Consider the following 142,862-nt stretch of genomic DNA (forward strand, 5'->3'; position numbering starts at 1 on the left):
GAAAAAAACGACCTTTCCATACATCTTGGAGGCCGCCACAATAGCCATGGGTCCTACCACCTTCGCCAACGCCTGCACGTATGTCTCCACATGGGGCGAGGCGGGCACCAGGAGGCAATGGACACCGTGCTCCTGGTCAAGGCGGGGAAAGGGCCCCGGCCGCTGGTGATGGTAGTGGAGGCGGGGGGGGGGGCGAGATGATGAGGTGGCAGGCAGGGGGGAGCCCGTCACTGCCTGGGCATATGTCCTGGGGGCCGGGGGAGGGACAATCGCAGAGCTGGTGGAGGGAAACGCAGGGAGGGGCGCCACGGTCGATGACGAGGCCACAGCGGTGGGGGCAGCCCCTGCCATGGAGGGCCTAGTGGTTTTAGCGGGTCCCTTTCCTTTCTTCCTGCCCTGGCCTTTCCGGCCAGCTGGGGGGGGGTTCCTAGAATCTGGGGGGGGCGGTGGGCACAGCAGCAGCAGTAATCACCCCGGTGCTCCCTGCTGCCGGTGCCCCATCGGGGGCGGGGGGGTGGCAAGTATCTTAACAATAGTGGAGGGGGGGACCTTGGGGGTCTGGCAGGGGGGTTGGTGGGGGAGGGACAACTAATTTTGTTAAAGGGGCCTCGCCCTTCTCATTCCCTGCCATTGTGAGCAGGGAGAGACGGGGAGACACTGAAAGGAGGAGGAGGGAGGGGGAAGCAGAGTAACCGCTCCTCCCCGCTGGGCTGCAGGCGGGGGGGGGGGAATGCCGAGGGGGTTGGACTGGGTGGGGGAGAAACAAAATCGGGGTCCGGTAATAGGGGCAAGCTGAGGGATAAGCAATCCGGGTGGGGGGGGGGGGCTAGGGGACCCACACACGTTTGTCCAAAGAGTCTCGGTTGGTCGGCTGTTATGTCCGGTCCGAAAGGCAAAGTTCAAAGCGAACAGCTGGATCCGAAGGTAGATGGCAGGTTGCCAGCAGGGACGGATGGCAGGGGGGCCGTGACAGTTGCAGTAATGGTGGGGGGGGGTTAGGGGCACCGATGGATCGGGGGGGCTCCGCGCCACACCCCCTGTGCCGCCACAAACGCAAGTAAACCACAAACTCCCCCCCATGAGAGTATAATTCAGAAAATTACTCAGTCTTATGGCCCCCTTCACGATGATTTGTAGCTTCCCTGTGTTATTTCTCCTGTCTTCTGAAATCTTCTTCTCCAGCTGTGTTGGCTGTGTTCCAAGGCTTCCGGCGTGCTGAGAATGTTGTAAAGGTAAGAAGTGAGATCCGAGCTGCTAGCAAAACGGCTGGGTCTGGGGGTTTCCACTCCCCCCTCCGGACAGCAAAATCGGCAATCTTTCCCCCCCCTCCTCCGGGGGATTCAGCTGAGGCAAATAGCTGTGCGCAAAAGCAGGCGTGTGTGTGGGGGGGTGCTGGCGGCAAGCTGGAGGCCGACCAGCACGTAAACGGCAAGAAGAAAAAAAATAACAAAAATCAAACCAAAACAAAAAGCGTCTGGCCCGGTTGGAGGGGAAAACTAAGGCAGGCTCAAAAAGTAAGAAAAATCCAGGCCAGGGGGCTTTAGGAAAGAATAGAAAGCAGATAGCTGAGGAGCAAGCAAAGGACGTTCTGTTTCCCAACAGGGAACAATCCAGAATTCCAGAACAATTCCAGAACAATCAGGAACCTTCTGGAGACAATTAAGACAGGCAGATTAGAACACCTGCAGCCAATCAAGAAGCTGCTAGAATCAATTAAGGCAGGCTAATCAGGGCACCTGGGTTTAAAAAGGAGCTCACTTCAGTTTGTGGTGTGCGTGTGAGGAGCTGGGAGCAAGAGGTGTTAGGAGCTGAGAGTGAGAACGCGGACTGAGGAGTACAAGCATTATCAGGCACCAGGGGGAAGGTCCTATGGTGAGGATAAAGATGGTGTTGGGAGCAGGCCATGGGGAAGTAGCCCAGGGAGTTGTTGCTGTTGCACAGCTGTTCCAGGAAGCACTCTAGACAGCTGCATTCCACAGGGCCCTGGGCTGGAACCCGGAGTAGAGGGCGGGCCCGGGTTCCCCCCAAATCCTCCCAACTCCCGGTCAGACACAGGAGTCGTCAACCTGGACTGTGGGTTCAGAAAAACGGCCAAGCTGAGGGCTGCCGTGAAGCTCCAAGGCGAGCAAATCGGCCAATAAGTACAAGACCCACCAAGGTAGAGCAGGAACTTTGTCACATATCACATAAAATAACCTATATAGAATACAACAAAATAGAAGTGATAAAAGTCTATTCCAGAGTCTGCAATTAAAACTGGACGTAATTTGGTGCAGATTTATGGACAAGGAGGAGATAGAAGTCTCTTTGAAGCATTATGCAAGTCACTTATTGGGAGACAGCAGAAATCTAGAAGTTTTTTATTGGCTTGAATATTTCATCTAATAAAAGAAGTAACCAAAAAATTAGCATAGGTGGTATTATTCTCCAAGTTCCACAGGTATGACAATAATTCTTATAAAATTTGTAAAAATCACCTTTGCTTTTACTTATCTAAAATTACCACAATATATAATTTATTAATCATTTTTGCATCAATATTGTGACTTAGCCCCCCACACACACTTAATAGAGAATACTAATCTTTCTATAGCAGATACTTCTCAATTAAATTCCATGGGATAGTGTGAGGTCCCTAGAATAGAAGTTTTAGAAGTAGCTTCATATTGTTTCTATTTAGTAATAATTTTGAAGAGTGGTTTGTTATTGTATACAAGTCATACCATAGAAATGGACCTGCCCCTTTAAGAATAAGGTGGGGGCACACTCCGGGGGCTAGAGTAGTGGTTCCCAATCTTTTCTCTGCCACAGTACACCCTTGATACCTTTAATTATTTCAAGGAATGCCACAAAATTGTCTCCAAATGTGGTCATGAATATTCATGAGCCACTCCAGAATAAGGCTAATAGGGCTAAAATCACAACAACTGTGGAGGCGAATATTGGATTGCAATCTGTCTTTTGTGCCAGAATTAACATTTTCAACAGTGGAAACTAACATTAAAGCTAAATATAAGAATTCTGGACAAGAGCATGCTCAGTGGAGAAAGTGATGCACCTGAGAATAATATTAATAAATCATTTCTTTTCATTCCCAAAATAGTCTGCCCAAATGTGTGTAACTTCCTCTCTCTCTCTTTTTTTTTAAATGTCCCACACAGTCTTGCCAACCTCAGAAGATCAACAAATGAGTCAGACCCAACAGATCAGGAGCTTAGGTCCCAAAATTGTGGTTATTTACAAAGATATTGGGGGTTTTTTTCAGTCTGTCTGATTGGTGAAGTGCCTCTGCCCAGAGAGAGAGGGTTAGTGCTGTCCATGCTCCCAGATGTACTGGGTATGAGGATTCTGACCCCCTGCTGCAGGAGTTCTCACCCTCGCATCTGCCCATCCCCTGCACAGCAATGAATTCTGCCCCCAACCTCCAAATCAATTCTGTGCCTCTAGTCTCCAAATCGGTTCTGTTCCCAGCCCCCATCAGTTCTGTCCTCACCATCCACCAGTCCAGTGTCACACCAATTCTGTCCCCCCAGCTCCCTTCCTCACCTCTGCTTCTCCTGGGGTTTTCCCCAACTCTGGGCATACTGCAGCAGGGTCCCTGCTCCTTTCCAGGCTTTGGGGGGGAGGGGAAGGGGAGAGATGACCTCCAGGTGCTCTTCCTCCTGCTCTGGCCAGTGGCTGCGGGTGAGCTGGAGCAGAGAGGAGCCAACTTGTTGCTCACAGAAGGGAAGGGGGAGAAGGAGATTGAGCTCTGATTGGTTGCTCTGCCCTGGAGGAGGCGGAGCAGTGAGACAGATGACCAATCAGAATGCGGCTTCCTCTTCCCCGTCCCCATTCTGCAGGACTCAGATTTGCTCTCTGAACCTCACTTTAGGGAATGGAATGTGACACATGTATAATACCTGAAAGGAGCCTCGTCCAGAAAAGCAAAAGTACAGACTGTGATCCAGCTCATACTAATTAAAATACAAAGGAAGGGTTTTTGTGCTCACATGGCGTTTTTCCAAAAAATTCTACAGCACACCTGTTCAGGCCTGACAACACACCCAACACGGGTTGGGAAACACTGGGCTAGAGCGCCCTCAGTACCCCACCACTGCTGCAAGAGAATGCTGGCCTATAGCTGGATGGTGAGGAAGTCTCTCCTTTAGGAGCCTCTTGCAGACAAAAGGTTTGAATTTCCAGAACAAACCATGTTCTCTCTGAAGGCTCATTCTTTTGATTAAGAATGATATCATAAAAATTTATGGAAAGGTTATTCTTGCTATAGGTCTAATATTTTATATAGAATCCTATCTATTCTACAGGACATTTCTTAAAGTGTTCCATTGACTTCAATGGGCATTTAAACTAAGGACTTAGGATATGGTCTTGTGATTACAGGACAACAGCCACACAGCATGGAACTTCTTGAGGTACCTTTTACAGAGTCCGAGTAGGTTATTATGCTGTTTTCTAACTCAATGATACACTCTAGGGTTTGCCGTGGGACACCTGTACTTCTTGAGTGCTGATGTCTCTTGGATTCAGTCTTATGCCTAGCTATGTAACTAGGGTGAGATCTTTCATGTGTCTTAAAGTTTGGTGCCTAGCTGCCTTAGGCACTTTTGAAAACTTTGCCTCTTCAGGCTTGTATGTACCTCACAACAGTCACGTATTGTGTGGTGTTCTATCCATACGTTGCATATTAGCACCTCTATCCCATCAGTCAGTATACATTGAATTGTTTCCAAAGAATTTGGAAACTAGGACAAAGTGTCTTTATAGCTCAGCGGTAATAACATGGCAAACATGTGAGCATGCATTTTGCACAACATTTTGTGAAGTCTGTTATAATCCATGTCAGGGCCAAATCTGGAGAAATCAGTGGGGAAAACTTCCAGGATCAAGCTCACAGTAAATATAGTAGACTGCTGTTCAGTGACAATAGAGGAGAGTAAGATAAGTTTTTCTTTTTACAATTCTTTATTTTTAGGAAGGTTTCAGTATATTCTCCTGGTTATTACACTTCAAGACATTTTCTGCTATCTGTTATATCAATACAATTCCACTGCTTATTTTATATTCAAGTGCTTATGCCATACCAGTTGCTGTGTTGTCTGAGCCCATCAGTTTCAGTGCAGATGCACTTAAGTCAAACTGATACACACAGCCGAACTCTGATGTTAACCAGATTTAGTCAAACCTAAGCCCAAAAGGATAATAGCCAATTCAAAGAGAATGCTGGCACCCTTATATTAACTGAAGAACTGCACATAACATTGCCAGAATCTTTTAAGAGAACTTCCACCACAGGTTTCCAGTTTAAATATATCTGTAGACATTGAATGCAAATATATAACTTGGAGGAAACTGTCTGATTTGTCTCCTTTTCTCATCACCTAAATTTCAAGTGGCAGTGTTTTTATACTGGCACTGTTATTGCTGATTCTAAGATGAGGGGAAAGAGCCAGCAAACCGGATACTTCTGAGCATTGTTGACCAGAGAGACACGCATGGCCAATTTATTTACCAGCACAAGCAAGCACAACAGTTTTGAGGTCAGTGGACATGAAAGCAATTTCTGGAATTAAACACTACTGAAACCAAACCATGAACTCAATTTAAATCAACTGAGTTGCATTCTTTTATGCTAGTGTCTAATTTAGCTCCTAAACTAGATCGTGTTTCAGACACTGTTTGGTCCTGTCAGCACTGGTTGATCAATTTATGCTAAAAAAAATTATAAATCTATGTACGTGAGATGTTAGTTATAGGCTGATAATGCCTATGTAACCCCTACCACCACCACCACCAAACTGACAGTCTCAGAAAGGCCCAGGGGTGATTTAACTGCCTCTTTACCTCACAGGATCACTCTCCAGCAACTGATTCTTAGCATAACAGTGAGGTACCATGTATGACTGTTTGCACTGACATTGCCTGTAATGGATAGTGCACTTAATTTCCCAATCTGTCAGTTTGGTACATATCACAAGTACTACATTAATTTTTTTTTTTAAAAAGGATTGTTAAAATGTGTGCTTTAGTTCTCACAGTCAAAGGAAACAAAAGGATTCTGTGTGGCTTCTTTGTGCTTGGACAGTTTGGTAACAAATGCACATTTATTTTTATTCTACAAACTAAATTCCAATTCTGAACTGAACATTTGTAGTGGTTTCAGGCTCCCATGTGTACTGTTAACTTTGAATAGTAACTAAGGTTTAATAGTAAAATCTTTCCCTGAGGATTTGATGCTGATCCCACTTTTATAAGGGTAGTGTTGGCAGAATTCAATCTGTATTGTTCTATAATTATGACATATCTAAGCATTTTTTTTCAATTTTTGATTTACATTTTCATAATAAATGGGATGGGGTCAGGCAATTATTTAATGACATTGAGATTCAAAAAGTCAAAGCTGCACACCTGTTAAAACATTGTCAACAGCACACAGCAAAATATACAAAGTAAATATCTTTAATCAAACTCTAGTTCTCAAGCAGCATTTTTCTTGCTTATCTGTAAACTTTGATTATTACCAGGGGAAATATTTTTTTCATCTGTTTGTGTATATATTGAAATTGACATTTACTAATTTAAAATCTAATCCTTCCAAGCCTACATCGGGTAACTCCTTTGACATCAATGAACATACATCTGATTTACACCATGGTGAGGGGGGGAAATCAGGCTCTTTAGACCCCAGTCCTTGCTTGGGGTTTGCTACCATGGACTTCTGGTTGCCTTACTGGAAGATCTGCTTTAACTAAACAAGACAGGCTTTTAGTTATACACAATTACTGGACTCAATACAGGGTAGTCTGGGTGAAAGTTAATGGCCTGTGATATACAGACGATCAGACTAGATGATCTACTGTTCCCTTCTCAGCTTGAACTCTATGAATATCCTGCTGCAAACTTGACTGGTTTCAGTGGCATTACTGACTTTCCCCATAGGAGATCAGGAGGCCTGGAGGCTTTAAGATTGGCCAGAGTCTTTCAGCAGGATAGGCTTTAGAACATGTTTTCATCAGGTTTTTTTAAATAAGAAATCAATTAACTATTTCTCCAATCAACACAGAGAATCAGCCCCCTCCACCCCACACACACACAATCCAATCCCACCACACATACTCTCCAGCTGCAGCCAAATGGATACCATTTGGTGGGTGATATCACTGTGATATCACCTCCTCCAGGAGGGAGACTAGATTGCGTTGTAAGTGCTATGTGACCACCGCTGATGTGGGGCAAGCTGTATACTGTTTCAAATAGGATGCTATGGGCTAGAGCCACAAAGGGGACTTAGGTTCAGTGTCGCTTCACTTTCTTTCAGGTGCCTTGCCGCCTAATGAAAGTCACAGCCTCAAGCTGAGTGCCGAGGCTCCCAATACACTGCAAGGGGAGGGTTAGGCACCGAAGAATAGGATGCATGCTGAGTGGGGAGCCACCTAAGCTAGCCAAGAGGAAATGATGAGGAGAGGAGCGTGGCCTATGCCCAGCCCCTCAAAGTCCTGATTCCTCTCCTAGAGGAAGGCGCCTAAGCCCTTTCTTGCCCCCCCCGCAAAAATGGTGGTGATGTTGCCACTGCCTCTACCCACCCCTTAACCTTTAGCCCAGGGATTAGAGCACTCACAGAGGATATGAGAAATCAAGGTGCAGATCCCCATCTGCCTGCTAGGGAGCAAGGATTGGAACCCACCTCTCCGGAGACTGCCATAACCACTAGGAGATGGGGTACTCTGGGTCCGGTCTGTCTCTCCTGTTGAAGCTGTTCCCCTTTGTGTAAGTAATTAAATATCCATTGGGACAGAAAAAGAGGGTGAGTGATGCTGTAGCCCAATGGCTAGGGTGCTCACCTGGGATGTCAGAGACTCAAATGCCCGTTCCAATGACCATTTATTTAATTATTTCTACAACGTGGCACAGCTTGAGCAAGAGGGATTGAAAAAGCCCCACCCCAGAATTTTCCATAGCCCAGCGGTTAGGGCACACTCCTGCCAGGTGGGAGATAGAGATTCCAATCCCTGCTCCAAATCAGGCAAAGGGATTATTTGAACCTGGGACTCCCACAGCCTGAGGGAGTGCTCTACCCACTGCATTAAAGGTCATAAGGGAACCATATCTTCCTCTGATATTTTGTGCATGGCCTGATCTGTTAGGTGTCCTCTGAGAACAGCTACCTGATTAGGCCCCACAAGTGAGCTAGACGGGGGAATACTTAGTCTGAGCATTCTGCTGGGCCTTAGGTATGAGCTGGGTGTCTGGACCGTGGCACTGTGTGCATGCTGAATGGCAAAATTTAAGGTGCCTAAGGACTTTGTCACCTGTCCTTGAAGGTGTCTAGCTGAGTTAGGGTTTTGAGGTCCTAAATTTTGGATTTAGGGGGCTAAAATGGCAGTTAGGCACATAAATCCCTTTGTGTATCTAGCCCTATGGCTGTAAAGCCACATTTTTCCACTGGGCAATACAACTCAGTGCCAGGTAGCATCATGAACAGGCTCTAAAAGTAGTAGCATGTGCACTTAAAAAACCAAAAACAAACCTTACCTGAAATTCTTTGTGCTTTAAAGAAAAATACATGGCTTTCCCAGCAGTACCAAACACTAATGACCTAACTCTTCTGTATTTGTCCTACACAATCATTGGCAGTTCGTCTGTGTGTTGGTCCCTCAGTGAAAGGAATTTGAGCTATGCTGATTTATATGTGCTGAGAAGCCAATCTACAAGGCTGTCAAAATCAATTTTAAAAAACACAGTGGCACACACCTTAATATTTTAGGCAGAAAGAATTTATTCATATTGGGTTCTTTAAAAGAAGGCTAAGAATGAGGCTACATTAGACACAGACCAGAGCAGAGTGACCTATCATAGCTCTACATCTTTTGAGAGCTAAAATATTGTTTTGACCCATCTTTAACTAGGATTAATTCAGACAAATGAACCAAAACACTTTGACATTAACATCTCACCTCCAATATTATTTTATACAAATGTCTGAGGTATTGATTTATTTTCTTCAGTACGCTTAAAACGTGCATGTTTTGGTGTTATGGAGCAGTATCAAGTACTAGTATTAATTTTTACCTTACCCTTTTAAATAATGCACTGTTGGCTAAGAAAATAATATTTCCTAGACCGGTTCTTCCTAAATCAATTTTTGTAACTCCATTTTCATTATTCAGTTAGCAGGTAAGAAACAACTAAAAATGCCCTCTTGCAACATGGATTTTAATAAGAATGTATTTGTTTGATCTGAAATTTAGAAGCAGTATTGTTAACTTAGAGCTTTTTCTTTTAATCTTTTTCCCCATTGTCCTTACAGCATAGTTGAAGAAGTGAAGTGGTTTGACTGTCTCCACTCTAAGAAGATGCTATGCACAAAGCTTCACATTCCTCTTGAGTTTCAAATCTGTTTTTGTTGCCTCCACAACCGCCATACCAGAATGGAGTGCAGACTTTCTGATCTTTGTCATAATGCCATTTCAGATTGTAATCTTGACATTCTCCTCCATCATGATCCACTGCACAAGCATCTAAAAAAGGCAAATAAAGGTTATGGTTAAAGTTTGTGAGGGAGAGAACCAAAATCATCAGAGCTGGTACTTCAGAGGCAAAGAATATTCTGTTCAAGCTGGCAGACAACAGAATTAGTAAGCTTTCTCAGGTCTTACTAGAGAACACGTTGTCTGTCTAGAACATCGCTGGTTGGAGGGAACACGATTCTATTCTCACTTCAACTAGTGAGGTTTTGAAATGAGCGGAGCTACATAGGGGAAAATAGAAGTGAAGGGCCATATGGTTTTAGTGTCTAGGCTGGTTTATAAAACAGTTATACCTGGTCTATAGTGATCAGGCAAATCATGTTAGCATGAACTGTTTAACTATGTAAAAACTGTTCTTATTTTATCCTATTGTAGATGTGTTCGTAAAGAGGTGTTACCAACCACATCTTCTTCCAGCAAACGACACTAAAGGTCATGCTTAACAGGAGAAATCCATGAAAGTCTCTGATCCAAGTTCAGTGGTGATAAGTTATAGTGGGAATACACTGTTCAGAAAATAGATATAAGTAGTGTAACCTGCAGCAATCTGACATACAGGAGGCCAGATTTTGACCACATTTACACCTGTGTAAATTCAGACTCACTCGGCTGAAGTCAAAGGAGTGACTCCAAATTTTCACAAGTGTATGAAATCAGAATCTGGCACAGAAGGAAAGCCAGGTATCAGGAAAGGAAACAGGAGGATGTAAAATAGTGTGGGACAATAACTTTATCTTGTACTTTCCATCCTACCCTTCTTCCTCATCAGCATGGATATGCTGAATTGCAAATCAGTGCCAGTTACAGCTCCTTACAGCTGGGAATCCCAAGCAGTGGTAAGTGTATGCAGTGAATTGATGGAACATTTTTTTAAAGTAGGTGGTAAGTGAACCAATGAAGTTTGGGAACTGCTAGATTATACAAGTCTTTTAAGAAGTTTATATCACTATCAATGAATTAACTTTAGAACCATAAGCTGCAGCTTGTAAATTATATTGTATTTGCATTGCAGCAGTTGATCAACATACAAACACTCCCCACACCCATGCATCTGCCCTTTGTCAACAGGAATTCTATTGGGTTGTAGATTTTCAAAAAGGTGAAGGGGAGCCACTAAATTAAATGTGGGTAACTCTTATGGAATTTTTGTGACAATATATCTAGTAACCAGATCTTTAACTTTCAGCCTATTGCATCATATAAAGAAAATCTGCAATGAAATACACACAGCTAGGTGGAAAGTGAACAGTTATCACTGGCAGGGTATGATGAGCCTCTGTTTGGATGGGGACATACCTGATGGATGACTCAGTCCCTTGTGCAAGAATGGGCAGTAGTGGAATCATAGATGTACTGTCCCACATGCTAAGGCCTGTCATCCTAGAAAAGGTTAGTGTTCAGAAGAAGCGGCCCTGTTAGCTCAATAATAATAGAGCAATTTGCTGAAAGTGTCAATATCCTAGCAGGCTTTGAGGATTCAGTTTAATTTGGACTGACAAGAATTAGCTGCCTCTTTGTTTTGTTTAACTAGAACTGCAGCTGTATTTCTCTGATAAAACATTCTAGATCCAAGTTAAAGACTAAATGACAGCACCAGTTCTGCCCTCTGTTACACACATGGAAATAGCACAAAGCAAATTAGGCTGTATTTCATTTGTATGGCCAACAAAAAGCTTAAGAAGCCAAGGAACTGACTAAATACTATGAGTCTGAGACAAAGCCCATTGAAGGAACAGCAGTCTTTCCACTGACTTCAAAGGGCTTTGCCTCAGGACCTAGAAACATACCATAGTTAGCATATGCAGCTCCAGTTTCTACTGTCTCCTCTAAGTTTTCTTCATTCTTCTCTGGGACTTCTCCATATTCCTCTAGCTTGGTCTCTTTGGCATTGCCCTCTGTGAAATACTTCTCCTCAAAATCATATTTTTCTTCTTGTCTGACATTTACAGGTTCCTCCTGAGTGGCTTCTGTAATTTCTTCTATCATTCTGCTTTCCATTAGCTCTTCCAAATTCCCACCACTGTCAACTCCACCAAATTCAGGGAAAGGAATCCTGCAGGGGAAATACCTCACTTTAGCAATAGTTTGTATGTGAAGAAGATGCAAAAGGCTCATTCACTCAAGTTATTCCTAATGGAAAACTTTGGGCCTGATCCTGTTTCCATGAAAGCTAATGGGAATTTTGCCATTGCCTTCAAGGGGACAGGTCCCTTATTTGGAGAACAGGCTGTACATATGCAATTGTACTCCCCACACCCCTGAAACAATTCAGAAGGAGTTACCCTACCTCTCCAGAACAGCTACTTGCTGTTGTGCATCTCCTCGATTTAAGGCTTCACACTCTTCTCGCAGTTCTGGAGAAGGATAACTGTTCATTCCCCCTGTAGGAAGAGCACAGATAGCAAAGTGTAAAAAACGCATGAAATTATTCTTGTGAATTCAAGTAAGGATTTTCCAATAAATAAGCATAGCACAACTAGAGAAACTGGAACCAAGAGACAGGAGAAAGGGGAAATAAGTCCACAGAAAATAGCACTGGATATCACCCATATAGCCTGTCCAATAACTGAGGCTCAGGAAACTCCAGATTCACCTTGTGTAGATGCATCTGATTCTCTAATATACTGAATATCTTTTTATAGAAGTTGGAGCTTCTATTAAATGTATTCCTGGTGTGGCTTGAAATCAATGACAGCTTCGAAATTAGACTTGATGCTTTTATATTGCTTATATCAAAATGCTTATAAAACATTAATGAATTATTCCTCATATCTGTGAAAATAGGGAAGTATTATCCCCACTTCACAGAGGTGGGGGAAAAACGAGATAGAGAGTAAATGATTTGCCAATGGTCACAGAGGAAGGCTGTGGTAAAACCAGGAATAGAACTTAGTTCTTCCTTGACTGCACACCTGATCCTCTTCAGAATTTGGCCCCAGACATCATTAGAATGTAAAGTTTTGTATTATAGGTATTTCTATGGTGCTCATCACCATAGTATCAGAATGGAGTTTACCTTCTTTTGTATACTAAGTGTAGTAAGATGAGGCCCTGAAACAGGAACCCTTGTATCAGAGGCCTGAACTAAAGTAATGGTCAATGCTTTATGTTAGCAAAGTCAAGTTCAGCTGTGAGCCAGAGGCAGGCCCTGCTCACAGAAGTTGGCAAGAAGAAGGCTGCTAATTGCACGTATACACATATCTAAAAGGTATCAAGTACTAATAGGATGAACATGTGCAGAACATTCTGGTACAAACACATTCCACAGAGATAGTGAGGAACAGGCTGTCCCATCCTAAAGGCAGGGTCAAAAGGATAATATGATGGATAGAGTTGTTTGTTCGAACCAACATGTACCAGAAGACAGGCAGCACCTCAACACGCAGAGGGGTTTTACCTCAAAGTGTCAGGAATGATGTGTAACTTGTTTGTACCTGTGTATAAGAATGCATCCCTGAGTGGATAGCTTTGTCTGGCCTAGGGGGCAGTGGAGAGTCCTGCCACTGACTGAGCAGGTCCATTGTCAGGGGACACATATTTGTAGTATGTCCTGTAGAGTCTATAGGGAACTATTACTGTGCTTCGTTTGACAATAAACCCGGGTGCCTTCGCACCTTATGAGAGTCTGTGGTCATTGGGGGTTCTCTCGGGGTCTGCTGTGTCAGCTGTCTGCACAGAGGCAGGACAGCACACAGAGGGAACACATGCACGCAGCCAGCTGTTATCAACATTGAACAGAACAGAGCACCACACCGGTGACATCTGACGACACTATGCATGACACTATAAAAACTCAAAAACTTCTATTACTAGAAATTCTTGTGCTTCTCATGACTGACGGTGAATGTGCATTACTGATGGTGAAGCAATTCTCATTGCTTCAATAACAGAAGTAAGTTGGATTGTGTGCTACTGGGAGACACGACTAAACTTCTGAGCATATGCCATTTCAAGTTTCAGAGCCCTACCCAGCTGCACTAGGTGCTGTTCTGCTGGGAAGCTCGAAAGCTCTGTCAGCTCGCTGCTGGTAATATAGTTTCCAAGTGCTAGGGTGAACATGATGAATCCTTGGCACTTGGCTTGCAGTGAGACCTCTCTCAGTTTCTGTCTGTCCCAGGAACTCGTCTTACTTCCAAGTATTGTAAATATGACCCTGTGTTGTCTCGGCTCGGGGGCTTTGAAAAATATATTGTCAATTGTCCATTGCAGAGCATTACCAATGGCAGATGGCCCTTCCAGCTGGTGAACAGATTCTTGGATATGTCTCTTCATCGAATGTTTACCACTGTACGTGATCAGATCAAACTCTTTGTTCACTGGGCTTGGGTTTCTGTTGGAGATAAAGCTTCGAGGAGCCTGCTGCACCAGTGCCACCCTCGCCCCTTCATCCGATCCCCTCAGCTGTGAGGTGATAAAGTGATCGAGCATGGTACTCACAAAGTCTTTGGCTCTCTCAAACTCATCACTGTCAATGCTGCCAGAGCTGTCCATGACATAAGTGATGTCCATGTTCACCATGACTGGTGGGGGAACTGTCACTTCACAGTTTGTATCTGGTTTGCATTTATCTAGGCAGGAAGCATTGAACTGTAAGCTATTTTACAGTGTAACAAAAGCAATCACTTTAAAACTGCAGTGAGGGTTTGTTTGTTTGTTTTTCATTTAAAAAGTTTGTCCTAAAAATTATTTTGAAAGCTCTTCTAAGTTGGTCCGATAAACTACACTGACTGACTCCCTTTAAATTATGTTCTGAGATCTCATGGGACATAACGCAGCAGTAATAACAGAAAATGCCCAACATGTGTTGAAGAGCTCATCTGTTTTTTCTTTCCTTGAAACCTAAACAAAATAAATGATACTGGAACAAACTCTATTTTTTATCTGACTATTGGCTGTCATTCCTAAATATAACTGTCCCGTCCACTCCCTTTTTCTTCTCCCTCCTGGAAATGTGGAAGTTATAGTAAATGAGCCTCTTTTCCCAGAAGCATAACTCTATTTTGAGTAACTTCCACTAGAAGGAAAATGCCAAATTTTATCTTTTCTTTCACCACTCAGTGGACAACTAAACAGCATTCTTATTCTTATATCTAATTCTTACTATCTATCTTGGCTAGAAAATTATTGCACTAATATCCGGAGGACCTGTTGCTGTGAAGGTCAGTGCATGGATACAAAAACACTGTATCAATTAACACTGATTTTTGTTAAGTGAAATGAGCAGCCTTACCATAGCAGAGTGTGCAATATGTGATGCTTTCATAGAATCATAAAATCATAGAATATCAGGTTGGAAGGGACCCCAGAAGGTCATCTAGTCCAACCCCCTGATCGAAGCAGGACCAATTCCCAGTTAAATCATCCCAGCCAGGGCTTTGTCAAGCCTGACCTTAAAAACCTCTAAGGAAGGAGATTCTACCACCTCCCTAGGTAACGCATTCCAGTGTTTCACCACCCTCATAGTGAAAAAGTTTTTCCTAATATCCAATCTAAACCTCCCCCACTGCAACTTGAGACCATTACTCCTCGTTCTGTCATCTGCTACCATTGAGAACAGTCTAGAGCCATCCTCTTTGGAACCCCCTTTCAGGTAGTTGAAAGCAGCTATCAAATCCCCCCTCATTCTTCTCTTCTGCAGACTAAACAATCCCAGTTCCCTCAGCCTCTCCTCATAAGTCATGTGTTCTAGACCCCTAATCATTTTTGTTGCCCTTTGCTGGACTCTCTCCAATTTATCCAAATCCTTCTTGTAGTGTGGGGCCCAAAACTGGACACAGTACTCCAGATGAGGCCTCACCAATGTCGAATAGAGGGGAACGATCACGTCCCTCGATCTGCTCACTATGCCCCTACTTATACATCCCAAAATGCCATTGGCCTTCTTGGCAACAAGGGCACACTGCTGACTCATATCCAGCTTCTCATCCACTGTCACCCCTAGGTCCTTTTCCGCAGAACTGCTGCCTAGCCATTCGGCCCCTAGTCTGTAGCGGTGGATTGGATTCTTCCGTCCTAAGTGCAGGACCCTGCACTTATCCTTATTGAACCTCATCAGATTTCTTTTGGCCCAATCCTCCAATTTGTCTAGGTCCTTCTGTATCCTATCCCTCCCCTCCAGCGTATCTACCACTCCTCCCAGTTTAGTATCATCCGCAAATTTGCTGAGAGTGCAATCCACACCATCCTCCAGATCATTTATGAAGATATTGAACAAAACCGGCCCCAGGACCGACCCCTGGGGCACTCCACTTGACACCAGCTGCCAACTAGACATGGAGCCATTGATCACTACCCGTTGAGCCCGACAATCTAGCCAGCTTTCTACCCACCTTATAGTGCATTCATCCAGCCCATACTTCCTTAACTTGCTGACAAGAATACTGTGGGAGACCGTGTCAAAAGCTTTGCTAAAGTCAAGAAACAATACATCCACTGCTTTCCCTTCATCCACAGAACCAGTAATCTCATCATAAAAGGCGATTAGATTAGTCAGGCATGACCTTCCCTTGGTGAATCCATGCTGGCTGTTCCTGATCACTTTTCTCTCATGCAAGTGCTTCAGGATTGATTCTTTGAGGACCTGCTCCATGATTTTTCCAGGGACTGAGGTGAGGCTGACTGGCCTGTAGTTCCCAGGATCCTCCTTCTTCCCTTTTTTTAAAGATTGGCACTACATTAGCCTTTTTCCAGTCATCCGGGACTTCCCCCGTTCGCCACGAGTTTTCAAAGATAATGGCCAATGGCTCTGCAATCACAGCCGCCAATTCCTTCAGCACTCTCGGATGCAACTCGTCTGGCCCCATGGACTTGTGCACGTCCAGCTTTTCTAAATAGTCCCTAACCACCTCTATCTCCACAGAGGGCTAGCCATCTCTTCCCCATTTTGTGATGCCCAGCGCAGCAGTCTGGGACCTGACCTTGTTAGTGAAGACAGAGGCAAAAAAGCATTGAGTACATTAGCTTTTTCCACATCCTCTGTCACTAGGTTGCCTCCCTCATTCAGTAAGGGGCCCATACTTTCCTTGGCTTTCTTCTTGTTGCCAACATACCTGAAGAAACCCTTTCCAAGCGCTGATCCTGCTGCCTTTCCCAAATAAGCAGTTGAAATCTTCTAGTGTCATCCATCTGTTTTAAAGCAAACATTTATTTATAAATTTATTTATAAATAGCTTAAACAAGAAGAACTGCACTCAAAGAATAGACCACTTTTCTGAACTAAGGGTATTTCTCTGCTGAAACAAACTATCAATAACTCAACAAGTTAATGGTTATAACACTGAACAGGCCCAAACTAGAAATTGCGTAACTTCTTGGGTATTCGCAAAAAGAAAAGAAAAGGAATACTTGTGGCACCTTAGAGACTAACCAATTTATTAGAGCATAAGCTTTCGTGAGCTACAGCTCACTTCCTCAGATGCATATCGTGGAAACTGCAGCAGGCTTTATATATACACAGAGAATATGAAACAATACCTCCTCCCACCCCACTGTCCTGCTGGTAATAGCTTATCTAAAGTGATCATCAGGTGGGCCATTTCCAGCATAAATCCAGGTTTTCTCACCCTCCACCCCCCCACACAAATTCACTCTCCTGCTGGTGATAGCCCATCCAAAGTGACAACTCTTTACACAATGTGCATGACAATCAAGTTGGGCTATTTCCTGCACAAATCCAGGTTTTCTCACATCCCCCCCCACCCCCATACACACACAAACTCACTCTCCTGCTGGTAATAGCTCATCCAAACTGACCACTCTTCAAGTTTAAATCCAAGTTAAACCAGAACATCTGGGGGGGGGGGTAGGAAAAAACCATGAGCTCCTGCAGCTGCTGTCCATGATTAGGACAATTAACATGTGGAGGAGGCAAAACATTCAGAATGGAAGGAAAAGTTAGCAAAAAATAACAAAAATCAACCCCCGCTCTGATAAAGTACATCTGAAATAAAACTTTATATAAATTCTGCATCCAAGTAGGAAGGTCTAGTAGGTAAAGTGTTGTACTAACGTTCAAGATCAGCTTTCAGTTCTGGCTCTGCCGCAGTCATTCTATGTGACTTTAGGCAAGTTCCAAAACCTCTCTGTGCTAAGTTCCTGTCTGCAAAATGGAGATAATAGTGCTTCCTTTCTCCAACATTGTGTCTGCCTTGTCTGTTTAGACTGTAAGATCTTTAGGGCAGGTACTGACGTCTCACTCTGTGTTTGCACAGCACTAGGCACAATGGGTTTCAGATCCTGGCTGGGACTGTTAGGTGCTACTGCAAACAAATAACATAGCATGGTCTCAGGTTCTGTGGTGTTTAACTAATATTTGGAGAACTAGAAGAATTCTTCCACTGTCTCCGCCTCAAATAATTCTTTCACAACAATGACAACTCCACTCACAATTACCATGTTCCCACTGACAAGTTAAGAAAAAAGAATCATCTGACTGGATAGCACAGAGTGCAGAAAACCACACTCTTGATCATTACGGTGATTACTTCAGGAAAAAAAATTGACTGCAAAATCCTTAACAAACATCACATCAACCATAATCTCTCCACCCACCAAAAGAACAGCCAAACGGTACCCAAAAAAATCTAAGTACCGGATAGTGATCAAACTGGCAAACAAAGAGTGTGACATTGTAGTCCTCAACATGATGACTACATTAAAGAGGTCAACTGACAACTCTCTTACACCACCTACTATAAAGAACTCAGAAGACCCCACACCACAATTTACTCGGGAACTTAAGGATTCCATCAAATCCTTCCCCATACAACTCCAAGAGAAACTCCACAATCTCACCTACCCACCCAAGCAATCTTCTACATGCTTCCAAGATACACAAACAAGGGAACCCAGGCAGACCCATCATATCTGGCCACAGCACCCTTACTGAAGGAATATTGGGACTCATAGAACCCATCCTCAAATCACTCATCACACAAAAGGCCAGCTTCATCCAGGACACAACTGACTACCTCCACAAAGTCCACAATATTAACAGCCTCCCTCGGAACACCAACCTCACCACTATGGATGTCATTTCCTTATACACCAACATCCCTCACAATGATGACCTCAAATATTTACAAGACAATGGACAACCCTCTGATATCTACCCCAAACACATCATCAAACTCATCCATTTCATCCTCACTCATAACAATTTTACATTCAACAACAAACATTTTGTTCAAACCATGGGAACAGCCATGGGTACTAGGATGGCTCCCCAATATGCCAACCTCTTCATGGGCCACCTTTGAAGAATTGCTGGACCATTGCACCATGAAACCAATAATACATCAATGATATTTTTTATCCTCTGGACAGACAGCTTAAACTCCCAAATAGATTTTCACCAAAACTTCAACAACCACCACCCATCCATTAAGCTCTCTCTGGAACACTCCCACACTAGCATTGACTTCCTGGACACCACAATCGGTTTCAACAATGGAACCCTACAGACAACCATGTAGAAGAAACCCCCAGATCACACACCACTCTCCATAGATCCAGTAACCACCCCAAACACACCAAGAAATCTGTTGTCTACAACCAGGCACTCAGATACCACAGAATACTCTCCAAGGAGCAAGTCCAGGATATACGGTTTAATACACTTAAAATTGCCTTTGCCAAGCAAGGACACTGCACCAGAGAAGTAGATTGCATCATGGAACCTGCCGCCCAAATGCCCCCAAGAGAACCTGCTTCAATTCAGAAATAAAACCCCCTATGACTGCACACCCCTAGCTGTCATCTACCACCCCACACTGGAACTCATACAGGATATCAAACTACCACCCATACTCAATGGGGACCCCATCCTTAAAGCAATCTTTCCTGAACCTCCCAATCCTGACCTTCAAACAACATCCCCCCCATCATCACAAGCTCATCATCAGGAGCAAGCTCCCCACAGACCAGGACACACCAACTCAAAGTGGCAGCAGACCCTGCCAGAACAACAGATGCAAAACCTGCAGACATCTCTCCACTGCTACAATGAGCAAACCCCCCACAACACACCTTTCAAGATCCATGGATCCTACGCATGCCTATCACAACACATGGTGTGCCTCATCCAGTGCACTAAAATGCCCTAATAACAAATATATGGGTGAAACCAGACCCTCACTTTGCTCTCAGATGAACTCACACAGGAAAATGAGAGATAAAAACAACCTATTACCTATGGGTGAACACTTTGCAGAAAGCAATCACTCTATAGCTGACCTATCTGTCCTCATCCTCAAAGAAACCTGCACAACACTTTCAAGAGATGAGCCCGAGTGCTTAAATTCATAACTTTGCTAGACACTAAAAATCTGGACATAAGAATGGCCATACTGGGTCAGACCAAAGGTCCATCTAGCCCAGTATTCTGTCTTCCAACACTGGCCAATGCCAGGTGCTTCAGAGGGAATGAACAGAACAGGCAATCATCGAGTGATCCGTCTCTTGTTGTCCACTCCCAGCTTCTGGCAATCAGAGGCTAGGGACACTCAGAACATAGGGTTGCATTCCTGATCACCTTGCATCTTGGCCAATGACCACTGATGGACCTAATCTCCATTAGTTCTTTTTTTAAGCCTGTTACAGTTTTGGCCTTCACAACATCCCCTGACAATAAGTTCCATTGTATTGTGTGAAGAAGTACTTCCTTGTGTGTGTTTTTAAACCTGCGGCGTATTAATTTTATTAGGTGACCCCTGGTTCTTGTGTTTACCTAAAGGAGTAAATAACACTTTCCATATTCACTTTCTCCACACCAGTCACAATTTTATGTACTTCTATGATATCTCTCCGAGTCGTTTCTTTTCCAAACTGAAACGTCCCAGTCTTTTTAATGTCTCCTCATACAGAAACTGTTCTATGCCCCTAATCATTTTTTTTGCCTTTCTTGGTAGCTGTTCCAGTTCTAATAGATCTTTTTTGTGATGGGGCAATTTTGTTCCCCAGTCACCCAGTTCTGTGAGATCCCATTGTAACTCTTTGCAGTCAGCTTTGGAGGAGGCAGCATGGGCCAGGGGAGCTGAGGGTTGTGAGGAGATGTGGGGAATACAAGAGCAGTTCCCCTGAAACTGTGACAATGATATATTTTATTTCATTTTTTCTAGAGGCCCTAATCTAGCACAGTACTTAAACATGCTTAAATTCAAGCACTTGAGCAGTTCCATTGATTTCAATGGGACGACTCAGAAGCTTATAAGTAAGCATATGCTTAAGAGTTTGCTGGATTGGGGCCTCAATGTCAGACTATATTTAATAAGAACTGGAAAGTCACACTATTAAACTTTGTAATATTAATAGCAAAAGTGGGCCAGTTGTGAAGCTTCCATCCAAATTCAAGTTTCTAAACTTCAGATCCAAACCCAAGCCACTTCACAAGAGTGTTGGGATTCGGAATTCTGAACTGGCCAGTCATAAAAATAAACTTGACCCATGAAGGTGAAATCTGGATCTAGATCTGATCTTCCTCATGTTTCTGAGTGGTTTGAATTCTGTGTCCTAGTTTGGGGTCCATCTCTAGTTAAAAGTGAACTGTAAAGAGAAAATGGAATGGCAGGCAAGCTGAGAAATGTGACTTGACCATCCTTGCTAACTGAGCTGGGCACAGGAGTTTGAGCAGAGAAATCCATTTTTATTTACTTTCCAAAAATTCTTTCAAACTACTATCCTCCTGCCATGAAATCTGTTTTTACAGGTTTGCTAATGATGCCCCATATTCATCATTCTGTGATACTACAGATACCAGAAGAGTCAGATGCCAGAAAAGACATCATAGCCCCAGGAGGGTTAGCATGAGATTTCTGGTACCTGTGGTGCCCAAGAGCCAATGTCTCCTTGTAAACCCAGAAGAGAGAGCAGATTTAAATGTTCAGAGTTCAAGAGAGCATGAAACTGTTAAGAGGTAAATGGGTGGGGTCCGTGCAATCTGCCTGGAGGATTGAAGCCGGTGGGTTCGGACGGCCAGCCTGGGACGACGGATCCCCTTCGTCCCCCTCCAGGCGGTGTCGAGAGGGGACCACTGCTCGGATGGCCCCAGCTCACATTGGGTGCATTTCCACTGAGGCGATGCACCACAACTGGCTCTGGGTCGGCTGGGCCAGTGGACGGTGTGAGGTCGGTAGTGGCCCCCAGTGCACCGGGATTGGATCTTCTTCGAGTCAGGTTGCTTGGGAATGAAGCCCAAAGCTGGTGGTAAACTCCATCTAAGGCTAATTACTGGCATGAGACCGATAGTCAACAAATACCATAAGGGAAAGTTGAAAAGAACTTTGAAGAGAGAGTTCAAGAGAGCGTGAAAACATTAAGAGGTAAACGGGTGGGGTCCACACAGTCTGCCTGGAGGATTCAACCCAGCGGGTTCGGTCGGCCGGCCCAGGACGATGGATCCCCCTCGTCCACCTCCAGGGAGTGTCGAGAGGGGACCACCGCTTGGACGGCCCCAACCCCCATTGGGTGCATTTCCACCAAGGTGGTGCGCTGCAACTGGCTCTGGGTCGGCTGGGACCATGGAGGGTGTGAGGCCGGTTGTGGCCCCCGGTGCACCGGGACCGGGTCTTCTTCGAGTCCGGTTGCTTGGGAATGCAGATTTAAATGGAGAGGGAAAGTAATTTTTTATGGTTAAATTAGAACTGATTCCTGACATAATTATTGGGTGCTAATATTATCACAAGAGCTTTAAAAGATCATATCAAAGGATTGGTTTACAAATATCTCTGTTCTTCACATCAGTGGTTCTCAACCTTTCCAGACTATTGTACTCCTTTCAGGAGTCTGATTTCAGCCCTAGGTGGCGGGGCTAGAGCTTTGACTTCAGCATGTATATCTTGCATTCTAAACAGGGACCCTGCTTGCCACCCCCTAATGCTGGCCCTGCACTTACAACTCCCCCCTCAAACCCATCCCACAACCCCCAGACTGAGAAATACTGATCTAGCATATAGAACAGTGTAAACACATCAATGTCTGTATGAAATTACAGTTTGTACTGACTTTGCTAGTGCTTTTTATGGAGCCTGTTGAAAAACTAGGCAAATATCTAGATGGTCTACCCTACAGAAGACCTGTACATCCACCCAGGGGTACGTGTATCCCTGGTTGAGAACCACTGCTTCCAACTGATAAAATACATCAGTGCAATCGAGAGCTTTTTCATGTGTAGCTCTCTTTTAGAACAGTCTCCGTGTGCTATTACATAGTATCGTAAAACATGACATCAAAAGTAGCTCTAGAAATCAAAATTCCTTTGTCTCTTGAGTACTTGCCCTAAACGCTGCTACATACCATCAGCACCTTTAAATTGTGCCCTCCCTGCCCCCCACATTCAGCAGTTACCAGTTGCCTCTGGTTTGAACTTTCATTTTCTTGCCTGGAGGGTTCCTGACATTTCTTGAATTTGGAACCCGGGGAATAAACAAGACTGAAATGTAGACAATAAATTAAAGTAAATCTGAGGCTTCACACTAGTCTTGTTTGGATTACAGTTCCATATAGTCTTGCCCTTGGAAAGCATTTGTTACAGCAAGAATAAAATATATGGTCCTGAAATGTGTTTCTTTAGCTTGCCAGTGTGACCTTCCACTGTGGTGGTCAGACATACGCCTTTTACTCATCCCGTTGATTTTAATATATTGCTACACAACAGGCAGATTAGCTGTGTTTAATAATGGAAAACAGATTCTGATCCTTAACTTCTTAATGGCAAAATTCCTTGTGGCACTGGTGGTAATAAGGACTGCCTCTTAAAATGTACTGTGAATACATGTAACGTGGTGTTCATTATGAGATTTTTGTTACTGCAGTTATCTGATGCTGTTAACTTCACCTGCAGTGCTTGGGTACACAAGCTGCTTATGCCAGAAGGTAGATATCTGTGCTTCTGGGTTTTTTTCCCCCCTTGCATAAATTGAGGCAACACTGGGATAAACCCTACAGTCTTATTTTGAATCTATATGTTATTTATCAATTTTGTTTTGAATCTGTATTTATGACACCAGTGGGACTTTTGCTTGAGTAAAGAATGCAAGATTTGGCCCTATACGTTCTCGTTGAGAGGAAAGAGAATGAGGAGCCCTGGTTAACGTTATTTTCTAATTACTGCAAATAGATTATTTATTCTATTCAGGTTCTTATACTACATGTATTACTCTGGTACCTGAGCACTAATTGGTTGTTTCACTCGGCACCTCTCCAAGTTGGGGCCAGAGTGATTTCATAGTCACAATACTCAAGCCAGTACTGGGAATCTATAGACTAGAAACAAATCTCAGGTTATCCTGTTTATTTTTTGTATATCCATGTAATATAAAAGAACACTGATAAAGACACAAGCCTAATTCTCCTTTCAAGGGTTGCACTGGTGCAATTGGAGAATTTGGTCCATTTTTTTTAGCCATAAACATAAGAAGAAAACAAGGAAAGAAAAAGTGGAACCACTAAGCATTGAGGTTGAGGTGGAGATTAAAGATAATCTAGGTATGGGCTAACACCTAAATGAATGCTTTGCCTCAGTTTTTAATAAGGGTAATGAGGAGGTTGGGGGCAGTAGCAGGGTGGCTAATGGGAACAAGGATATGGAAGTAGAAACTACCAAATCCAAGGTAGAAGCCAGACTCAAACATTTTAATGGGATGAAATCAGGGGGCCTGGATAATCTTTATCCAAGAATATTAAAGGAACTGGCACATGAAATTGCAAGCCCAATAGTGAGTGGTTTTCATGAATCTGTGGACTCAGGGGTTGTAACCTAGGAAAGGAGAATTGCACATATCAAGTACCTATATTTAAGAAAGAAATAAAAGATCTGGGAAACTGCAGGCCCGTTAGTTTGACCACAAATGAAACAAAGATCTTAAAACAAATTTTGAAAGAGAAAGTAGTTAAGGATATTGAGATAAATGGTCACTGGGATAAAATACAACATGTTTTTACAAAAGATAGATCATGCCAGACTGACCTGATCTTTCTTTGAGAAGACAACCAATTTTTTAAAAAAAGGAAATGCAGTAGATCTAATATACCTGGATTTCAGTAAAGCATTTGATACAGGTCCACATGGGAAATTATTAGTTATATTGGAGAAGAGGGGGATGAATAAGAGAATTGAAAGGTGGGTAAGGAACTGGTTAAAGGGGAGACTACAGAGGGTCACACTGAAAGGTGAACTGGCAAACTGGAGGAAGGTTACTATGCAGTTCCTCAAGGACCACTCTTATTTAATATTTTCATTAATGACCTTGGCACAAAAAGTGGGAGTATGCTAATAAAATCTGCAGCTGACACAAAGTTGGAGGTATTCCCAATATAGAGGAGGACCGGAATACCATACAAGAAGATTTGGACAACCTTGAAAACTGGAGTAATGGAAATGGGATGAAATTTAATAGTACTAAGTGCAGTGTCATAGCTTTAAGGACTAACAAGAGTTTTTGCTATAAACTAGGGATGTATCAGCTGGAAGCAACAGAGGCGTGGAAAGACCTGGGTGTATAGGTCGATCACATGATAACTATGAACCACCAACATGATGAGGCCATGAAAAAAGCTAATGCAAATCTAGGATTCATGAGGCAAGAAATTTCCAGTGGAGATAGGAAAGTGTTATTACCATTATACAGAGTACTGGTAAGATGTCATCTGGAACACTGTGTGCAATTCTGGTCTCCCTTGTTTAAGAAAGATTAATTCAAATTGGAACAGGTGCAGAGACTGGCTACTAGGATGATCAGAGGAAGGGAGAACCTACCTTACAAGACTTACAGAGCTTGGCTTGTTTAGCCTAACAAATACAAAAGCTGAGGGGAGATATGATTGCTCTTTATAAATACATCAGAAGGATAAACACCAGGAAGAAGGAGGAGTTATTTAAGTTAAGGGCCAATGTTGGCACAAGAACAAATGGATATAAACTGGCCATCAATAAGTTTAAGCTTGAAATTAGATGAAGGTTTCTAATCATCCAAGGAGTGGAGTTTGGGAACAGCCTTCCAAGGAGAGTAGTGGTGGCAAAAAAACCTAACTTGTTTAAAGACTGAGCTTGATAAATTTATGGACGGGGATGGTATGATGAGATTGCCTATAATGGCATATCCACGACTGCTATTAGCGAATATCTCCAAAAACTGGCAATCGGACACTAGATGGGGGGACTCTGAGTTACTACAGAGAATTCTTTTTCAGGTGTCTGGAGGGTGGGTCTTCCTGAGTTGCTCCGGATCTAACTGATTGCCATGTTTGGGATTGGGAAGGAATTTTTCCCCAGATCAGAGACTCTGTTGTTGTTTTTTTTTATCTTCCTCTGCAGGGTGGGGCACAGGGTCATTTACTGGTTTGAACAAGAATAAATAAATAGTGGATTCTCTGTAACTTTAAATCAAGTCTTGAAAGCATGATCTGAGGACTTCAGTAACCCAATTAGAGGTTATGGGTCCCCTACTACAGGAACGTGTGGATGGGGTTCTGTGGCCTGCAATGTGCAGAAGATCAGACTAGATGATCTTGGTTCCCTTCTGGCCTTTGAGTTTGAGACTTTGGCCTAGTAGGGCCCCATAAGACTGGTGGGAGACTGCTGGTATGGTTAGTGTGTGCTTAAATCTGTTTAATTTGTTTTTAATATGTTTTGGGAATCCTTTTACCTTTAAAATAAATATGCTTGCCTAGAAAGAGCTGGGTGGTAACTTGTAACTGCTGGCAATACACTGTTCATAGCCCTAGAAGAGAAAGCAACACACAGGCAGGCACTGTCCATTAGGCAGATTGGCTTGCTGGGGATATAACAGTATGTGGCAGGGAGCTGTGCAGCTTTAAAACCCCCTGGTCAGAACTTCAGAAGGGAATGGGTCAAGGCTTCCTGCCCAGAGAAAAGTGATGGCTGGAGAGCTGTGACCCAACTTGGCATTTCTGGAGTTGACCACAGAGGTGGGGATAGAAGTGCAGTTACCCTGAAACTGTGACAGTAGCTAAGGCAGCATTTAGCCTCAAAGCCTGCTATTGCTGATGATACAGAAGGAGGAGAGAACTCAGCTTGCATCTTAGGTTGATCTGAAGGGCTGGCAACAAGAAAAAATGTTTTTATTTAACTTAAAACTGAGCACAGTTGATATAGAAATAATTCACAGATAAGGAATACGGAACCTATGGTACCATTTGTGGAGGGTTTCTTTGCAGAGCAGAACCAAAAACTTTAAACAACCCCTGAAATGTTTCCTTTAAGGTTTGGTAGCATATGGTATGCAATAGTTATTTTTCTATTTACTGTGCTTCAATTTAAAATCATATTTTAAGACAAAAGCTTTCGTCTTTGTTTTAGCTAATGGCAATGCATTTATTAAAATGTTTCACTGAATTCAGTTTTCTTTGGGGAAAATAGAGTGGTTTGTCTGCATTTGAATTCTCCAGAAAATATGGCCCCAGGTTTGTACGTAAACCAGGCTGTATGTGTTCCCTGACAAATGCTTAGCAATTGTCAATGTTAGAATGGAACATTCTATGACACAGCAAGTGAAATGAGCCTGGTGTAATCTGGATTTACACCAGGACAGACAATAACAGAAGTGAGTCAGTTGTTTGTTATTCATGGTCATGAAATAAATCAGGATTAATTTTAATTCAGATGTCACTAAAATATTCCTGTCATAAATATAAAGGGAAGGGTAAACCCCTTTGAAATCCCTCCTGGCCAGGGGAAAGCTCCTCTCAACTGTAAAGGGTTAAGAAGCTAAAGGTAACCTCACTGGCACCTGACCAAAATGACCAATGAGGAGACAAGATACTTTCAAAAGCTGGGAGGAGGAAGAGAAACAAAGGGTCTGTGTCAGTCTATATGCTGGTCTTTGTCAGGGATAGACCAGGAATGGAGTCTTAGAACTTTTAGTAAGTAATCTAGCTAGGTATGTGTTAGATTATGATTTCTTTAAATGGCTGAGAAAAGAATTGTGCTGAATAGAATAACTATTTCTGTCTGTGTATCTTTTTTGTAACATAAGGTTTTGCCTAGAGGGGTTCTCTATGTTTTTTTAATCTAATTACCCTGTAAGATATCTACCATCCTGATTTTACAGGGGGGATTTCTTTATTTCTATTTACTTCTATTTTTATTAAAAGTCTTCTTGTAAGAAACTGAATGCTTTTTCATTGTTCTCAGATCCAAGGGTTTGGGTCTGTGGTCACCTATGCAAATTGGTGAGGCTTTTTATCCAACATTTCCCAGGAAAGGGGGGGTGCAAGTGTTGGGAGGATTGTTCATTGTTCTTAAGATCCAAGGGTCTGGGTCTGTAGTCACCTAGGCAAATTGGTGAGGCTTTTTACCAAACCTTGTCCAGGAAGTGGGGTGCAAGGTTTTGGGAAGTATTTTGGGGGGAAGGACGCGTCCAAACAGCTCTTCCCCAGTAACCAGTTTGGTGGTGGTAGCAGCCAGTCCAAGGACAACGGGTGGAATATTTTGTACCTTGGGGAAGTTTTGACCTAAGCTGGTAAAGATAAGCTTAGGAGGTTTTTCATGCAGGTCCCCACATCTGTACCCTAGAGTTCAGAGTGGAGGAGGAACCTTGACAATTCCCTTCTTAAAAGCTGTTATGATCTAAACCAGAGGTTCTCAAACTGTGGATCGGGACTCCAAAGTGGGTCAGGACCCCATTTTAATGGGGTCACCATGGCTGGCTTAGACTTGCTGGGGCTCGGGACCCAAGCGGCGCAATGAAGTTTGAGAACCCCTGATCTAAACCTTCCTTTTATAAGTTATTAACTTGAGTGCATAAATATTCTCATGAATTAGCAAAGTAACTGTTAATCAAAAGGATGATCACTTCTCACTGAGATTTCCCATTTGCTGTAGGCAGCCAGCTTACCGAGAAGGCACGTCTGATATTAGGGACTTCACTGAAGGCAATCACAACAGGAGTGATATCCAGGGCACCAAACTCCAGCACTGCTGTGTTGATGGAGGTAGCATCCTGTGATGGGCCACTGGTGAAAAATATGGCAACTTTTCTTATGAGAACACCCTGACGAACCTGCTTGAACACATTCCTTGCAATGAATCTCATGGCCATTCCAATATTGCATCTGCCCGAGGACCTCTCCAGCGGTATTCTCTGGACTGCTTCCAGCAGCAAGTCATTCCTCTGGAATTCCGAGAATCGGATGAGGTACCTTGTGTTGGTATTGTATGAAACTATGGAGATGCGGGCACCAGTCGGACAGTTGCTTTCGCTGAGCTTGATGACCCGCAGCAAAGAGATCACAATATCCCTCATTCTTTCAAATGCTGCTGGGGTAACATCTTCAGACATATTGAGGGCAAACACCAATTCAGTTGGATATACTGGACATTTGGCTGTACCTTGAAATAAACATACTGTGTGAAAGGGTATCCATAAACCAATGTTGTCATTGTTTCTACAGTCTAAGGAAGAAAGAGGATAGAGCTATTTACCTGATAAGCAAGCTAGAAGGGAGCGACGGGAGAGAAAAAAAAAGAGAATTATTTTATTTTACCGTTACCTTGATTAGATTGTATCCATTCATACAGTGGCATGAAATTACTATAAGGTGGGTGCACAACTGGTTGAAGGACCAAATTCAAAGAATAGTTATCAGTGGTTTGCTGTCACTTTGGGAGGACATATCTAGGCATCCTGCAAGGGTCAGTCCAGAGCTATTTAATATTTTCATTATTGACTTGGAATAATGGAGTAGAGTGTATGCTTATAAAATTTGTACATGACAACAGGCTGGAAGGGGCTGCAAGCACTTTGGAGGACAGGTTTAAAATTCAAAATGACCTTGACAAATTAGAGAGTTAGTATGAAATCAGCAAGATGAAATTCAATAAAGACAAATGCAAAGTACTACAGTTGGCGGGGGGGGAATCAAATGCACAGCTACAAAATGGGGAGTAAATATCGAGATGGTAGTACTGCTGGAGAGGAACCTGGGGGTTACAGTGGACTACAGACTGTGGCCTGCCTTGTGCAGGAGGTCAGACTAGATGATCATAATGGTCCCTTCTGACCTAAATATCTATGAATCTATGAATGTGTCATCAACGTGACACAGCTGCAAAAAGACTAATATGATTCTGAAGTGTATTAACAGGAGTGTTGTATGTAAGACACAGGAGGTAATTGTCCCGCTTTATTTGGCACTGCTGAGGCCCCAGCTGGAGTACTGTGTCCAATTCTGGGTGCCACAATTTAGCTGAGAAAGATGTGGCCAAATTGGAAAGAGCCCAGAGAAGAGCAACAAAAATGATAAAAAGCTTAGAAAACCTGCCCTGTGAGGAAAAGTTTTAAAAACTGGGCATAGTTAGTCTTGAGAAAAGAAGACTGAGAGGGGAACCTGAGAACAGTCTTCCAATCTGTTAAGGGCTGTTATACAGAGAACCATGATCAATTGTTCTCCATGTCCACTGAAGGTGACAAGTAATGGGCCTAATCTACAGGAAGGGAGATTTAGGTTAGATATTAGGAAAAACTTTTTACATATCAGCATAGTTACTCTCTGGAATAGGCTTCCAACTGAGGTCATAGAGCCCCCATCATTGGAAGCTTTTAAAAACAAACTGGACAAGCTGCTCAGGGATGCTCTAGGTTTACTTGGTCCTGCTGCAGCACAGCAGGCTGGACTTGATGACTTCTTGAGGTCTCTTCCAGCCCTATATTTCTATGATTCTGTGTGATACTCTTGCTTTGAATAAAGAGCCTGATTCAAAGCTGCTTGAACCTTTGAATTAGCTCCAGAATCTATATTATCTGCTTCTGTCATCAAGGGGGAAATTGTACCTTCTCTTCTCCTATCCACTGGTGCAAAGGACCCTACATCAGTCAAACTGCAGGTCTGCTGAGTAGAATTTAAGAAGGCCATGCTTAGGATATTTACCTCCTACATGGCCCAGAGCCCAGAGGTGTGGAGGTTGCGTGGTGCTCTATTGCAGAGGAGGGTGGGGGCTCCATGGCTGAGGGGCAGGTGATAGGAAGGTACTTTCCCCTCTCCAGCACAGAGTTCCTCAGTACCCAGTTGAGTTACTTGGGCAAGGTGCTTTGGAGAGCAGGTTAGCCCAAATGAGAGAGAGACAAAGAGGAAGGAAATATTAATGGGAGCCAATTAAGGGAGATCACGTAGTGGAAGACACAATGAAGATGACTGGATGTGGAAGCTGCGGTATGTACATGATCCTGGAGGGGGTACCTGGAAACAGTTTCATCTGCATGAAGTGCCATCTGATAGAACTGATGGAAGAAAAGATCCAAGGATTGGAGATGCAGGTGGAAAGTCTGGTTGAGTTTAGAAGGGGGTTCGAGTGGATTATGGAGCAAAGACATGAGGCAGCTGAAGGGAAAAGCTCAGACTTGCATATGGAAGCAGGACTGAAGAACTCTGAGGGGAGACTGCTGGGTGAAGAAAATGGACAGTGGAAGCATGTGACAGAGAACCAGGCAGAGGAAAAGACGGGCTAGTGAAGGAGAAATAGAGCTCAAGAACAGGTTTGCAGAGTTGGAAAATGAAGAAGGGGCTCAGCAGGTGGTCACTGAAGGTGGAAGGGCAAGGAAGAAGAGAAGAGCAGCTAGTCCTATAGGAAAAGGGGAAGAGTCAATGGTGACTACAACAAATATGAGCCCCAGGAGGGTACAGGATGGGTTGAAGAGGATTACAATGGAGAATAGGAATGGAAAGAACTTTCAGCCAGAGGGAACAGGGGGTAGACTGGAGAATCGCACTGTCACCAGGAAAAGGCAGGTCTATGTGATCGAGGACTCCTTACTGAAAAGAATGGACAGGCCTGTAACCAGAGCTGATCCAGAGAATAGAAGGGTGTGCTGTCTTCCAGGTGCTAAGATACGGGATGTGGACCTGAGGTTGAAGAGGATCCTAAAAGGAGAGGGAAAGAATCCACCGATCGTCCTTCATGTGGGAACAAATGATACCGGTAGATTCTCGCTGGAATGTATCAAGGGAGACTATGCCAGGCTGGGGAAGACACTGAAGGAAATCTAGGCTCAGGTGATCTTCAGTGGGATTCTGACTGTTCCTAGAGAAGGGCAGCAAAGGTGTGACAAGATTATGACTATCAACAGGGGGCTCAGGCAGTGGTGCTATAAGGAGGGCTTTGGGATGTATGGCCACTGGGAGGCATTCATGGTCAGAGGACAGTTCTCTCGGGATGGACTTCACCTGAGTAGGGAAGGAAATAGTCTTCTAGGATGGAGGCTGGCACAACTGATTAAGAGAATTTGGGGGAGATGGTTGGGAGATGTCCAAGTAATTTCCAAACCGGATTTTAGCATTGAGAGGGAAGAAATCAAAGTAAGAAAGGATAGAGCTGTGGGTAGGAGAATGGACATAAGGAGGAAGGGCAGTGTGGATACCAGTCTAATAGGTCATACTGGCTGTAGAATGTCTCTGCCTAATCGGGTAAAGAATGTGAGCGAGGCCAAACAGCAAAAATTAAGATGTTTGTACACCAATGCGAGGAGCCTAGGTAACAAAATGGAGGAACTAGAGCTACTGGTGCAGGAAGTGAAACCAGATATTATAGGGATAACAGAAACATGGTGGAATAGTAGTCATGACTGGACTACAGGTATTGAGGGGTATGTGCTGTTCAGGAAAGACAGAAATAAAGGTAAAGGTGGTGGAGTAGCATTGTATATCAATGATGAGGTAGACTGTAAAGAAATAAGAAGCGATGGAATGGATAAGACAGAGTCCGTCTGGGTAAATCACATTGGGGAAGAAAACTACTAGAGCCTCCTCTGAGATAGTGCTTGGGGTGTGCTATAGACCACCGGGATCTGATATAGATATGGATCCAGAGCCCTCTTTAATGTTTTTAATGAAGTAAATACTAATGGAAACTGCGTGAAACTTTAACTTCCCAGATATAGACTGGAGGACGAGTGCTAGTAATAATAATAGGGCTCAGATTTTCCTAGATGCGATAGCTAATGGATTCCTTCATCAAGTAGTTGCTGAACCGTCAAGAGGGGATGTCATTGTAGATTTGGTTTCGGTGAGTAGTGAGGACCACATAGAAGAAATGGTTGTAGGGGACAACCTTGGTTCAAGTGATCATGAGCTAATTCAGTTCAAACTGAACGGAAGGATAAACAAAAATAAATCTGCGACTAGGGTTTTTGATTTCAAAAGGGCTGACTTTCAAAAATTAAGAAAATTAGTTAGGGAATTGGATTGGACTGAAGAACTTATGGATCTAAAGGCAGAGGGGTCTGGGATTACTTCAAGTCAAAGCTGCAGAAGCTATCGGAAGCCTGCATCCCAAGAAAGGGGAAAAATTCATAAGCAGGAGTTGTAGACCAAGCGGGATGGGCAAGCATTTTGGAGAGGTGATTAAGAAAAAGCAGAAAGAATACAGAGAGTGGAAGATGGGAGGGATCAGCAAGGAAAGCTACCTTATTGAGGTCAGAACATGTAGGGATAAAGTGAGAAAGGCTAAAAGTCAAATAGAGTTGGACCTTGCAAAGGGAATTAAAACCAATAGTAAAAGGTTCTATAGCCATATAAATAAGAAAAAAACAAAGAAAGAAGAAGTGGGATTGCTAAACACTGAGGATGGAGTGGAGGGTAAGGATAATCTAGGCATGGCCCAATATCTAAGCAAATACTTTGCCTCAGTCTTTAATGAGGCTAATGAGGATCTTGGGGATAATAGTAGCATGACAAATGGGAATGAGGATATGGAGGTAGATATTACAATATCTGAGGTAGAAGCGAAACTCGAACAGCTTAATGGGACTAAATCGGGGGGCTCAGATAATCTTCATCCAAGAATATTAAAGGAATTGGCACATGAAATTGCAAGCCCATTAGCAAGAATTTTTAATGAATCTGTAAACTCAGGGGTTGTACCATAAGACTGGAGAATTGCTGACATAGTTCCTATTTTTAAGAAAGGGGAAAAAAGTGATCTAGGTAACTACAGGCTTGTTAGTTTGACATCTGTAGTATGCAAGGTCTGGGACAAAATTTTGAAGGAGAAAGTAATTAAGGACATTGAGGTCAATGGTAAATGGGACAAAATACAACATGTTTTTACAAAAGGTAGATTGTGCCAAACCAACCTGATCTTCTTCTTTGAGAAAGTAACAGATTTTTTAGACAAAGGAAACGCAGTGGATCTAATTTACCTAGATTTCAGTAAGGCATTTGATACCGTGCCACATGGGGAATTATTAGTTAAATTGGAAAAGATGGGGATCAATATGAAAATTGAAAGGTGGATAAGGAATTGGTTAAAGGGGAGACTACAGCGGGTCATACTGAAAGGTGAACTATCAGGCTGGAGGGAGGTTACCAGTGGAGTTCCTCAGGGATCGGTTTTGGGACCAATCTTATTTAATCTTTTATTACTGACCTTGGCACAAAAAGTGGGAGTGTGCTAATAAAGTTTGCGGATGATACAAAGCTGGGAGGTATTGCCAATTTAGAGAGAGACCGGGATATCATACAGGAGGATCTGGATGACCTTGTAAACTGGAGTAATAGTAATAGGCTGAAATTGAATAGTGAGAAGTGTAAGGTCATGCATTTAGGGATTAAAAACAAGAATTTTAGTTATAAGCTGGGGACGCATCAATTAGAAGTAACGGAGGAGAAGAAGAGTATCGGTTGACCACAGGATGACTATGAGTCGCCAATGTGATATGGTCGTGAAAAAAGCTAATGCAGTCTTGGGATGCATCAGGAGAGGTATTTCCAGTAGGGATAAGGAGGTTTTAGTACCGTTATACAAGGCACTGGTAAGACCTCACCTGGAATACTGTATGCAGTTCTGGTCTCCCATGTTTAAGAAGGATGAATTCAAACTGGAACAGGTACAGAGAAGGGCCACTAGGATGATCCGAGGAATGTAAAACCTGCCTTATGAAAGGAGACTCAAGGAGCTTAGCTTGTTTAGCCTAACCAAAAGAAGGCTGAGGGGAGATATGATTGCTCTCTATAAATATGTCAGAGGTATAAATACCAGGGAGGGAGAGGAATTATTTAAGCTCAGTACCAATGTGGACACAAGAACAAATGGATATAAACTGGCCATCGGGAAGTTTAGACTTGAAATTAGACGAAGGTTTCTAACCATCAGAGGAGTGAAGTTCTGGAACAGCCTTCCAAGGGAAGCAGTGGGGGCAAAAGACCTATCTGGCTTCAAGATTAAACTCGATAAGTTTATGGAGGAGATGGTATGATGGGATAACATGATTTTGGCAATTAATTGATCTTTAACTATTCATGGTAAATAGGCCCAATGGCCTGTGATGGGATGTTAGATGGGGTGGGATCTGAGTTACTACAGAGAATTCTTTCCTGGGTATCTGGCTGGTGAATCTTGCCCACATGCTTAGGGTTCAGCTGATCGCCATATTTGGGGTCAGGAAGGAATTTTCCTCCAGGGCAGATTGGAAGAGGCCCTGGGGGTTTTTCGCCTTTCTCTGTAGCATGGGGCATGGGTCACTTGCTGGAGGAATTTCTGTACCTTAAAGTCTTTAAACCATGATTTGAAGACTTCAGTAGCTCAGACATAGGTGAGAGGTTTTTTGCAGGAGTGGGTGGGTGAGATTCTGTGGCCTGCATTGTGCAGGAGGTCAGACTAGATGATCATAATGGTCCCTTCTGACCTTAATATCTATGAATCTATGTATATTTTTTTCTCCTTCAAAGGCGTAGTTGAAATGATACATTTCTATAGCTTTACTTTTTCCCTGATGAGTCTGACAGTGTTATCAAATGTAAAACAGATGGGCTGAAATCTATACTGACTGTGTGTGTGTCTCTCATTTATATTGTTAAAATGAGCATCGTACATGCAAGTGCAAGGTAACCCTGGAGGCTAATGCCTTGTATTTATCCACAGGATGGGTACAGCACAGGCAGAGGCAGTGCAAGGTTCCCTGAACTATCCATCAAGGTGACTCAGCCTGTACCTGGAAGGGTTAGCTCTATGCGGGAGATGGTAACTCACTTTCCACATCCTCTTCAGTCCATGGCCCCTGTGCTGAGTCTGCCAACAAAGGTGCTCATTAACAAGGACTGTGAGCCGTGGTGAATGATTCAGATGCAGAAAAAATAAACGGGGAGTACAGACTTGTTTCTCATACATTCCTGAATAGCCACAAGAGGTAACAACTTGCAGTCACTACCAGCTTGTGTCAGACTGATACCACCCACCTAGAGACCTCAAAGCCTCAGATCCATCCCCTGAGCCATTGAGTTGCCCACTATGTTTCCATTTAAAAACTGTGGCTATGCAAATTCCAACAGGGGAAAAGAAATAAACCCAGTACTTACGGCAGTTTTCTCGTGTGAAATTAACAAGTCCACAAGGCTGTGGGGGGGGGAAATGAAAAGATGGTTAAGGGCCAAGAGCCAGAGTCAGCTCCCACGGGAAAATCCATGGGACTCTTTCCAATGACTCCCGTGGGAACTGGATCAGATGCCAAGTCCTGAGCTCACTTAATCCTGCATAAATCCAAAGTAACAACCTTACAGTCTGTACAGTTACTCAGGATGTACACTGGTGTACTTGAAAGCAGGATCTTACCCTAACGCTATAGTAGAAGTTTCCTACGTTTCATTGGACACTTAACCTTTCTCAAATGTATGAAGTAGATACTTTCTGAACTGTTCATTTTGTGTAATGTATCTGTGCATTAAGATCTAGAAGATCATGGGACAGTAGTTGGCCTGGCCAGTGCTGCTGGAGGAGTGGAGAGGGTGCCAGGGGAAAACCTGATAGTCTCGGCAGGATTCTACAAGATGAGGAGAGCACTATTCTGTGAGGGGCATATTTCTGCACGTTGGAAAAGGAGCAGCAGGTGCCCCCTAGTTAGCTCATGCTATTGACTGCTGAGTGATCTTGCCTGAGTTGGACATGTGCCTTAGCTAGCAGGCATATGACAGACCTGCAATAACCTGGACAAAGCTTATGGAATTAAGATAAACATTATTGATTTAAGTTTAATAATTTGAGGGTCCATTGTATTAAAAATGTAATTGCGTATGTGTTGTTGTGGAATTGTATGTAACTGCTTCAGGAGACTGACTAGTGCAATCTCTGAAAAGTATTAGGAACTTCAAAGGGCTTTGAGGGATAATATGTGTGAGGTTGTTTTCCTAGCCAGTACCTGGGGGAAGGAAATGCAAAGGGAGGGGCAAATTTGCATTTCCCTTCTCCCAAGTTACTTTGCTGTTTACCCTGGAAGTGTGTGTGCTTGGGTCAAGGCTTCTTTTGCCCTCTTTCCTCACTCTAGCACACCCATATAAGAGGGCAGGGTCTAGCCCGAAGTCCCTTTTGAGGTTCTGTAAACTAGTCCAAATCACAAAACTGAGAAAAGAGTTTTAATGTTTTAATTGTTTGCAAAACTTTTGCCTGGTTTAAATCCATATTAAAAAATTGTTTCTAAGTCCTTGGTTATTTATTTCACACAGGGCTGTAATTGTTTTACTGCAACAAGTACATGAAGGAAGCTTTCCTTCAATGGCTAGTAGCAAACTCTGTATAGTCAATGCTTCTTAAATGGAAAAACATGAAACTTAACTACATGCAGCGTGCACTTAGGTTTTAGAAATGAGATGATTACATACAGCCATGGCTATGGTGCCCTTTGGTCCTTTGCTGCCCTGGAAGAGATTTAACAGCGGGTTAGAAAATCACTCTCATACTAAGAGCAGGAACATATTTAATATATATTTAATGATGACAAAGGCCCTAGGAAAAAGTCAGGCATTTCTGTGTTAGTTCACGTGTTGTTTTCTTGACAACTATTTATGGCTTTCCAATGTGATTGCCCAGAATATTTCCCGACACGGATGTCTGTAGACTGTTGCACAGTTGGGATGAAGACTGTCACTTTGACGTACTTTCTCCAACGAATTTTTCCTGCATGTTACCTAAATTCAGCATTTGCTGCTGCTGTAAAGTGGCATCATGCAGGATTATATTAGTTTCCAAAGTTTTTGCTAGTAGAGGGTGTCACGGTTCAGATATATCTGCACATTCGACCCCTCTCAGTATGCAAGACCTCTTGCCTTCCCGTCTCTGGAGTGGAATCCCACGATTCTCCCCTTCTCAGACAAGGTGCTGGGGTATAGCACCTTGTGTACCAATCCTGATTGTTCAGCAGGCCCAACTGTATTTTGCTGCCCTGCAAGACTCCCCTTGAGGAACTCTGACTTGTGTGTGAAATAGGGACCCAAACAGCCTTTTCAGAACAAAGTATTGTTTAATCTTATCTGCAGGAACACAGCATAATAAGAAAAAGGGTTTAATAGAACAGTCTGCATGCTTCTGTCTTACCTAAAGTGCAGGCAGGCCTATATATCCAAACACTCCTACCTTCGGGACTGGGTGGACATTCTGTAGCCCTGCAATCTCTGCCTCTCTTTCTCCTCATTTTCAGGGGCTCATGTTTTTACCCACTCTAAAGTTCTTTGTTTCAGCATCTGAATGGAATTCCCCTGCCTCTGTGTCATGTGGAACCCAGCATGTCAGAGGTAATCTTTAAAGGGATCAACACCTGTATTGTCTCTAAGTATCAGTGAATGTGTAGCTACCAGCAATGTTTGCCCACTTTCCTGTCTACATGCAAACTAACCCATGCCTAAATTTACCCATAAGTAATCATACAGCAAACACCTCAGGAACAATAAAACTAGTGGATGGAACATATAATATTTGGAAAATATTACAGGCAGCTCAGTTCCTTCATAGAGGGTTCCCCCTGTCCTGGCTCCCCACAAGGATCCTGCTCCAGTGTGAGGCAGAAGACTCCCTTAAGGACAAAACAGGGAGTATTGATTGAAATAAAAGTGATTTAAGTCACCAATTTTAATCATTATCTAAAATCATCAAGGAGGAAACCTTAATTTAAATAATTGATTTTAATCTGGGTTTGCAACTGTATTTAAAGAAAGGTTCATTTACTTGGTTGGTAACCATTACATGTTGCTTTGCAACTCAGGATAGCCTTTACACTAAATTTGGTACTTCTCTTTGCTAACCAGGAGGATACACAATCGCTACACACATTTTTAAGCAATTATACCGATACATACATTTATTCGGATTTTTTATTTTTGCATTTCTCATTATTTTTTTAAATGGTGAATGATATAACTCTTAGTTCCTAAAGTAACTTCATTCTTTCTTTAGGGATGCAGTGTGGGGTAGTGACGAGAGCACTAGACTAGGACTCAAGAAACCTGTGTTCTATTCTTAGCTCAGCAACTGGTCCTGCTGGGTGACCTCCATGTCTCAGTCCCGCCTGTGACTTGCACTCCATATGTTTTATGGAAATATGCTTATGAGTGTGAACAGGATGTAACCTGAATATGCTTTATGCAAAAGGTCTCTTGTAAGGTACCATTAAAAAGCTTACAATCTACTGAGTGTGTTCATTCTATTTGTATGACTATCATTCTTGTACCTAAAACTAGAAATATGAAGTATTACTCTGAGGTCCTATTGTAATTATACAAAGTGTGGGCCATTAATGGTGGCTTAGGATCTTGATGGCTCCCATTAACTAGAAGAATTAGTTGTAAATGGCTCTGTTTACTTGTAAGCCTTCCTGTGTCCCTGTAAGTCAGGCCAGAAAGAACGGAGGCTTGGGGCCTCACAGGGACAAGTGACCATGTCACCTGGTACTGGAATCCATCTTAAACCTGGTGCTTTTCCATTTAGAAGGAGGGGTGGGGACCCAGAGAGACAAAAGATTCCCGCCTTGTGCCAAAGCTATAAAAGGGGGTGGAACAGAACAAAGGGGGCTGCCAGTTATGAGAAATCCCCTAGTTACCACCTGAGCTGCAACTAACAAGAACTGTACCGGGGAAAGGATTGGGCCCAGACTAAGAAGGAGTCTATTCTGTGAAAGAAGCTTATTGGAACATCTCTGAGGGTGAGATTTACCTGTATTCAGTTTCTTAAATGTATTAGGCTTAGACTTGCGTGTTTTCTTTTATTTTGCTTGGTAACTTACTTTGTTCTGTCTGTTATTACTTGAAACCACTTAAATCCTACTTTTTATATATAATAAAATCACTTTTGTTTATTAATTAACCCAGAGTAAGTGATTAATACCGGGGGGGGGGGGAGCAAACACCTGTGCATAGAATCATAGAATCATAGAATATCAGGGTTGGAAGGGACCCCAGAAGGTCATCTAGTCCAACCCCCTGCTCGAAGCAGGACTAATTCCCAGTTAAATCATCCCAGCCAGAGCTTTCTCAAGCCTGACCTTAAAAACCTCTAAGGAAGGAGATTCTACCACCTCCCTAGGTAACGCATTCCAGTGTTTCACCACCCTCTTAGTGAAAAAGTTTTTCCTAATATCCAATCTAAACCTCCCCCACTGCAACTTGAGACCATTACTCCTCGTTCTGTCATCTGCTACCATTGAGAACAGTCTAGAGCCATCCTCTTTGGAACCCCCTTTCAGGTAGTTGAAAGCAGCTATCAAATCCCCCCTCATTCTTCTCTTCTGCAGGCTAAACAATCCCAGCTCCTTCAGCCTCTCCTCATAAGTCATGTGTTCTAGACCCCTAATCATTTTTGTTACCCTTCGCTGGACTCTCTCCAATTTATCCACATCCTTCTTGTAGTGTGGGGCCCAAAACTGGACACAGTACTCCAGATGAGGCCTCACCAATGTCGAATAGAGGGGAACGATCATGTCCCTCGATCTGCTCACTATGCCCCTACTTATACATCCCAAAATGCCATTGGCCTTCTTGGCAACAAGGGCACACTGCTGACTCATATCCAGCTTCTCGTCCACTGTCACCCCTAGGTCCTTTTCCGCAGAACTGCTGCCTAGCCATTCGGTCCCTAGTCTGTAGCGGTGCATTGGATTCTTCCATCCTAAGTGCAGGACCCTGCACTTATCCTTATTGAATTGCATATCTCTTTATCAGTGATTTCATAGAATATCAGGGTTAAGAAGGGACCTCAGGAGGTCATCTAGTCCAACCCCCTGCTCAAAGCAGGACCAAATGCCCAATTTTTGCCCCCGATCCCTAAATGGCCCTCTCAAGGGTTGAACTCACAACCCTGGATTTAGCAGGCCAATGCGCAAACCACTGAGCTATTCTTCCCCCCCCAATAGAGGGATAGTGGTATAGAGGGTGGACAATTTATGAGTTTACTCTGTATAAACTTTATACAGAGTAAAACGGATTTATTTGGGGTTTGGATCCCATTGGGAACTGGGTGTCTGGGTGCTGGAGATGGGTGACTTGCTGAGCAGTTTTTGGTTAAAGTCTGCAGCTTTGGGGGTGTGGACCAAACCTGGGTCTGTGTTGCAGCAGACTAGTGTGCTTGGCTCAACAAGGCAGGGTTCTGGAGTTCCAAGCTGACAGGGAAAACGGGCTCATAGGTAGTTTCAGCACATCAGGTAACAGTCCCAAGGTGGTCTCTGTGACCAAACCCATCACACCCCCCATTTGTAAAATGGAGATAACGATGCTTATCTCCTAATACAGTGTTTTGAAATCTATCGATGAAAAGTGCTATGTAAGAGCTAGCTATTCTTCTCAGTTGGTATAACCACTGAAACATGTTTATTGGCTAATACATGGTTCATTTTTTCACTGGGGATTTGTGTCAAACTGTATTTAGATGGAAATAGGAATTCAATTTAAAATATACCAAAAAAGCACTATTTTTATTTGTTAACTAAAATGATCTTATGTGTTGGGAACATAAGAAATAGAAGTAGATTTATCAAAACATGTAAACTAATAGAGTTATTACGCAAAGGTGGTATTAATTTAGTCAGTGAATTCACAGATTGTTTGGGTTATCACAGACCAGATTTTCAAAGGTATTTAGGTGCTTAAAGATGCAGATAGGCACTTTTAAAAATCCCACTAGACACCTAAAAAGATTATAATATTCATAAAATATTACAGACAGTAAAGAGCTCAATTAAGTGCCTAACTCCCATTGAAATAATGATATTCCCCCCAATTGTGTACATTATTAAAAAAAGCAGCACTCTAATATTTGAGGTGGCCTCATTGATGCAGCATTGTATGTATTTATTTAAACATTTTCAATAGACTATAGTAAATTTTGGCCTTAACACAAGTTGTCATAATTTCACATTTAATTTTAAACACGTTTGTTTTTAAAAATAAAAATGTGTTTAAGTTAAATAAAAATCCAATTTTGAAATTTTTTCAATCAATTTTTATCTTCCCTGGGAGAGAAAAGATTGGGGAAGGTACAATTCTGCCCTCAGTTAATCCCATGCCATTCCATGGACTCCAGCAGGTTTTCTTGGGCATAGCTGAGGGCAGGATACATCTGTCTATTCATACTTGACTAGTGAACTACATTTTATTGTGAGCAGTATTGTCAAATGCATCATTAATTCCAAATCCCAAGGTGAATATTCAGTTTTTAAATGTGGCACCTGTGGTCCTGGAGGCCCTTGGTCCCCTGGATTTCCCTCTGAACCTGGAAATCCAGCATTTCCCTAAAAATAGAAACTCAAGAATAGTTATCAAGTCAAATTTTCAGTTTGTTGATTCAATGTTTATAAGGACAGACATGGGGGACAGATCCATCGCTGACGAAAATCTCCATAGCTTCATTGAAATCCAGCTGAGGAGCTGGCTTACTGCAATTTAAATAAAGATGATGTAATATACAATATAGATCAGCCCTCATAAGTAATAGAAATCAGTGAAGAACATTAATGATTGCGATACCTCTTAGACCTTGAAGCAATAAAGTAATAAGACTGATTTTCAATCCCTTTATGACTAGGGGCCACTAAACTCTAGAAACTTTCTTCAAGGCCCCCTTAACATATACTTATCAGAAAGAGTAAGAGTGTTTATTATACTTACCCTTTTCCTTCTAATTCCTTTGGACCCTCTATCTCCTTGACTGCCTGGATCACCATCTTCTCCCTACGAGTGAATCAAAACCAGAATCTCTGTAGTGAAGAACACACACACAAAAATATAGACACACACAGTCCACAGCAACATATACCAAAATCAGAAAATATCCATTTTATATACCTGTGGACCGGGGTATCCTGGGAATCCAGATTCTCCCTGGTATCGGGGAAAAAAAGAAACAGACCTTAAAACTTTATTAACCTTTTCACTGCTCCTTATTTGAAGATATTTTTTAATCAGAAAAAAATTAAAGATTTCTTAGTTACAGTCAATTTAATTTACAGCAGCCATTTTTCAGCCTCAAATGGCACCATTCCATTCTGCCCATTTAAAGCTACAGCAATTTAAATATTTCCAATGGTTTTTATTTCTCTTCTAATTACTATTTTATTAATTTTTTTGTTTCATTTTTAGTGAAATTAAGTGGAATTCTATTTTAGTGATCATATGACCATTGTATACGGTTCAAATCTCACTTTCCAGGAGCTGTTTCCTAATGGTACCAATGTGTTGGCCCCTCCCTTATATCAATCAATGGGGCATTCAGATTCAAGGGTTAGATCAGAAGTAGGGTTGTGTTGTTGTCGTGTTTATGTTTACTTCAAAGAAAGGAAATCATTTCACAATCTTTTGTGTGCTTTTTGTCTGCAGGTAAGAAATGTAATAGCTTCCATGAGTACCAGTCAGAGCTAAAGTACATCCTTTCCTGACCAAGAAACTAGCAGAATTCACTCTGTGTCTTTGTAAGATTGTCCCATGCACGTGTCTGATTTAGGAAGCTCTCCCTTATGAATCGGGACACAGTGATTGTTCTCACACAACCATCAAAATGGGGGGTTGCCCAAGAGATCCTTCAAACATGATTCTACCACAAATGATTTATTTCCATTTGCATGGTAGGTTTGTTTTCCTAAGACATTGCATTTAATGAAGTGTAAGTTAGCTAGTGAACCTACACAATTTATAGTAACCTTTGTAGAGGACTATATTTAAGTCATCCCTTTGTTGTTGTTGTTAAGTGTTCCCTTTGTTGTTAGGAGGATCCCAACTTTTTTTTGGATTAGATTCTGACTCAGCTTTGGCCAGGCACACCATGAGGGAGAAGGGAAATAAGGAACCTTGTATGGCTCATATAAGGCTCAGAACTGGCCAAGCTCACCTAGCGATTAGGCAGATTGCTATCCATTTACTCTCCCAAATGGTGGGAAAGGCTAGGGAGTGAATGGAGCCCTGGCTCCCCCTTCTGCTGTGGAACTCATGGCCGCAGGAAGTTGTTGAGGGCAAGAACTGTTCAAAAAGCGACTGGATATTTACACTGGTAACAAGAATATCCAGAGTTAACATATTTAATAACATTTTTGCAAGGGATATTAAACCTCATGCTTCAGAACTAATCTCTAGCACTTAGAGAGAAGGATAAGATGTTTGGGCAGATTACCTCACTTCTGCCTACTACAGGGTTTAAACCAGTGGTTCTGAAACTTTTTTTTTTTACTGGTGACCCATTTCACATAGCATGCCTCTGAGTGCAATCCCCCCTTATAAATTACGTTTTTATATATTTAATACCATTATAAATGCTGGAGGCAAAGCAGGATTTGGGGTGGATGCTGACAGCTCACGATCCCCCATGTATAGCTCCGTGACCCCCGAGGGGTCCCAATCCCCAGTTTGAGAGCCCCTGGCTTAAACCTTCCTATGGAGCATTTCATAGAATCATAGAATATCAGGGTTGGAAGGGACCTCAGGAGGTCATCTAGTCCAACCCCCTGCTCAAAGCAGGACCAATCCCCAACATTTGGTGCTGGTCACAGGCAGGGATAGGACACTGGACTAGATGGACCTTGGGTCTGATCCAGTCTGGCAATTCCTTTATTCCTTGTTTCATGTACAGCATGCTGGGTAATAACATGAAAGGAATCCATGCTTGTAAAACTACACTGACTCTTTATGAAGAGAACTGTTGACAGTGATATTGCAACGGCAGCTAGAATTCATGCCATGAGCACAGCAACTGACTTCCAGTGCCTCCTCCAAACTCTTCCCTCCTGCAACCCATGCTCCTCCCTCCAAGCAGGTTGCTATATTACTAAGTAAAGCTAAATTGCAATAAGCATGTCCACATAAGGTTTTGAACCAGTTTAAATCTTTTTTAAACAGATTTCAGTTCAACAAGAGAGATGCTCATATAGACAAAGCCCAAGGTAGCTATCAAGGAGTTAAGTGATTTAACCAATAGAAATGTGTTCAGAACTTCCAGGGAACAATTTCTATTGGAGCTGTCATTATCAGCCTTAAGAAAACTCAGGCTAACTGCAGCAGACTGGTAAAAACAGATAATTATTTAGCTGAAGTATGCCTAGCATAAAATTATGAAGGAGTTTTCTTTCTCTTAATGAAAGAAAAGACTCGGGCGGGGGGGGGGGAGGGGAGAGGGAGGGGCGGGGTTAGGAAACTTTGCTAAGAAGAAAAGACACCAGGAAGATGGCACCTGGTATGCCATTTGTTTACATAGGAACTAAAAGGAATTATTAATGCATGCTTAGATCAAGACTGAGAAGATTCAGGGTGGTGTTTGTGCACAACACACTATCTAACATTGAATGTGATGTGTATCAATATTAACAGCTAACATGGGTATGCTTGCCGGTTCTTTCTATATTTTTCAAAAACTTCCTTCCCAACCTTTGTCCTTCCTTTTATTTCTTTTTTTTTTTTTTGGTATGACCTTTATGTAGAACAGTTGTTGGGGATTAACTAGAGAAAAAATTTACAGAGAAGAAAGCAGATGCAGTGGAGCAAGTTCTGAGATTGACACTCATCTATTCCCCTCAGATTTATTTTTGGAAAATATTATTATAATATTGTCTGTTGATAGACTCTCTTATTTCTTAAAGCCAGTTTTCACTGTATGGTGTCCAGAAATCTTTTATCATCCTTTGTTGTATGCAGGGTTTTCTGTTTATTCCAATCAATAAATATGCATAATGATTGGAATGAATATTATAGGATTTTTATTTATTTTGAATTAGTATTGTTGTAAAATGTTATGGTCAGATTATTTTTCAAATGGGTCCCTGCAATGTGTTACACATTTTTTGTTAGCAAATCATTGCTATCTCTCCATGTACTCAGGAAAGGGAATTGAGCGAGAGCGTGTCACAAGCTGTTTTTGCTCAAATTTCCCCCTTCCTGTCTCCACACCCAAAACAAAACAAAAAAACAACTACTAAATACAAATATCTGGGGAGAAGTTCACAGATTAGCGGGCCAGATCCTCAACTAGTGCAGAGGAGTTATCCATTGATTCCAATGGAGCTACGCAGAATTCTATCAACTTTGGATCTGGCCCTTACTTTAGATCTTTTATTGTAAATAGTTTCTATATTTTTAGAAGAGATTATTTAATTATTTTTGTAAATAAATATTAATTTAGGGCTAGATGGTCCCTAGCTCTTCCTTGCTGAGCATAAGTACATGGGGATGTCCCAGGAGCCACTATGCCAGAAGTGGAGGTAACTACCACTGCTGCAGCTCCAAATTCAGAAAGCCTGATATACAGGTACACATAACTGGGGGTGGGATTAGCCTCTCGCATTCTGGGGAGGGACTCGGACAGTGTCCGAAATTTCCTTTGTCACGACAAAGAAATGACTGGTATCTTATTAGGCGTGACATTCCATGACAAAGACCTCTGCTTGATCTCACCTTTGCTCCTTTGCTTCCTGCAGGACCATATCCATTATTGCCATCTGGGCCCTGCACAGGTTGGAAAAGATACTGTCGGTTAGTTTCAAATGTAGAATTAGCTGTAAATTCAATATTCCATTGGCCTAAAGGAGCACTCATGATTTTGGGACCTTAGAAGCTATGGCTGATTATGTAGTGGAGGGTGTCACAGACACAGTCTAGCAGCTATGGCAAAAGCCACCAAGAGAAGATACAGCCTAAGGCTAATATCCTTCTCTCCAATCTACAGGGCACCTCACTTATATTTTCTCTCTCCCTAGGGCAAAATTCTTCTCTCCAATCCACAATGAGAGGAGAATTTTTCCCTGGAAGTCTTGAAAGGAGAGAAGGATACAGAGATTGCATCTTGACTGGCATATTCATTTGCCTGGACTCCATACCAAATAAATAAATATGATTGTAAGATAGTTGCTTGAAGATGAGAATAAGTTGTTCTGCACTTCTGTCTGATGGGTGGCTGAAAAAGCGCAAGTATCTTCCTTGCAACAAAATAAAGATACACAGACACTAAGACGAGAACACCCCACTGATGATCATCTAGCCCGACCTCCAGCATAACCCAGCCAAGAAGGCTGTGACATTAGTGAGAAGACTGAAAACTGAGCAAAAAGATTTTAAAAAATCCTAAATGGACAAAAATAGAATGAAAAAGAAAATGAGAACTGCAAGGCCTCACAACTCCCAGCAGTTAACACAGAGAACCCGAATAGGAAGAGCAAGACTTACAGGCATGCCCCTTGGGCCAGTGGGTCCAAGCAGACTCGTCTCACCAGGATCTCCAGGTTCACCCTATTACAATTTAAATACAAAAGAGATTACACTTTTTATATTTGGCTTACCAGGGAGTATTTTGGTTTTAGTACAAAGGCGTTAGTCACTGGGGTAAGAGTTGCGCTTGCATTTTCTGCAGATTAAAAGATGTAAATAGTAAAAGTTCAATAGCAGACCAGACTCAAAGCTTTTATGGGGGCTTCTTCTCATAGGAACTGGAAGGCACAGATCGAGTCAGACAACGCTGTGTGCACACATGCAGCCAAATCCCACAGGCCTTACTCTGGCAAAACTCCCATTGTTACCAGTGGCAGTACTGCCTGAATAAGGCCAGCGAAATATACCAATCACAATAGGAACCTGACTGGAACTCTACTGGCATGAAACACAAGTAATGTCAGAGTGAATTGAATTATTCAGCTTGTCAATGTGAAGTATGCTCTTAGCTATGTTCTTGGTTCTAGTTGGATTCCTTATGCTTTCCACTATCTCATGACGCAGTTTATTCCAGCAAGAACCACACCAACTAAATAACAAAGCCAGACTGAGGAGACTGAGTGTGGCACAGCACTTCTTAGATGGTGACTGATTCTAGTAGGAAGCAGCATTATCTGGTGGCTACAGGCTGGAGACAGGGAGTTAAAATTTCTAGGTTCTATTCCCAGCTTTGGTCTTCTCACTCCCACTCTCTTAACCGCAGTGTATCTCTGTAAAAAGTGAGTTTAACAATACCTACTTCAGAGAAGTTGGGAGGCTGAGCTAAGTAATATTGGTAAAGTACTTTGAAATGCTTGGATGAAACACCATGTATACAGGATACTGTTGCTTTTCTTTAATAGATTTAGACTGCATATCAAAGACATAACCACAGGTAATTCAATGAAAAGAAAGGAGGGGCTAAAAAGTCTTACAAAGAAACAAACCATAAATCAAAACCTCCTAATGTGATATCAGACTAAAAATGTGGATTTCAATCCTTTTCGTCTAACATCCTCTTGACCTAATCATCCCCACAGTACGCATGCTTGGTGGATTCCAATGTGATGGCCACTGTCTTGCTTGACACAAAAAGGATTGATCCAAGGACCTCCAGCTGTAAAACCATAAACTGCTACAACTTGAGCTAAAGAGCCAAGGATTTCTTGTTGGGGTTGTAATGGACACATATCCTCTGCAGATTGGGCAGAGGGGGAACTGTAACACACTCATCTATGGGTTACACCTGCACCCTAGCATGCAGGAGCTTTTTGTGAGTGACCCAGGCCAGGATCACTCTATGATGATTGATCTAGGATGGGAACCAAGGCATCTAGTAGTTAGAACAAGAAATGGGAAGTCAGGTTCCACATGTATCATCCTACTGTAGCTCTGCCACTGATTGGGCAACCTCGAATAAGTCACTTAGGTCCTGATCCTCAAAGATATTTAGGTACCTAACTCCCATTGAATCAGAGAGTTAAAGTGCCTAAATACACTGGACCTAAGCTTTGCTGCCCATATTTATCCATATGTAAACTATACTAATACTTACCTATATAAGAGGGGTTTTGTGTTTGTAAAGTGCAATGATATCATTGAATGAAAGGTGCTGCAGAAGTACAATGTACTTCTTAAAATGCTTACCTGTGGTCCTCTAGGCCCTGGATTCCCAGGAGAGCCTCCTGCACCTGGGGCTCCTGGATTAGCCTACAATCAGAAACACAAATTAAAGGATGCATTAGAAAAAAGATAATGGCTAATGTTCACCAGAGCTTGGAATGACTCTAGAAGTATTCATTACATTTGGCCTATCTACTGGCATTTCTCAAAGCTTTCAGGAACCACAGTAATAGTGATGTGCAAGACAGCCATGCAAATTCTTTTCTCTTTTCCATGTAAACTCTTTGAGATTTCCAATATTCCCAAGATATTATTTGTTAAAGCATCATAGAGACTATATATACACAAAGTAACTGGATCTGAAAGCAAGAGTCTCATCACACAATTGAAGTTTATGCCTAAATCTTGATATATTTGTCCAGATCCTGAGTGAGTTACACTGGTGTAACACCACAGTAATTCTGTTGAAGTCAATGGTGTTACACCAGTGTAAGCGAAAACAGAATTCCGCCCACAGCATCTATGCTGTCCCCTGTTCTTTCATCAGATCCCAGGCTTGAATCTCATGGGCAAGTCCCTGTAGCCACTCCCAAATGAAATCTCTTACTAACTAAAAGGGTTTAGTTACACTGGTATACGCCCAGAGCAAGCAATGGAGTTACTCCAGTATACACCAGTATAACTGAGAGCAGAATCTGGACCTAAGCGTTTTCACAGTAACCATGAAAGAGCTCAGTAACACAAAGTTTCTCTTCTCTCCTGATTTACAAACCAACATTTACTTTCAAGTCCATTATTTTGGCACCATATTATCAAGGTCTACAATGACTAGTGTAACTCTCTCATTTGGATGTTCATTACTAAGCTTTAGAATGAAAAAATCCTCCACTTACATAGATCTTATTTATAAAGATCCAAATATAATTTTGAAAAAACACACTGTCGAGAAGTAGACAAGCATAAGGTGCAAAATAAGGATATATTCTTTAAAACTAACCTGAGGGCCTGGTATGCCTCGTGGTCCAGGAGGGCCTCTGACCCCCTGTGGTCCTCTTAGACCCTGGTGGATAAAGGAGTTTTAAAAAAATTATAAAGTTGCTAACGTGCCAGGGCAGAATTTCACCCAAGATATTTGAAATCGGTATGAACAAAATATTCCAAAAGGAAAATAGAAAATTGAACCTAATGGCATGCTTTCTCCATACATGTCATGTAAAATAACTCAGACTTTCTTTCTGCTACCTGTGAGCCTCGTAGGCCAGGATCTCCTGGATAACCTGGTTCCCCACGATCTCCTTGCCCACCCTGCCAGAAAGTGAGAAAAAAAACACACTTTACTTCATGACACGTTTACATCTACAAATAAACTGATCAAGCAATATTACTGCCATTTACAGAAAGCTACAGTGATTTGCAAGCAGCAACCACCACTGAAGAAACATCAGCTGAAAAGAGAGTGGGCCAGGTAGCCTTTTTCTTGTTTTGGGGTCTGAGATGGATGGAGGAGAGGGAGTAGGAAAGGCTAGTTGTATTTGTTTCACATGGTGATGAATTCGTTTCAACAGGCCAATGTCAGCACTAATCTAGTGCAGCCCACTCAGTCAGTGCAAGAATTATCACTAGCCACAGCATAGAGGCAACAAGGGTGTGGAGAGTTTCTTGAGTCTTCTTCCCCCTCCACATGCACACCTCTATTGGACTGTTCAGAATCTAGCCCAGCACTGAGAGTTTTCCCAAAGGTGGGCACCGGTATATGCCTCCCAGTTTAATTCCAGTTGCTCAGAAAGCTGCATCCCAAATCTCTGTGGAAAAATTAAGTTGTTAGTTTTTAAGATCAGCAGTGGAGTGTCACTCACATAAAGCTGGCATCTGCACATGAGTCAGTTCAACTGATATCCATAAGAAAGATCTCTTCATATTGTCTCTGTTGGACTGAGTCAAGTATATGGGTTAGATCTAAGCAGTTCTGGAGAATACTGGAAGTGGTCTTTCATTGGGGAAATTATAAACATATGTCCAAGGATTCTGTGGAACTCAGGCAATTCCAAAAAAAACAAGTCTTGGGAAAAATTGGATTTAAAATACTATACTCCACAGTTCTGAAGAATTCTTCATACTATGACTGAACTGGGAAGGAAATCAAAGGAAAAAAAAACACGTGGATCTGAACAAACCTAGTGGTAGACAAAGTTAAGATACTGCAACATTGGGCATCTGATACAATGCCAGCTGTAGAAAAATGTGTCCCCCTCTATATTTTGCTGTATGCATGATTTTCTCATACAAGGCTGCCTTGTATGAGAAAAGGCACACTGGAGTTGGACCCAAAGCCCATTGAAATCAATGGGAGTCTTTCTACTGACTTCAATGGGCTTTGGATCAGGCCCAGAGATAACTCTCTCTTTTTCTTATGTGTTTCCCTTTTTTCTTTATTTCTCTTTTCTTCCTTAACACTATCTCTTTTCCTTTGCAACCTTACCTAAAACTAGTAGTGTTGTTCATGTGAACAATGCACACATCTTCTCCTAGGCTCTAGCAGACTTACTGTCTTTCTGCCCACTGGTTATCGCTGTCTCAGAATGGCTGCCTTTTGTACTTCTTGTAATCAAAAAGTCATGGTCACAAAGTATTTAAAGTCTGCCTTTTTTGTTTTCATGGAACACAGAAGCTGATTGGAGGTGAAACTCCAAAACGTTTTCCTTTTCAGAAAATAGTGAAAATGTGCCATGTTGCTGCTGGATGGCAAAGTACTTTATTTTTTTGTACCACTTTAACTCTAGTGCTGTCGGTTTAGCACCTCTTAGAAGCCATTAAAAATCATAAAACTGCATGGACATTAGTGAGTGCCGTTTTGGCCCTCTCTGTGCAATTAAAAGACATCAGAAGTTTTGTCAGCCTGGATCACAAAACACTAATATCTGTCTTCATTTGAACGGCATTGGTTTTTTGTTTGTTTGTCTGTTTTAAACACAAAATCCTCCAGGCTGCCTGATCTAGTAGGAGCAAAACTTTCCTATGCTGTTTATTTCGAGAGCCAAATCCTGTGGTCTAAAGAAGGGCTGCTGAAGACACTAGATGCAGTAGAGGCCAGGCGATTCTGCTTGCTGGGAACAGCATGTGGGTCCCCCTGCACTAGTGTGCTGTGGAGCTGTGTTCTCTGCATCCCAGCACACAGATGGTCAGAGGGCTGCTGCTACCCTACAATTGCAATAGCAAGCAAGGAGCATCTCCACTATTGCTGGAAGCTTTCAGTCCGGGCAGAGGCCTTAGCCCTGGATGCCCATTAATTCACGCAGAGGGCTATTCTATTTTGAAAAGCTGGGATGTAAGTAATTAAGAGGAATTGACACCATTGTAATTCGTGTGCAAAGTTCTCAGTTGTGGGCCCAGCTTTGCCCCCTGACTTTCTGAAGGGATGGCTGTGCATTAGGGACAACTGCCCTAAAAGGACTTGTCCGTTTCTGCACCCAATGATTTTATGAAGAAAGGTCAACATTTTCTCTGACAACCACATTAGAACTCCATTGCTTACTAGCACCACATACCACATAGTACAGCCAGACAAATGACAACACCCCTCATCCCCTGCTCCATTCTCTAAAGCTGTGATTTGTAATGGTCTTAAAACTGACCTGTTAATCTCACAGAACATCAATTATTACTTTTTGGCTGAAGCCCTAGAGCAAGATGCAGTCTTAAATCACTTAGATTTCCTGCAGTGACACCTCCCCCTCCACCCCCCCCCAAAAAGGGGCACCAGGAAAGAATGTAATTTTCTGTTTGTAACAGGACTACATCAATGCAAACTAGGTATCCTTTAGTTTGCACCAGTAGGGTTTACAAATTGGCATTTAAAGCGCAAGAGCTCTACAATTCACACCCCCAGGACAGCACACCACACAGCCACACCAAATAGAAAAGACCTAAGACAAGGTTTATTGACACCAAAGGCAGTGATTAAGAAAGAGACTAAAGGGGAATTCTATATAAAGGAAATTCAGAGGCAGCAATACTAATGTGTAATATTTCATTTTAAATACCCAGTCTTTCTGCAACATTTTAAATTAAGCATTTGTCACAGGAACAGTAGATCAATTCTGAAAATGTCTTATCCTTTCCAAGGAAGCCCCCAGATACCACTGTAATGTGTTCAATAGAAAGTCACAAGATACAGCAGGCTTTAAATCCAAAACTTCTTAAATAAGGCATAAGATTAAAGCTCTGTCTTTTTAAGGCTGTCTGAGGGAAAGGGTAGCTGAGTGACAGTTGATCATTCTTGTAACCTGCCTTAAGGTCCAATTTTGGTTCCCACACTACAGAAGGGATGTGGACAAATTGGAGACAGTCCAGTGCAGGACAATAAAAATGATTAGGGGGCTGGGGCACATGACTTAGAATCGTAGAATATCAGGGTTGGAAGGGACCTCAGAAGGTCATCTAGTCCAAACCCCTGCTCAAAGCAGGGCCAATCCCCAATTTTTGCCCCAGATCCTTAAACGCCCCCCTCAAGGATTGAACTCACAACCCTGAAGAGGCTGAGGGAACTGGGGCTATTTAGTCTGCAGAGAGGAAGAGTGACAGAGGATTTGATAGCAGCCTTCAATTACCTGAAGGGAGGTTCCAAAGAGGATGGAGCTAGGCTGTTCTCAGTGGTACCAGATGACAGAACAAGGAGCAATGGTCTCAAGTTGCAGTGTGGGAGGTCTAGGTTGGATATTAGGAAACACTATTTCGCGAGGGGGTAGTGAAGCACTGGAATGAGTTACCTAGGAAGGTGGTAGAATCTCCATCCTTAGAGGTTTTTAAGGCCTGGCTTTACAAAGACTTGGCTGGGATGATTTAGTTGGTGTTGGTTCTGCTTTGAGCAGGGGATTGGACTAGATGACTTCCTGAGTCTCTTCCAACCCTAATATTCTATGACTCTATGATTAGGCCTAATCCTTTAGAAAGTAGGGCCTGATTCAAAGCCCAATGAAGCCAGTGGAAAGACTCTCGCTGAGTTCAATGGATTTTGGATTAGACTCTTAGGATATGTCAACACTGCAATAAAAGACTCACAGTTGGCCTGGATGAGCTGACTTGGGCTCACAGGTGCTCAGGCTGATGGGCTATCAAATTGTAGTATGAACATTCAGGCCTGGGCTGGAGCACAGATCTCAGACCCGCCAAGGGGGAGGAGTCCCAGAGCCAGGGTTCCAACCCCAGCCAAAACATCTACACTGCAATTTTATGGCCCCACAGCCCCAGCCTGAGACAGCTGACCTGGGCTAGCCATGTCTGTCCTATGGGTCTTTTATCACAGTGAAGATGTTTCCTAAGACTTGTGCTACAGTCTGAGGTCTGACTGCAGTACAAGTAGACATTCTGGCCTAGCTTGAATAACAATAGCAGTGAAGCCGCAGCAGCATGGGCTAGCCACTCAAGTACATCCCAGGATCCTGAGTGGGTTTGTACAGCTTGTACTGCTGCCCACGTTATTCAGATCAAAGCTAGCTCAGGTATGTCTGCCCATGCGACAGTCACACCTCCGACTGCAGTGTAGACGTAGCCTTAGTGGGTAGGCAAACAAGATGGACGGAAATAGAAAATGCAAGTGAATGAACTCAGATAAGGGGTGGTGGCAGGAGCAGTAGCAAAGACCAGTGACAAAATGAAAGGTACAACCGATTAAGTGAGCAGCCTCAGGATGCATTGTAGGTAGGTAAGTGACCATATCAGTAGGTACAGTGGAAAGATCATGAAAGACAGAGACAGAGGAGCCTTAAACACAACAAGGGAAAAGGGCTTAGAAGCCAGAAAAGATAGGAGACCCCAGAATCAAGGAGAAAAAAAGAGTAATGTAGAGCAAAAAATTGACCCTGAAAATGAAAAGAAGGGAATACTGTGGCACAGAGACCCCCTTTTCTTAGCAAACAACTCTCACCTCAGACCTGACAAACTCACTACACCAAGCACATCTTGCAGAATATTTATCCATAAAGCAAAACATGTTAGGTAACTACAGAAGGCTTGAAACTTGTCAAGATTTATAATCATTGCAAGATATGTGTGTGGGTAATATTTAAGGAATACTGTATTTATATTGAAAATATGCTTTAGAGACTTGGAGTAAAAGTTAGTCACCAGGGGATAGTATAGCTGAGTGATGGCCCCATTGGAGCTGTCATCCCGTCCTGTTTAGCTGGTGATGCAATGCAAAGCTCTATTGTTTAGCCTTTCACAATACTAAGACGTGCAAAATCATCAGAGGCAAAGCATCAAAACCTCTTAACGGTAAAAAAAAAAACCATTATAACAAGACAGGCCTTTGCCCTGTCCGTGAATAGAAACAAAAGGCTTTTTTCAGTGTAACATGAGAGGGAGAAGCAGTCTGTATCCATTCACTGAGGAAAACCCCGTGTGGAGCTGGGATGTTTTTGTGAATGTTGGAGCCTGCTTCTTGTGGAACCAGCCAGCTCTGCAACAGATTGAACTCTGGGAGGCGGGGGCAGGGGAAAGCCTACTCTGTTAGATAGGAAAGGTAACAATTAATAAAGGTAGAGTCAGGTTATGATTTTGTTTTGTATTGTAGCCATTTCCATCACTGTCAAGGTTCCTCCCCCACTCTGAACTCTAGGGTACAGATGTGGGGACCTGCATGAAAAACCTCCTAAGCTTATCTTTACCAGCTTAGGTCAAAACTTCCCCAAGGTACAAAATATTACCCCCGTTATCCTTGGAATGGCCGCTACCACCACCAAACTAATACTGGTTACTGGGGAAGAGCTGTTTGGACGCGTCCTTCCCCCCAAAATACTTCCCAAAACCTTGCACCCCACTTCCTGGACAAGGTTTGGTAAAAAGCCTCACCAATTTGCCTAGGTGACTACAGACCCAGACCCTTGGATCTTAAGAACAATGAACAATCCTCCCAACACTTGCACTCCCCCTTTCCTGGGAAATGTTGGATAAAAAGCCTCACCAATTTGCATAGGTGACCACAGACCCAAACCCTTGGATCTGAGAACAATGAAAAAGCATTCAGTGTTTTACAAGAAGACTTTTAATAAAAAATAGAAGTAAATAGAAATAAAGAAATCCCCCCTGTAAAATCAGGATGGTATATATCTTACAGGGTAATTAGATTCAAAAACATAGAGAACCCCTCTAGGCAAAACCTTAAGTTACAAAAAAGATACACAGACAGAAATAGTTATTCTATTCAGCACAATTCTTTTCTCAGCCATTTAAAGAAATCATAATCTAACACATACCTAGCTAGATTACTTACTAAAAGTTCTAAGACTCCATTCCTGTTCTGTCCCCGGCCAAGACGACTACAGACAGACACAGACCCTTTTTTTCTCTCCCTCCTCCCAGCTTTTGAAAGTATCTTGTCTCCTCATTGGTCATTTTGGTCAGGTGCCAGCGAGGTTACCTTTAGCTTCTTAACCCTTTACAGGTGAGAGGAGCTTTCCCCTGGCCAGGAGGGATTTCAAAGGGGTTTACCCTTCCCTTTATATTTATGACACGCCCCCCAAATCTCAGCTAGGGTGAAACACTGGCTGGGATTTCTTCCTGGAGCTCTAGGAAAACAGAGTTAATAAGACACATGCATCTCTAAATATACTACCAAGTACATAAAGACTAACAATATTTTCCACATCTCAAGGACGATTTTAACCAGTTGATTCTGGGAAACTTTCACGGGAGAGTGCATCAGCCACTTTGTTAGAAGCTCCTGAGATGTGTTGGATGTCGAAATCAAAATCTTGGAGAGCTAAACTCCACCGAAGAAGTTTTTTGTTAGTTTCTTTGACGGTGTGAAGCCACTTTAGTGCAGCATGGTCGGTTTGCAGGTGGAAACGCCGTCCCCAAACATATGGGCGTAGCTTTTCCAGAGCGTAGACAATGGCATAACATTCTTTTTCAGTGACTGACCAGTTGCTTTCCCTCTCAGACAGTTTTTTGCTGAGAAACACTACAGGGTGGAATTCTTGATCAGGTCCTTTCTGCATTAAAACTGCTCCCACACCACGCTCGGATGCATCTGTGGTTACTAGGAACGGTTTGTCAAAGTCTGGGGCCCTTAGTACAGGGTCAGACATGAGTGTCGCTTTAAGCTTGTTAAAGGCCTTCTGACACTTTCCGGTCCACTGAACAGCATTTGGCTGTTTCTTTTTGGTTAGGTCTGTCAGTGGGGCAGCGATTTGGCTGTAGTGCGGTACAAATCGTCTGTAATAACCGGCCAAGCCTAAGAAGGATTGAACCTGTTTCTTTGACTTTGGGACAGGCCACTTTTGGATAGCATCCACTTTGGCCTGTAGGGGGCTGATAGTTCCTTGACCCACCTGGTGTCCAAGGTAAGTCACTCTGTTTAGGCCTATTTGACACTTCTTAGCCTTAACAGTTAGTCCTGCCTCCCTTATGCGCTCAAGGACTTTTTGTAGATGTTCCAGGTGGTCTGCCCAGGAATCCGAAAATATGGCCACATCGTCAAGGTAGGCGACTGCATATTCTCCTAATCCCGCTAGGAGACCATCTACAAGTCTTTGGAAAGTGGCGGGTGCATTTCGCAGCCCGAAAGGGAGTACATTAAATTCATACAGCCCGAGATGTGTGATGAAGGCTGACCTTTCCTTGGCAGATTCATCTAGCGGTACCTGCCAGTACCCCTTGGTTAAGTCCAAGGTAGAGATGAACTGGGCCCTTCCCAGTTTCTCTAATAGTTCATCTGTGCGTGGCATGGGATAGTTGTCTGGGCGAGTTACAGCATTTAGCTTACGGTAGTCCACGCAAAAACGTATTTCCCCATCTGGTTTGGGAACTAGAACCACTGGAGATGCCCATGCACTTTCAGAGGGGCGGATTACACCCATCTGTAACATATCCTGGATCTCCCGTTCTATAGCAGTTTTAGCTTGAGGAGACACCCGGTAAGGTTGGACCCTAATTGGGTGAGCATTACCTGTGTCAATGGAGTGGTATGCCCGTTCAGTCAGTCCTGGGGTGGCTGAGAACGTTGGCGCGTAGCTAGTGCACAGCTCCTGGATCTGCTGTCGCTGCATACGCCCAAGGGTCATGGAGAGGTTCACCTCTTCCACACCACCAGCACATTTCCCTTCGTAGTAGACACCTTCAGGCCACTCAGCGTCGTCTCCTCCCTGGGCTGTAAACTGACAAATCTTTAATCCTCTGGAATAAAAGGGCTTTAGAGAATTAATATGATACACCTTAGGCTTTCGGTTGGAGGTGGGGAATGCTATGAGATAATTAACAGCTCCCAGGCGCTCCTGGACCACGAATGGCCCTTCCCACGATGCTTCCATTTTATGGGCCTGGAGCGCCTTTAAGACCATGACCTGGTCTCCTACTTTGAAGGAACGCTCTCTGGCATGTTTATCATACCAGGCTTTTTGCTCTTTTTGAGCATCCTGTAAGTTTTCTCTAGCAAGGGCTAAAGAGGTTCGGAGGGTGTTTTGTAGGTTGGTTACAAAGTCCAGAATGTTAGTTCCTGGAGAAGGTGTAAATCCCTCCCATTGCTGCTTCACCAACTGCAATGGCCCCTTAACCTCACGGCCATATACAAGTTCAAATGGGGAAAACCCTAAACTGGGATGTGGTACAGCTCTGTAGGCAAAGAGCAACTGCTGCAATACTAGGTCCCAATCATTGGAGTGCTCATTTACGAATTTACGTATCATGGCCCCCAAAGTTCCATTAAACTTCTCCACCATGCCATTTGTTTGATGATGGTAAGGAGTGGCAACCAAGTGATTTACCCCATGAGCTTCCCAAAGGTTTTTCATAGTTCCTGCCAGGAAATTAGTCCCTGCATCTGTGAGGATGTCGGAGGGCCAACCTACCCTGGCAAAAATGTCTGCTAGTGCCTGGCACACACTTTTAGCCCTGGTGTTGCTTAGAGCTACTGCTTCCGGCCATCGGGTGGCAAAATCCATGAAAGTCAGTATGTACTGCTTTCCTCTGGGTGTCTTTTTCGGAAAAGGACCCAGAATATCCACAGCTACTCGCTGAAATGGAACTTCAATGATGGGGAGTGGCTGGAGAGGAGCTTTGACCTGGTCTTGGGGTTTTCCCACTCTTTGGCACACCTCACAAGACTGGACATAGGTAGAAACATCCTTGCCCATTCCCTCCCAGTGGAATGACCCCCCGAAACGGTCTTTGGTCCTGTTCACCCCAGCATGGCCACTAGGGTGATCATGGGCTAAGCTCAAGAGCTTGGCCCGGTATTTAGTTGGAACTACCAACTGTCTCTGAGGATGCCAGTCTTCCTGGTGTCCCCCAGAAAGAGTTTCCTTGTATAAAAGTCCTCTTTCTACAACAAACCTGGATCGATTAGAAGAGCTGAGAGGCGGTGGGTTGCTCCGTGCCGCCGTCCAAGCTCTCTGGAGGCTTTCATCTGCTTCCTGTTCGGTCTGGAACTGTTCCCTTGATGCTGGAGACATCAGTTCCTCATGGGATTGTGGACCTAGGCTTGGTCCCTCTGGAAGCGATATAGGGGATGGAGCTGTTTCTGTTGACTGTGAACCGCTCTCCGCTGGTGCACTATGTTGGGATTCAGGCTCCGGCTGAGCCTCTTGTGTCGGGTTATCGGCTGCTGCCAGTTCAGGTTCGGTGGGGCCCTCTGGTGTTGAGGTTGCAAGTAGTGGATTCAGTGCTGACACGGGGTCTGGTGTTGGTTGTTTGGCTGGTTCCGGTTCTGGGACTGGTTCCGTCTGGGTCTCTGGGACTGGATCCACTACTGCTGTTGCAGACATTGGCCTGGGGTCCAGGTCCATCACCTCTGACTGGGTCCTGATAGAAGTTTCCGGAACAGAGCTAGGCCTCACGGCTTGTTTAGCCTGGTTGCGGGTGACCATTCCCACCCTCTTGGCCTGCTTCACATGATTGGCCAAGTCTTCCCCCAACAGCATGGGGATGGGATAATCATCATAGACTGCAAAAGTCCACATTCCTGACCAGCCCTTGTACTGGACAGGCAACTTGGCTGTAGGCAAATTGAAAGAGTTGGACTTGAAGGGTTGAATCGTCACTTGGATCTCTGGGTTGATTAAATTGGGGTCCACTAAGGAAGCATGGATAGCTGACACTTGTGCTCCGGTGTCCCTCCACACGGTGACCTTCTTCCCACCCACACTCACAGTTTCCCTCCGCTCCAAGGGTATCTGGGAGGTATCTGGGCCTGTGGACCTCTGGTGTGATTCCGGTGCAATGAACTGTAATCTGTTGGGGTTCTTGGGGCAGTTGGCCTTTACATGCCCCAGCTCGTTACACTTAAAACATCGTCCAGCTGACGGGTCACTGGGGCGAGGAGGGTTGCTGGAGAGCGGGGTGGTGGGACGATAAGGGGTCTGGAGGGTTCTTTGGGAGGTAGGTGGGGCTTTGGGCGGCCCCCGGTAATAGGGTGTGGTCTGGGGTGGTCCCTTCTGGTCTCCGATCCAACTGCGACCAGTTTTCTTCTTCTCTGCCACCTCCACCCATCTGGCTCCAATCTCTCCTGCCTCAATTACAGTTTTGGGTTTCCCATCTAGGATGTATCTTTCTATTTCCTCAGGAACACCCTCTAAGAATTGTTCCATTTGCATTAGGAAGGGCAAATTTACTGGAGATTCAACACTTGCTCCTGATATCCAGGCATCCCAATGTTTTACAATGTGGTAGGCATGTCGGGTAAATGACATGTCTGGTTTCCACCTTAGGGCTCTGAACCTCCGACGAGACTGCTCGGGTGTTATCCCCATTCTGACTCTCGCCTTGGATTTAAACAGTTCATACTTGTTCATGTGTTCTTTAGGCATTTCAGCTGCCACCTCAGCTAAGGGTCCACTGAGCTGCGGCCTCAGCTCTACCATGTATTGGTCAGTAGAGATGTTGTACCCAAGGCAGGCCCTTTCGAAGTTTTCTAAGAAGGCCTCAGTATCATCACCTGCCTTGTAGGTGGGGAACTTTCTGGGATGGGAAGTGGTACCTGGAGAAGGATTGCTAGGGTTTGTTGGTATATTCTGCTGGGCCTTTATCCTCTCCATCTCCTCCACATGCTTCCTCTCTTTTTCCTTCTCCTCCTCCTTCAGCCGCATGAGTTCTATCTGTCTTTCATGTTCCCTTTGTTTTTCCTCAGCCTGAAATTTGGCTAATTCCAGCTGTAGTCGAGCTGAGGATTTGGCCATTCTAACCTCTCTGTTTTTAACTAACTTTACACCCGAGGTTTAGAAATAAACAAACAAAACTTGGCTGTAAAATTTTGCTGTGCTGGAATAGAATACCTATTCTCTGATAGTGATTGTCAGCCTACAGAAAAAGACAATTCCCTTGTCTCTGCTCTGGGCCCAAATTAAAGCAAAAAACCTCCAACTACTTGGAAACCTGCTTACCCAGCCCAAAGAAGAAAAAAAATTTCTTTTCAAACCTGTGCTCCTTGTAAAACAAAAAAAAAATCAAAATCCTAAAAAAAACCCTGCCACTTTTGTCTCCAGGCAAATGGGTAGAGCACACACCCCCTATTTACTTTTAGGAAGAAAAGAAAAAAAAAAAAACCTCTGGGTTGGAAGACTGTGAATTTCCCTGCAGGAGTTAAGTACCCTGCCTCCAGGCAAAGAAAACCTGCAATTCACAAAATAATCCCCTTTTGTCTCTGCTTGGCCACAAAGCAGAGAGAAACCAAGCTGCTTTCAGTTTCAAAGCTGCCTTCTGGACTTCCTAAAAATTCCTTTTTAAAATCTGTATTTCTAGTTCAAAAAATCTCAACTGGATCTCAAAATGATTTCAGGTTAATCCCACCACTGTGCCACCATGTCACGGTTCCTCCCCCACTCTGAACTCTAGGGTACAGATGTGGGGACCCGCATGAAAAACCTCCTAAGCTTATCTTTACCAGCTTAGGTCAAAACTTCCCCAAGGTACAAAATATTACCCCCGTTATCCTTGGAATGGCCGCTACCACCACCAAACTAATACTGGTTACTGGGGAAGAGCTGTTTGGACGCGTCCTTCCCCCCAAAATACTTCCCAAAACCTTGCACCCCACTTCCTGGACAAGGTTTGGTAAAAAGCCTCACCAATTTGCCTAGGTGACTACAGACCCAGACCCTTGGATCTTAAGAACAATGAACAATCCTCCCAACACTTGCACTCCCCCTTTCCTGGGAAATGTTGGATAAAAAGCCTCACCAATTTGCATAGGTGACCACAGACCCAAACCCTTGGATCTGAGAACAATGAAAAAGCATTCAGTGTTTTACAAGAAGACTTTTAATAAAAAATAGAAGTAAATAGAAATAAAGAAATCCCCCCTGTAAAATCAGGATGGTATATATCTTACAGGGTAATTAGATTCAAAAACATAGAGAACCCCTCTAGGCAAAACCTTAAGTTACAAAAAAGATACACAGACAGAAATAGTTATTCTATTCAGCACAATTCTTTTCTCAGCCATTTAAAGAAATCATAATCTAACACATACCTAGCTAGATTACTTACTAAAAGTTCTAAGACTCCATTCCTGTTCTGTCCCCGGCCAAGACGACTACAGACAGACACAGACCCTTTTTTTCTCTCCCTCCTCCCAGCTTTTGAAAGTATCTTGTCTCCTCATTGGTCATTTTGGTCAGGTGCCAGCGAGGTTACCTTTAGCTTCTTAACCCTTTACAGGTGAGAGGAGCTTTCCCCTGGCCAGGAGGGATTTCAAAGGGGTTTACCCTTCCCTTTATATTTATGACAATCACTGTCTCTCATTTCTAGTTAAGTCTTTACCCTTCTTAAATAGACCTATTTTTGTTTCATTATAAGTGCTCATAAGTGCTGTGTAGTTTACAGGAGTAGTAATTTAAGGTAACACTGGTACACTAGGGACACTGTGCCTCTGGGATCAGAAGATCTGGGATTTCTGAGAGTAGCCAGTGTCAGGGGCTGGATATCCAGGGGAATGATTCAAAAGGACTTAGGGACTGGGGTGCACCTACTTTTAACCTACAAAGTGAAGACAGAGCTGGCATAGCCCAGAGGAAAGCTCTGGAGTGGCTGAAGGACTGGTGCTATTACAGAGCTGACATCCAGCCAGGCACAAGAAAGACTCCCCTCATGGCGGAGGCAGGAGCTATCAAGGTGTCTCACAGTTCTGGGTGCCCCAAGAACGGTCATAAACACATAGGATCAGATTCAACTCTGGTAGTGAAAAAGGGCTGGACAGTGGCTGGATCCGGAATTGGGTCCCTGGCATACAGCAGCTCCCAAACGGTGCAGAGCTACCATAATCATCTCCTGTGCCACTCCCTCCAACCTACCCTGCCAGGGGTACATGCTGAGGGTGAGGGATGCTGGACTCTGGCTACCCTCAGCTGACATTCAGTCTCTTGGATACCATTGCCACACAGCATCAAAAGCCAAAATGCTTGTAACGGATTCCAGCCTCGGGGGTTCCTGGCCAGGAAGCCAATGAGACAGAGGTTTCATATTTAGATATAAACTCACACGGCAAGTTGTGAAGTAGGAATGTGATAAAAGGCACTATCTGAGGGGTCACCTGGAAACCAGACTGCAGCTGTCATGTTCCCCTGGATACTGAATTTGAATCAGACTGCCCCTGATGTCACAAACTCGCGATGCCTCACAACAGCTCATAGCAAGCCAAAGATCAGTGCATGAGATCCACCTCCACCAACAAAGAGACCCCATAAGCTACTGGGAAGTGCAGAAGGACAAAAACTCAGTAGGACTGTATATCTATTCAAAGACTGGTTGGCTGAAGACAGTGTTATGCCATTGAAGGGACTCTTCTGTAGCCTACATTTTCTTTGCATAAATTAATGTTTTATTCAATTTTGGATGCTATTGTTATTTATTAAGTTCCTCTTTGTGCTTGGCACTCAATTTAAATTTATTCACAGCATTATTTTGCTTATGTTTGAGAAACCCGGCAGCCCTTAGACCTTTCTCATGCTCCCTAATGGAAATGCTGCCAGAATAAGAAGCAAGTAAGCATTTCAGTGCCTATCCTGTGCATATGGGGGGAAACGTGACAAACTCGTGTAAAACTCAGCAGCTATTTCCAGGGGAACGGCAATGGATTTCTGAGGGGCTAACTCCACACACACATACACCCAACCTGAAGAAAAGCTACACTGCTGTGGAACAGCTGTACCACAATTGCTACTTGAGCCCAGTGACTGGAAGTGTGCTAACTGCACTACTACACCAAACCCACCCCCATGCAGTTCTTAATCACTGGAACCACATCTGCATGAATTGGAATGAAGGGGATTGCACAAGGTGTAAATCAGGAAAGAACCTGTCTCTTACCATTTTGTAAGAGATAGCAGCCATGTATAGCATCATGTATTCAATAAGGTGGTGGTGCTCTGCTCTCTCCTGCAGTGTAGAGCAGGGCCCTAAAGGCACAATCTTCGCCTAAAGATAGTGCCATAGAGCCAGAGGCAAAAGCGCAAAGCTTCTCTACATTTAATTTTTGTTAAGACAAACAAGCGAACAGCTCTGGGAAATTGCTTGGTGAGATCTAGAGAAAGATGCAGACTAGTAAAAGGAGAAATGAAAAATCAGAAAAATTAATATTATCCAAAACATATGAAGAATTACATTAAGACATGCCTATTGAGGCAGTATAGTTTACGAAGTGACTGGTCACACATCACTAACATCATTATTTGCACTGAAGGAGCACGTAGAGGTCAACCAAGAACAGGACCTTACTGTGCTAGGTGCTCTACAGAGTAATATGGTCTCTGCCCTTAAGAGCATAAAACCTAAGCAGACAAGACAGAAGACGGGTAGGGCAAAAGGATATAACATGCAAGCAGAATAAGCAAAGTCCTGGTTTATAAACATCATCACAGTCCCACTATATTTTCTTAAGGTGCCATGGGGAGGGTTTGTTTCCCTGCTTTTAAAATCATAGAACCTTCTTGAATTTCTTTAGTGTTATTTTACTTTTGCCAGCACATTTATTAGATCCATCTGCTTTCAGATTTTCTTTGGTAACTGCATGGTTGAAGTGACTCCTGAGATAAACAATTCTTTTTCAAGAACACTACCTAAAACTTAACCAGCAATAGAATGGAGACAGAAATGTCTTCATCAATTAAATCTCTCTACAGTGTTTCTCTTCTTTGTTGCATCGCAGGGGTTAAACTGCTAATGGTTTTATAAGGGAGATTCATTTTTTTCAGATTGTGCTTTAAGGTTCTTTCCTGGCACCTCCAATCAGTAGTAATTACTGTAGTACAATTGTGTTCAATCTATTCCTGTAACAGATCTGGGCCCAATAGTTTGGAAGTTAATTTTTCCCATAAATTCCACTAGTTCCTGGAATTCTCTGTCCGCTGTAATTCACAGAATTCTGTATTTTAATATCTTGGAGCTGATTTGCTAGTTCTACTTGCAATCAAAGCACAGCTTTTGATTTGGGGGGGGGCTATTTTTGTTTGTTTGTTTTTAAGGCAACTTCATTTAAAACTAACAACCAGTTTGGAGAACAAATTATTATAAACTTGCCCTGAATCAATTTAGGCTGGAAATTACAAAAAGGTTTCTAACCATCAGAGGAATGAGGTTCTGGAACAACCCTCCAATAGAAGTAGTGGGGTCAAACAACCTACCCAGCTTTAAGATGAAGCTTGATAAATTTACAAATGGGATTGTATGATGGGTCATCTATGATAGCAGGGGACTGGACTTAGTGACCCAGGTGGTCCAGTCCTGTCTTATATTTCTGTGTCTCAGATGCATATCTACTATCCCTAATCAAGACCATCAGCATTCCAGCACTTGGAATTTCTCTTCCTGGGCCGGCTTCAATCCTGTGTGTTATTTTTGTGAGCGCCAGAAGCAGCTCATGTGTTGCGGATGCTCAGAGCTGGATGAAATTTGGAATTCTCAGTTCATGGGGAAATTCTGCCATTTCAAAATTTCCTGCTAACTGGAGAGTCCAAACATTTCCATTTTGAAAACACAGTCTTTCCAAAATCAAATATGCTTCCCAGATTCCAGTGCCCCCCAGCTCCAGGGCAGACCACAGGGCCCAGAGGGCTTCCAAACTCCCAGGCCAGCTGGCTCCCCAGCTCCCACAGCTTGGGCAGCAAGCTGACCCAAAAGTCAGGCATCCTGGGGAACCAGCTGGCCCAGGTGTCTTGCTCTGTGGCTGGGAGTCTGGAACCCTGAGAGCCACAGCTCAAGTCAGGGCTTTTACTGCTTCCAGGCTCCCTGATGCAATGCCAGGCCCTAGACCCTGAGAGCCAGGGCTTGAGCTGGGGCTCAGAAGGCTCCCTGGGTTGCCACACTCCTGGTTCCAGTGGCAGGAACCTGGAACCCACACTAAGCTCGGAGCCAGGGCTCCCAGGGCTTTCAGGCTCCCACCTCAGCAGGAAAGAGCCTGGATGTCCTGAGATCTGCATTTTCAGGACTTCCAGGCTCCCTGCCACAGAGCTAGAAGACAAACCACAATCAGAACCAAGGCTCCCAGGGTTTCCAGGCTCCTCATTCTGATACTGGGAGACGGGAAGCCTTGGGGTCCCTGGCCCTGGGGCAAACTGTCCCCAACAGCCCACTAAGTGAGCTGGCAAGGAAATAACAGGGTTCTGTTGGAACTCTGCTTGTGACTCAATGAAACTTCATTTAACCTAAAGTGTTGTCACAAAACTTCTCAGGTTTGACTCATTGCCATTTTCCAACAAAACTCTGTTTTGTTGGAAAATTTCCAATCAGGTCTCATTGTTGGTAACTCTGTAAGTGGAAGAAGAGGGAACTCTGGTTGTGTGTTTGTGTACGCGCACACGCGCAGGCCAAGGCAAAGCAGACGTAGAAGGAATCACTCATCTCTGTCTTGCCTTGTCAACAGTAGTGCAGATATTCACAAACCTTCAGCCAAGCTTTGTGTTGGTTTTAAGGAGGCTTAATATAATGGATCTGCACCAGCCTGCCTCCCTTCTTCTCAGTGGTCAGCTATTGCCCCTCACTAACTTTTTAATTTTTAACTGGTTGAAAAATGTGTAAGCCTTAGAAGCTAGAAAATTCTCACATTCTTATCAAGCAGTGGTTATAGCTCCATTATTTGATAGAAATGGCACCAGTCCCTTGGTTTAGCTTTAAAAGAAACAAACCATCCACTGAACAGTGTTATCCTATATACACCACAGAGGCAAAATTCTGACTTTGGCTATCCATATGCAAATTTCATCAGTTAAAATGGAAGTTCCACATGCATATCCCAGTGGGAAATTTGGACATCTACTTTCTGGATTTGATTCTGAAACCAGAGACAACTTAAGCCTTTGTTGAGCAAGGCTGCAAGATGACATTTTGTTGCTTTACACCAAACATGACCAATTCCTGTTCTCCATTATCACATCGCTATACACAGGGCTGGCATAAAGATTCTTTGGACATACCCCACATTTAATGGGGTCATTTTACGTAGTAGTGTGTGTTTTCAGGTAAGGACTAGGGAGAAAATCATCAGGTCCCTCAGCCTTGTGTTGCAGGAATGAGCCCAGCTGCCCATTCCTTATAACCTAAGTGACTGACTTACCTCAGCTGATGTCAGTTTACATTGATGAGGCTACCATCACAGAAAATGAGCTAGAAACAGGCTTTTATTTCAGAGAAAGCTAAGATTCTCCTTTACATTTTTGCCCCTTCCAAATCAAAAAGACTGCTGGTCACATGCTTCCTGGGACCTAAAGGCTGAGTAGGCTTGCAATGGACTTCCTGATTATTAAATACTTGTGTTCAGTTTCTGTGATCACACTGAAAATATCCCCTCTAAGACAGGCAAAAGCTCAGACTTGAGAGATAGCTATGTACACATAGATATACCAGTAATGATCACTGACCTTTAAGCCCTGGGGACCTCTCCGACCCTCTGCACCCTAAAAGACAAGCGCAATTTATCCAGAACTATGACCAGTAAATGAAAAATAATGGCCCTGGAGCCAAACATGGTACATTAATGGTGGGGAAATGGCTATTCCCAGATAAAAAACCTTGGTTAAGTGAAATTGAAGCTGAGTGTTCATATCAGTAAATTAAGGGTAGAAACTTTACAAAAGTATTACATTTATCAAAATACAGTCATTAGAAATGTAGGAAATTCAGAAGGAAAGTATCTAAACTGCCTTCTCCAGGATGACTTCCCCATTCCCTATCCCCAATGCTAAGGTCAGCAGAAGGAGAGTCCTGGTTCCATGCATGTTAGGCAGTGGGGACTGCATTACTCCCTAAGTACTCTGCTCTTCTTAGCTTCCTTCATGACTATAGTGACACTGTTAAACATCATGGAGGCCTTTTGGGAGCTAACCTCAAGTCCAGATTAGGAGGGACCAGTAAGCAGCCCATTCCTGAGCATTAGCAGGTTCATTGACTCCATTTCCTGGGAGATGGAGGTGGTTCAGCAAATGTCCCCTCAGCCTTAATAGGCTCATCTGACTCCAATGAGTCAAAATAGGCTTGTCAGCTCCCAATGAGCCTATATAGGCTTGTGGGGGAGTAAGAAGCTTACTAAGGCTCATGGGTAGGCGGGGAAGGATTAGGCTTGTCTTTGGTGACTTTCCCAAGTCTCTAAGGCTCATGGAGGGTCCAAGGTCCCCACTGAGCGCAAGGCTCAATGGTGGTCATAAATCAGGAATTCCTTGTACGATATATTTAAAATTTGGCAGAAGACTGTACCTCCATCACAGACCAACCCTTCCAAACTTGAGGCCAATATTCCTTTGGTGTAGATTTTTTGTGTGGATAAAAAAGTGGGGAGCAAAATAGGGCTTATAAATGGCAACATCATTGCATCCTCAACTATGGATCAGCTACTTCCATTCCATAAGGATAACTACTCTTACATCAGTGCCCTCTTCACCCAACTCTCCTGGCACTCCATCTGTTCCCGGTTCTCCCTGCAAAATGAAAAGACACAATCAGCCTTTTAAAAAAAATATCAAGTACACATATTTCTTTTTATAGCCCTTCTTTGATATTTTTCCTGGAAATTTTTTCTTCTAATTGGATTGTAATCACTCAAAGCACAGCATTTGTTAGACCTAGTTCTGTGGAAAATGTGGTTAATTAAAAGTATCTAGTCAGAAGGAACTGGTCTGCCTTTCGGTTCCAACCCTTCAACCATAACCATCTGAGATTAAACAAAGGCTTTTGTGGGATCTTTTGTCTGTCCCTGTCTTCCAGAGAAAGCAGATGGTGGGGATTCTGAGGAAAGATTAATCAGAAAGCAGTGACTTTTGTTGCCAGGAATTTATTAAAGTGAAGCTTTTCTCTGAAAAGTGATTATGCAAAAAGAGCAACTTCTTAAGGTCCGGGGCCTGATCCAAAGCCCACTGAAGGCGACTGGGGGGTTTCCATTGACTTTAATGGTCTTTGGATTAGATCCTAGATATATTTTCACACAGTGAATCAGCTTCCCGTAGACCAAGGAGTTTTTGAGATGTGACCAGATTTCATATGGATATGCCTATACCTACTGTATCTCTAACTTTGGTATTTGAATAGAATATAGATAAACCCTTCCTTACAGCTTGGAAATCAAGAAATGAGGAACTATGGCCAGAGCTCCTTTGGTTATTTTATTTGTACTGCATCATTGTCTATCAGGATCAGGGCCACTGTACACACATATACTAAGTTTCAAGTTCCTACCCCTACGCGCTTACAGCAAATCTAATTTAACCAGAAAGGATTCAGAAGACATTTTGTAAGCATATATCCAAATCTGAAGAAACAGATCAGAAAGGAGTTCGGTCTTCTCTTAAGGAATAAATCATTTTTAGCAAGCTTACAAGGATGATTTTGGTATTCAGAATGCTTGATTTATTTTTTTTCTAAGCAATACAGTATGAGAAATCCATGGTATTTCACTCGAGTCCTATGAGAAATGAAGTTGGTGGCTCAATCCACCCTGAGAAGTCTTCTGCAGAAATATATTCATGCTGAATCCAGGTAACAAATTACAAATGATCTTCCTTCTGGTCAAACTGCATTCGACATCATCAGCAAGCACAAAAATGTTACCAGCTGTAGGCACAGCATGGCGTTTCTATGGATTGATACAATAATAAAAAAGGGGCACACCTCTCCAAAGCCCTACGTGCTGCAGACACAGGTTATAAAGTAACATAAAATTAAATAGCAGCTCACCCCCAACAACTGATAGAACTCAACCCTCTAAGAAACACACAGGTCTCCTCCCCACACAGCCCTGTTAGCCCTTAACAGTGCAAAGCTGTGTTTACCTCCTGCCCTGGCTTTCCTTTTTCACCCTCTGGACCAGAGACATTGTTGTTAATTCCGGGATCACCCTGAAAAATCAAGACGATGTTAATTATTTTCGGTAATTTCCTCTTTGCTAGTGTAGCTGCAAAGGCAGGATACGGAAATAGAAGCAGAGTAATAATAATAATAAAAAGGGATTAATTCAGAAGATGACGGTAGCAAGAGGCCTCTGCAGATGCATTTCCACAATCAAAAACGAAAAGCTCTTTGCCCAAAGAGATGAAAACAAAGTATCTGGATGGGCAATGAATTCAAGCTTGTAATTAAATGGTTGATCTGTCTGTTTAGGTATAATTACGCAGGGTCTACATAATAAGATTCCAGGATTGTCACTGTTTGTCATTCTGAAGCCTAAAATGTCTACTGAGTCAGTGGAAGTGATGGAAACAGCTACATGCATGGCCGAGAGTTCTTTTCTGTTAAGAATATCACCAGGTTCATTCATCACTGGGATTCACGGTCTGTTAACACACAAATTGTAAGTTCTCAGCCATTTTGTCTTTACAAACAACACCTGTGCAGTGTACAGCTACAGTAGCTCCGTGTCTAAGACATGCCTAGAGTCCCAGACCATTGTGATATAAGAGGTAACTCAACCAATCCTACCTTTACCCTAGAGCTAATTTGTATGCAACAGTTTCATTGGTTGCATAAGGGAGACTGCTCAGATGGTGGATTAACTGGCCCAACAGCCACATCCCTGCAAAAGCAGGGGTTTACATGTGCTGGTAAGAACATAATCAGTGATCTTCAGCAAGATTTTATCCTGAAACAAATTGAATTATGCACAAATTTTGTCCTCTTTGAATACAATACAGTTGGACTCAGGGAATGAAATCCTGACTGAAATCCACTGAAGTCATGACAATGGCTAAATTCTCATTTGCTTCAGTGGGGCCAGGATTTCCCTGATTGTTACTAGGACATCTGACAGTGTTCCCGTCTTAACTGAGCATTAGAAACTGGCAGGAGCCACATGATACTCTTTGCTATTTGGAGAAAAGGGCTGCAAAATGCACCTGTAAAGGTCCTCAACCTATGGTGTGAAGAGAGCAGAGCCTCCACTGCATTCTAACTCCTGGGCCTCAGACACGGCTGAAGCCGCTCCATAAGATTAGGGCTCTGCAGTTCATAACAAGGAGGGGTGAAGTCAAAAAGCAGCTTCTCTCACCATCAGTGTACATTTCCAACCAGAAATCAGCCCCCGAGTTTCTTCTAGTGGAATCAGAAGTAACTCCTCCAGATGGCTGCCAATCTGTTTAGAGGATGGGGTTTCAGTTCAGCCAGCAAGTAGGGATTGCATGCCAGGATGGCTACAGAAGGGGCTGTGTTACCATGGATAAGGAAACAGTGAGGCCTGTGCTCCTGCCCCTTTCTGGTATTATTAAGATGGGTATGTATCTTGGGGCATCCACAGATTTCAGGTGCCAAACCTCCAGCCATTAATGAGAGGGGAACTCTCAAAATTCCCTATCAGAGACAGGCAGGAAATAGTTTTTCCATCCAGCAAAAATACCATCAGAGAGAGAGTGAGAAAGAGAGAGACCCCCCTCCCTGGAATAACCAAAAGTCCCTGGTCTGTCTGACTCATAGCAAGGAACTAAACCTGCATCTTCCACATCCCAACTGAGTTCCCTAACCACAGGTCTGTTGGATATTCTGAGGTGGGGATTTCTCTCTCTGACCAGAAATTCCACCCTAGACCTGAGAAACTGATACATTTCCACAAAATGTTTCAGTTTTATCAAACTGGCATTTTCCAACCAAAAGCCATTTAATCATAAAAATTCCTGACCAGTTCTATTCCTGATTTCCTCAGCAGGCTAGTGCTTGGTCCAGGATTATCAGGATGCCCTCAAACGTTACAACAAAATTGACATTTGAGGCAACTTCATCACCAAAATCTGGACATAACATGACAAATCTGGACTCAAAGATGAAGGTTAAAAGCTCTATTGCTATTCACTTCACTGAAAGTCTTTTCAGCCTGTCAAAAGTTAAGAGATACCACAGACTTTACTTACATGGTCTCCTCTTAGACCAGGCTCTTCACGCTCACCCAATTCTCCTCTAGGTCCTTTTCTACCCTTAAGTCATGAAGAAAGCACATACAATTAGAATACAGGTAGAGAGCTACAGTATTAATGTCATCGTTAGATCTTTAGGGCCAGATCCTCACTGCCATAAATTTGCATAACTCTATTAAATCAATGGAGCTATACTGATTTGCACCAGACGAGAATCTGGCTTTTACACTTAAAATATATCTAACCAGTTTATATCAAATAATTAGAGAATGTGCAGCTGTTAAGAGGTCACAGAGGTTGCAGATTTGGCAGTAAAGGTTGGAAAGGTGACAGAAGCTTCCATCAGGGCTAAAGACATTTTACCTGTTTTCCTGCGCTGCCTTTTTCTCCAGAAGACCCAGGAGATCCTCGTTTTCCCTAGAAAAATAAAAATACAAACAAACAATGTTCTTTCTTTCAGGTGAACCTCATTCATTTAATTCAGTACATGTGAATAAAGGTTACCTCTGATCCATCAATCCCATCAATTCCATTTTCACCATCTTCACCCTGTTGGTATAAATAAAAATCCACATTAGCACACTAGTGAGCATTTGGGGGCAAGGAACCTGTCTTTCTATATGTACAGTAAAGCACCTAACATGCTTTTGAATACTTTCAAAAGTAAGAATAATAGTTATTAAAAATATGAACTTCTTCAAGAAGAAGAACCCTCTTCACTTTGCCATCAGTCATTTTTTCACATCTCCTTTACCACTTGCAGCATCCTTAAAATCTCAACAGCTTCCAGTATATAATCAGTTTGCATTTGATCTAGCATTTAGGTTCTCTTGTATTTTTGGTGCTCAGTTGTTTTACTTATTTACAGTGTACTGTGTTCTTTTTAGGGCATTTTATATTGTGGTTATTATACTTAACAGCTGGTAACAATTCATAGATTATTTATGGATTCAAAGATGACCTCCTGTATAACACAGACTAGGAAACTTCCCCAAAATAATTCCTAGAGCATCTCTCTTAGAAAAACATCTCTTTACTGGAAGTACAAACTATGTAAGAGTTTTGTAGACTTTGGGACAAATAAAGGCAATCCATTTTAATGGATTGTTTAAATAGAATTCTGCTTATTGGCATCAGGGTGGATTTTGATACTTTGACTCTAAAACAGCTTCACTCAAAACTGTGAATGCCTCCATGTTGTGTTAAAGATGTCATTTATCCAAACATTCTTAGAGCCAATCTGATGGGTGTGTAATTAGTGTTGAGACACCTGCTTTTGATTACTCCTTTCTCAGGGCAGCAAGGGCTAAGAGCTCTGAGAGGATGACCTAGTCAGATCCAGTGGAAAGCCAATGATTCCTCTGGTTGATCTCAGAAAAGGGTTAATGGGATCTGAAAGTAGTCCATTCAGTCCTTCATAACTGAAATTCTTCAGCCAGGAGTTGTTTTTTTACAGGACTGGTAGGACTAATACATTACACAATCTACAGTCACCTTTTTGTATTGCAGCTGAGATCATATCACTAAAAAAATCAGAGCAAGTATCAGCCATTTCTGGAAGACAATGTCTTATAAAATAGCAACCCAAACCTCAGAAGCTTGTAATGTGAACTTGCTGTTCAGATGAAGAATTTGACCTTTGAATGTAATTGTCCTGAAGATTTACAGCTACAAGACATAAATGTCAGTGGGGAAACTCCTGAAATGTTTTAGAATTGCCCTAGTAGTTTTCTTTTAATTGAAAACTAAATGGTACTTGGAGTGCTCATCTTCTCCTTTTGTTTACCCTTTACAAAAAGAAGAAATTTACTCTGATGCTCAGCTGGAATAAAGAAAGAGATGAAAAGGGACCTTAAATTGTTTTGTTACCTTGAGAATCGAAATGGGTAATACGCAAACACCTTGAAAGTGACTTTAAGGGCCTCTTCTAAACCATTGAAGTCAATGGGACTCAATCTGATAGCTCTGATATCTTCGTAAATTGTTGTTAGCTTGGCCTTGGCAGTAATTAGCACTATATATTACATGCTTATGGGGCAAATTTCATTAGTCAGTGAAGGAGAAAAAATTAGACTGTTCCAAATCTCTTAGCTCATAAATCAGTGTTCACTGTATAAATATTCCACAACCACATCCTAAGAGATCACCACTTTTGTTTTTGCATTTTTTTATTTTTCTTTCTCATGTTAACAGATCTGACCCCAAGTTTATAGTATCACATACCAAGTACAGCTTTTTCTAAATAACTGTCTCTAAAAGACTTGCATGAGACCAAAGTTCTGATTCTCTTGACCTTACTGAGTTACCAGTATTGAATCCTTTCTTTGAAGCGGAGAGTTTCATTTTTAAATAACTTAAGAGGACACAATGAGCAGAGTGACTGAAGCATGTGTTATGGCTGAGATGCACATCCCAGATGAGAATGTTAGCAATGAAAGATATACGCTTTCCAAATGAAGTTTCATAATGGTAGCCAAAAAAGGTGAAGGAGTCTTTGTATGTCAATAGGGTGGGCTTTGATTCAAGGACTGCACTAGTTTTTAGACTGCACTTTGTCTACGGCACACACATTAAGGCTGACATTTTCCTAAGGCAATTAGGCATTCTACTATCGCTGGGTTTCAGCGTGATTTGGATACCTAACTCCCCTAGGCTCTTCTGAAAATCCCACCCTAGATTTCAGTCCATTTGAGCCAAAATCAGCAATGGTTTTGAAATCAATCATCAGGGCTGAATTGACCCTTCTTTTACTGTTATGTGTTTTAGATCTTTAGAAAAAGAGAAAGGTAAGGGAATTCAGGAAACAGACTTACTACTCCCAGCACCTTTGCATTACCTCCTAGAACCAGCTAACCAGAGCCAGGGGAAGTTCTGGCAACCCTTTCTTGTGCCCCCAATAGCCATAATTTGGCCCTTGGAATAGTGTCACATTGGTAATTACTGCTGACTTTTTCACTGTGAGCAATTTAGGTCAAATTTCTGCAGTCGTTCAGTTCAACTGAATCACACATCAACCGTCCCTTAATAGTCTAGGAGCAGTTCCCAACCCAGCATATATTTGCACAATTATATTGCAAATCCACACAATGTTTTTAAACTCAATTTTTGATACCCTTTGCCTTTGGGTCTTTAGCTAGCTTTCATACTTTCATCCTACAACATAAAGTAGAGATGACAGGACTGTGTATAACCAAGAGCCGTTTTATTGGAAGAAATTATAGAAAGAACACATACCCGAATTCCTCGATAGCCTCTTGCTCCCTGAAATTAAAAATAAGTTCTGTTAAAATTTAAACTACACCAAAAAACAGCTGAAATGTTTTCTAGAGCTGGTGCAGGAGCAAGAAGCAGCTTGCTGAATCGATCACAGGCAGCTGCCAATGAAGGATCGAGTTTCAGGATCTACCCCATGAAAGCTCCTTGGTGCCCCAGGGCAGATTGACATTTCAGTTCCTGTCCTAGCAATCAGGTTGGTTCGGCTTTAACTCCTCAGTAGGGCTCTGTAGCAGCTCCATGGGTGGGAGATTCATTGGAGAGCTGCTGTCTAGAGAGCAGACTGTCCAGCCACCATTGCAATGTTCTTGTCCTGGCCAGCACCATCTAAGACTAGATACAAGACCAGCACACCCAGAAGCTAGAGGGTCACTCTGGTATTCTGAAAACAGGGCATAGCCATCCATAGGTCCTTAAAGAATGCAAAGAAGGGAACTCTTCTAGGTGCAAAATAGGTATATGGAAAGTAAAAATAAAAGGGGGGGGGAATAAAGAATTCTTCTAACACTTGCCTTAGGACCTCTAACACCCGGGCATCCTCCTTCTCCTTGAGTTCCATTGAAGCCCATTGGACCTCTCTCCCTCTACAAAGCAAGGTAGAGTGTTAAAATTCATGCGTTAAAAATTGGTCACTTGTTATTTAAAAAGCTACAATTAAAGCAAGCCAGAGTTCTTTAATTATCATCATCCACTGCACTAGGGACCTGACTAGGGCCCACTGAACTCAATGGGAATCCTCATATTGTCGTCAAAGGGCTTTGAGTCAGTCCCTGCGAAGTTTGAGCTGCATCACTGTTCTATGTACTTACTATCATGTTATGTTTTGTCCCCCCACCACACACAAAAATCTTTCTGACTCTGAAATCTTGATTTTTGAAGATTGATTCTTTTTAAAACTTGTCCTGAACTGAATACCCCTTTCCTCTCATATGGACATCTAGTCTTGGAAGGATTATTCTATGGGTCTCCTAGGGATGACATGTAGACTGGTGAAAAGATACAGATATTTTGTTTGCAGTGTTGTTGTAGCTGTGTTGGTCGCAGGATATTAGAGAGACTAAGTGGGTGAGATAATATCTTGTTTCGACCAACTTCTGTTGGCGAAAGAGACAAGCTTTTAAGCTTACGCAGAGCTGTTCTTCAGGTCTGGGAAAGGAACTCAGAGTGTCACAGCTAAATACAAGGTGGAAGAATCTTTAGCAACAATCTTGTCTCAGAGATCACATCTGTAATCTGTGAAAAAACTGGAGACAATTTAGGAGCATCCAGGAGCAGCCCCCAAAGACAGCAGCAAAATCTTTCATGAAGACTCATTAGAGTATTGTCTTAATAAAAAAACAAATTCAGAGTAAGAGAGAGAGAGAGAGATCATTTGGGGTCTGATTGTGAAAGACTTTTGCAAAGATAGACAAGGGAGGAGGAGGGCACAAGGAGCCTTGTACCTCTCTCTTGTGCAGTCCCTGGGCCCTCTTCTCTACCAGTGTAATTACTCCAGATTTACACTAGTGCAAATGGGATCAGAATCTGGTTCCAGTTATAAAATAGTGATATACTGGCACAACATTATACAAAAGTGCAAGGGCAATAATGCAGCCGCATTCTGGACCTTACGCATAGCCCCATGTCCTACTGGACACATTAGACCTAAATTATGAGCTGGTTATCATGGAATAATAAAGCAGGGAGCCTGTAGTTACATGATACTGCCCCTTCAAGTTCTCCCCTCCTCAGTGCACCACACACCTTAGTCCAGCACAGTATAATCAGCACAATATACCTTGTGTTAGTTATTTTATTACATTTGATTGTTTTGGCTTCCTCAAATTCTCAATGTACTGCAGATTTTTATATTGAAGTCAGGAAAAGCTGGAGGGCTTAGCAGCTGAAAGGGGAAAGTGGGGACATGGGAGTTGCTTTCAGGTTATAACACCCATGAGGCAATGAGGAATCAATGCATTTCCTTTTTCCCTCCCCTTTCTTGGCAGGGATGGAGGTGACCTGAAATTTTGGAAAGTTCATTTCTTTCATCTTTCTGCTGCTTAAGGTGAGTCATGGCCTCTGGGGTTGGAGGGCACAGCAACAGAGAGTGCTTTCTCCACAATCCCAGTTTGGAGGCGTTCTCCCACTGCCGGCACCAACCGGGCTGTCTTCTGGACAGCCCCAGACAGTATCTCCAGCGGCAAGGTCAAGCTAGCCAAGCACACGCCAAGAGCAGAAATTACTCTCATGGAGCTTGCATGCTTGTATATAGTTATCTCAGAATGGGTTTTTGGTGTGCATCAATAAAGTTTTTTAGGAGAGATGTTCAAGTGACGTGGCTGCAACACTATAAAACTAGTTCTCTGTTTATCCTGGAAAATAAATTAATTTTTGTTGGCCTTCTCTGGGTGATGTCCCAACAGAATTTATGATTTTAAAAAGGAGGAAAAGAACATTTCTAGCCTTTTGAGTGTGTTATGCTGAAGTCTACAGCAGTAATAAATAACTCATTGCAAAGCCGTTGGTAAATGCACCAAAAATAATAACCTTATGCTGCTATACTTGCAATTGGCTTTTCTTATTATATGCTGGTTTACGCTGAGAGGGAAAGGATGGCCTTGTGTGAGAGGCACATGACTGTAAATCAGGAGCTCTGAGTTCTATTCCGAGCTCCGCAACAAGTAGATGTGATGTTGGCAAATCATTTGGTGCTACGTTCACCAAAAACTATGTGCAGTAGAAGTCGTAGGCAATCCCCTTTCTGTGTACAAGCAGTGGTGGTACATTTTCCAAGGTCTGTGGGGGGTTCCCAACATCCCCCTTAAAATGAAGGAAGGCAAAATGTTTACTTACATTTCCACCTTCCTCATCAGGATGGCCAGGAGATCCCTTGAAGCCTACACCTCCCTGAAAGAAACAAATGAATAAGATAAAACTGTCTCAGTTTTCCTCTTCCGCAACACAGTGCTCCTTTACATTTGATTACAGGAGGGTGGCTGCAGAACTGTGCATGTGCATATAGAAAACATACCTTTCAAACCAGAGTCGATTGTAAAGGGGAGAAAAAAAGCTGCAACTTGGACATTTCCACAACCACTACTAAAAGCCGCATACACTTGAGAAATATTCATTAGAACAGTGTTCAGGATACGCCTTTGGTGTGATCTCTGGTGACAGCCAGAGAGATCATTGATAGGTTTGATTTTATTCAATAACTTCATTAATGATCTGGAATAGGAAATAATAGACATGCTAACAAAGTTCACAGAGGGTACTATATTGTAAGGAGTTAGATACCATTGAGAACAGAGAAATAATATATTCCAAACAGACCTAGAGATATTAAAAATATGTGCAACGACTAAATTTATTTTTGACTTGGAATGATGAAAAACTCATTGTCTCTTGGGGAAAATAACCCAAAATGCAAATATTCAGTGTGCAGGAGAAGCCTGGAAAACCAAAATGCTGAAAAAGAACTAGGAATGGCAGTGGACGGGCAATTAGTCATGAATTTTCAATATAATACGGCAGCAAAGTTTGCTTGAACGATTGTCAGCTGCATTTGCAAAGGCTTCATGTCACAGGACAAGGAGTTAACAGTTTTTCTCTACACAGCCCTGCTGAAACTGTATCTTCCATATAGCTTTTATCGTCTGGGCACCATATTGCTGGAAAGATATTGACAAAATAGAGGGGTTTATAGAAGAGCAGCAAAAATAAGCAAGGAGCTGACAGGATTGATTTATGAGTAAAAATAAGAACTGCATACATACATCTTGTCTAAGTGAGGACTAAGAGGGCTATGATAACGGTGAACAGATATCTGAAGAGGATGTTTAAATTTTTCTGTGACTATTAAAAATAACTTGAGAAACTGTCTTTCAGAAACCCTGGGTGTTTGCCATAAAAGAGTGTTTTTTACATATGTCTTTCTTTTCCTTCCTACAAAGTATACACTGTCAAGATGATGACTTATTTATAGGAAATAGTTAATTAAGCCTCTCTGGATGGCAAATTATCCATGAACAGGCAAATTTTGTCTGCTACTGGAAATTGTTTGAGCATTATACAGGCGCATATTCCAACATGTGGGTTATTTACAAATTATTTGCTTCAATTATTCAATATTTGTGATGTCAGACAATTCACTCTGATCACATGATAAAGTTTCACCTTCCTGAGTGGATGACAAATTTTTATAAACAGCAAAAGGGAAAATAAATCCAGGTCAAACAGAGTGACCAGTGCACAGATCTGCACAAGTTTTTGCTTTCTGAGAATATATTTGTAACTAAAAGAATGATGCTATGAATGTTAGCCTAGAATGAAAGAAAAGGGTTGTGAATGCAAAAGGGAAATTCATAGCTCTTGTTTGAATCAATGTTTGCAAATACTTCCCCTCCTTCCTCTCCAGCCCATATTCATTCAGCAACAGTGTATTATAACCAATTGTTTGTCTCTCTTCCAAGTGAGACACATTTTTCACTCTTCGTTTTATTAAAGAAGCAGATAGAATGGAGAGGGCCAGATCCTGCCATGCTCTGTGACAAGAAAAAGAAAGGAGGCCAGAGCTGAAATATCTGGAACTTAATCTCGGGGCCTCAGTTTATTCATATGTAAAATGGTTAGAACAGCAATACAGGGGTGTTACAAACCAAAGCTTAATTAATTAATAACAAGTCTCTCAGATAAATGGCACTATAGCAACTCAAAGTAGTATTATTAAATATTATACAAGAAAAATGGCTACAGTTTGTTTTATAAACCAGCCTCTGTTTGGAGTGGCTGGCATGCTCCATGTTATAGCACCATTCCAAGTAGGAAAACTTCAACCAGTAGAGCCCCCCCATAACCTGATCTGATGGATTTCAGGAAAATATTCGAGAAAGCAAAGTGAGTAACAAGATTTTTTTAAACAGAAAGTTTTGGAAGGACAGTACGATGCCAGGTGTGGCAACTCTGGCACATGGATGCAGTAGTGGGATGAGAAAGAAGAACGAGAAAGCGCAAGAGAGGTGATGTTGGTGACTGGTGGGAAGGTGGCTAGCGTTCAAATTGCTCATACAGCAGTAGTAAGCTACCAAAGGCAATTAGCCATAATTACTAATAAAGCTCATGGTCAAGTGAGGAAGGGACAGGGTTATTTCTGATTACTGAATTGGCCTAAGGAGCGTGTTCAATGGCCATTAGTGTCAGAAGTCACACAAGCCACCTGTTTTTCTGTGTGTTTTACTGGTCAATATTTTTATAAGAAAAACATATACTAGGATAAAATTTACATTAGAGAAATGATCAAGCTTTTGTTTCCTGTTGTACTGGCAAGATTTGCAGGTGTTTTATGTGTATAACACTGAACTACTTTAAAAAGATTGGCAAAACAAAATAACTAACCAGTAGACATTTTTGTACACTTACCTTCCTCCCAGGAGGTCCAGTTACACCACGAAAACCATGTTCTCCAACACACTTAGCAAGAATATTGCAGCATTTTCTTTCAGCAACCACGTCCTGCAAAACAATTCTTGATATACTAGTTTATCAATCAGATTGCCAAAATGTGATGGGTTTTGTCTTTGTTCATATCACAAAGGGACTTACAAGTTCTTTCCGTAAGATGTTTGGAAGTTCTGGAAATCCAATGCTCAGAGGTTGCTTGTATCCAAATCCTCTGCCAAACTCTATTTCCTGAAGTTCATTCAAATCCTGCATATTTTCCAGGCCAACCATTAAAAGTGCATCAAGGCCTTAAAAAAGAAATATGTTAAAACTGTTGTTTACCTGATCTGCTTTAATAATTAGAATAATGACCGTAAAATATTTGGTTTTTGAAGTGACCCATAGATAGAGCTGGTCAGGAATTGTTCAATTAATCTGTTTTGTCGAAAAAATGTGGATTCCTCAAAACCGAAACCATTTGCAGAACAGGGGCGTCGACAAATTTACCAACTCAGAAAAAATGTTGAGGAAAGGATTTTGAAAATGTCAGTTTCATTTTGATATTTTCAAAATGAAAAGTGCTGGTTTTCCTGTTCAAAATGACTTTTTGTTTCAAAATTTGAGCTAACTGGAGGTTAAAAAAGAAAGAAGGTTGAAACCAAAATGAGACATTTCAAAAGGTTTCAACTGACCTGAAATGAAAAATGTCGACTTTTCAGTTGGTGAATATTTTCATGAGCAGACAGCTACTTTCTGTAGTAGAATTCCTCCCAAAGTTATGTTGCCTCCTGAAATGCAGTGTCTTAGGGAGCCATCTATTTACTCTGTGCTTACATCTATTCCTTGCTATTACAGCAAGGTGAGAGACCATCGTATAGTCTCTGATCTTAGACTTAGAAAGGAAAATAGAGGAATCTGGCTCACTCAGAGAAGGGAGGGTGCTCATCAAGAATTCTTGGGCAACGCCATAACCATGCAAATCAGCATGAGTATGTGGAAGGTCTGCAGTGGGAGAGGAACTCTTTGAGTATGTCTACATTGCAAAATAAACCAAAAACCCCGCAGCAGCAAATCTCAGAGCCCAGGTTGACTTACTTAAGCTTGCGGAGCTAAAAATAGCAGTGTAAACATTTCCTTTTGAACTGGAGCTCAGCCTCTGAAACCCAGCGAAAGATGTGGGTTTCAGAGCCTGAGCAAGAACCTCTATACTGCTATTTTTAGCCCCAAAATGTGAGCCTGAGTCAGTTGACCCAGGCTCTGAGACTCGCTGCTTGTGGGGCTCTTTTTGCATTGTAGATTTATCTTCTGATGCAATGCAATGCTGGGCTGTCATAACAGGCCATACCTTTAATGTGAAGAGAGTCTGCTGTTGTTCTGAGCATTTCTATAGTATCATCCAGCCCATCTGTAAACACTAAAAGAACCTATGAAGAAAACACTGAATTACCATGGTGGTTAGCAGAAAATATGAAAAAAACAACCATAATAATATCACCACCACTTTTCCTGGGTAGTTCTCAAAGCGCCGTGCAATCTTTGATGAGTTGAAATTTCAGGTTAACTTAAAAATTACAATTTAGTATTGAAAATTGGTGACAATGTAGCTTAAAAAGGACAGAGTCATGGTAATTAAGCCCCAAAATATCTCTGGTTTGACAGTGGCTCCATTTGGAAGGATTTACCTCGTAGACTGCAACTTTTATTAGTGTAAACAGTTCAGGTAAGTACCCAAATGTTCTGGGCAAGGGGCCATTTCTATTCTTGTTTACAATTTGAAGGACTTTCACTGAAGTCAGTGGAGTTCTCCAGATTGACCCTGGTGTAACTAAGAGAATTTAGAGCAAGCAGTGTTTTTCCTTTGGGTGACGGCAGTCCAGGACTGGATTTGTCAGACTAACAACATAACAATGCTGGACTGGGTTCTCTGGTCCATTCTGCCTACTTGATGCTTGATTCAGCCATAGATGGACAGCAAAGAATTCCCCAAGCACACAAGAACTCTCCACTGGTGTAAGGCTGGCATATGTGGCTGAGTCAGCTCCTGTGCCAGCTACTCCACACCCCCAAGGTAGGAGGAGAGAAGGGGCATATTAACACCAAGACAGCGGGTATTGGTGAAGCAAAGCTTCACTACCCCTATCCTCCAATGGTATAAAGTCTCCAGTGGCATAAATTAGATCAGGCCCCCCATCTGCCCTCGTGGAGCTCAGATGCAGTGGCAAATTGAGCCCCTACTGTGCAAATAATCTATCACAAAGTGTTGGAAAGTACCTTTCTGTTCCCACTCTAAGCATGGTGGGATCAGTTTTTGATTGGAATAAATCCGAGTCTTGCTCAGTTAATGACTTCAAGATTGGCTTCAGTATTCCATAACCAAACAGAACAACAAACAACAGATGAACGGCAAACTACAAAGAACCAGAATCATTGTGTCTCATCCAACAGATGAGCAAAAACTTGTTGCTGTTCAGTGACCTATGAAAAATGAATTCATGATGTCAGTTCTGTTCTAAGTAAATAGTCAGGTGTTTATGTCATGCACACAAGTGCCAGAACAAAGGGCAATAACGGGTGCCCTTCTGGCTGTCGCCAATAATTAAATGGGTATGAAGTCTGAGCTACCTTCCAATTCCTAGAATGGTGACGACAGTGGAGTCGTACAGATGTAGCTAAAAGCAGCATTAGGTCTGCAGGATCTTTGTTACTCGTCATCATCCATAAGGAGGGAAGAATTCAGCTCAACTCTCAGATTCCACATTGCATTAGTAGAATTGGCAGTTAGAAAAATAACATTTTTATAGGTAAACTGAGCAAATTTGTTCAGAAATCATTGCGATGCAATACAAGTGGATCCTCATGATGCCATTTCATAGTCATCATTCAGATAAGACTTGCACTTTACAGATTTCAACAGAGAAAGAAGAAAAACCCAAAACATTAGATATGCACCACTCCACACACCACAGAAGAAAGAATTCTAAAAATGCTGAATATGGAGTTTATATTCTTATCTGCCAGCATGGGGATTTGTGTCTGCTCCTCAGAATGGAAGTGAGAATACACTTTTCAGTGAGCATTCTAAATTAAATTAAGACCACTGTAAACTAGCAATACCTTATAAGAATTCAAATAAGGTCTCCCTGGAAGATGCACTTAATATCCTAGAGGGGCTAAAGTGCCTTTCCTGAATTGGGATGTTTTTTTCTGAATCAGGGCTTTAGTATGTAAAATTCTTTCCAGAACTAGTTTCTTAATCAGAAAAAAACATAAAAGGCACTGAATCTGAAATACTAGGAGGTGTCTAATTTCTATTCAAGTCAATGGAAAGGTTCCCCTTGACTTCAATAGGGATTGGATCAGCCCTTTAAACATTTGCTTTCTCTTGGTCTCATTTCAACCTGGATGAACTATTTGCAGTGGACATGTTAGTCTACAGATATAGCCACTTTTCTCTGTTCATAAATTATCCATTGATAGACCTTGACTTTACTCATTTGTTATTTGAAATTATGTATAAGTGGTTTCTGTGAATATGTTTCTGACATAAAACATTCACAATGATGTTTGCTTTGAGTCATTACTACCCAGGTTGTGTGATTAGCTATCTATTACAGAGTATTGTTCTGCTCCTTAATCTACTAACTGCTTCCAAGGTGGACAAGTGAAAACTTCCCATGTAAGTACTTGCGAGCATATGGATTTGCCCAAGTATTTGAATTCCAGGAGCAAAAATTCACTCACAGAATTGTTTGCAGTAAGGGGTCATGAATGCTGTCAAAATGAATTCAAGGATTTATCTAAAAGAGCATTAATGATGTTTTTATTTCCCATGCAATGTTCACCTGCACTAGACTTAATATACTTTGAAACAATATAATTTATTCCATTTTATTTATCTTCACTTTAGCAGAGGCCAGGCTGAGGGATTTCTCCCAAAATGACTGTAAGAAGTCTGCATTCAGATATGTGTCCACAGTTGTTTGTACAACTAAGAATTTCTGGACGATCTCTTCGCCATAGGCTTCAAAATCGGAGTCAAACAAGGACTGGCCGTTCTGTGCAAACACTTGGTACTTGAACCTGATGTTGATTTGAGACTCAACAGTACAGCTGTTGTTAGTCAAGGATTCCATCCCGTGGAGAAGTTTGGGCAGGTACTTTTGCAATTTCTGCTTCTCATGCAGTGCAGATATAGACTTCATGCGCCTTGAAATATCAATTCCTACAGAAACATCTATGTTGCAGTCTGAGAAGGGGGTAGGGAAGAAAATCAGTCATCAAATCCAAGCACTATTTTATTATCTTGATTTCTATCTGTACCAGTGACAAAACATGTTCAATTTAAAATTGGAAGAATTAGAGAGCCAGATCTTCAACTGGTGTAAATTGGTGTCACTCCATTGACTTGCATGGGGCTATGTCAATTTACCCCAGCTGAGGAGCTGGTTTATATTATTGCACATAGTCTCTCTAAACCACCTAGCTATGAAATAGCACCAGCACTCAAGCCTGTAAAACTGCTGGATTTGTTCTTCTGGGGCCGCATGCAGGGAGCCTGCCTTAGCCCCACGGCACCAGGGGTGGTGGCAATCCTGTGGGCTGGATCCAAAGCCCTGATAGGCCAGATCCGGCCCACAGGCCATAGTTTGCCCATCCCTGCTTTAGCCACTGTCTGCATAGTTGTGGATGCACTGGTCATGTCCCATCGACCCAGCTTCCAAGCTGCAAGTCTCCCAAATCATCTGTGGTGCTCAGAGCAAGGTGCCTGATTCTGTGTCAGTCTTCTAGACAGGACAAGAAGCTGGAAGTCTAGAAGCACTGAAAGCCATGGCTGAGCTGGGAGCATCAGAGCATGGGCTGTATTTCATTTCAAAAGTTTTCTAAATGAAACATTTCAACCATTTCGAAAGAATTTTTTTTTCAGATTTTCCCTTCCACAGGAAGTTTCTAAAACTGTTACTTTTCATTCCAAAAATGGAATGTTTGTTTGTTTGTTTTTTAAAGAATTGTCCCATGGAACAGAATTTCCAATTTTCACCCAGCTCTGCTACCGACTCTTGCATGAAAATAGGAGCTTTGTGTTTCTTATGAGTTAGTCTGCACCCGCTGCTTATGTCCTGCTGAAGTTCTAGGGCCAGATTTAATAAAATAGGAGCTTTGTGTTTCTTATGAGTTAGTCTGCACCTGCTGCTTATGTCCTGCTGATGTTCTATCTGGCCCTAGAACTTCAGCAGGACATAAGCAGCAGGTGCAGACTAACTCATAAAAAACACAAAGCTCCTATTTTCATGCAAGAGTCGGTAGTGGAGCTGGGTGAAAGTTGGAAATTCTGTTCCAAGGGAAATATATATATTTAAAAGTTTCATGTTTTGGAGTGGAAAAAAGAAGCCATGGCATGCTTATATATATATTGCGACAGGGTCGGGCTAGATGGCTACAGGAAAGTGATAGAAGGCAGATATATTAGCCCCAGATTAAGCAGGTCCCTTTTCCCTGGGTAAGGTAACAGGAGCAGTTCCATAACAATCCAGAACTTGCTGGAACCAATTAAGGCAGGCAGGGAAATTGGGACACCTGGAGCCAATTAAGAAGCTTCTAGAATCAATTAAGACAGGCAGGCTAATCAGGGCACCTGGTTTAAAAAGAACCTCACTTCAGTCAGTGAGGGGTGCGCAAGGAGCTGAGACTGAGCGGGCGTGCTGCTGGAGGACTGAGGAGTACAAACACTATCTGGCATCAGGAAGAAGGTCCTGTGGTGAGGATAAAGAAGGTGTTGGGAGGAGGCCATGGGGAAGTAGCCCAGGGAGTTGTAGTTGTCACACAGCTGTTACAAGAAACACTGTAGACAGCTGTGATCCACAGGGTCCTGGGCTGGAACCCGGAGTAGAGGACCCAGGTTTCCCCCATACCCCCAACTCCCTATTGGATACAGAAGGAGTTCTCCTGGACTGTGGGTCCACCAGAGGGGAAGGTGCCTGGCCTGTCCCCCGACCCCACTAGGTGGATCAGCAGATACTGTGGGGATTGTTCTCCTTCCGTTTCCCCATGCTGGCCAGTGATGAAGTTAGCTGAGTGAATGACAGGTTTGAGCCACTAGCAAAAGTGGCCAAACTGAGGGCTGCTGTGAATCTCTGAGGCAAGCAAATCCGCCAATAAGCGCAGGACCCACCAAGGCAGAGGAGGAACTTTAACTACATATATATATATATATGTATATATATAAAGTTATCTATGATCTACAGAAAAGTGATTTCTTTCCTTTGCTTAAACACAAAAGTGTGGGACACTTTAGATAGATATACTCAACAAAAGATTTCTGTGACTTACCCTGGCTAGGACGATCTTCCAATTCACAGATTTCAGTGACAACCTTCCTCTCTATGGTTTTCAGCTCTTCAAAATTCTCCAGCACATACACCCTGCGTGCATCACCGGCAATTCGAAGCAACTCAAATGAGTTTGGACTTCCTAGGCCAATTGCAAAGATGTGTATCCCATCATTCCTCAGAGCAATAGCTGCCTCATCCACCATGTCATTAGACTGCCCACCAGTAATCACTACTAGGCTTTGCAAAACTCCTTGTTTTTTCCTGCCACCATTGGCAGTCTCAAAAAAGCTCTTGACAAACCTCAGACCTTTGCCAGTGAAGGTGGAGGTCTTTAACTGGACAATGCTGTCAATCCATTCCTTTATGGCTGTGTCGGAGTGGAATTCATTGAGATATATTTCCTTCTGGGGATCTTTGCTGTACTGGATCACACCAACTTGGACTTTGTCCTGAGCGATAATAAAACTGTCCACGATTTCCTTCATGAATGTTTTCATGGCAGAAAAGTTACTTGCAGGTATTCTTTCTGACCCATCAATCAAGAATATAAGATCTGCCTGTTGGTTGCCACAAGCTGCAGGGGGGGAAAAATGTACTTAGCTATGCAAATCTGGGAGAGTTCAGTCATTGCCTTCGTTCTCATCCATTTCACCTTTCCAACACCCTGCCCTCTTTGGGTGAAATTTCCCTCTGGGCAGAGATGCCAGCACAAGGGCAATCCACCACATAAGTTCCATTTAAACCCTTAGGTCCTCTGTGCAGAAAGAAATGTCACCATGTATCAAGTAGCAAATGCTGGGAGAAACTAGCTCCTGGACACTTTATACACCATAACTATGACTTATTACAGAGAGGAGGTGAGACTAGACTATGCAGAACCTGTGCCTGAAGTCAGGCTGTCAGGAGAATAAGGTTAATCTTTAATTCTCACTGAATGACAAGCAAGTGGTGGACAGTCAGCAGGTGTAATCAAGTAAAACACCATCCCTTTCTCGCCAAAACCTGAAGTGTCATACTAAGAAAAATTGCTTGCATTCTAGGAGATGAATGATGAGCTTCCTGACTGCCTTGAATGGCATGGGAACCAGAAGCTCTGTTGGTTTACTAGAAGGTTGGGCAGTTTCTTGTTTGTGAACAGGTTTGTGCTGCAGGAGCTATCTATCTCAGGTGCATGACATTTATTACAGGCAGCTTCTCGTCAGTGAGCTTGGTACTTCAAACTGAAAGTTTACATCAGAATTGTACAATGCTTGTATATTTCAGTGAACTCAATACTGTAGATAATGTAGCAGTAAAAAAGTGATTGTGGTGAAAAGAAACCAGCACAATATGCTAGGAGAAGAGTGTGTAGAGCAGTGGTGGGCAACCTGTAGCCCATCAAGGTAATCCGCTGGTGGGCTGCCAGACAGTTTGTTTAAATTTGCATGGCCCACCACAGCTCCCAGTGGCTGTGGTTTGCCGTTCCCAGCCAATGGGAGCTGAAGGAAACAGCAGCCAGCATTTCCCTGTGGCCCACACCACTTCCTGCAATTCCCATTGGCTGGGAACGGCGAACTGCAGCCACTGGGAGCTGCGGGCAGCCATGCAAATGTAAACAAACTGCCTGGCGGTCCACCAGGGGATTACCCTGATGGGCTGTAGGTTGCCCACCACTGGAGTAGAGAGTCTTTTCTCAAGAATTGTTTGAGGTGAATGGAGAAGTAGGGTATCCAAATAATGTGGGTATTTTCCCCATGTCCCAGAAGCACTTTAGAAAGGGAGGACATTCTTCTGCTGGGAAAATCACCCATTTTGCAAGCCTAGGGCCACACTCTCAGTGGGTAAAGGCCCATTTGATTTTTCAGCAGACAGAACGTCTGTGCATATATTTACCACAACCGCAAACACTGTTACCACAAATGTGCACACAAATGGGTCTTTAGACACTTACATACACATTTGCAGTTGTCCTGCTAAATATAGGTGTGTTATTGTGGTACATTTCTACAAGCACAAGCGAGCCTCTTCATGCTGAAAATTTGCCTCTCGTAGCTTAATTCTCACATAGTCAGTGGTGAAAATAAGCCGGTCCAGTCCGGTACGGCATACCAGAAAGAGCCAGTACACAGCCGACCATACCAGCAGGACTGCTGATGGGGGGGCCAAAAGGGGCAGCTTCCCCAGGGATCGTTCATTTCAAGGAAGCCTTATATAGGACAATTATGGAGTAAGGTGCCTATAAGGGATGTTTAAGCTAACCCAGGCAATTGGTGCTTACCTTATCTCTGGAAGTACAAGGGTTTTTATGCTTGATACATTTTTATTGGCTGAGTGAAGTGAGGCCCTTTACCTCAATTTCATGGCATACCTCTGTCTGTCTGTGACAAATAAATAAAAAATAATGGGGGGGAGAGGGCATGGGGGTGCACATAGAGCCCCTGGTATGGGGAGGGAGAAAGGGAGACTTTGGCATAAGGAGAAGGGGGAACAGGGGGCACACAGAACCCCGGGAGGGGAGGGAAATGGAGGAGCCCAATATGGAGGGAAGAGGGATATGGAAAAGGACACAGAGCTCCTGGCATGGGAAAGAGAAAGGGTGGCCCTGGCATGGGGTGAAGGGAAAATGGCAGGACACACAGAATCCCTGGCATGGGGAGAGGGACATAGGGGGGTCCTGGTATAGAGAGAAGGGGGATGGAGAGCACATAGAACTTCTGGCAGGAGGAGGAAAGGGGGGACTCTGGTATGAGAGAAAAGGGAAACAAAAGTCCTGATCCAACAAAAGCACTTGAAGCACACGAATGTTCCCATAAACATCAAAGGGCTTAATCATGTGCTTAAAGTAAAGAACATGCTTTGCTGGAAAAGTGCATAAGAAAACGATAGTGAGGGAGATCTGATTTTTGACACGTGTTCTGCTTTCCATACTGGAAACTGTCTCTACACTATTTCCACCCACCCCTTAACCTTGTCTCAATAGAACATTTTAAAAATGAATATTACCTGTGACTGACATTGCCTGTGACAACCTAGATAATCTGGATAAATGGGAGAAAACCTATAAGAAAAAAAAAAACAACAGCTCAATTTAAAGGTCTCACTTACCTGGCTTTGCCTCATCACATACTGTATGAGTGAGGTTTTCGTGTAAGCTTTTCAGTTCGTTATAGCTCTGTGCAAAGAACAATTTCTCTCGCTCTCCCACAATTTCTTCAAGCTCTGTTCTACTCGCTTCGTCCACTCCAACAGCAAAGACATTGATACCATCTTGCTTCAAAGGTTTTGCTGCTGCTGGAAGATTTAGCAGAGTACGTATTCAGTGAGAAATGATCCTGAGGATCAGGGCTATAGACCACAGCCCCAAACTGAACATTGTCTTTTCCAACCACTGAGTCATTCACCACAGTCTCCATGATCCTCTGCATGCCCTGGAACTTCAAGTCTATGAGGCTTCTTGATCCATGCACTACAAATATGATGTCTGCAACTTCAGTCCTTTTGCATGCTGTTGTTAACAAAACAAAGGAAACAAAGCAGCAATGTTATGATCAGGTCTCTCTCCTCCTTGCTCCCCTCCGAGTAGTTCTTTTGATCCAACTGCTAGCTGAAACCAGAAAGTGCAAGGACATTCCAAAAAGCAAGATACAAAGAAAAACTAAAAAGGAGGGCTGTGGGCATTTCTTTTTGTCCAAAAGAAAAATATATACCTGCCTGAAAAGAAATAAAATATGGCTCCTGAGGAAAACCATGAGACTATGGTCTGTAAAGAGAGTGGTCTTATTTTCTGCTATTGCATTTCACTTTACTATCATTGGTTAATATCACAATGGAAGAAAAGCTGAAGATCTCTACTAGAAATATGTGGGCAGAGAAGAATCAAACCTTATAAAGGATTAATAGTAAACACAACAAAATAAAGAAGAATTAGAGAGACCCAACAGGTTATTACTATCACTTACAATCCTCCGGGTTGCAAATTTCAAACAGAATATCCTTTTCCAGAAAGGTAAGGGAATCATAGTTATCCTCGAAGAACACTTTGTCTTGACTGCCAGCAATCTCCACAAGTTGGGAGTTGTTTGCCTGGAGAACACCAATGGCATAGATGGTGATACCTTTGTCCCTAATGGTCTCAGCAGGCTCTCTCACGATATCTTGGGCCTCCCCATCTGTGATCACTATGAGATACTGTTTTACTCTGGGTCGCCCTCCTTTGGGTTCATCAAAGTAAGAGGAGGAAAAAGTTAGGGCTTTCCCGGTCATTGTTCCAGATTTAATCTGCCTGATTCCCGAAATGGCTCTCCTTAGGTCAGTCTTGCTGCTGTAGCTGTTGAGTTGGAACTCATCGTGGGGCTCTGAACTGAACTGCAACAAGCCAATCTGAACTTTATCAGCCCCAATATCAGACCTGTTCACAATCAGCTGTATGAAATCCTTCATCTTCTGAAAATCAACAGGGTGGATACTCTCAGAGCTGTCGACCAGCAAAATAATGTCGGCTTTCATGTTCTTACAGGCTAGGAAAGAAAAGAAAAGAAAAGAAAAGAAAAGAAAAGAAAAGACAAAATTCTGAATCTCCTCCTGAATGTATTTGCCAACCACTCAGACTGAAAACTACACAGAAAATCGTGTCTTCCATAGCAGACCTCAAGGAAAATAAAAGCCTAGTGTTTACTAACAACTAACAGTTACTGTTAAATTCTAAATAGTAAGGATTTATGTTCTGATGGTGAAGATACTGAGTTTCATCTCCACTGATGACCATGGCATGTATAAATATGTAACCACATCCTGTTACACGGGCTCCTTCCCCCATCTCAGAATGCGGCACCGTAAGATTTATACACTGCCCTTGATCCACAGCCGCTCTGGATAAAGTCAGTAATGTGGCCCTAAAATGAGTACTTCATTTTTTTTGACAAACTCACCTGCTCCTGCTCAGACTTGGGGATCCAAAATCAAAGCCTTCATCTATCTCCTTTAGAAGAGCAATGCACTACAGCCACATGTTGTTCTGGACTGTACCAACAGTGCTCAAAACGTGCGTTTGTTTAGGGTCTCAAATAGTCTAGCATTAGATTATAGGCACTTCAGAGCAAGGGGCTGCTTTCTGTTCTATATTTGTACAGTACCTAGCACAATGAGGTAGGAACCTTCAAGAGCTACCATACTGCAAATAGTAAATATATATATTTTTTACATACATAAGGCCATCTTTAAGAATTTCAGCCTCTGGTGTCAGACTTCATTTTCTTTTGTGAGATGTTCAGTTAACGAAATTATACCCTCCCTGTGTCAGAAGGCGAAGGACAGCCTGGATTTCATCTGGCAAAGCATGTTGCGTCTTCTGAGACAATTTACACAAGAGTGAAGTTGTTTATTCCTGTTTATTTAGCAAAGCTATCTTCAATATGCACCACATCTGTGCTGGACTAATGCAAATAGTAAATACTATTAATTATTATAATGAGCACATCCAGGTGCTGTCTACTTTCTAAGCGATTGGAGTGATTTAGGAAAACCTCTTACCTTCTGGGGAGCAGATATCCTGCACAATATCATGTTTGATGAGCTTTAAGGAATCAAAGTCATTCACAAAAAACATTCGCTCTTCTGTTCCTGCGATGTCTTTCAGTTCCTTTTTAACTGCATACCTGATGCCAATGGCATATATAACAATCCCTTCTTGTCTCAGCTCTTCTGCTGCCTTTGTCACCTGATCCTGGGATTCACCATCCGTAATGACTATCAGCATCTTGGGAACATTGTCCCTGGTGGCCTTTGCAAAAAGACTTTTCATATACCTTAAAGCATCTCCCGTATTGGTGCCAGCTCCTGACTGATGAATAACACGGACTGCTACCTTTACCTGATTCACACTGTCGTACTGGCTAATCACGAGTTCTGTTTGAGGAGTGCTTGCATACTGAACCACACCAAAGCGAACTCCATTGGCACTGACCTGGAACGTGCGGATCAACTCATTCATGAATACTTTCATGTCCTGGAAGTCATTTGGGAATATACTGCCAGACCCATCCATCAGGAAATAAATATCAGCTTCCTCTGTGTCTACACAACCTAATTGAGAGGAAGCAAAGGGAAAGGTGAAAGATCTTCCAATTACTGCAGTGCTACAGTATGGTTTAATAGCAATCACAAAAAAAATGCTGGCTATAATATTTAGTGTTGGAAAAATTACTACATTTTCTAAGCCAAGGGCAGACAAAAATCATAGGAGTCAGGATAACATATGGGGCCAAATTTTGCCTAATTTACACCCTGTACGCACATATAACTTAATCCAAGCACTTGGCATGTGGCCACAAGGTGTTCACAAGTGTTGCAGGACTTGCAATGCCAAAGTTCTCCAAGACGAGCAAGGCTATTGACAACCTATTGTCTGCATCAGTGTTCACCCAGATCCATGTGGATATATGTGTGCATTTTTGTGTATACAGGAGGACACACAACCAATTTTGTTTAACTTAAAACGTGGCTGCTAACACTGTAGCAAAGCACTCTTTCAATAGGATCGAGCCAGCTGTAAATCAATGCAGTACTTGTCCCACACAGTTGAATTATCTTTCAGCCACCACTAAGGCCCATTGCTTGGATCAAGGGGATACTGATCGTACCTCTGAGGATGATGGCGATGGTTTGGCACCCCAGAGGAGGCTTGGCCAACCCTGAGGGCTGACCTAAATTGTGCCCCTTCCTACCACAGCCCCTATTGGTGTTGCAGTGGCATGGAATAATTAGCGGGGAGGAACAGCCCAGCTCCTAACCCACACCTGTTCCTAACCCAATATGCCCCCAATGTCAGGGTCTCCTGCAGAGCTGGCTCTGTGCCTGGCAGAGAGGCCCTTGTATTGGTGGTATTCACTGGTGGTGAGCCTTAAACCCGCCCTACAGCATCCTTGCGTCAGCTGCATCACCATGCCTGTATATTTACCACTGCTGGTGGGTGGAGGGCAACAGTACATGTCCCCTGGCCATGACTTCCAAGGCATGGGACTCTGGAGATAAATAGGGTCTTCCAAGAGGTCAAAGGCAAAGGGGGATGATGTGAGAGGGCAGATGAACTCAACCCTCCTTCTCTGTGTAGATAGGGAGAAGATCCATGAAAGCTTCTTGAGTGGGAGGGAGTCCCCTCCTCACCCCAAGCTGTACATTCTGATATCACCACAAGTCTCATTTTTCAATGATAATGTAAAAAGAATATGACTGAATTCATGGCCCTGGATACTTTATTTGACAAAGATAGAGGGCCACAGTCTGCTCTCAGTTACACTGATGCAAATTCAGAGTATATCCTTGAAAGCCAATAGAGTTACTGAGTTTCCATCAATGAACCTGAGCAAGATTTTGGGCCGGATGTTATGTCTCTCTTACCTTCTTTCAGGGTCCGTGATCGCACTGGGACTACAAAGGTTTGTGACACAATCTCACTGCAAAGCTGTTTCTTTATTTTCCATTTAATATTTGACAGCTGCAGAAAAGATTCCAAGTTGGTGACGTGTTTCCTTGCGGGATACGATACAATTTTATCCAGCTGGCTACTCTCTGAGATATTCTTGGTGCCCAACTCCATGATGTCTCAGTTTAGAAGCAGGCTCATCAAAGTCATCGTAAGACTGGCCATCAGTGATAACCACAGCTAACTGCTGTACTCCTTGATTTTTCCTGCTACCTGCCTCTTGAGTCAAAACCTTCTTCCTCAGGAAATCTATGGCAGCACCAGTGTACGTACGCCCACCTCGATATGGCAGTTTTGTCAGGTAGTTCAAGATATCTGATTTGTCCTCAAACGTATCCAGGGTGAACTCTAGCCTTGGTTCATCATTGTACAACACCAAGCCAACTCTGATATTATTTGGGCCAATATCCAGAGCATTGACTATTTTGAGCAGAAAGGTCCTGGTCAGCTGGAAGTTTCTTAACCCAATTCTGCTGGATTCATCCACAAGAAATACAATGTCTGCTACAGATGCTCTGGAGCATAGTAAAAGCAAACTAATCAAAGGAAAAGGACGATAACAAGGTTACTGTAGGTTAGACTGCGGGATCACTGAAGGATACAATTGGGATAGTTTATTAAAAGAAACCAACAGCACAAATAATGAGCTAGATGGGAATGAAAGAGAAAACCAGCTCCAAAATCCTACAAACTTCAGAGAGTTCAGATTTAGATCTGAACTTCATGGTTCAGGCCCATTTTATAATGAGTCTGAATCAGATATTAAACAGATATAAAGGGATATTAAACTCCTTTTTGTCCAAATTATGGAGAAGTTTGCAGATTGAGTCTCTCTCGCAGTCAAACCAAGACACTTAATCACACTACCACAGGACTTTAGGGAAGTTCTTCTTTGGATCTGAATCTGGAGTTTCTTCCTACGGCCCATCTCGAGAAAAAAAAAGTGAACAGAAAAACACTGGGCAAAATCCTCCTCTTAGTCACAATGGGCCACCCCTCTGAAACCAATAATAGGAACTCCTGGGTGTAACTGAGAGCAGAATTTTACTGCATATAACCAGTGCAGGTAAGTATTAGCAACTTTATGTACACAGATACTGCATCCTTACTGCCATGTGGCTACCTCGGCGGTCCAATCTTTCGCAAGCACTAAATTCAGACATCTGCATTCTGCCCCCTTCTACCTAGTCATTTGATATTTCTCTTGTTTATGGGTGAATTATAGAGTTTCTCTTCCTACAAATGTATTCAAGCAGCTGTTTTCACTCTCGTGACATACTATACCTGCTGGCACTTTTGCATCTAGGGTGGAGTCATACTGTTGTTGAACTGATAATTCCAAAACATCAGTAATGTCCTGGTGCAGCTGACTGATGCCCTGCACTCCATTGACTTGGTAAACCAAGGGAGAGGTGGCTATCACCTCCATTTCTTCCCAGTCCGAATTTTGGACACCGACTGAGATGACTTTCACTCCGATCTCTTTCAGCTCCTCTGCAGCTTCTGCGACATCATCCTTTGATTTGGCAGAAGTGATGACCACTGCAAACTGGGGGGTGCCTTGGCTAATTCGGCTCCCAGCCTCTTCTTTGAAAAAGACTTTGTGCAGAAACTCCAGGGCACTTCCTGTCTGCAAAGGGCCCCCCAGGAATGTGACACGTCCTTGGATGTGATTGAGCATATCTTCCTTGCTCTTATAGGTGTTCAGTAAAAACTCCACATGGCCTTCCCTGCTGTACTGGGCTAGGCCGACCCTGTATTTGTCAGTCCCAACATCAAGCTGGTCAACAATTTGGTAAATGAAATTTTTTATTTGCTCGAAGGTAAAAGACCTCATATTCACAGAAGAGTCAACGAGAAAAATAATGTCAGCATAGTGCTTTGTAAATGCTGAAGAGAAAGAAAAAATGTGACAAATTAGTGAAAGGGGTGGCTGTCAAATTGGAATCAAGTCTGGATTTGAATTGTAAACAGAACTGAAATTGTAACTACTGCACTCATTGTTCTCTACTCTTTTAAATTGAGAATTCTACAGCCTATTGCGTGGATGGTGCTGAATTATGACGAAGTAACATTATATGACCATTGTTCCTGCAGCTCTCTGGAATAGACAAGCATCCCACGAAGCTATCCCTGTGAAAACTTCCATGGGGAAAAAAAATCCCATTTTTGACCAAATCTACATCTGACTATATTTATACATGTGGGACCCTAGACTTGCTCCCATTGAATCTTCCATTTACTTCTACAGGAGAAGGATTGAGCCACTGATCTTTATGCTCTGGGGCTTCCCGTTCTGTTAAATCACAGCTTGTATATCCATAGACCAAACTGCACTTCTACTTTTGTTATTGAGACATAATTTCCATTGAAGGAGTTTATCTAGCTAAGGCTAAGGCTACACTTACAGCAACATGCAGAGTATGGGCACAACACATGTAGCTGCACACTGAATTGAAAGGCAGGCTGCATCCACACTTGTTACTGTGGTGTGTATCTACACACTGCAGCGAAAGGCCTTTTCCCGCTGCCTCCTCTCTGCCAGAGCTCTTCTCCATTGCTGGAGGCTTTCACTGTCGCAGTGAAAGGCTCCAGCCACAGGGTGGCAGTGGGACACTGCACTGCTAAAAAAAGCTGTGTAGACATGGGAGGCGCTGCTTGGGCATGTGGAATACATACCCTGGGGGTTCAGGCATGCAGGCATCCTCTTCTACTCGCTTAAGCCATGCTTCACTGCCTGCATTGCTATTTATACCCATGCTACCTGAGAGTGCAGTGTCTTTACTCTACATTCTGCCGTAAGTGTAGCTGGACCCTAAGGGGCTTATATGAGCCCATCACTGTACTATCTGAGCTCTTTGCAATCTTTAATGTATTTATCCTCACAAGATTCCTCTGAGGTAGGGAAATGCTAACACCCCATTGTAAATACAGGGAACTGAGGCAAAGAGACTAAATGACTCGCCCATGGTCACACAGGCAGTCTGTGGCTGAGCAGGGAACAAAACCATTTTCTGAGTCCCAGGGTAATATCCTTGCAACTGGATCATCTTTCCTCTGTGATATTTTTTGTGAGGAAAAAAAATCCCTACTGAAATGTGATTTGCCATGGGAAACATCAAATGGACACAGAAGTTTTCATTTAGTATCACAATACTATTTCAAACTAAAAATTGTTTCATTTTAAACTGAAAAAATATTTTTTGTTTTTTCAAATTTGGGGGGAATCCCCTTATTTTTACTTTCCCTCCTTTTCCCCCTTTGGAAAAAGGAAGGGGAATTGAGAAAGTAGAGAAAAAAATGCTTTTCACACCTTTGACTGTTTAATCAACACTATGAAATGGTGTGAAAATATAGTTACTGCCCCCCTGGCCACACACACAAACACACACTTTGTTTTCCAAATTCTGGAAAACAGTACAGAAGTGTTGGACAGTGGAGAAACCCCAATCTCGAAATGAAAAACGTTGGGAAAATAACAAGTTTTCATTGAAAACTACATTGATTTTATTTAAAGAAAAAACGTCATCGGAAAATTCTCAACCAGTTCTAGTCAGATGGAATTTTAGCTATTTCACCTAATCTGTGAGCCTGAGCCTGATTTCACTTAAACCCTGACCTTGGAAAGCCCCTTAAGCATGTGCTTAACTTTCAAGTATAAACTTAAAACCCACTGACTTCAATGGAACTCACCTACATGCTACAATTTAAGTACAAGTTAAAGCTCCCCTCCTGAATAGAGATGCTTTCCTGAATTGGGGCCCAAATCAAGATTAACTCCATCAAAGCCAGTGGAGTTACACCAAGGTAAAACTTGTGTAAGTCAGATCAGAATCAGGATTGTTGCATTGGTACACCAAAAATGTCTGAAATGCCACCATTGTAAGGGCAAGTTATTTACCTTTAATCTGGCTCTCGACTGCAAAGCACATGGTTTGCAAAAGGCTTCTGGGGAGATCTTGAAGGAAATCAGAACTGTCAATACCAAACAGAAATTTATTTAAAGGCTTGTTGGCTACTTCCTGAAGCTCAGTTGAATCCTGGACATTGATTCCAACCACATAGACAGAGATGCCTCTGGCTTTCAATTTGTTGGCTGGATTTTGACCTCATCATTGGATTCCCCATTAGTGATCAAGATGACTACCTGGGGGACGTTTTCCAGAGCTCTGCTACCAGCAGACTCAGTGAAATACGTTGTCCTGACAAAATCCAGAGCTGTGCCTGTGTAACTCCCTCCGCTCTTATATGGCAAATTCTGTATCTGTTCCAGAATGTCACTTTTCAGTGAATATTGATTCAGCAAAAACACCTTGAAGGTCTCATTGCTGTACTGGGCCCGTCCAACCTGGATCTGATCGCTGCTCACATTAAGGCTTGAAAACAGGATGTAGAGGAAGTTCTTCACTTTCTGAAAGTTTTCTGGGCCAATACTTGTTGAAGTAGGCACTAAAAATACGATGTCAGCCAAGGTGGCTTTTGTGCAAACTACATGAGAAAGGTGACACAAAAAATTAAAAGGCAAGTTGTTTCATTTCTTTCACAGTTGTGAGCTATCTTCATCCTAAAGGATAAGTTGACTTCCCCCCTACCAACCAAAATTAAATGGTTTTCAAACTGATTTTTTATTTTTGATTCAACAAAGTAGGTTTGTGTTTAGAGTCTGCCAACCCACGGTGCTATTTTGGATATTTTAAGCTAAACAGATACTGTAGGAACTTGTCACAGTAAGTGTGTGTTCAAAGTTAGTTCCTCAGAGTGCCTGTATGAGGTAGAGAAAGGGATAAGGAAGATGCAATGAAGTTAAGACCCACGATTTGATTGCATGTCACAGTTTTAAACACTTCACCTATGAATATGAAAGAGAAAAGAGTGGGGGGGAGGAGAACAGGGGCTTGTGGACATACCTTGGGAGAAGTGGGTGATTTGGTTCACCTCTTCTACTGTGCTACAAAGCACCTGTAGCATATTATGAGAGATATCCTGCAGATCAGTGAAGTCTTCCACTTCATAGACGTGCTTGTCATCTGGATCACTAGCTATCTCTCGAAGCTCCTCCAAACTAGCATCTTTGATGCCAATGGCATACAGTGTGATGCCTGTATCCTTGACTTCCTTGGCTGGTTCTTGGATATTATCCTGAGCCTGCCCATCTGTTATCACCACTGCAATCTGGGGGACGCCTTCCTGCCTTCGACTTCCAACAGTTTCCTCGAAGTGATTCTCCAGCATGAACCGTAAGCTCTCCCCGGTTTTTGTGCCCCCTCCTTTGTAGTGTAATGCTTGTATCTTCTCTAAGATGGCTTCCTTGCAGTTGTAAGTGCTCAAGAAGAACTCAGTGTGTGGAGCATCGCTATACTGAATCAGACCTATCCGGATTTTATCTTCCCCAACATCAAAGCTGCTGACCATGATGTACAAGAAGTCTTGCATCCTTCTGAAGTTCTCTTTTCCTATACTCCAGGATCCATCCACGAGGAATACAACGTCTGCAACAGAAGCTTTCCTGCAGACTGAAGAAACATAACTTTTTTCAGTTCTTACTGGATGTATTATCTAATATTACAATCTCAGTTCTTGTTTGCTTCCTGGGGAAAATAAGGCTACTTAAAGTAAAAATTCAGTAAAAAGCCACCACTCCTGCCTGTTGAAATTCCAGCTATCAGTTTGCCTGAAAACCCTACATACTGAAGCCAGTGGTCATGGATAAAGAAAAGGAGTACTTGTGGCACCTTAGAGACTAACCAATTTATTTGAGCATGAGCTTTCGTGAGCTACAGCTCACTTCATCGGATGCATGCCGTGGAAACTGCAGCAGACTTTATTTATACACAGAGAATATGAAAAAATACCTCCTCCCACCCCACTGTCCTGCTGGTAATAGCTTATCTAAAGTGATCATCAGGTGGGCCATTTCCAGCACAAATCCAGGTTTTCTCACCCTCCACCCCCCCACACAGACTCACTCTCCTGCTGGTAATAGCTCATCCAAAGTGACCATTCTCCCTACAATGTGCATAATTAAGGTGGGCCATTTCCAGCACAAATCCAGGTTTTCTCACATCCCCCCCCACCCCCATACACACACAAACTCACTCTCCTGCTGGTAATAGCTCATCCAAACTGACCACTCTCCAAGTTTAAATCCAAGTTAAACCAGAACATCGGGGGGGGGGGGGTAGGAAAAAACAAGAGGAAATAGGCGACCTTGCATAATGACTTAGCCACTCCCAGTCTCTATTTAAGCCTAAATTAATAGTATCCAATTTGCAAATGAATTCCAATTCAGCAGTTTCTCGCTGGAGTCTGGATTTGAAGTTTTTTTGTTTTAAGATAGCGACCTTCATGTCTGTGATTGCGTGACCAGAGAGATTGAAGTGTTCTCCGACTGGTTTATGAATGTTATAATTCTTGACATCTGATTTGTGTCCATTTATTCTTTTACGTAGAGACTGTCCAGTTTGACCAATGTACATGGCAGAGGGGCATTGCTGGCACATGATGGCATATATCACATTGGTGGATGTGCAGGTATACGAGCCTCTGATAGTGTGGCTGATGTTATTAGGCCCTGTGATGGTGTCCCCTGAATAGATATGTGAGCACAATTGGCAACGGGCTTTGTTGCAAGGATAAGTTGTGCAAGTTCCTGGAATCACAAGAATGCAAAGGGATGATGCAATGTGCGTTTGCAGGTCCATTCTTATGAACAGACAGGATATTGAAATTCACACATACCTGACTTACTTATCTGGCCTGGTCACAAGAACAGATGGTAAAGTATGCACATGCATGCCTGTTGATATATGTACTTAAGCATCTTCCACCACAATGCCCAGCACTTGTGGTTTGGTGATGGTGTGTTGTCTTACTGCAGTTTTAGATCACAGGGAAAGTTACTCACATGTGTTTTATGGGCCCAATACTACAATCATTTACTACGAGGCATAGTGTTTATTAGCATGGGACTAAGGGCTTGTCTACACAGCAGGGTAATGCACACAGTCTGACAGTGTGACTTCTAAAGCGTTTCAAACAGTACTATGATAAAATGCACTAGAAAACCTTTAGTGCCCACTAGCTGGGACCACACAGACCAACTAATGTGCAACACACCAGTGCACTTCAGAAATCACACCCCAGAGTGTGCATTACCCCAACAGGTAGACAAGCCTTTAGTCATATTGACTTAAACAGGAGTAAGCACTATGTCATGCAATAAATACTTGCAGTATTAGGGCCCTGGGTTTTTAGTCATTCCAAAATGGCATGTTACCACCACCTGGCAAAAGGGTAAAATGGTTATGACCCCCTGAATTGTTAAACATAAGGAAGATGGCCTGCATACAGACAGATTGCCTTCCTCAATTCTTCTATCTTCCAAAAGGGCTAAAGAGTTGATTACAATAGTCAAAATGTTGGAGTGCTTATAACTTATCTAGAGTTGATAAGCAGCCTTGCAATTAGCAATCAGTACTAGATCTGAACTGCATGTGTTGATGGAATAATAGGCAAAGCTGGCATGAGTCTACTCCCAAATATAAATATGCTAATTGTCAGCTATTGCATGCTCATTTGTTTTTAGTAATAAGATTTTTCCCTAAATTTTGAAAGCACTGAACATCAGTACGCTTGAACCAAAAACAAACAAAAACCCCAAAAAGAAAAAGAAACACCACTAAACCATTTGCCTTAAATTTAATTCTGTAAAATTGTCTTTAATATCCTAATGCAAACGTACTCCTGGTGAAATTATGTTGCAAGAGCTGTCTGGAATTACACAAAGAATTAAATGGCACCGGGGGTTGTATTTTTACATATATTTGAATGGATAAGAAGCACAAAGCCCAATCCTGCTTCCATTAAAGGCAAAGGGAGCTTTGCTGATGACCCCAATGGGAACAGGAGCAGGCTCATGCTGTATTACCAGTTGTCTGGTCAGGGAAGCAAAATTTGGCTGCAAAAAGAAGTGTTTTCTGGTTGTCCATTCTGAAAGCCTCCATAGAGAAAAAGAAAATAAAGCCATGAGAAACATACAGAACTTCTGCCTGATAAAGAAGTTGTTAGTCTTGAAAAAGAAAGTTACTAAAGCATCTTAATGAATTTAAGGACATTAGCTCATGTGATGTTTCCTAGCTGTGTACAGGACTGCAATGTACTTCACCATGCCTTGATCTTTCAAAATGCTCCCATCCACCATATGGACATTTGCATTCAGATGCAGACAGATTGATACTGGAATGAATATAGATAATCTGATAACCTCACTGGATCAGGAATAGTCAAATCCAATACATATAATTTGAAGGGACTCATACAAATCAGTGCCGACTCAGCAAATATTCCTATTCCCATTCCTGTTGTCAAGTTTACATTTTAAATACTATGAACAGTATTTTATCTTCATATTTTCCTCACTCACTATAGGAAATAAAGTGTTTGATCCTGGAGTGGATGAGAGTTAGGCTACTGACTTGAATGGGAACATGATCATAGAATCATAGAATCATAGAATATCAGGGTTGGAAGGGACCCCAGAAGGTCATCTAGTCCAACCCCCTATTAAGCCAAAATGAACTGGTGCTGATGTATGCGTACTCAATGAGCTTTTGTTGCTGTACGAATCAAAACCTACCTTGAGCTAGGGTTAAGATGTTCAAAGATGAATAGGGGCTTAAAAATTAAGAAAAATGGGAGTTGTGTCCCTAAATCCCTCGTTTGGCTTTGAAAATCTCAACCATATGGCTGTTAAATATTCAGATGTTACTTGGTGGCCTTTGGTTAAAACGGTCATCAATTAATAAAACAATAATGAATTTAGAAATGGAATACACCGATAGAGATAAGACCAACAGTAACACAAACTGACATTACTGAATCCATGAGCAAATGCCACAAGTATGCTCATCCCAATTCAATGTTCAATTCCCATCTCCTTTCCACCTAGGGTTGCCAGGTGGAACGACCGGTTGAAAAGGGACCCCGGCAGCTCCGGTCAGCAACGCTGAGCGATCCCTTAAAAGTCCGGTTGGCGGGGCTGGCAGCCTCCCTACATGGTTCCACGCAGCTCCCGGAAGTGGTGACATGTCTCTCTGGCTCCAAGGCACAGTGGTGGCCAGGGGGCTCCGCACGCTGCCCCACCCCTAACTCCACAGCTCCAATTGGCCAGGAACTGCAGCCAATGGAAGCTGCGGGGGCGGCACCTGCACGCAGAGGCAGTACATTCCACACAGAGCCACACAGAGCTGCCCCTATGCCTAGGAGCCAAGGGACATGTTGCCGCTTCCAGGGAGGCCCCTGAGGTAAGCACCACCCAGAGCCCATACCCCGCACCTCCTCCCGCACCCCACCCTCCTGCCCCAGCCCTGAGCCCCCTCCCTCGCCCAAACTCCCTTCCGGAGCCTGAACCCTCACCCTGCATCTCAAACTCCTACCCCAGCCCTGAGCCCCCTCCTACACTCTGAAACCCTCATTTCTGGCCCCAACCAGGAACCTGCACCCCCAGCCCAGAGCCTGTACCGCTTCCTACACCTCAACTCCTTGCCTCATCCCAGAGGCCCCTCCCACACTCTGAACCCCTCAGATTCATAGATTCATAGATATTTAGGCCAGAAGGGACCATTATGATCATCTAGTCTGACCTCCTGCACAATGCAGGCCACAGAATTTCACCCACCACTCCTAAAAAAGACCTCACACCTATATCTGTGCTATTGAAGTCCTCAAATTGTAGTTTGAAGACCTCAAGGAGCAGAGAATCCTCCAGCAAGTGACCCGTGCCCCATGCTACAGAGGAAGGCGAAAAACCTCCAGGGCCTTCCAATCTGCCCTGGAGGAAAATTCCTTCCCGACCCCAAATATGGCGATCAGCTAAACCCTGAGCATATGGGCAAGATTCATCAGCCAGATACTACAGAAAATTCTTTCCCGGGTAACTTGGATCTTACCCCATCTAAAAACCCATCACAGGCCATTGGGCCTATTTACCATGAATATTTAATTACCAAAACCATGTTATCCCATCATACCATCTCCTCCATAAACTTATCGAGTTTAATCTTAAAGCAAGATAGATCTTTTGCCCCCACTACTTCCCTCGGAAGGTTATTCCAAAACTTCATTCCTCTGATGGTTAGAAACCTTCGTCTAATTTCTAATCTAAATTTCCTAGTGGCCAGTTTATATCCATTTGTTCTTGTGTCCACATTGGTACTGAGTTTAAATAATTCCTCTCCTTCTCTGGTATTTATCCCTCTGATATATTTATAGAGAGCAATCATATCTCCCCTCAACCTTCTTTTAGTTAGGCTAAACAAGCCCAAGCTCCCTGAGTCTCCTTTCATAAGACAAGTTTTCCATTCCTCGGATCATCCTAGTAGCCCTTCTCTGTACCTGTTCCAGTTTGAATTCATCCTTCTTAAACATGGGAGACCAGAACTGCACACAGTATTCCAGGTGAGGTCTCACCAGTGCCTTATATAACGGTACTAAAACCTCCTTATCCCTACTGGAAATACCTCTCCTGATGCATCCCAAGACGACATTAGCTTTTTTCACAGCCATATCACATTGGCAGCTCATAGTCATCCTATGATCAACCAATACTCCAAGGTCCTTTTCCTCCTCCGTTACTTCTAGTTGATGCGTCCCTAGCTTATAACTAAAATTCTTGTTATTAATCCCTAAATGCATGACCTTACACTTCTCACTATTCAATTTCAGCCTATTACTATTACTCCAGTTTACAAGGTCATCCAGATCCTCCTGTAGGGTATCCCTGTCCTTCTCTAAATTAGCAATACCTCCCAGCTTTGTATCATCTGCAAACTTTATTAGCACACTCCCACTTTTTGTGCCCAGGTCAGTAATAAAAAGATTAAATAAGATTGGTCCCAAAACTGATCCTTGAGGAACTCCACTGGTAACCTCCCTCCAACTTGACAGTTCACCTTTCAGTAGGACCCGTTGTAGTCTCCCCTTTAACCAATTCCCTATCCACCTTTCAATTTTCCTATTGATGCCCATCTTATCCAATTTAACTAATAATTCCCCATGTGGCACAGTATCAAACGCCTTACTAAAATCTAAGTAAATTAGATCCACTGCGTTTCCTTTATCTAAAAAATCTGTTACTCTCTCAAAGAAGGAGATCAGGTTGGTTTGGCACGATCTACCTTTTGTAAAACCATGTTGTATTATGTCCCATTTACCATTGACTTCAATGTCCTTAACTACCTTCTCCTTCAAAATTTTTTCCAAGACCTTGCATACTACAGATGTCAAACTAACAGGCCTATAATTACTTGGATCACTTTTTTCCCCTTTCTTAAAAATAGGAACTATGTTAGCAATTCTCCAATCATACGGTACAACCCCTGAGTTTACAGATTCATTAAAAATTCTTGCTAATGGGCTTGCAATTTCTTGTGCCAATTCTTTTAATATTCTTGGATGAAGATTATCTGGGCCCCCCGATTTAGTCCCATTAAGCTGTTTGAGTTTCGCTTCTACCTCAGATATGGTGATGTCTACCTCCATATCCTCATTCCCATTTATCATGCTACCATTATCCCTAAGATCCTCTTTAGTCTTATTAAAGACTGAGGCAAAGTATTTGTTTAGATATTGGGCCATGCCTAGATTATCCTTGACCTCCACTCCATCCTCAGTTTTTAGCGGTCCCACTTCTTCTTTCTTTGTTTTCTTCCTATTTATATGACTATAGAACCTTTTACTATTGGTTTTAATTCCCTTTGCAAGGTCCAACTCTACTTGACTTTTAGCCTGTCTCACTTTATCCCTACATATTCTGACCTCAATAAGGTAGCTTTCCTTACTGATCCCTCCCTTCTTCCACTCCCTATATGCTTTCTGCTTTTTCTTAATTATCTCTCTAAGATGCTTGCTCATCCAGCTTGGTCTACAACTCCTGCCTATGAATTTTTTCCCCTTTCTTGGGATGCAGGCTTCCGATAGCTTCTGCAGCTTTAATTTAAAATAATCCCAGGCCTCCTCTACCTTTAAACCCATAAATTCTTCAGTCCAATCCACTTCCCTAACTAATTTCCTTAATTTTTGAAAGTCAGCCCTTTTGAAATCAAAAACCCTAGTTGCAGATTTATTTTTGTTAATCCTTCCATTCAGTTTGAACTGAATTAGCTCATGATCACTTGAGCCAAGATTATCCCCTACAACCATTTCCTCTATGAGGTCCTCATTACTCACCAAGACCAAATCTAAAATGGCATCCCCTCTAGTCGGTTCAGCAACTACTTGCTGAAGGAATCCATCAGCTATCGCATCTAGGAAAATCTGAGCCCTATTATTATTACTAGCACTCGTCCTCCAGTCTATATCTGGGAAGTTAAAGTCTCCCATGATCACACAGTTTCCATTAGTATTTACTTTATTAAAAACATTAAAAAGGGCTCTATCCATATCCAAATTAGATCCCGGCGGTCTATAGCACACCCCAAGCACTGTCCCAGGGGAGGCTCTAATAGTTTTCTTCCCCAATTTAATTGTTGCCCAGACAGACTCAGTCATATCCATTTCATCGCTTCTTATTTCTTTACATTCTATCTCATCATTGATATACAGTGCTACTCCACCACCTTTACCTTTATTTCGGTCTTTCCTAAACAGCACATACCCTTCAATACCTGTAGCCCAGTCATGACTACTATTCCACCAGGTCTCTGTTATACCTATAATATCTGGTTTCACTTCCTGCACCAGTAACTCTAGTTCCTCCATTTTGTTACCTAGGCTCCTTGCATTAGTGTACAAACATCTTAATTTTTGCTGTTTGGCCTCACTCACATTCTGTACCCTATTAGGCACGGTTATTTTACTACCAGTATAACCTATTAGACTTGTATCTACACTGCCCTTCCTCCTACCTACAGCTGTATCCACTCTTACTTCATTTTCTTTCCACTCTATGCTAAATTCTGGCGTGGAGATTACCTGGACATCTCCCAACCATCTCCCCCAAATTCCTAGTTTAAACTCTCTTAATCAGTTGTGCCAGCCTCCATCCTAGAAGTCTATTTCCTTCCCTACTCAGATGAAGTCCATCCCGAGAGAACTGTCCTCTATCCATGAATGCCTCCCAATGGCCATACATCCCAAAGCCCTCCTTATAGCACCACTGCCTAAGCCATCTATTGACAGTCATAATCTTGTCACACCTTTGTTGCCCTTCTCTAGGAACAGGCAGAATCCCACTAAAGATCACCTGAGCCTCAATTTCCTTAAGCGTCCTCCCCAGCCTAGCATAGTCTCCCTTAATACTTTCCAGCGAGAATCTAGCCGTATCATTTGTTCCCACATGAAGGATAATTAAGGGATTCTTTCCCGCTCCCTTTAGAATCCTTTTCAACCTCAGGTCTACATCCCGTATCTTAGCACCTGGAAGACAGCACACCCTCCTATTTTCTGGATCAGCTCTGGTTACAGGCCTATCTATTCTTCTCAGTAAAGAGTCCCCAATCACATAGACCTGCCTTTTCCTAGTGACGGTGCTATTCTCCAGTCTATCCCCTGTTCCCTCAGCTCCACCCCAAGCCTGTAGCCTCCTCCTGCACCCCAAATCCCTCATCCCCAGCCCCACCCCAGAGCCCGCCCCCAACCCTCTGCCCCAACCCAGAGCCCCCTCCCACACCCTGAATCCCTCCATTTCTGGCCCCACCCTGAAGCCCACACCCACAGCCGGAGCCCTCACCCCCTCCTGCATCCCAACCTCCTGCCCCAGCCCGGTAAAAATGAGCGAGTGAATGACGATGGGGGAGGGCAAGCAACAGAAGAAGGGGAGGATAAAGTGAGGGGGGTGGGGCCATGGAGAAGGGGCAGGGCAGGGGCAGGGGAAGCATGTTCCGTTTTGTGCGATTAGAACATTGGCAACCCTATTTCCACCCTCTTTCCTGACTCATGGAAAGCACAAGTTTGAGCCACGTATTCAGCATAGGCAATGGAAATTGTTGGAATGGGCAGAGAGACTTCTTTTTAAAAGTGTTTTAGCTTGTGTAAACTATGTGACAACAACCTATTGACCAGAAGAAAAAGAAACGTTGAACCACAGCAACGAAGCCCAGGCTCGTCTCTTTCTGCAAGCTCAGATGGGAAGATTTCATATGTTGTTTTTGTGACATGGCTGAAGAGCCGCTTCTGCTCTTTCTGACTGGTTCCCAGCTGCCCTTCAAAAGCGGCCTGCTCTCTAAGGGTATGTCTACACTACGGAATAAGGTCGAATTTATAGAAGTCGGTTTTTTAGAAATCGGTTTTATATATTCGAGTGTGTGTGTCCCCACAGAAAATGCTCTAAGTGCATTAAGTGCATTAACTCGGCGGAGTGCTTCCACAGTACCGAGGCTAGAGTCGACTTCCGGAGCGTTGCACTGTGGGTAGCTATCCCACAGTTCCCGCAGTCTCCGCTGCCCATTGGAATTCTGGGTTGAGATCCCAATGCCTGATGGGGCTAAAACATTGTCGCGGGTGGTTCTGGGTACATATCGTCAGGCCCCCGTTCCCTCCCTCCCTCCCTCCGTGAAAGCAAGGGCAGACAATCGTTTCGCGCCTTTTTTCCTGAGTTACCTGTGCAGACGCCATACCACAGCAAGCATGGAGCCCGCTCAGGTAACTGTCACCCTATGTCTCCTGGGTGCTGGCAGACGCGGTACGGCTTTGCTACACAGTAGCAGCAACCCCTTGCCTTGTGGTAGCAGACGGTACAGTACGACTGGTAGCCGTCATCGTCATGTCCGAGGTGCTCCTGGCCACGTCGGCTGGGAGCGCCTGGGCAGACATGGGTGCAGGGACTAAATTTGGAGTGACTTGACCAGGTCATTCTCTTTAGTCCTGCAGTCAGTCCTATTGAACCGTCTTATGGTGAGCGGGCAGGCGATACGGACTGCTAGCAGTCGTACTGTACCATCTTCTGCCAGGCAGGCAGGAGATGAGGATTGCTAGCAGTCGTACTGTACCATCTTCTGCCGAGCAGCCATGAGATGTGGATGGCATGCAGTCCTTCTGCAACGTCTGCTGCCAGCCAAAGATGTAAAAGATAGATGGAGTGGATCAAAACAAGAAATAGACCAGATTTGTTTTGTACTCATTTGCTTCCCCCCCTCCCCTGTCTAGGGGACTCATTCTTCTAGGTCACACTGCAGTCACTCACAGAGAAGGTGCAGCAAGGTAAATCTAGCCATGTATCAATCAGAGGCCAGGCTAATCTTCTTGTTCCAATAAGAACGATAACTTAGGTGCACCATTTCTTATTGGAACCCTCCGTGAAGTCCTGCCTGAAATACTCCTTGATGTAAAGACACCCCCTTTGTTGATTTTAGCTCCCTGAAGCCAACCCTGTAAGCCGTGTCATCAGTCGCCCCTCCCTCCGTCAGAGCAACGGCAGACAATCGTTCCGCGCCTTTTTTCTGTGCGAACGCCATACCAAGGCAAGCATGGAGGCCGCTCAGCTCACTTTGGCAATTAGGAGCACATTAAACACCACACGCATTATCCAGCAGTATATGCAGCACCAGAACCTGGCAAAGCGATACCGGGCGAGGAGGCGACGTCAGCGCGGTCATGTGAGTGATCAGGACATGGACACAGATTTCTCTGAAAGCATGGGCCCTGCCAATGCATGCATCATGGTGCGAATGGGGCAGGTTCATGCTGTGGAACGCCGATTCTGGGCTCGGGAAACAAGCACAGACTGGTGGGACCGCATAGTGTTGCGGGTCTGGGACGATTCCCAGTGGCTGCGAAACTTTCGCATGCGTAAGGGCACTTTCATGGAACTTTGTGACTTGCTTTCCCCTGCCCTGAGGCGCATGAATACCAAGATGAGAGCAGCCCTCACAGTTGAGAAGCGAGTGGCGATAGCCCTGTGGAAGCTTGCAACGCCAGACAGCTACCGGTCAGTTGGGAATCAATTTGGAGTGGGCAAATCTACTGTGGGGGCTGCTGTGATGCAAGTAGCCAACGCAATCAAAGATCTGCTGATATCAAGGGTAGTGACCCTGGGAAATGTGCAGGTCATAGTGGATGGCTTTGCTGCAATGGGATTCCCTAACTGTGGTGGGGCCATAGACGGAACCCATATCCCTATCTCGGCACCGGAGCACCAAGCCGCTGAGTACATAAACCGCAAGGGGTACTTTTCGATAGTGCTGCAAGCTCTGGTGGATCACAAGGGACGTTTCACCAACATCAACGTGGGATGGCCGGGAAAGGTGCATGATGCTCGCATCTTCAGGAACTCTGGTCTGTTTCAAAAGCTGCAGGAAGGGACTTTCTTCCCAGACCAGAAAATAACTGTTGGGGATGTTGAAATGCCTATATGTATCCTTGGGGACCCAGCCTACCCCTTAATGCCATGGCTCATGAAGCCGTACACAGGCAGCCTGGACAGTAGTCAGGAGCTGTTCAACTACAGGCTGAGCAAGTGCAGAATGGTGGTAGAATGTGCATTTGGACGTTTAAAGGCGCGCTGGCGCAGTTTACTGACTCGCTTAGACCTCAGCGAAACCAATATTCCTACTATTATTACTGCTTGCTGTGTGCTCCACAATATCTGTGAGAGTAAGGGGGAGACGTTTATGGCGGGGTGGGAGGTTGAGGCAAATCGCCTGGCTGCTGGTTACGCGCAGCCAGACACCAGGGCGGTTAGAAGAGCACAGGAGGGCGCGGTACGCATCAGAGAAGCTTTGAAAACCAGTTTCATGACTGGCCAGGCTACGGTGTGAAAGTTCTGTTTGTTTCTCCTTGATGAAACCCCCCGCCCCTTGGTTCACTCTACTTCCCTGTAAGCTAACCACCCGCCCCTCCTCCCTTCAATCATCTCTTGCAGAGGCAATAAAGTCATTGTTGCTTCACATTCATACATTCTTTATTCATTCATCACACAAATAGGGGGATGACTACCAAGGTAGCCCAGGAGGGGTGGTGGAGGAGGGAAGGAAAATGCCACACAGCACTTTAAGCACAGCACTTTAAAAGTTTACAACTTTAAAATTTATTGAATGACAGCCTTCTTTTTTTGGGGCAATCCTCTGTGGTGGAGTGGCTGGTTGGCCGGAGGCCCCCCCACCGCGTTCTTGGGCATCTGGGTGTGGAGGCTATGGAACTTGGGGAGGAGGGCGGTCGGTTACAGAGGGGCAGCAGTGGCAGTCTGTGCTCCAGCTGCCTTTGCTGCAGCTCAACCATACACTGGAGCATACTGGTTTGGTCCTGCAGCAGCCTCAGCATTGAATCCTGCCTCCTCTCATCATGCTGCCGCCACATTTGAGCTTCAGCCCTGTCTTCAGCCCGCCACTTACTCTCTTCAGCCCGCCACCTCTCCTCCCGGTCATTTTGTGCTTTCCTGCACTCTGACATTATCTGCCTCCACGCATTCGTCTGTGCTCTGTCAGTGTGGGAGGACAGCATGAGCTCGGAGAACATTTCATCACGAGTGCGTTTTTTTTTCTTTCTAAGCTTCACTAGCCTCTGGGAAGGAGAAGATCCTGTGATCATTGAAACACATGCAGCTGGTGGAGAAAAAAAAAGGGACAGCGGTATTTAAAAAGACACATTTTATAAAATAGTGGCTACACTCTTTCAGGGTAAACCTTGCTGTTAACATTACATACATAGCACATGTGCTTTCGTTACAAGGTCGCATTTTGCCTCCTCCCACCGCGTGACTACCCCCTCAACCTTTCCCCCTCCCTGTGGCTAACAGCGGGGAACATTTCTGTTTAGCCACAGGCAAACAGCCCAGCAGGAATGGGCTCCTCTGAGTGTCCCCTGAAGAAAAGCACTCTATTTCAACCAGGTGACCATGAATTATATCTCACTCTCCTGAGGATAGCACAGAGAGATAAAGAACGGATGTTGTTTGAATGCCAGCAAACATACACTGCAATGCTTTGTTCTACAATGATTCCCAAGTACGTGTTACTGGCCTGGAGTGGTAAAGTGTCCTACCATGAAGGACGCAATAAGGCTGCCCTCCCCAGAAACCTTCTGCAAAGGCTTTAGGACTACATCTAGGAGAACCGCAAATGCCAGGGCAAAGTAATCCTTTCACATGCTTGCTTTTAAACCATGTATAGTATTTTAAAAGGTACACTCACCAGAGGTCCCTTCTCCGCCTGCTGGGTCCAGGAGGCAGCCTTGGGTGGGTTCGGGGGGTACTGGCTCCAGGTCTAGGGTGAGAAACAGTTCCTGGCTGTCGGGAAAACCGGTTTCTCCACTTGCTTGCTGTGAGCTATCTACAACCTCCTCATCATCATCATCATCTTCGTCCCCAAAACCTGCTTCCGTATTGCCTCCATCTCCATTGAAGGAGTCAAACAACACGGCTGGGGTAGTGGTGGCTGAACCCCCTAAAATGGCATGCAGCTCATCATAGAAGCGGCATGTTTGGGGCTCTGACCCAGAGCGGCTGTTCACCTCTCTGGTTTTCTGGTAGGCTTGCCTCAGCTCCTTCAGTTTCACGCGGCACTGCTTCGGGTCCCTGTTATGGCATCTGTCCTTCATGCCCTGGGAGATTTTCACAAAGGTTTTGGCATTTCGAAAACTGGAACGGAGTTCTGATAGCACGGATTCCTCTCCCCAAACAGCGATCAGATCCCGTACCTCCCGTTCGGTCCATGCTGGAGCTCTTTTGCGATTCTGGGACTCCATCATGGTCACCTGTGCTGATGAGCTCTGCATGGTCACCTGCAGCTTGCCACGCTGGCCAAACAGGAAATGAGATTCAAAAGTTCGCGGTTCTTTTCCTGTCTACCTGGCCAGTGCATCTGAGTTGAGAGTGCTGTCCAGAGCGGTCATAATGGAGCACTCTGGGATAGCTCCCGGAGGCCAATACCATCGAATTGTGTCCACAGTACCCCAAATTCGAGCCGGCAACGTCGATTTAAGCGCTAATCCACTTGTCGGGGTGGAGTAAGGAAATCGATTTTAAGAGCCCTTTAAGTCGAAATAAAGGGCTTCATTGTGTGGACCAGTGCAGGTTTACATCAATTTAACGCTGCTAAATTCGACCTAAAGTCCTAGTGTAGACCAGGGCTAATACTCCCCTCAAGGTCTGGCCAGGATCAGAACTGAACTCCACAGTACAAAGCACAGAACGTTAGCAGATGGAAGAAAATATATTTGGTAAACATTAGGAATAAAAGGGCTGGATGGCCCTCTGTGCTGACAGGGGCAGAGGGGAGCCAGGTGGGTTGGTTCTGTGCAGAGGAGGGAATGAGAAAATGAGGTATGGTGACTATTAATTCTATGGCCTGTGTTATGTAGGAGACCAGATTAGATGGATCCAAATGTCCCTTCTGGTGTTTAAATTCTACGAATATATGAGCTCCAGATCATGATTGCCTGCTGCATCAGAGGCCTGTCAAAGGCCCTCCAACCCCTAGGTGTTCGGGCTCTGCAAGTCAAGAGAGAGGGGTGGGGGTTAATGGCTTCCATGTTTACTCTCCTCCAGATCCTGTAGGCAGCTTAACATATATTATTCACACACAAGTTAATGCTGCTCATTATCTCAGGCTTCCCCATGGCTTCTCAAGCACAACTCCTGGGCAAAGCAGTCAATAGCAGCACAAAGCAGTCAATAGCAGCAAGAACCATGTTCAGGGAGGGGCAGAGGAATAGCTCATTACAGAGGTCAGGCCTTCCCTGCAAAATCCCCCTGATCTGCAAAGATGGGAGAGGAGTTTCCCACAGACACCTGGACTCCTCCAGCTTGGATCCCTTGGTCTGAGCACTTCCATTGCCCCCAAGCCCTTCCACTTTTAGGGGAGCAGTAGAATGAAACTCCACAAGCTGAGCAGCACGAAGCTTTCTGGACCCTCTGTCCCCCTCCCTCAGTTTTTCTGCAGAAGAGTATAACATGGCCCAAATCAGTGCCTGAGGTAAAAATGTAGCTCTGTGCTTTACTGTCATTTTCAAATTGCTTTTTCTGAATGCTACCTCCCCTACGACTTAAACTTCTTTGCTAAGATGAATTTTAAAATTTAAATACATTATCCTATGAGTTGGGAAGAAAACTATATAAAGTAAATAAAATGCATTTCAGAATCGTCTTAATAAGACAAAACAGTTCTACTGATGCTGTAACCAGGGTCCCAGGGAAGCCAGCTGAGGTCACTCCATTAGGGTGAACTGCAAGGCATGGGGTAGACAATCCCCAAAGCTGGTGGATATTACAATACATAGGTTTACCAAGCCAGCACAAAACAGCTTCTGTATTACCTCACTGGTTACTCAGAAGTCAACACAACAGTTCCCTTAAAGTAACCCAGCCTTGGGCCTCCACATAGGCACCCAAGTCAGATATGATGAGGATTAATGAAAATCTTATTTCGTCATATAAAAAGGGTTCTACCAATCCCAAAGGATCTGACACGTGTTACACTTTGTATAAGATTCATTGCAATTATATAACAGTGGTATAAATAATGATTTGTATGGTTATATTTTAATTAGACAACGTCACACCCCCAACACGAGATTGGTGTAGAAAGGCACAATTAGAGCTCCTGGATACAACTTAAAGACCTTCCAACATTGACATGAGCTGTGTTTATACTGAATTCCTTGCAATGCCAAATTATTGATGCATGCTTTGGCCCAAGTTAAAAGCTTAGTCCATACTTTGTGAAACACTTTAGTGATTCCAGGGTTTGGTCTATGTGTTGACTTAACATAGCCATTAAAGTTCTTCAGAGAGCACTTACTCTGGCATTCAGCCATGAAGGCTGTGCAGTGTTGTACCTCAGTTTCCCTGAGCACAGCAGTTCAAGCTTGTAGCGGTTTTTTTGTTGTGGAAAGTTTTAGGATTGTGTACAGGCATTAGATGTGATACCTCAGCATTATTAGGCCTTTTAATACAAAGTGTGTTCTTGTTGAACCAAGCAGCATAATCATAAGGGTTTCTATTATGTACCACTCTTAACATGTTCAAGGGTTTTTCCAAAAGACCATGCATATTGTACATTTTTACAGTTTTTGGTATCAGCAACAAGTTAGTTCCACTCATTAGCAATAACATCAGTTCTATCACAAGTGTACATTTACAATTATTTTTGTGATGCCAAGCCTTTTGTTTAGATAAATTATTTTTTAGATCAGCTTGTTTAATATCCCTTTTGAACTTTTGTAGCTTTTTCTTTATCTTAGGGTTTTCCTTAACATAGGCTCCAATTTAACCAGTTTTGGGGGGTTTTGGTATTTTAGAGATGAGTGAGGCAAGTCTGTAAGGGCACATTGCCTTTCAATGGTTAACTTGCCTTTCTTTTTTCCCTTGTTAGCCAGGTAACTTGCATGGACACCATGCCTTAAAGTGACAGAACCATTTTCTATCATTATGTTTGAACTACAGTTTTCCTGCTTTTCAACTACCGATTTATCATAGAATCATAGAATCATAGAATATCAGGGTTGGAAGGGACCCCAGAAGGTCATCTAGTCCAACCCCCTGCTCAAAGCAGGACCAATTCCCAGTTAAATCATCCCAGCCAGGGCTTTGTCATGCCTGACCTTAAAAACCTCTAAGGAAGGAGATTCTACCACCTCCCTAGGTAACGCATTCCAGTGTTTCACCACCCTCTTAGTGAAAAAGTTTTTCCTAATATCCAATCTAAACCTCCCCCACTGCAACTTGAGACCATTACTCCTCGTTCTGTCATCTGCTACCATTGAGAACAGTCTAGAGCCATCCTCTTTGGAACCCCCTTTCAGGTAGTTGAAAGCAGCTATCAAATCCCCCCTCATTCTTCTCTTCTGCAGGCTAAACAATCCCAGCTCCCTCAGCCTCTCCTCATAACTCATGTGTTCCAGTCCCCTAATCATTTTTGTTGCCCTTCGCTGGACTCTCTCCAATTTATCCACATCCTTCTTGTAGTGTGGGGCCCAAAACTGGACACAGTACTCCAGAGGAGGCCTCACCAATGTCGAATAGAGGGGAACGATCACGTCCCTCGATCTGCTCGCTATGCCCCTACTTATACATCCCAAAATGCCATTGGCCTTCTTGGCAACAAGGGCACACTGGTGACTCATATCCAGCTTCTCGTCCACTGTCACCCCTAGGTCCTTTTCCGCAGAACTGCTGCCTAGCCATTCGGTCCCTAGTCTGTAGCTGTGCATTGGGTTCTTCCGTCCTAAGTGCAGGACCCTGCACTTATCCTTATTGAACCTCATCAGATTCCTTTTGGCCCAATCTTCCAATTGGTCTAGGTCCTTCTGTATCCTATCCCTCCCCTCCAGCGTATCTACCACTCCTCCCAGTTTAGTATCATCCGCAAATTTGCTGAGAGTGCAATCCACACCATCCTCCAGATCATTTATGAAGATATTGAATAAAACCGGCCCCAGGACCGACCCTTGGGGCACTCCACTTGATACCGGCTGCCAACTAGACATGGAGCCATTGATCACTACCCGTTGAGCCCGACAATTTAGCCAGCTTTCTACCCACCTTATAGTGCATTCATCCAGCCCATACTTCCTTAACTTGCTGACAAGAATACTATGGGAGACCGTGTCAAAAGCTTTGCTAAAGTCAAGAAACAATACATCCACTGCTTTCCCTTCATCCACAGAACCAGTAATCTCATCATAAAAGGCAATTAGATTAGTCAGGCATGACCTTCCCTTGGTGAATCCATGCTGGCTGTTCCTGATCACTTTCCTCTCATGCAAGTGCTTCAGGATTGATTCTTTGAGGACCTGCTCCATGATTTTTCCAGGGACTGAGGTGAGGCTGACTGGCCTGTAGTTCCCAGGATCTTCCTTCTTCCCTTTTTTAAAGATTGGCACTACATTAGCCTTTTTCCAGTCATCCGGGACTTCCCCGGTTCGCCACGAGTTTTCAAAGATAATGGCCAGTGGCTCTGCAATCACAGCCGCCAATTCCTTCAGCACTCTCGGATGCAACTCGTCCGGCCCCATGGACTTGTGCACGTCCAGCTTTTCTAAATAGTCCCTAACCGCCTCTATCTCCACAGAGGGCTGGCCATCTCTTCCGCATTTTGTGATGCCCAGCGCAGCAGTCTGGGAGCTGACCTTGTTAGTGAAAACAGAGGCAAAAAAAGCATTGAGTACATTAGCTTTTTCCACATCCTCTGTCACTAGGTTGCCTCCCTCATTCAGTAAGGGGCCCACACATTCCTTGGCTTTCTTCTTGTTGCCAACATACCTGAAGAAACCCTTCTTGTTACTCTTGACATCTCTGGCTAGCTGCAGCTCCAGGTGCGATTTGGCCCTCCTGATTTCATTCCTACATGCCCGAGCAATATTTTTATACTCTTCCCTGGTCATATGTCCAACCTTCCACTTCTTGTAAGCTTCTTTTTTATGTTTAAGATCCGCTAGGATTTCACCATTAAGCCAAGCTGGTCGCCTGCCATATTTACTATTCTTTCGACTCATCGGGATGGTTTGTCCCTGTAACCTCAACAGGGATTCCTTGAAATACAGCCAGCTCTCCTGGACTCCTTTCCCCTTCAAGTTAGTCCCCCAGGGGATCCTGGCCATCCATTCCCTGAGGGAGTCGAAGTCTGCTTTCCTGAAGTCCAGGGTCCGTATCCTGCTGCTTACCTTTGTTCCCTGCGTCAGGATCCTGAACTCAACCAACTCATGGTCACTGCCTCCCAGATTCCCATCCACTTTTGCTTCCCCCACTAATTCTACCCGGTTTGTGAGCAGCAGGTCAAGAAAAGCACCCCCCCTAGTTGGCTCCTCTAGCACTTGCGCCAGGAAATTGTCCCCTACGCTTTCCAAAAACTTCCTGGATTGTCTATGCACCGCTGTATTGCTCTCCCAGCAGATATCAGGAAAATTAAAGTCACCCATGAGAATCAGGGCATGCGATCTAGTAGCTTCCGTGAGCTGCCGGAAGAAAGCCTCATCCACCTCATCCCCCTGGTCCGGTGGTCTATAGCAGACTCCCACCACTACATCACTCTTGTTGCACACACTTCTAAACTTAATCCAGAGACACTCAGGTTTTTCTGCAGTTTCGTACCGGAGCTCTGAGCAGTCATACTGCTCCCTTACATACAGTGCTACTCCCCCACCTTTTCTGCCGTGCCTGTCCTTCCTGAACAGTTTATAACCATCCATGACAGTACTCCAGTCATATGAGTTATCCCACCAAGTCTCTGTTATTCCGATCACGTCATAGTTCCTTGACATCACCAGGACCTCCAGTTCTCCCTGCTTGTTTCCAAGGCTTTGTGCATTTGTATATAAGCACTTGAGATAACCTGTTGATCGCCCCTCATTGCCAGTATGAGGCAGGAGCCCTCCCCTCACAGACATTCCTGCCTGTGCTTCCTCCCGGTATCCCGCTTTCCCACTTACCTCAGGGCTTTGGTCTCCTTCCCCCGGTGAACCTAGTTTAAAGCTCTCCTCACTAGGTTAGCCAGCCTGCTGGCAAAGATGCTCTTCCCTCTCTTCGTAAGATGGAGCCCGTCTCTGCCCAGCACTCCTCCTTCATGGAACACCATCCCATGGTCAAAGAAACCAAAGCCTTCTCTCCGACACCACCTGCGTAGCCATTCATTGACTTCCACGATTCGACGCTCCCTACCTAGGCCTTTTCCTTCCACGGGGAGGATGGACGAGAACACCACTTGCGCCTCCAACTCCTTAATTCTTCTTCCTAGAGCCACATAGTCCGCAGTGATACGCTCAAGGTCATTCTTGGCAGTATCATTGGTGCCCACGTGGAGAAGCAGGAAGGGGTAGCGATCCGAGGGCTTGATGAGTCTCGGCAGTCTCTGCATCCACAAGGCATCAGATTTCTGCATCCACAAGGCATCCACAAGGCATCCACAAGGCATCAGATGCATTATAGCTTACGAAGAAATCACATGACAAATCCAAAGTGTCCACGGGTCTATTCACAAGGCTGCTCTGCTGTGTAAAGCCAGGAATCCAGCCTTTTCCTTGAACCTGAGACAGAGTGTTCATTTCCAATATTAGTTTAAAAAGCCTCCTTTAAGCTATCCACACTAGATTTTTCCAAAGCAAATTCAGTGGATTCATTTTTACTTGAAATACTTTGGCCATTAAGCACCAACACGCTTTACTCAGAAGAGAGACTGTTTACTATCAACAATGGCCCATAAAGAGTTAATGGAAGTAATAATACCTTGTCACCCACACTAGGCACAGCTATTGACTTTTTACAAACTTCAAAGGCTTCACTAAGAAATTGCTTCCCTCCTGCAATATCATTAACTGAAACTGATTCTTTCTGAGCTTTATTTATGTCCAGAACCGACATTGGCAAAACAGACAAATTACAAAACTCCTTCTGAGTTTCACTTACATCCAGAATCACCTCTGGCCCATCAGGAGGATTTTTACATAACCCCCTTTCAGGCAAGCTGCTAGACTCCATGGTCAAAAGGTTAAAAGCATTCTCTTCCTTGTTACAAGTTTCCACACTGTCAGTGAGTAACAGTCAAATCACACTCATGCTTTTCTCGTGCCCTGGCTATGATATCAACCTGATCAGACAAGATTGTCATCTCTTTACCCAGCAACACACTAGCAACAGGCAAAATAGAAGCAACAGAATTGCTTAGTTCCTGGGAGCTATTTATGACATTAACTGGATGCACCCTCGTTCCAATGTCACTCCCCCTAGTAGACACAAATTTAGGAACATTTCCAACCTGGGCTTCAGTTAAATCCAGAATCAGCTCTGAGGCAACTGACAAATGTTCAACCATCATAGGCTGACAGCCTTCTTCTGTCTGCTTTACAGACAGAGAAGAGCTGGAGAAACATTCCCATTTAACAGACAAACAGCTTTTGATATTATTTCCCTTGTCCCGGCACACATGGCTGTTCACGGACAATTGATTGGAGCGTGGGATAGCTTCCTTAACAGGCAAGTTGCCACTTCCAACAGACACATTGCTGCTTTTCACAGGCAGCAGCTCATCATAGGATTACTTTTACATTGGTTAGGCTCACTTTCACAAGCTTTCCAACACTCACCAAGAATGTACCCCTTTCTTCCTCAGCTAGGGTTTTAACCTGATCACCAACTTTAATTTGCTCTAGAGAAGCATTTCTCTGATCAATGAGTACTTTTTGTGCTTTATCTAATTCCAGATTCACTTTTGAGATATTAGACAGACATTCAGAAACTTCATTCACAGACAAACAGCTATCTTCCTCAGACACATATTTGGAGATACTCTCCATAGGTAAATCATTGCCCCTATTAGACACAGGTTTCGGATAATTTCTTTCCTGTGACTGATTTATGATATCAACCTGACTGAACAAAGCTTTAATATCATCCCCAATCAAAAGATCGTTTGGCAATAACTTTCTTACAACCACTATAATTTCATGTTTAATAGCATTTCATTCAAGGTGGATTCTGGCTAAAGGCACGCTTACAGTAAACTCAGAGGATTACAATATTCACACTCTGATCTGGTAAGTAATCTTCCTCTTTGACAAGATCTGCTTTAACAAGAGTGATATTAGAAGCTGTAATTTGCCTAAACAGCTTTTACCATTGACTTTTACATTCTCTACACAAGTTATGGGGTTACCTTTACCTGAGCTTACAATAAAAGCATTTACATAAAAGGTGGCAGTGTTGGGGTATATTTGGTTACACACAGACAACTGCTTAGAGTCAAACAACATACCAACGTTGTTATAAACTGCATAGATTCTATCCCCATCTTTGCTGTTGAGAGGAGCTGGCTTTTCAGGATGATACAGTTCCTATTCCTTCATTCTCTCGACTTGAAGCTTAAGTTTGTCCACTTTTGCCTTAGTCTCTAGTTCCTGCAATTGAATATATGCCATTCTTTGTTCATGTTCAAACTGCAGCTGGTTTCTTACGGCAAGCATTTTCGCTGGGTCTGCTTCCTGATCACTAGTCATTAGCAGATTTTTCCGTTCTTGCTCTGGGGCTTTTTTCTTAAAAGACAACCCCCCTCTGTGAACACAATTCTTCCAGGCTTTTTCTGTCAGGATCCTCATAGGATCCTGGGTCACGCACTGTAACTGATTTTTAACCCCTAAACTCTCCATATCAGAATTAATTTTTACAACCATGTGGTTCTGATCCAAAAACCCAATTAACCTGTGGTAATTTGTATCCAAACCAGACTATGCCACTGTAACCGGGCCCCAGGGGAGTCAGCTGAGGTCACTCCATTAGGGTGAACTGCAAAGAATGGGGTAGACAATCCCCAAACTGGTGGATATTACAGTACTTAGGTTTACCAAGCCAGCACAAAACAGCTTCTTTATTAAATCAGTGGTTACTCAGAAGTCAACACCACATTTCCCTTAAAATAACCCAGCTTCAGGTCTCCACCTAGGCACCCAAGTAAGATATGATGAGCATTAATGAAAATCTTATTTCATCATATAAAAAGGGTTCTACCGATCCCAAAGGATCGGACACATTACCTCCCAGGTAAATGAATATTCCGGATCTTACCAAAATACACGCTTACAGCCAATTCTGATTAACTAAATTAAAAATTATTAAAAAACAAGAGAGAAAGAGTGTGGTTAAAACATCAATATACATACAGACATGAGTACAGTTTCTGAGATCAGATTAATAGCGATGGTGAGCTTTATAGTTGCAAAGAGTTCTTTCAGAAATAGTCCATAGGTTATAGTCCAATGTTTATATTTCAGGGCAGTCCAATCAGAACTGGGATCTCAATCTTGTGACTCAAATGTCCCCTGATGAAGCTTAAGCAGATCTGAGAAAAAAGGATTGAGACTCAAGGGTCTTTTATATAGTTTTCTAGCATTCACTTGACCATCCTGGGTAAACAATAGGCTTTTGATGTAACCTTCTGTTTCCTAAACCCCACCAGTAATTAGTTACACAAATTAACGTAGGGCAATTTATCCATTAGGCAGTCTATCACAACTTCAAAGAGACATATAGACAATGACATTATTTCACCAAGATTCATCTAAATGTTAATATTCCCTTTTGATCGCTGAATTAATAGTTATAGTGACAGACAGAAACTGTTTACATGGCTAGCATCTAAGATACATGCAATTAATATCACCTCTAATTCTCTAACAATATAGGTTTGCATTTCAAAGTTCTAGCCAATCTAACATCGAATGGCCCTAATTACCATCTGCATACTTTCTAACATGCCTCTAAAGGTTGGCTTTGGGTTAGTTGGCCTGCAAGCTGTTCAAATCTTTCTGGCCATGTGTTACACTTTGTATAAGATTTGTTGCAATTATATAACAGAGGTAGTGTAGGGAGCCAGGGTGGCTCCCCTCCGAACCAGAGGGTAAAGAGCCACCCTTTCAGCCTCAGTGGGCGGGGCCAGGCCAACCTTCCGCTAATCCCCGGAAGGGGAAGGGTGGGACAGGAAGTACAAAGGGCGGGGCCCTCTGCCCAGTGAAGAGAGCACCAGGGAGGGAGACAGACACAGGCTGCTCCCTCGCGATCCTGCTGCTGACCCAGGCAAAGCCCTGGGCAAGGAGGAGCCTGACTGGGAGGACGGCCTGTGGCAACCAGGGCTGCCAGCCGCTGAATACCCAGAGGACCTGGAGGGGCCTGACTGCAGCCCTGGCCAGCGTGAGTCCGATACCGAGGGGCAGTGGGAGTGGCCCGCAGCGGAATACTCGGACGAGATGGAGGGACCGGAGCTGCCTGCAGCGGAATACCCGGAGGAGATGGAGGGACTGGAGCGACCCGCCTGAGAGACCAGGTAGGAAGTAGCCCAGGGGCCGAACTACACCGTGGGGTAGGTGTGTTTGGTCAGTGGGCGTGGACGGCCCCGCTGACCCAGCGGCGGGACTTTCACCTCCCGCCACTGTCAGGGCCCTGGGCTGGAACGCAGTGGAGTTGGGTGGGCCTGCGTTCCCCTACCCCGGCGCGCCCCTGCCTGAGGGGCGCGCTACCGACTCCGGCCGGCGCGCCCCTGCCTGAGGGGCGCGCTACCGACTCCGGCCGGCACACCTTCCCCGCTAATTCCCCAACGCCCGGAAGGTGTGGCTGAGGCCTGCCATGGAGACCATAGCTCTCCATCGCCCCTAGAGGCTCGGAGGACTGACCAACACCTGTCACGGATAGGAATAATGATTTGCATGGGTATATTTTAATTAGATAACGTCACAAATGCTATAGTACATTAGATGGAATGTGCTTTGTAAGCATCCTGTAGATATCATGTTGCTCTATGCTAATACATGGTTAACCCTCTGTGCTTTGTAAGCATCCTGTAGATATCATGTTGCTCTATGCTAATACATGGTTAACCCTCTGAGCATGCATACACTGTGAACTCACTGTTTCAGGTGCTTGAGCAGACTCAGGGCTAGTCTACCTTAGAAGCATCTGGTGAAGACACTCTATGCCGATGGGAGAGAGCTTTCCCATCTGCATAATAAGACACCTCTGCAAGAAGCGGTAGCTATGTCGGTGGGAGAAGCTCTCCTGCTGACATAGCACTGTCCACACCGGTGCTTAGGTTGGTGTAATGTATGCCGCTCGGGGGGTAGCTTATTCACACCCCTGAGAAACATATGTTGTACCAACATAACTATAGTGTAGACAAGCCCTCAGTCTGAATTCAGTTCTCATGCAGCTAATCAAAGTGCTGGGCCTTCCCTCCTGACAATCTTGTCTCCTGACATGAATGGAGTGAAATTTTTCTCTCAGTACTTTTTTTGCGGGAAAGGAGAGGAAATGAAGAGTTAGTTTGACTGAAACATTTTGTGAATTCATGTCAAATTTAAATTGTTTCGGACAAAAAACAAACCAAAACAAAAAAATCCCCCAAAATGAAACATTTTGTTTCAACATTTTTAAATGAAATGTTTTGATTTGAAACAACTTTTTGTTTAAAAATTTCCTTTGACTTTATTTATAAAAAATGCAATTAAAAATCTTAAACAGTTTTAAGTCAAAACAAAACTTCTCATTTCAGATCAAACAAAACATTTTGTTTGACCCCAAATTAATTTTTTTCAATTTTTTGGAACTGCCAGCTAGCCAAAAATATAATTTATTCACACCACTCTACTCCTGAGTTCTTGCTAAATATTATTGTGATGTTGCACTCCATATGTTTTATGGAAATATGCTTATGAGTTTGAATGTGATGTAACTGGAATATGCTTTATGCAAAAGGTCTCTTATAAGGTATCATAACAAAGGTTATAACCTACTGAATATATTCCTCCTATGCATATGTATGTATCATTCTTGTATCTGAAGCTAGAAATATGAAGTATAACTCTGAGGTCCCATTGTAATTATGCAAAGTGTGGGCCATTAATGGTGCTTTAGAATCTTGATGGCTCCCATTGACTAGGACAATTGGTTGTAAATGGTTTATTTACCTGCACACCTTCCTGTGTACATGATAGCATATATCACATTGGTAGATGTGCAGGTGAACGAGCCCTTGATGGTGTGGCTGATGTGGTTGGGTCCTATGATGGTGTTCCTTGAATAGATATGCAGACAGAGTTGGCAATGGGGTTTGTTGCAGGTTGGTTCCTGGGTTTGTGTTTCTGTCGTGTGGTGTGTAGTTGGTGGTGAGCATTTCCTTCAGGTTGGGGGGCTGTCTGTAAGCAAGGACTGGCCTGTCTCCCAAGGTCTGTGAGAGTGAGGGATCTTCCTTCAGGATAGGTTGTAGATCCTTGACGATGCGTTGGAGAGGTTTTAGTTGGGGGCTGTAGGTGATAGATAGCGGCATTCTGTTATCTTCTTTGTTGGGCCTGTCCTGTAGTAGGTGACTTCTGGGTACCCTTCTGGCTAACAATGCCAGTGCTCAAAGAGTAGGAGAGCACTTCAATCTCCCTGGACACTCAATAACAGACTTAAAAGTCACCATTCTTCAACAAAAAAACTTCAAAAAACAGACTTCAACGAGAAACTGCAGAACTGGAATTAATTTGCAAACTTGACATCATCAAATTAGGCCTGAATAAAGGCTGGGAGTGGCTGGGTCACTACAAAAAGGTAATTTTCCCTCTGTTGATACTCACACCTTCTTGTCAACTGCTGGGAATGGGCCACATCCAATTTGATTGAATTGGCCTCATTAGCACTACAAAAAGTAATTTTCCCTCTTTTGATATTCACCCTTTCTTGTCAGATGTTGGGAATGGGCCACTTCCACCCTAATTGAATTGGCCTCATTAGCACTAACCCCCGACTTGGTAAGGCAGCTCCCATCTTTTCATGTGCTGTATATTTATACCTGCTTACTGTATTTTCCACTCCATGCATCTGATGAAGTGGGTTACAGCCCACAAAAGCTTATGCCCAAGTAAATTTGTTAGTCTCTAAGGTGCCACAAGGACTCCTCATTGTTTTTAGTAAATTGTGTCTCCCAGTTATGCGTAAAGGTGTAGTGTGTAGGACGACAATGAAGAGGAGAGACTGAAAACTAGCTAACACTTTCAAACAAAGGATTTATAGACTGAGGATTGGTCTGCAAAAAAAGAAATGCTTTGAAAAGATTTGCATTGTACATGATGGCCTAGTCTTACACAAAGCAGAAAAAAAGAATATCCATCTGGAGATCAACTGAGGTCAACAAAGTACAGCATGATTCACATGCAGAGAAAGACAGGAAGCAGACAATGTTTTCACTACCAGTGAACATACTGTCATCAGTATCCAATTTTTCTTTTCAATAATGACAGGCCAGCTGATGAATAAAATACTTGTGGCAAGTATCTTTGATTAAGAGCATTGAAACTGCAATCTCAATTACCCAATAAACTATTTCTTAACTGTCAAGTAACAAATACTTGTGCATTTAAAGAACTGTTTGTTTCTGCAATAAAATAGATTGGTTTCCTTGGAGCAGTTTGATCTGCCATGATCATATGCTAAGCAAAACCAGAAGGGTCTGGAGTTTAGTCTAAGTACAGAGGTAAATAAGCAATATGCACTTTATGGTGTTTTAAATTTGACCCATGATTGAGGAAAGCCTGTGTTTCTTTACAGAGAGTTCCCCTTCCCTTACTTTAGCCCTGTTTAGGATAATTGCAAGTTGGCCCTGCTCCACTGATTTGCTGGAAGGGGCTCTTAGGAAGCCCATTTTAGAATTCTAGCAGCTGGAAAGAAAGTTGGGACTATTTCCCTGCCTCTGGTGAAATTCCACCAGGATCTAGTGGATAAGGTACTGCACTTGGACCCAGCAGATCTGGTTCTGTTCCTGTCTCTGGCACTGACCTGCCATGTCACCTTCAGTATGACAAAAAGTGGAGAAGTGACTTTATTTCACTCTCACCCTTTGTCTGTTTTGTCCATATAAATTGTAAACTCCTCAGGGTACAGGATGTTTCTCTTACCTTATGTTTCTACTGTGCCTAGCCCAATGGGGTTCCAATCTTAGTTGGTATCTCTAGATGTTATGGTAATATTACTACCACTAATAATAATAATGGTGACCAGGTGTGCAATATTCCTTGAAGTGTGGCAAATGTTGATGTTCTTCAAGGCACCACAAAGAATTCTTCAAATGCCAGAATGTGGTTTGATTTGGTGCTAGCAGGAGATTATTTGTTTTGCCTTTACTGAAGGTGGCAAGGGAAGCAGAGTATATTAGAATTAATCCCCTCTGTATTTAGGATAAGGGTCCCCCAAAGGATTAGAGCTGCAAAGCACAGGACGCCTCTGAGTTTATCAGATCAAATGAGCCCATAGTGTGAAATAAAATCCATGTACACAGGCTTTTTAAAGTTCCAAGAAGAAATATATTCATGGCCATGACCTGTGCTAGGAGCTGGCAGGGTTTCTACAGGAGGTTTTTGTTTTTTGTTTTGTTTTTACTGGGGAGTTTTTTATTTATGTTTCTGCTGTGAGTGCTGAAATATTAATGGAAATCTCAGGGTAATGAAACAGGATTAACAATTATTCGTCACAAACATTTATCCCATCTTGGCTTGCTTTTCTGCGTGGAATGCGGTTGAGGTTTGAAATCTCATAAATACAGATTAACAGTTTAGAGATTTGTGACTTCTCTAGTTGGAAACACATAAAAGTGTCCCCAAATATGACAGAAGAAATAGGGGGAACTGAATTTATAAGACTGGGATTGTGTGTATGTTTCTGAATCATTTCTCAGTAGTTCTGTGTAGAAACCCTGCCTGCCTAAATTCTAATATAATCTTCTTACACATTCTGCACAGGTTCCTTCTCCAGAGCGATGACTCCAAATCTGCCTGGTCTGATTGCTTTTGAGAAGGGCATGGATAGATTTCACTAAGCATGCCTAGGAAATACTCCAGATACTGCGAAGAAGAGGCTGTCCAATCTCCCCGGTGTACCTTCACATATCTTTCTCTCTGAATTATTAATAACTCTGGGCAATATTCCTGCCAAAGTTATTATACTCGGTTAAATTGAAATGGCAATGTCAGAGAGGCATATGCTAGGGAAATTTGGATTTAAGTCTTAAATATGAAATGCAACTCCAGATGTACTGGTCTCAGCATAATACCAGAAATATAGACCCCTAAGAGTTGTACGACCTAAGAGAGGTGGGCTCTGGCTGAGCTAAGCTTGGTACGACACACAAGTTTGGAGAAAAAGGGGGCTCTAAGACACCTTTTTTGTTCCCCCCAATCCTGGGGTCAGCAAGGGGCCTATTCAACCCCAGAAGCAATTGCTCTATGCTACTATCAAGGTAATGGTCCCCCTAGAGTTCATTCTACCATCTGGGGACTGTCAGAGCATGAGGTTCTGAGTCCACACCTGCTCCGGTCTCCAGCCCAACACACCACCTCCACTGGCTGTGCACCACTGAGAGATTTCACTGCACAAGGGGAATCACCAGCTGCCCATTTAGGTAGCTTTTCAGGCACTGAGTGGCACAGACCAGCCCAAAGGGAGCTCAGGATCTGGCCTGTACAGGACTCGCTCTAATATCTGATTTAGGGTGGAATGTTGATGTGACGCTTTAAACCTGTTAAATGGGCTCTTCTTGTCCAGAGCCAAAAGGCAAGTGATCTTGGTTTAGAGTCAGTTTCAAAGGTGGAGGTACATGATTAGTGATGTGCTTACACATCCTTGAGCTGACTATTTTAGTTTTCAAGTCTGTGAAATTCCTCTCAGTTTTGGAAGATGGGATCAAATTAGAAACTAGACTTCAGCTGTGGAAATTGCTCCTGACTTTAAGGTCCATTTAAAGGCAGTGCTCAGTTTTAGCACATCTCCAAAAGACACCACAAACCAATCTCTGATGCTAAACAACAGAAATGTGGATTGATGCCTATGCCAGGAAAACCCTCACTATCTATGGTTAATAGTTGTTGCCAATGTTCCCCCACCGCAGCCATTCCAATGAGCAGGAATTGCGGGATCATATCTGCCACCCACCTTATGCTACAGCAACCAAATTATGGCCCCAACACAAATGCTGGCTGGTGCTTTCTCCTGCCCTCCCTAACACTCTTACGCTGGCATAGCCACAAGGCTTACCTAGTTGATAGACAAAACAAGTTCAGTCAAAGCCCTTGTAATTTAACTGTGGCATAGTCCATGCCATCATGGTTCTGTAGAAAGTTATGGAAATGGACTTTTCCCCCCTAAACTATTTGGAATCACATTAAATGTTTCTCCGGACCGTGAAATAGAATCCATTTTATATGATGATTTGTGGAAAAATTGATGTACGACTGTAGTTTCACTCTCAGCAATCCCTTACAAACAAGGCAGAAATGGAAGCAAAGTACCAAATTGAGTTCCTAAAGTCCCAGAGTTACAGTTCAGGCTCATCTCTAATAGAAAGAAGCATTTGTGTTAGAAAGTGTGTGAAAATGATGTTTTTAGAAACCAAGATTATCTCTTGTAAACTCATTTTACCTTTTAACTGTCTTTAAGCTGACCCCCCTGTGCAGATGCATTTTATATTCATGGTTAACATGGCATTTGTGTTCTTCTCACAAACAACACTGCTAGAGAATAAACATCTGGACAACATTATTAAACCAAATACAGTAGAAAAAACTGGGGTAACTTCCTGATGTTCATGAAAAGCTATGGACCACACAAGAGTGTTTGTCACACATTAGTTTACAACCAGACTTATAACCACAGAGTTTTTAAAAGATAATTTGCAAGCAGCATGCAAACAATATATATTTTGCGAAGTTTAGTGTTCTTTTCTAAGGACAAGACATACAAATACACACACAAGTGGAAAGTCTGTCAAGAAAAACAAGAAGAAAAGGAGGACTTGTGGCACCTTAGAGACTAACAAATTTATTTGAGCATAAGCTTTCATGAGCTACAGCATGCGTGCATCCGATGAAGTGAGCTATATCTCACGAAAGCTTACCCTCAAATAAATTTGTTAGTCTCTAAGGTGCCACAAGTACTCCTTTTCTTTTTGCGGATACAGACTAACACGGCTGCTACTCTGAAAGAAAAACAAGGACATCCCTATAAGTTATACGTGTTCATGGTGCGGGGGAAAGGACTTGCTTAGTATGACTAGCTAAGGAAGACAAGTCTAAAGTGAGAACATTATACTTATTCAAACTCTGGAACCCCTAAAGCAACATTTCCTAAAATGTAGGACACATGCCCTTTCTTTTCACCCCTCCCCAGAGGACCATGAAGGACTAGTCAGGGGAGCAACGAAGATCCATACATGAGGATGGGAGAGCCTTTAATAACAATGGAAGGATTGAAGGAAGGGTGCAATCAAGCCCCACTTTCATTAAAATGAAACCAACTTTCAAAAGTTTGGGAAACATAGCCCCAATGGATGGCAACAATGGAAAATTATCACAGCTGCTGTAACATGAAAAGGATTTCCGAGGGGATATGGAAACAGCACAAGTTTCCAAAGACTAACTGGAAATGCAAGAGAATGTAATACTCGAGTTTTCAAGTCCCAGCAAAGGTCAAAAGACAAGCCAGTTTGTTGGAAACCAGAGTCAACACAAAGGAATGGGCTACACCATTTGGCTGAGATTTGGGGGATTTAGTCACACAGCTCCTATTAATTTTCAGGAAACCAGTGAGGCTGTATCCTTTAGTTGGCTTTGAAAATCTCAGATGTTATTCCTGTAGTGAAACAATCTGGGCCAATATGAATTTATGGAGATTTCAAAGTGACCATCAGTCCTGTATTCAAAGTGGATTAATAGCCACCACCATGCACCACTATATTAAACCTACACTTATCATAAACTATTAAAATAATTGAAATTAAATACAAATAATTATACTACTCAGTACAAAAAAAGTCAGACCACTGAACTGGTGGAAGTCAATGGCCTAGCACCTGGAACCAGCTGAAGTGCTAACTAGTTTTTGACAGCAATAGCCTCTTCTGCAGGTACAGAGACTATTTTCTTCATTTTCAGTTTATTCACCTAGTTCAGTTCAATGACTAGTTCATTCATAGTTACAAAACCAGTTCAGAGTTAAAAAAAAAAAAGCAGGAAAGCTTGTTTTTCTCTTCCAATCTATGAATAGAAATTAGGTCTGAGAGAATGAGAGCTACCACTTCTAAAATATTGAAGGACATAATGGCCAGAAACAATCAGTTCAATTCCCTAACTACAGATAATACTGCCTTTGTTTAATGTCAGTTAGTTTTAAATGCAAAACATGTTTAAATAAACTTACTTTTTGTTTCTTATATATCCAGCACATTTAAGGTAGTTTTATTCAGCGAATTTTTAAAAATTGGAAAAATACTGTTTTTGTGCATTTTTAACTGAATTCTAATTTCCCTCCAAATGTAGCTTGACACAAATCACCAGTAGAAAATTAATCATTATCTGGTAAATAAGAATTGCATCATTCACCATTTTCTAACTTAATACAAAATATAAAAATTAAAAATGCAAATACATGTAAATTAAGATCTATAATTGCTTAAATAAATGTGTATAGATATAGTGCATCCAGCTGGTTAGCAAAAAGAAGAACCAAATTTAGCATACAGACTATATTTAGTTGCAAAATAACATGTTTTAATAGTTACCAACCAATGAGAATCAATCTTTCTTTAGGTAAATAAGTACAAATGAAAAACACAATTAAAATTGATTATTTAAATCAAGATTTCCTGCTTGCTGATTTAAATGATTAAAACTGGTGATTTAAATCTCTTTGATTTAAATCAATCCCTGCTGACTGTCTCCAGCCTCCTCCTGGCAGCTGCTTTAAATAAATAAGATTATGAATTTAAAGCAGGTGGTGATCAAGCTCTCCATTTGCTACTGTCTATTTTGCCTTATTTCCCCAGAATCATAGGGACTCACTGCTTCTTACAGACTGCATAGATAGTTGGCATAGGACGACTTCATTCCTAGCTCCAAGAGATAATTTCATGGCCCTACCTTAGGAAACTCATGTAGCAAATCATTTATGAGTACAGTATCATGGAATCACACCCTGACTAATCAATTCAGGAACGTGATCCCACACTAATGCTGCCAATTAGGTTAACAGTCCTTTAACTCCACGTGTATCAAGATCTCTCTGCACACTCTGCTTATTGCTGTATACACGTTATTCTTCATTTTCTCTCTATTTTTTTGCCTCAGTTAAGCAGAAAGAACACGATCTTGCTCATAACAAGTTCTAGCCCCACCTCTGTCTGTTTGAATGAATGTGATCAAATAGATTCCTCCTACCTGGTGAAGCACTTCAGTTTGGTCTCTAATTTTTCTGTACTGCCTTCATTCCTTAGAAAGTGTATTGGAAAAGCTTAAGCCCTGGAGTACAAAGAGAAAGATACACACAGCTTCAATCCATATGTCTAGTTTTTCACATCAGTTTCTCTCATCCTCTCTTTCCTCCCCCAAAAGCAAATTAGAAGTCTACATTCCTCCAGCACAACTTTCTTGTCCTACAAAACAGTGAAACAAGTAAGCCTCCCTACTCCCACCCCCATCTGGTTTCACTGAAACATTTTAATGCTAAGAGAATGATAATGCACTTATGAAATTAATGAAAATATTTTCCAAGTGTCAACTCTATGCAGATAAGGAAAACTTTGATCATTAGAAGTCACTTTATCTACGTGGAGGACCGATGCATTATTGTTATAAGTGCATTATCAATCTTTTAGCATTAAAATGTCTCTATGAAAAAAGTTCCATCCATCTAAGAGGCTGTAAGGGGAAAGCATATTTTTCTGGTGGAGCCATACACAGATATGGCAAAACATTAAATCACTTAAGAGAGGATTGGAGAAGCAACCATAATGCAGTTGGTGGCTTACCTAATTGCCTGGAGGTCAGTGTGATAAATGTGTCATGGGCCAGATGTTCCAGAGGTTGCTCTCCCTCAGGCTTCCCAGCAGGGTGAGTGGCTGCAACTGGCTGGGGGTAGGTCCAGCAGTGGGGGTTAGGTTGGGAGCGCCCTCCCACGGAAGCAGACCCTGCTCAGTATACTCCTGGGATAACCTGCCCCCTGCCTCAGCCTGCATTCATCCCTAATATCAAGACATAGGCTGCTGCAAGCAGTCAGGGGTCTGCCAGACACTAGGAGGAATAGGTCTCTGCTAGGAAGTTGCATCTAGACTTACTGAAAAGGCGGGTCACGTTGAAGTTCATTCATTTACTGCTAGCTTTTTTATAAAGACTTTCCATCTTTCTTTCCCAAGTGGTGGTTTAAAAGTTTACTTGCTTAACCATTTAGATGAATGGTTAACTATTTATAAGACAGAAAAACTGCCTTCATTTTGTGATGTGATTATGAGTTTCCCTTTGGTTGTTTGTCTGTAGCTTTTAAATCAGCATTTACATTTTTTTAAAAATGTCTAACAATTCATTATTACTAGTGCATTTATTTTTGCTGCTGGTGTGAAATGAAAAAAATACAATGGGCTCCCGATGTAAAAATTCAGATCCTGATCCAAACTTTCTTAAAGTTCCAGTCATCCAATGTGAGCCCCATCTGGAGAACAAAGGGTTTACTAACCAGACCACAGAACATAGCAATATTCCTCTCAATTCAGGAGCCCACACATATCACTGGACCTAGTAGCAGCACATCTAAGTATAATCTGTCTTAAACTCTATTCAATCCTAACAATGGGGCCACTAATGAAACCAGTGGGATTACTCATGTGTTTACAATTAAGCACATGTACAAAACCGGAGTGTTCAGCACCTTGCAGAATCAAGCCCTAAACGCCTATTTTCCCCCACTCAGGAAATGCATTTCCCCCTTTTCTGTACAAAGTATGTTTCGGTTATTTACATCAACACCTGCCAAATATAGTTTCATCCAACTTGGTCTGTGGCCTTAGACCAGAGCAGTTTGAAAAAAATGGATTTTTTTCCATGGGGAAACTTCCATGAAAGGGGGGGGGAATCATTTTCAACAAAATTTGCATGGACATTTTTTATTTTTGGTGGAAATTTGGGGAAAAAATGGGCTGAAAACCAAAATATTTCAATTTGGAAATGCTGCTGCAATGTCTCTTGGGAGTTGTAGTTCAGGTGCTTCAAGAGCTGGTTCTCCTTTATAGGCCAGGATCTCTGGTTGGACAACATCTCCCATGATTCACCACAGCCCACTTCCTTAGAGAGAGGAAGAAGCACACCATGGATGATGTAGTCTGGCTGGGGAGCCTAACCCATAGAGAAGGGGGACATGAGACAACTTAACTATAACTCCCACAAAGCACAGTCCACAGCATTTCCAAATCAGAATATTTCAGTTTTTGGCTGAAATATTTCAGGTTTGGGTCTTTTGTTTCCTTTATACAAAAATCTAATTTTCTCCAGAAAGCAGATGCTTTTTATGAAAAAAATCTTTTTTTGAAAACCTATTTATCTGTCAAAAACAGTTTCGAAGGAAAAATTTTAACCATCTCTATTTTATACCTTTATCTAGCTCCTTTGAGAATTTCACATATTATGAGTGCTTATAGCAACCCCATATAAGTATTATTTGTAATTTTATTATTATTTTAGTTACAAAAGGTTGATGTGAGCTTAACTTTAAGCACGAGTCCTGTCATAAATATAAAGAGAAGGGTAAACCCCTTTGAAATCCCTCCTGGCCAGGGGAGAGCTCCTCTCACCTGTAAAAGGTTAAGAAGCTAAAGGTAACCTCGCTGGCATCTGACCAAAATGACCAATGAGGAGACAAGATACTTTCAAAAGCTGGGAGGAGGGAGAGAAACAAAGGGTCTGTGTCTGTCTGTATGCTGGGTCTTTGCCGGGGATAGACCAGGAATGGAGTCTTAGAACTTTTAGTAAGTAATCTAGCTAGGTATGTGTTAGATTATGATTTCTTTAAATGGCTGAGAAAAGAATTGTGCTGAATAGAATAACTATTTCTGTCTGTGTATCTTTTTTGTAACTTAAGGTTTTGCCTAGAGGGGTTCTCTATGTTTTTGAATCTAATTACCCTGTAAGATATCTACCATCCTGATTTTACAGGGGGGGTTTCTTTATTTCTATTTACTTCTATTTTTTATTAAAAGTCTTCTTGTAAAAAACTGAATGCTTTTTCATTGCCCTCAGATCCAAGGGTTTGGGTCTGTGGTCACCTATGCAAATTGGTGAGGCTTTTTATCCAACATTTCCCAGGAAAGGGGGGGTGCAAGTGTTGGGAGGATTGTTCATTGTTCTTAAGATCCAAGGGTCTGGGTCTGTAGTCACCTAGGCAAATTGGTGAGGCTTTTTACCAAACCTTGTCCAGGAAGTGGGGTGCAAGGTTTTGGGAAGTATTGTGGGGGGAAGGACGCGTCCAAACAGCTCTTCCCCAGTAACCAGTACTAGTTTGGTGGTGGTAGCGGCCAGTCCAAGGACAACGGGTGGAATATTTTGTACCTTGGGGAAGTTTTGCCTAAGCTGGTAAAGATAAGCTTAGGAGGTTTTTCATGCAGGTCCCCACATCTGTACCCTAGAGTTCAGAGTGGGGGAGGAACCTTGACATGGTGGCATAGTGGTGGGATTAACCTGAAATCATTTTGAGATACAGTTGAGATTTTTTGAACTAGAAATACAGATTTTAAAAAGGAATTTTTTTTTTCCTTTGGAAAGGAAGTCCAGAAAGCAGCTGAAACTAAAAGCAGCTTGGTTTTTCTCTGCTTTGTGGCCAAGCAGAGACAAAAGGGGATTATCTTTGTGAATTGCAGGTTTTCTTTGCCTGGAGGCAGGGTACTTAACTCCTGCAGGGAAATTCACAGTCTTCCAACCCAGAGTTTTTTTTTTCTTTTCTTCCTAAAAGTAAATAGGGGGTGTGTGTTCTACCCATTTGCCTGGAGACAAAAGTGGCAGGGGTTTTTTTTTAGGATTTTGATTTTTTTGTTTTACAAGGAGCACAGGTTTGAAAAGGAATTTTTTTTCCTTTGGGCTGCTGGTAAGCAGGTTTCCAAGTAGTTGGAGGTTTTTTGCTTTGATTTGGGCCCAGAGCAGAGACAAGGGAATTGTCTTTTTCTGTAGGCTGACAATCATGATCAGAGAATAGGTATTCTATTCCAGCACAGCAAAATTTTACAGCCAAGTTTTGTTTGTTTATTTCTAAACCTTGGGTGTAAAGTTAGTTAAAAACAGAGAGGTTAGAATGACAAAATCCACGGCTCGACAAAAGCTGGAATTAGCCAGATTTCAGGCTGCGGAAAAACAAAGGGAACATGAAAGACAGATAGAACTCATGCGGCTGAAAATGGAAGCAAGGGACAAAGAAATGGAAGCAAGGGCCAAAGAACTGGAGGAGAAGGAAAAAGAGAGGAAGCATGTGGAGGAGGTGGAGAAGATAAAGGTTCAGCGGAATATCCCAACAAACCCTAGCAATCCTTCTCCAAGTACCACTTCCCATCCCAGAAAGTTCCCCACCTACAAGGCAGGTGATGATACTGAGGCCTTCTTAGAAAACTTCGAAAGGGCCTGCCTTGGGTACAACATCTCTACTGACCAATACATGGTAGAGCTGAGGCCGCAGCTCAGTGGACCCTTAGCTGAGGTGGCAGCTGAAATGCCTAAAGAACACATGAACAAGTATGAACTGTTTAAATCCAAGGCGAGAGTCAGAATGGGGATAACACCCGAGCAGTCTCGTCGGAGGTTCAGAGCCCTAAGGTGGAAACCAGACATGTCATTTACCCGACATGCCTACCACATTGTGAAACATTGGGATGCCTGGATATCAGGAGCAAGTGTTGACTCTCCAGTAAATTTGCCCTTCCTAATGCAAATGGAACAATTCTTAGAGGGTGTTCCTGAGGAAATAGAAAGATACATCCTAGATGGGAAACCCAAAACTGTAATCGAGGCAGGAGAGATTGGAGCCAGATGGGTGGAGGTGGCAGAGAAGAAGAAAACTGGTCGCAGTTGGAGCAGAGACCAGAAGGGACCACCCCAGACCACACCCTATTACCGGGGGCCGCCCAAAGCCCCACCTACCTCCCAAAGAACCCTCCAGACCCCTTATCGTCCCACCACCCCGTTCTCCAGCAACCCTCCTCGCCCCAGTGACCCGTCAGCTGGACGATGTTTTAAATGTAACGAGCTGGGGCATGTAAAGGCCAACTGCCCCAAGAACCCCAACAGATTACAGTTCATTGCACCGGAATCACACCAGAGGTCCGCAGGCCCAGATACCTCCCAGATACCCTTGGAGCGGAGGGAAACTGTGAGTGTGGGCGGGAAGAAGGTCACCAAGTGGAGGGACACCGGAGCACAAGTGTCAGCTATCCATGCTTCCTTAGTGGACCCCAATTTAATCAACCCAGAGATCCAAGTGACGATTCAACCCTTCAAGTCCAACTCTTTCAATTTGCCTACAGCCAAGTTGCCTGTCCAGTACAAGGGCTGGTCAGGAATGTGGACTTTTGCAGTCTATGATGATTATTCCATCCCCATGCTGTTGGGGGAAGACTTGGCCAAGCATGTGAAGCAGGCCAAGAGGGTGGGAACGGTCACCCGCAGCCAGGCTAAACAAGCCGTGAGGCCTAGCTCTGTTCCGGAAACTTCTATCAGAACCTGGTCAGAGGTGATGGACCTGGACCCCAGGCCAATGTCTGCAACAGCAGTAGTGGATCCAGTCCCAGAGACCCAGACGGAACCAGTCCCAGAACCGGAACCAGCCGAACAACCAACACCAGACCCCGTGTCAGCACTGAATCCAGTACTTGCAACCTCAACACCAGAGGGCCCCACCGAACCTGAACTGGCAGCAGCCGATAACCCTACACAAGAGGCTCAGCTGGAGCCTGAATCCCAACATAGTGCACCAGCGGAGAGCGGTTCAGAGTCAACAGAAACAGCTCCATCCCCTATATCGCTTCCAGAGGGACCAAGCCTAGGTCCACAATCCCATGAGGAACTGATGTCTCCAGCATCAAGGGAACAGTTCCAGACCGAACAGAAAGTAGATGAAAGCCTCCAGAGAGCTTGGACGGTGGCACGGAGCAACCCACCGCCTCTCAGCTAATCTAATCGATCCAGGTTTGTTATAGAAAGAGGACTTTTATACAAGGAAACTCTTTCTGGTGGACACCAGGAAGACTGGCATCCTCAGAGACAGTTGGTAGTTCCAACTAAATACCGGGCCAAGCTCTTGAGCTTAGCCCACGATCACCCTAGTGGCCATGCTGGGGTGAACAGGACCAAAGACCGTTTGGGGGGGTCATTCCACTGGGAGGGAATGGGCAAGGATGTTTCTACCTATGTCCAGTCTTGTGAGGTGTGCCAAAGAGTGGGAAAACCCCAAGACCAGGTCAAAGCCCCTCTACAACCACTCCCCATCATTGAAGTTCCATTTCAGCGAGTAGCTGTGGATATTCTGGGTCCTTTTCCGAAAAAGACACCCAGAGGAAAGCAGTACATACTGACTTTCATGGATTTTGCCACCCGATGGCCGGAAGCAGTAGCTCTAAGCAACACCAGGGCTAAAAGTGTGTGCCAGGCACTAGCAGACATTTTTGCCAGGGTAGGTTGGCCCTCCAACATCCTCACAGATGCAGGGACTAATTTCCTGGCAGAAACTATGAAAAACCTTTGGAAAGCTCATGGGGTAAATCACTTGGTTGCCACTTCTTACCACCATCAAACAAATGGCACGGTGGAGAAGTTTAATGGAATTTTGGGGGCCATGATACGTAAATTCGTAAATGAGCACTCCAATGATTGGGACCTAGTATTGCAGCAGTTGCTCTTTGCCTACAGAGCTGTACCACATCCCAGTTTAGGGTTTTCCCCATTTGAACTTGTATATGGCCGTGAGGTTAAGGGGCCATTGCAGTTGGTGAAGCAGCAATGGGAGGGATTTACACCTTCTCCAGGAACTAACATTCTGGACTTTGTAACCAACCTACAAAACACCCTCCAAACCTCTTTAGCCCTTGCTAGAGAAAACTTACAGGATGCTCAAAAAGAGCAAAAAGCCTGGTATGATAAACATGCCAGAGAGCGTTCCTTCAAAGTAGGAGACCAGGTCATGGTCTTAAAGGCGCTCCAGGCCCATAAAATGGAAGCATCGTGGGAAGGGCCATTCATGGTCCAGGAGCGCCTGGGAGCTGTTAATTATCTCATAGCATTCCCCACCTCCAACCAAAAGCCTAAGGTGTACCATATTAATTCTCTAAAGCCCTTTTATTCCAGAGAATTAAAGGTTTGTCAGTTTACAGCCCAGGGAGGAGACGACGCCGAGTGGCCTGAAGGTGTCTACTACGAAGGGAAATGTGCTGGTGGTGTGGAAGAGGTGAACCTCTCCATGACCCTTGGGCGTATGCAGCGACAGCAGATCCAGGAGCTGTGCACTAGCTACGCGCCAACGTTCTCAGCCACCCCAGGACTGACTGAACGGGCATACCACTCCATTGACACAGGTAATGCTCACCCAATTAGGGTCCAACCTTACCGGGTGTCTCCTCAAGCTAAAACTGCTATAGAACGGGAGATCCAGGATATGTTACAGATGGGTGTAATCCGCCCCTCTGAAAGTGCATGGGCATCTCCAGCGGTTCTAGTTCCCAAACCAGATGGGGAAATACGTTTTTGCGTGGACTACCGTAAGCTAAATGCTGTAACTCGCCCAGACAACTATCCAATGCCACGCACAGATGAACTATTAGAGAAACTGGGACGGGCCCAGTTCATCTCTACCTTGGACTTAACCAAGGGGTACTGGCAGGTACCGCTAGATGAATCTGCCAAGGAAAGGTCAGCCTTCATCACACATCTCGGGCTGTATGAATTTAATGTACTCCCTTTCGGGCTGCGAAATGCACCCGCCACTTTCCAAAGACTTGTAGATGGTCTCCTAGCGGGATTAGGAGAATATGCAGTCGCCTACCTTGACGACGTGGCCATATTTTCGGATTCCTGGGCAGACCACCTGGAACATCTACAAAAAGTCCTTGAGCGCATAAGGGAGGCAGGACTAACTGTTAAGGCTAAGAAGTGTCAAATAGGCCTAAACAGAGTGACTTACCTTGGACACCAGGTGGGTCAAGGAACTATCAGCCCCCTACAGGCCAAAGTGGATGCTATCCAAAAGTGGCCTGTCCCAAAGTCAAAGAAACAGGTTCAATCCTTCTTAGGCTTGGCCGGTTATTACAGACGATTTGTACCACACTACAGCCAAATCGCCGCCCCACTGACAGACCTAACCAAAAAGAAACAGCCAAATGCTGTTCAGTGGACCGAAAAGTGTCAGAAGGCCTTTAACAAGCTTAAAGCGACACTCATGTCTGACCCTGTACTAAGGGCCCCAGACTTTGACAAACCGTTCCTAGGAACCACAGATGCGTCCGAGCGTGGTGTGGGAGCAGTTTTAATGCAGAAAGGACCTGATCAAGAATTCCACCCTGTAGTGTTTCTCAGCAAAAAACTGTCTGAGAGGGAAAGCAACTGGTCAGTCACTGAAAAAGAATGTTACGCCATTGTCTATGCTCTGGAAAAGCTACGCCCATATGTTTGGGGACGGCGTTTCCACCTGCAAACCGACCATGCTGCACTGAAGTGGCTTCACACCGTCAAGGAAACTAACAAAAAACTTCTTCGGTGGAGTTTAGCTCTCCAAGATTTTGATTTCGACATCCAACACATCTCAGGAGCTTCTAACAAAGTGGCTGATGCACTCTCCCGTGAAGGTTTCCCAGAATCAACTGGTTAAAATCGTCCTTGAGATGTGGAAAATATTGTTAGTCTTTATGTACTTGGTAGTATATTTAGAGATGCATGTGTCTTATTAACTCTGTTTTTCCTAGAGCTCCAGGAAGAAATCCCAGCCAGAGTTTCACCCTAGCTGAGATTTGGGGGGCGTGTCATAAATATAAAGGGAAGGGTAAACCCCTTTGAAATCCCTCCTGGCCAGGGGAAAGCTCCTCTCACCTGTAAAGGGTTAAGAAGCTAAAGGTAACCTCGCTGGCACCTGACCAAAATGACCAATGAGGAGACAAGATACTTTCAAAAGCTGGGAGGAGGGAGAGAAACAAAGGGTCTGTGTCTGTCTGTATGCTGGGTCTTTGCCGGGGATAGACCAGGAATGGAGTCTTAGAACTTTTAGTAAGTAATCTAGCTAGGTATGTGTTAGATTATGATTTCTTTAAATGGCTGAGAAAAGAATTGTGCTGAATAGAATAACTATTTCTGTCTGTGTATCTTTTTTGTAACTTAAGGTTTTGCCTAGAGGGGTTCTCTATGTTTTTGAATCTAATTACCCTGTAAGATATCTACCATCCTGATTTTACAGGGGGGATTTCTTTATTTCTATTTACTTCTATTTTTTATTAAAAGTCTTCTTGTAAAAAACTGAATGCTTTTTCATTGTTCTCAGATCCAAGGGTTTGGGTCTGTGGTCACCTATGCAAATTGGTGAGGCTTTTTATCCAACATTTCCCAGGAAAGGGGGGGTGCAAGTGTTGGGAGGATTGTTCATTGTTCTTAAGATCCAAGGGTCTGGGTCTGTAGTCACCTAGGCAAATTGGTGAGGCTTTTTACCAAACCTTGTCCAGGAAGTGGGGTGCAAGGTTTTGGGAAGTATTTTGGGGGGAAGGATGCGTCCAAACAGCTCTTCCCCAGTAACCAGTATTAGTTTGGTGGTGGTAGCGGCCAGTCCAAGGACAACGGGTGGAATATTTTGTACCTTGGGGAAGTTTTGACCTAAGCTGGTAAAGATAAGCTTAGGAGGGTTTTCATGCAGGTCCCCACATCTGTACCCTAGAGTTCAGAGTGGGGGAGGAACCTTGACAAGTCCCCTCATCAAAGTCAGTGGGACTATCACATGCTTTAAATTAAAACATGAGAATAAGTGTGTGCAGGATCATAGTAAGGAAGTTGATTAAAGCTAATTTCCCAGAAAAGTAACCAATCCCCTTGAAATTTCACATGGCACTTCTCATCTAAGGCTAGAATGGGAAATTTAAAACTTAAAATTAAAAATAGAGTTTTAAAGTTAAAATGTTCTAACTTAGTGTCCCCACAGTTGGTACTGACAAGGGTCAGCCTTAACAGTGTTTACCAGTAGAAAAGAAAGAAACAATGATCAGTAACAAATATTGTAATCATAAACTAAAGCTATCCTAAAAGTATTGTAAAATGTGGTGTCTGAACCCCCAGGATGATACAGACATCTATAGGTATCTTTGTTACATTCATTTACTGGACTAGTAGAAAAATGTCAGTAGCCTAAAGGTTAATAATATCAGACCTACTTACAAGCTTCACATCTCTTCACTGACCCATTTAGTAGAGGATAAGAAGTTGAATAAGCACAAACATTTCATTCATGAAGATACCTTCTAGGCAGAGCCAAAATTGCTTAAGACAGTGGACAGATGTGAAACTCTTGCTCCTAAGAACATTCAGAAAAGCAGCTCATACACAGGAGTAAGTATTAAAATCCAGTCTGATCTGGAATAAGTTATTTATTAAAATCCCATTTTAGAATAGAAACGGTGTTAGGCATTTAACTCTCATTTGGCACTAACTAGGAAATTCAAAATCCTGGGCAACACAATCCACCATTAACATAAGAACAGCCATATTGGGTCAAACCAGAGGTCCATCTAGCCCAGTATCCTGTTTTCCGACAGTGGCCAATGCCAGGTGCCCAGGAGGGAATGAACAGAACAGGTAATCATCAAGTGATCCTTTCCCCCTTTCCTTTCCCTGTTGCTCATTCCCAGCTTCTGGCAAACAAAGGTTAGGGACACCATCCCTGCCCATCCTGGCTAACAACCATTGATGGACCTATCCCCCATGAATTTATCTAGTTCTTTTTTGAACCCTGTTATGGTCTTGGCCTTCACAACATCCTCTGGTAAAGAGTTCCACAGGTTGTGTGAAGACATACTTCCTTTTATTTGTTTTAGACCTGCTGCCTATGAATTTCATTTGGTGACCCCTAGTTCTTGTGTTATGAGAAGTAAATAATACTTCCTTATTTACTTCCTCCACTCCAGTCATTATTTTATAGACCTCAATTATATCTCCCCTTAGTCGTCTCTTTTCCAAGCTGAAAAGTCCCAGTCTTATTAATTTCTCCTCATACGGAAGCTGTTCCATACCCCTAATCATTTTT

General features: G+C 43.2%; 1 protein-coding gene across 1 annotated transcript; it reads right to left on the reverse strand.

The window, feature by feature from the left end:
* Nucleotides 1-9,241: 9,241 nt before the first annotated feature.
* LOC311516775 (collagen alpha-4(VI) chain-like) lies at nucleotides 9,242-120,577 on the reverse strand (the record flags this gene model as incomplete). The annotated part of the gene is given in 45 exon segments (XM_084621113.1): nucleotides 9,242-9,518; nucleotides 11,315-11,580; nucleotides 11,815-11,908; nucleotides 13,451-14,095; nucleotides 16,577-16,652; nucleotides 28,379-28,872; nucleotides 28,966-28,977; nucleotides 35,506-35,544; nucleotides 35,832-35,868; nucleotides 37,128-37,163; nucleotides 41,957-42,019; nucleotides 42,396-42,458; nucleotides 42,573-42,608; nucleotides 46,161-46,211; nucleotides 46,929-46,991; nucleotides 48,597-48,659; nucleotides 49,570-49,632; nucleotides 49,815-49,877; nucleotides 67,415-67,450; nucleotides 68,414-68,467; nucleotides 69,815-69,880; nucleotides 71,026-71,109; nucleotides 71,879-71,941; nucleotides 72,245-72,298; nucleotides 72,386-72,430; nucleotides 75,116-75,142; nucleotides 75,667-75,738; nucleotides 77,987-78,040; nucleotides 80,552-80,644; nucleotides 80,735-80,880; nucleotides 81,918-81,996; nucleotides 84,469-84,818; nucleotides 86,900-87,475; nucleotides 89,986-90,196; nucleotides 90,198-90,385; nucleotides 90,840-91,397; nucleotides 92,410-92,961; nucleotides 94,276-94,456; nucleotides 94,458-94,885; nucleotides 95,645-96,250; nucleotides 98,262-98,462; nucleotides 98,465-98,848; nucleotides 99,268-99,873; nucleotides 119,901-120,123; nucleotides 120,368-120,577. Coding segments are annotated over 45 exon segments (8,484 nt in total). The 3' UTR covers nucleotides 9,242-9,345.
* Between the last annotated feature and the right edge of the window lie 22,285 nt (nucleotides 120,578-142,862).

Source organism: Lepidochelys olivacea, assembly GCF_965140295.1.
Source record: "Lepidochelys olivacea isolate rLepOli2 genome assembly, chromosome: 2".
In the NCBI taxonomy this organism is placed as follows: Eukaryota; Metazoa; Chordata; order Testudines; family Cheloniidae; genus Lepidochelys; species Lepidochelys olivacea.